Here is a 106134-nt window from a genome sequence, read left to right as displayed (position 1 = left end):
ACACTCCTATTCTGGAGCCGGCCACTAGAGGGAGTTTAGTCTCTTTATTATTGTGCCTGAAAGACGAGCTAGAACTGGTGAGATACAGACTCCAGGACTGATCATTATGACCAAACCCACACTCATAACCCCATTCTTTCCTGCTGATGCTTTTATATGAGACTGCTATATAAACCCACTGCCCACTCCACTCAACCTCGTAGTAGCAGCGTCCGGACACACCCTCTCTACACAGCACCTGTTCCCACATATCAAATCTTTTTGGATGATCAGGATATGACTGGAGCTCATCTCTGTACTCCACCCTCCTGTTCCCCTCAGACATATGGAGGTTTCTGTATGCAGAGTTTGGATCCAGTGTGAAGTGACCGGAGTCTGATGGAGAACAGAAAACAGGACACACTTAGATGTGTATTTCTGCATTACAGTGTAGGGGTGTGTGTATGTGATTCTGTACATCTGTGTAAATCGCGGTGTGTAAGTGTACATTAAAAGAAAGAAAGTATCTGTGTTTATATTTCAGCGAGTTTTGCTTACAGTATATGATGTGTGCATATTATGAATTGTGTATTGCATTTGTGATATTTCTAGAGTCTCTATTCAAAACTTCAAAACTGTGCATCGCCGTGTGTGCGTGTGTGTTTCTGTACATTTTGGTATGAATGGCTGTATGCATGTGTACACGTGTGAGTGTGTGTCAGTCCCTGTATTAATGGTATTAAAAGTGTATGTCTGTATGTGTGCTTCTGTATATTTTTGTATGAATGGTTGTGTGCAAGTGTACTGTTAAAAGTGTGTGTGTGGTTATGTTTGTGAGTTCATGTGTGTGTGTCTGTCTGTTTGTCTGTCTTTCTGTATGTGCATGAGTGCAACTTACACTTTAAGAAATCCTCTCTGGTTACTGGCTCAGTAAAAACAGCCCGGACATCAGACACTGAGAGAAAAAAAAAAAAAAAAATCAAACTTTAACCAAAGTGAAGATGGAGATGCACTCATCTAAGCATCACTTCATCAGGATGGGAAGAGCAGGTTCAGAACACCTTCAGATGTGGGGGCTGCTGGTCTAGTGGTTCAGGAGCTTCCAAATTGAACAACTAAAAGTTGTCAGTTTGTTCCCAGGGGCTGCCACCATTGTGCCTCTGAGCAGGGCACCTAACCCCAAGTCACTACAGTAGTTCCTGTAATTAGTTCACTGTGATTCTCTCTGGACAAGAGTGTCAGGTAAATGATGACTCGCTTTAATGTAATGGGACCATTTGAATCAGTTCCTCAACAAACTGCAGAGCAAATGGGTCAATGAAGTTGGTATATCACACACTGAATGACCAAAACTGGGTACAAATAAAATGAGTAACCATTTGTAATATAAGTCACTTTTCCTAATTAATGAATCATCATACTGTTACTTACTGTAGCACCTATGTGACCTTTTCTCTTCTTCTAATGAATAACTAAATAGCCAACCTGCTACAGAGATCTTCATGACTTCCTGCATGAAGAAATTATCCAGCTGCCCCTTCAGTGTGAAGACAGATTTCTTCACAGCTTCAAAAGACCAGTTTTGGCTGACATAGGTGCTGGATGAGTCCTTAGAATGAGGTTGAGGGCTGCCTGACTGAAAATTCTACAAATCAGAGAGAGAGAGATACAGTAGAGATGACTAGAAACATAATTATATCTGATCTAGATATACAGTATGACCTCTTTCCAAAATTGCTATTTTAATGGATTGACATTGTCAAGGCCGGAGTGGGACACTTCATTTGACCGTAGGGAGTAATGGGATGTGTCTTCACTGGATAGTATCATATAGGAATACCCTTCCCTGATATTAATAATCACCCTGTTTGATCAGTTGCTAGTTTGACATACTGTAGATTGACATTGATTGTTCTTGCCCAAGAACTTTAGAAGACTAGTTTCTCTCACAGGGCTACTTGCTCATTGAAACTGAATGTTACGGTAAGAGTCTATGTGAGCAGGACCCAATACATATTTTAAAGATATTCTATTTTCCAGGGCTTTTGAGATCTGGGGTTATTATTACCTTAATTAATAATTATTATTAGCCTACACAGCCTTCCACTGAAGTGGAAAATATAGTCTTAGTTGGGACATGCAAACAGTTTTGTGAGTGCTACTTTGTTAATATTTGGGAATATTAAGGGGCCACGACCACACAGCCCAGGCCACTGAAGTGCCACGAGGGTGCAGCAAATTAACTTCGGAAACAATATGTTTAAGCTCACAATGCTCAGACCGGCCCAGAACACTAACGGCCCAGCGGGAATCCTCCCCATGCTCCTGATTAGCCACTCCGGGCCTGAACATTGTATACGCCATTACAGTCTCATGTCAAATAAGTTGTCCTACATAATATAGTTGGTCGGATTTAATAAGCAGCATATTTTGACAACTTGGGGTCCCTCCCTTGTGTTTCTATCAAGCAAGGTGTTCTGATCTAATGCATAATGTATCTGAGGTTATATTGCAGACCTTTGGCATTGAATTCAACATTGCAGAACTTTAGCACTGACTGCAAGGACATTTTACTGAAAAACACTTTAATTATGTTGTGTATACCAATTTATTTGGTATGTTCCAACAAGGATTGTATGATGTAGGATATTAACAATGTTGTCTGCTAATATTCTATCTACTACAGTTACCTTGAGGAAATGGATGTGATCCTCTGTGTGTGAAAGCTGCTCCAGTTCAGCATCTCTCCTCTTCAGGTCAGCAATCTCCTGCTCCAGTCTCTTCAGAAGTCCTTCAGCCCAACTCACCTCAGCCTTCTCCTGGGCTCTGATCAGCTCTTTCATCTCAGAGCGCTTTCTCTCAATGGAGCGGATCATCTCAGTGAAGATCCTCTCGCTGTCCTCCACTGCTGTCTGTGCAGAGCTCTGTTTTGGAGACACACAAAGAGGAGGGTCCATCTAAAGCAGTCCTCACTCAGCCTGCTATCCATAGTGTGGACTCCTCTTTGGCTGACTGCATGAAAGCTCTGACTGAGTACAAACCCATAGGCTTTAGAATCTCTTGCTGGCACGTATCTAAAGGGAGGAAGGTTTATAAACTGCACAGCTATGTACCTGTTCGCCAGCCAGTTGCTGTCCAGTCCTTTGCTCATTTTAATTTCTCCGCAAATTACTATTAGTTCATGATATTAACTGTGCCACCGGGAATGCCTAGGAACGCACTCACACAAGTTTGTTTATGCAGTTGAGAGTGCCTATTGTATTCTCAAGTCGTTTACTCACCTTGAGAGTCTCCACAGCCTTCCTCAGCTCCAGCAGCTCCTTCTCTCTCTCCTGGAGTCTCTGCTGGAGTTTCCTCTTGGTCTCCTCCATCTCCTTCTAAATGACACAGTGACAATACCATTACTACACATTACTACATAGTACTTGAACAGTATATTCAATAGTAATTTAATCCTCACAAGAAATTTAGATTAAAAAATGTGGTCATTAAGAAGCCTGTTTCTGCAGGACCTGTGAAAACCACTAAGCAAACAGTGTCTTTATTGGAACTCAGGAGAGATGCATTCACTCATGACCCCGACTGTGTTCTTTTGTACTTGGCACAAAGGAGCAGATGGGATCAGTAATACCTTTTCTGTGCTCTGCTTCTCAAAGAAGCATTCAATAAGTAAGTAATATAATTTGATGCAATACACATGACTAGCTTTACTAATTAACATCTGTAGAAATAATAATCTGTTTCATTGTATCTCTGATGCACATACCGCTCAAGGCGGAAAAATCGCTCCAAATAAAGCCAGTCAATTAGCTTAGATTGGCAAACGGATATGACAGGGAGATGTACAATCGTAAGCTAGGCTACTGCCACTGCCCACATTATATCATACTACACACATTTGATATACAGTCTGGGTATATAGTATACCCTTTCTCCTTTGCGCATGAGATGAGGTCTGGCGTTAGCCAGGCAATATACCCATGGTGCGTGAGCAGTCGTGCTGAACTCCCTACCGGTGCTTACCTGTTTCTCCGTTCTCTCGGTAGCAGCTGAGACCGTCTCGTGGCCTTTGTGTTCATCTAGACATAGCACACAGACGCAACTCTGATCCGTGCGACAAAATACCTCCAGGAGCTTCTGGTGTTGAGCGCAGATCTTGTTCTGTAGCTGACCTGTGACATCGACCACGTTGTGTCTTTTCCCTGAGAGTTCATCATGGAGCTGGAGATGAGTCTCACAGTACGACAACAAACACACCAGACAGGACTTGACGGCTTTTCGTTTTCTCCCGGTGGTGCAGCTGTCACACTCCACATCTCCAGGTCCAGCAAAACACTGAGAAGAAGCGGTATCTAGAATTCTGGTCTTCCTGAACTGTTCCACAAGCTCAGCAACAAAGTTATTTTTCTTTAAAACAGGTCTTGGAGTGAAAGTCTCTCTGCATTGTGGGCAGCTGTAAACTCCTCTCTGATCTTCTTGATCCCAGCAGCCCTTAATGCAGCCCGTGCAGTAATTGTGTCCACAGTTAAGAGAGACTGGAGCCTTCAGTAGATCCAAACAAATCGGACAGGTAAAAATGTCCTCCTGGTTAATTGAAATCGCCTCTGCCATTCTTCCTGGGCACGACAAATACTCCAGGCACCCCTACCATTTGCGTTCAGTTTCGTTTCCTCTGAACTCTAACCAGCCTAGTCCACAGTTCAGGAAATACTTTCGGATTTAGGGGTGTGTCAGTGCAACGCAAATCACATATTTTTTTCATTGACAAAGATTGGCAGGCAATTCTGCATGACCAATTAATCTGGGCTACTGCGATTGTGGATTCATTACTCCAGCCTAGTGAAACAAATTGGTTAATTGTTGATGAGGAAAAACACAATCTTGATCTTGATCATCATCTTTAAAATGTTCTTGTGCATTGTATATGGAAATGTAGGCATATATTTCTTAAAGTATAGCCTAGGCCTATAGTATACTGTATGAGTACCACACCTTTCAAGTGAAACCAATGAGTGTAGCTCCAGTTTGTCCGCCCATTCTGCAGCAGTCGAGACAGAGTCATGGCCTTTGGTCGTCCATCATAATATATAACAGATAGGCCTACAACTCTGATCAAAATGTTGAATGCTGATGAATGTGTCACACACTTTTAGAATGAGAAGCCCTCAAAGGCGATGATGTCTTTTCATATAATGAAATTATAGCCATTATCAGAGCTTTGCAGAGGAGAACTTACACAAGAGATGTCTGATCTGATTTGATTTTTTGATTCTGGAAAATATGCTTCTATCCACATAGTTTCACTGATCTGTGTGAAAAGCTAAAAGAGGCAATAAGAGGCAAGTTGAACAAAATTGTTCACCACGATGCTTAATGACTTGAAGTTTCAAAGGACTGTAGGCCTTTGGAATGATTAGGTATACAGTACAGATAGCCTATACTATTTAACTACACGGAATGACTACAATAACTACACTACCTGTGCAATATGTTCCATAGAATTTTTAATGACAGTGAAGCAGGATCTCGTTTAACATCTCATTCAGAGGATGGAATGACACTGCAAGTAGGCTATTTAAGAGGCAGTTAACACAGCTCTGTGGAGTTTTGGCCTAAAACAGGCAAGCTAGCTACCTAAGAAGACATACAAATTCCTGCGAACACCAGTGGTACTGAAGTGACTGACATATGGTCAGGAAACTATGTCAAGCAAACAGGAATTATACACAAAATGAGGAAATAATTAATAAATCATGTCACACAGTAACAATACAATGACATCATACACAGGTAACACAGTAGGCCTAATGACATCATGCACAGGTAATAGTGTAATGACATCATACACAGGTAGCAGAATAAAAATCATACACAAGTAACAATCCAATGACATCATACACAGGTAGCAGATTAGTGACATCATGCACAAGTAACAGAGTAATGACATCATGCACGGGTAACAGGGTAATTACATCATACACAGGTATGACATTTTGTGTGCTTTGGGTGGGACGTTTAATGAGCAGTAGCCCCACTGGCGTCTGGTTTCTTCTCAGGTGCCTTCAGACAGGTGAGGCAGGGGTACCTGTCCAGCGTGAGGTTGTAGAGGTGCAGCAGCTCCTTCCAGTGGCTCTTCTTGCCGTAGACGAGCACGAGTCCGCAGACGGCCGAGTAGAGCGAGGAGAGGAGGACGGTGATGACCAGCACGTTCTGGTGCTCCTGCGAGATCAGGTAGTGGGTGTAGAGCTCGGCCGCCAGGAAGAGCAGGTAGATGACGGCCAGCGCCAGGCTCATGCGGATCACGCGCACCTCCGCGCCCAGCTTGGGCCCGTGGAAGCCGTTGGTGCTGGACTTCATGTGGCGCAGGTGGAGCAGCAAGTGCACGGAGATGGAGACGCTGCTCTTCAGCATGACGACCCCGGGCAGCGCGTCGCAGAAGATCAGGTACAGCACCAGGTACGTGTAGCCGCACACGTCCATCGACAGCACCGAGCCGCAGTCCGTCACCCACGTAGCGTTCTGGCTGCTGGTGGCCAAACTGGTCAGCAGGGGGCAGCAGAAGGCCAGTCCACAGACGGGGATGAGCAGCACGGTGGGCCGCACGTGACGCAGCACCATCTCCTGGGCGCGGGTGTAGCAGTGCACCGGCTCCATCACCAGCTTGGTGGCGAAGTAGAACAGGAGGAAGGCGGTGTTCCACAGCACGGAGAAGCGCAGGCTGAGAAACAGCACCACCAGCGCTGGGTACGTCAGGCCCAGAATGCACTGCGGGTCCATCAGGTCCAGGCTCATCCAGAGCAGAGCGAGGGTCTGCTGCAGGACGCTCTGGAGCGCCAGCGCGCTCGTGATGACCTCACACGGCGTCCAGCGGTGGGCGCTGCGTGCGTGCTGGACGCTCTGCAGCAGGATGAACATGTGGAAGAACACGCTGAAGACCGCCACACAACCCGTCAGGCACCACACGCCCAGCCGGTGGGCCGACGACAGCATGCTACAGGTGTGTGATGTGTGTGTGTGTGTGTGTGTGTGTTTGAATATGTGTATGCTGTATGTGTGTGTGTGTGTGTGTGTGTGTGTGTCTATGTACTGTATGTATACTGTGCGTGTGTGTGTTTGTTCTCCACGTAGTGTGTAGTATGTTCCTCCTGCACACAAAAGGCAGTGTGAGAAGTCAGAGCCAATCAAACAGATCCAAAACTCTAATGGCAGCCCAACAAATCTTCTTTTTCATCTGAGAAATCTGCCTTTGTAGGCCCCACCCAGAAAAAAAACAATGAAACATTTATTTTTCAGATTTTTCCAGAAACTGTAATAACATAAATCTACAGTATTTTTGTTCATCAAATGACCTATCCATTTTTATGATATGAGCCTCTACCAAACGGTTTTCTGACTGAGAATGGTAGCACTATATCAATAATACATTTAGGCACGTGCTTCACATGTAGTAATAAAATTGACTTGGATTTGATTGGGACTGATGTGATTTTGGAGATCAAAGGTCAAAATTCAAGGTCACTTTATGTAAACATATCCAAATGCTCATGAATGAGATATCTTAAGAATTGCATTTTAGTTATTGAAATTAGAATGTCTGGGACATTAGACAGAGAACTATTCAAGGTAATTTTACAATGTTTGAGTTTACAGTTCATTCATGCTCTAGTGACCCTTTACAGCCATCTCAACCGTTTGGTTAAACATATTTTAAAAAAAATATTAGACCATCAATATACTGTATGTATTTTTCTATGTAAATGAATATGTGTATTCTATGACCTCTTTTTAACAATGCTGTGCAGTAGAATGTTGCCGTACTTTGAAAACACAGTATGTGGCTACAAAATGTGAACATGTCTTTCAACAATGCATACTGAAATGATGTGTCCTAAAAAACTAAAAAGGCTACCTGGCATTTTTTTGTGCTTAATATGTAGTAACTGAGTTGTAGAAATGGCTGCATGAGGTTAGATTAAAGTCAGTTTTAATTTTTTTTTTTTTTTTTTTTTTTTTTAAACAAAATGCGCTATACCAAACGGTTTTATCATCGGTTTTATCATCACTCTTATACAGTATCTACTGAAATGCTATTTTAGGTAGCAAAATCTTGCCCAAACAATTACAAATTCAACCCAGTTCCTGTTAAGCGAAAGCAGGTGATCTAAACTTCACCACAAACACTTTCTATCAAACATTTTTTTGTTGTTTGTTGTGAGCATATGTTTGTGTGTTTGTGTGTGTGTGTGTGTGTGTGTGTGTGTGTGTGTGTGTGTGTGTGTGTGTACGTGTGTGTCCTCACCCTCACCCTTGAGGAAGTCCAGGAGCTCCTTGGTCTGAGTGAGCCACAGTCTCTGCAGCAGAGCACTCAGATGGCTCTGAATCTGCCAGTGAGTCTGATTTATACACTGGGGAGTGTATGTGTTTGTGTGTGTGTGTGGAGTCCAGCCACCACAGATCCAGTTCACATTCAAATTGGCTTCCTGAGGGTTTTTGACTGTGCCTTTCACACACACACACACACACACACACACACACACACACACACATTGGTGTAATGGGGTGTTTGTGTAGTCGTGCAGGATGCTAAGTGGCACAGAACGCAGTCTGATAAGAGTTAGGGCGGATGGTCAGATGGATATAACCATGCAACCAACTACACCCCGACAGGATGACGGAGATGCAGGCGGCCAACCATCGGGTCCGGGGGTCCAACCAGCTCGTTCACCTGGGCTTAATCCACCGTCCCCATTAGTGATGCCCTGGTTCTTCAGTGCACCATGGGTTCCCAAATTTGGTAGAGACTGGAGAGCGACGACGGTTCGGGGAATGGCGCCACCAAGTAGAGGCCATGCTATGAGCCCAGCCATTGTCGGATGCCCAACAGGCCGACTTTGTCTTCAGTGCTCTGGAGCAGGGCTGTACGCTTAGCTTTTTCATTAGGAGCACAGGTGCTCCTAAATGAAAACATTTAGGAGCACTGAGAAAAATTTAGGAGCACTAAGAAATTTCCTTGAAAACTAAGCAGGATACAGATCATTCACAGCAGTGGCAATCTCTGCTCAAACCCTCCACACACACAGAAAATGGCTTGTCTTGTTTCTATTTCATATTTTGAATTCAGAATTTGTATACATTTTGTTAACAATTTATAGCATTTGCAATATCTTAAATACTTCATATTGATTACACTGTCTTTTTTTTTTTTTTTTTTAGTATATTTTATGGGCTTTTGTGCCTTTAATGTTGACAGGACAGTAGAGAGAGACAGGAAGCGAATGGGTGAGAGAGTCGGGGTGGGATCCGGAAAGGACCTCGGGGCGGGAATCAAACCCGGGTCGCCGGCGTGCGGTGCAGGTGCCCCAGCCAGCCGCGCCACGGCTGGGGCCGATTACACTGTCTTTAATGATATTACAGTGGTGGTGTGTAGGTCTAATTGAATGTCTGTCACTTTAAGTACTAGGCCTACTGAACATAATTAGGTTTCATTCGGTTTTAGGAAAATACTAGTCACGCATAGTTCAAGGATACATGTTTTCATTAAAGAACATGAATGTTAAAAACATATAAAAAACTAATAAAGGTAAAGACAAATATTTCTGGTGTAATAGAAAAGATGAGTGTCCAGCAATGTTAACTTCTATGATTTAGGTAGTCTACCGTGGCATGGCATTGTGAGTTGTCCCGTTCACTTTTTCCTTGGTCATGTTGGCTGGGTGCTTAACCTACTCTTACTTAACTTACCATGACTTGTCTTGGAGTTTGGTAGACTGAGTACAGTTGGGACAGTTTTTGCTTTCCCCATTACCACTTGAAAGTTTGACTGTAAAAAGCCATTGAAAATAACTGTGTTCTTACATTGTATATCTTTGATCTGTGCACTAAAATAAAACCCAAAGTATATATACGTAAGTTGTTTAGATTTTTCACAATTAACTCATAAACACAAGGTAGCATTTTGTCTCAACCGTACCCTAATATAATTATATTGAGTACAGTTGAGACAGTAGCATGGTACAGTTGAGACGCCCATTCATGATGCTGGAAGGCTGACTAGCCATTCGCTGCAAATGTAGCAAACTTTTCAAAATGTGTAATCTGAGTGTTTCTTTTTATTTCAATCCATTTTTTTTAAATCTAAATTGGCATCAGATAGACATAAAGCAGGGACAAATGTTTAAAGATGAAAATATCTTTTTTTTCTTGGTTTTATCATGGCTAATTTTCAAATTCTGATGTAATCCTTAAAATCTTCATGTTATAAGATATATTCATTAATAATACATAGTTTAAATATCAAAAACATTCATTTTATTGACATTTGTGTTCTATATTGCCTAAATGCCATCATAATATGCACAAATAAACACCATGCAATCCAATGGGATTTTATCCGGGTACAGTTGAGACAAAGTGTCTCAACTGTACCCTTCTGACCATCTTGCACATTTTTCTAAATAATGCAACAACCTTGCATGAAAGGATGTCATGAAATATGTCAGTTTGTAGAGCACAGAATGACCTTTGCAATGATGTAAGAAAAGTATAACAGTCACATTGGAGTAATAAGATATTCACTGTGGAAGGAACATGGTTAAGTGAAATTCTCACTATGGTAAAACTACTTTTGCCAATATCTTTGGACAGGAGATATGCACAGTGTCCAAATTTCCCATGATTAAAGAGAACACTAACACACATATGTGTAGCAAAAATCATAGATCAGGCTTGGTTTGCAGGCAAGATATTTAAGGTGTCTCAACTGTACACATGACCCAACTGTACTCAGTCTACCCTACAGTAGGCTATCTGTTATATCCAATGAGTGACAACCAGTGCTAAAAAAAAAAACGTTACGGTATTCTCCTGATAACGTTAGTGGAATGGATTTAATGTGAACGTAGCCTACAAAGACGCAGAGTGGCTATATGATACAGCGCACATTTGCGATGAAAATGTTCCGCCTTTTTGAAGCAGGTGTAGCACCGAATCATGGTTAAATCCATCATTTAGACGACAGAATCAGTAGGATACCATTTTTGTTTCAAGTCTACCAGGCATGTCAAATGCAGGCTCGGGTGAAGCTGGGAGGAATTTAACATAGCCTACGGTTTCCACACCGTGTTTATCAACCGTGATAATAATAATATTTTAAATGAACACGGTAATATAGTCAACATTTGTATCATAGTTCACCGTTTCACCGGTAATCGCTACATATAGTCACCAACTGATAACGAACAGATTGAAGAAAAAGAAGAATGGATTTGGAGTGACATTTCTTGCGTGTGTGTGTGAGAGCGCGAGGTTGATGCTGAAAGCGTGAGTGTCCAGCCAGATGCAAGAGTTGTCAACTCCAGAGCTGTCAACTCTGAAAGATGCGCGAAAATTGTACTATACTTTGATCCACTTGGTGTTGATTCATTTTAGGAGCAAAATACGAATGAAAGGGTTGAAATCAGTATTCGCACGTGTGCGACAATTAATTTTTTTCAATTCGCACTAATGTATTTTTTTTTTTTTTTTTAACCATTTCTTTATTAGAGTTTTGTTCTTTTATACACACAACAACCCCAATCCCAAGGCACAAACTGAAATGATAAAGAAAGTCTTAAAAGCATCTTCTGTAGTAAAAAAACCAAACAAACAAACCCAAATGTATGTTCCAACATACTATGTCATACTGGTCGGTGTCTAAACCTCCATACAATATACACAAACAAACAATCAGTGAAGTACTTTTAGGGTTGTGGGTAAAACTAATTTTTCAAACTCATTTCAAATTCCAACAGTTTCCCAGCCCTCTACTTCAATATTGTTATTTTCAAGAAAATCACAAAATATGTCCCAGATCCTCCAAAACCTGTGTAGCTTGCCTTTTGTAGTATAACTTATTCTCTCCAAAGCAAAATAAAAGCACATTCCTTTCAACCATTGCGCCAAAACACAGGACCTGTCTGTCTTCCATTCCTTGGCCAGACAGCGTTTAGCCTCCAAAAAACAAATATTCAGCAAACGTTGGACATTATTAGAGGGGGTAAAGTCTTCCGGATAGATGTGCAATAGGCATAGTTTTGGTTTAAGGGGCACCTCTCCCTCAATGATCAGACTAGCAACCTCTATCACTTTCTTCCAAAATGATAAAGATTGTGGGCACTCCCACATACAATGGAATAAAGACCCTTTGTCGTGTTTACATTTAAAACAAGTGTCCGGAATGTTGGGGTTAAATCGATGAAGCTTGGCTGGAGTGATGTACAGTATAGTCTATTTAACCACTTGTATTGTAGTAATTTAGAATTAGTATTTATGGTTTGTGACTGAGCTAAAGCATACGCTTCAGACCACTCTATCTCTGTGATATCCTCCTGTAAGTCAGTCTTCCAAGCTTGAAGGATATTATGTGATGATTCTGAGGATTTACTTACAAGGAGGTTGTACAATAAAGAGACCTGTCCTCTGGAGTGTAAAGCCCAACGCCCACCAGACACGTACGCGGCGCGGCGCGCCACGAAATAAATTAGAACTCCATTGTTTTCAATGGAGCAAAGCCCACTGGAAACGTCTGCCGCGCAGCAGCCGCACAGAGATAGAAAACTATTCTAAAATCCTGCGCGGCAAGCCCAGACCGCCGAACACCGCTGAACGCCGTTTCTGGTGGGCGTTGGGCTTAAGAAATCGAGAATGATTTTTTCTAAAGTAGAAAGAGGGGGCAGTTGTAAGCTGTAACCTTGCCGACTTCGGACAAAGCTTCTTAATTGCAAATATTTAAAGAAATGTTTGGACGGGATTGTGTATTTAGATTGAAGTTCTTCAAATGACCTGAAAACAGACCTATCGTCATATAGGTCAGCTACCTTGGCTATACCTTGGGACGCCCAGAATTTAAATCCTGAGTCAGATCTTCCAGGATGAAAGGCATTATTACCATAAATAGGGGAAAACTGTGATAATGTTTGTGGAGGCTCAGCTAAATGTGCACACACTTTAAACCAGACTGAAATGGTATTTTTAAGATAAGGATTTTTTGTCTTGCTAATTAGTATGTTCTTACTGGCAGAGTACATATATAAGTTTGGGGAGATACTAATTTGATGTGATTCAATTGAAATCCAGGATGGAGGATTATTTTTTTCAAAATAAAACATCCCTGCCCTGATTTGAGCTGCCCAGTAATACCACTCAAGGTTTGGAAGCTGTAGTCCACCTCTATCATATAGTGATAACCTAAGCCTAGGGCGCCTATTGTTCCATATGAAGTTAGTAAAAAGCTTTCGTAGTAGGGGAAAAAAAGATGATGGTGGTGCAAGTGGGATTGATTGAAAGAAATATAAAAACTTGGGTAATATTGACATCTTAAGAACATTCACTCGTCCTATCATAGAGATGGGGAGTTTTGTCCATCTGTTCACTAGCTGAGTGACCTTATCCACAATGGGATTGTAGTTGTCGGGAACAATCTTATTAACACAAGGAAGGATCTTAATGCCCAGATAAGTGAAGCCTTTTGGGGAAATCAGAAAAGGACTGTGTATTAGAGGATTTTGTGCCTCATTTTCATTCAAGAACATAAGTGCTGATTTGGTATTGTTAATCTTATAACCTGAGAAAGAACCAAATAAATTAATTAGTTCTAGTAGAGAGGGTAACGTATATTTCAGATTTGAACAAAATAGAAGAATATCATCTGCATAAAGTGCTACGGTGTTCTATATCCCCAACCTTTATGCCTTCTAATTTGGGATCTTTACGGATAGCCATAGCCAGTGGTTCGATAGCCAGGGTAAATAACAATGGCGATAAAGGGCAGCCTTGTCTTGTACCCCGTAGTAGATGGAAAGGCTGGGAAGTCAGTCCATTGGTTAAAACCATGGCCTGTGGATCAGCATATATTAGTTTAATCCAACTAAGAAAGTTCCCTTTAATGCCATATCTTTGCAAAACTTCAAATAGATATTGCCATGACACCCTATTGAAAGCTTTCTCGGCATCTAGAGACAAAATGGCGGTGTCATGGCAGCCAGATTTTTCATAGAGTATGTTAAGCACTCTTCGTATATTATGAAAACCTTGTCTTCCTTGAACAAAATCGTTCTGGTCAGGGTGGACCATTTGTGGCAAGAGTGATTCAAGCCGCCTAGCCAACACTTTACAAAGGATTTTGAGATCATTGTTAAGAAGTGAGATTGGCCTATATGATGCACACAGGGAGGATGGTTTTCCTGGTTTTAACAAGAGTGAGATCTCTGCCATGTTAAGAGATGGAGGGAGGGAACCGTTATCCAAAGATTCATTATACATATCTAATAGGGGAGTTATTAGTTTATCCTGAAATATTTTATATATTTCAATGGGGATTCCATCAGATCCAGGACTTTTTCCTCCCTTCATGCTGGAAATGGCCAGAGATAGATCCTCAGCAGTTAGTTTCAAGTCCAGGGAATTTACAAAATCGTCATCCAGAGTTGCAAAACTTAACGAATCTAAAAAATCCTTTTGTGTTTTAATAGTTGTAGATGAACAGTCTGTGTAATATAATTCTTTGTAAAAGTTTCTGAAAGTTCTATTAATTTCCTGTGGGTCACTGGTTTCTGAACCCTCATCAGTTGTAATTGTGTTAATTGTTCTCTCAGTTTCCAACTGCTTAATACGCCAGGCTAAAAGCTTACTGGCTTTTTCACCTTGCTCATAGTAAGATTGTTTCAATTTCATTAGGCTTTTGGTTGCCTTGTTTATTGACAAAACATTATATTTAGCTCTATTTTCATTCAGTTCTTTAAATAACGCTTCAGTGGGTTTATTAAAATAATCTATTTGAATGTTTTTTATCTTTTGTTCTAATTGTTCCATCTCTTTCTTCCAACTTCTATGTTTAAAGCTAACTAATCATCTGACCTCTCAAGAAGGCTTTAAAGGCTTCCCAGCGCACAGCAGCAGATGTTTGATGAGTATTTATTTCAAAGTAAGAATCGATTTGTGCCCCAATACATTGCAAAAAGTCCGGATCTTTTAGCCAGAATGTTTGTAGACGCCATCTAGTGGGCCTTAGAAAAGCTTTGGGTGTATTCAAATTAAACGAAACAGAGGCATGGTCTGACATTACTATGCTATCATACCAGCTGTCTGAAATTAAAGGTATCAAATTGGCAGGGACTAAAAAAAAATCTATTCTAGAAAAGGTCTTACAAGTGCTCGAATAGCAAGAAAATGTTGACTTATCAGGGTGGGTTTTTCTCCATATGTCAATCAAATTAAATTCTTTAATAAAGTAAAATATCTCCTTTCTGGTCTGATTATGAGAGGCATCAATTCCTGTAGATCGGTCCATTTTAGGTTGGAGAACACAATTAAAATCGCCACCTATAATATAACTACCAGGTAATTCGGCCAAGGTTGACAATAAGTGTCTGAAAAATAAAGGGTTATCATCATTGGGGCCATACAGGTTGACTAGGTTTAATTTTTGTGATAGAATCTCGCATTGAATAATAAGATATCTACCAAGTTTATCTTCAAACACATTAATAAGTTGAAAAGGCACAGACTTATGAATCAGAGTTATTACCCCATGTGAGTGTGAACTAAATGAAGCAGAAAAGACACGGCCAGGCCATCGTCTCCTAACTCTAATTACATCATTAGGGGTCAAATGGGTCTCTTGGAGAAAAACTATCTTAGCCTGGAGATGTTTAATCCTGCTCATGACTTGTTTTAACTTGACAAGCTTATTCAAGCCTCTTACATTCCAGGAGGTAAATTTCAGTTCAGAAGACATGTTGAAATGTCATATATGTGAAAGCAGTGGGCCTTTTGCTAAAGTGACTAATGAGCCAAAGGAAGATGTAATAAGAAAAACAAAAACATACAAACAAACAATAAATTGTGCCTATCACCCTAAGGAACATGAACACGAACCTGTGTATTTCCCCAAATGAAATACACAAACCCCTCCCACAAAGATTCTCAATGACTCCATAGAGGAGCCAGGCTATGGAGGTTAGCTGGTCCACCCATACACAAAATACAGTGAGGAACAGCATACCTGTTGAGCTCCACAGAGCCCCACCAAAAGTACAAACAAACTTTAAAAGTCCTGAAATATGATTAGTCGGCTAGTTGTAGATGCTTACTTTGCAATACTTTCACCGTCCACATTTTGTTGTTACCTTAATTGTCCAATGTCAGCCCCCAAAAAAGAAAAGAGATTAGCCTACTCCAAGTTGGTTTCAGCCACTTCAGTGGAGTCAGCTTGCTCTGTGTCATCTTGCTCAATGCCCGTCAGCCCCCGGACGAACTTCTCTGCTTCTGATGCGCTGTCGAATGTGTGTCGTCTTCCCTTTATGGTGATTAGCAGTGTGGCAGGGTGAATAACGCCAAAGCGCAGTGTCGGGTACGAGAGGGCAGCCAGCTGTTTCTTCACAGGATCAAAGACCTGCCGCCGTTTGCGCAGGTTAGAAGAGATGTCAGGGAAAAACATAATCCTCTTTTCGTCGTACTTTATCTGACCCGCATGTCTTGCAGCTGTCATGACCCGTTCCTTATCAGCATAATTTAAAAACTTCATTTTAATCACTCTTGGACGCACAGGGGATCGGTCGTTACCAGACCGCCTCTGCACACTGCCTATTCTATGAGCCCGTTCAATGAGTAAGGGCTTTGGGAATTCACCAAGCACTTCGGGGATCATGTTTTCAAGAAAAGCACACGTCAGACCCTTCTGTCTCTTCAGGGAGGCCAACCAGTCTAAGATTCGAACGACGAGCCCGGTTTTCTAGGTCATCCACTTTGAGTCAGTTCTTCCAATGTAGTTTTCATCGTTCGAGACCCAGCCCGCATGGACGTGATTTTGTCTTCATTAGTGCTAATTCTCTCCTCGACTTCTGTCATGCGTCCTGAAATTTCTTTCAGCTCACCTCGTATTTCTTGAGTGGCGCCGAGCAGAGTATCGAATCTCGACACGAAATCTTCCTTCATCGTTTCGATAGCAGTGAGAATTTGACTGGAGTTAGCTAAGTTTTCACTAGCCTCGGATGCTGACGCTAGCCTTGCTAGGCTAGGGTCAAACTTTGCGGTCATCTTCTGAGGTTTAGGAGGCTTATTTGACGGCATATTAGTTACCAAATTGGTTTAAACACAAGAGTGGCTGCTTATTAGCGCCGAAAGCAATATTTTTAATTGTCCGACTATTAGTAGTTACATTTTAGGTTGGGAGAGCTCTGTCACGCGTCCACCTAGCCCAACGCCATAACCGGAAGTCCCACTAATGTATATTTACTCGCATTTGCATCAAGCTGCTCGCAGTGTACAGCCCTGCTCTGGAGGGAGAAGCGCGACGAGAAATTGCCTTGCTCGACCAAACCCAAAGAAACAGTGGCAACAAAATTCTACAAGCTTTAGAACTAGTCTATGGTGAGTCAACTAATAATGCTCGTGTCAGTACCTGAACCTGGACCCGCTTCCGGTAGGGACGGGGCAGCCAGAGCCCTCCCTCGCTGGGATGAGGAGGGGCGTCCCATATGCTTTGATTGCGGAGTGGCAGGCCATGTATGGGTTTTCGGAACCCCCCACCACCAAGGGCCGGGCGGTGGGGGCGGTGATGGCTCCCTCTCCTGTCCCTAGAAGACCTGCCCTGGTAGGTGAGTGTCCTGGGGTTGAAGTGGAGGTAAATGGTCAATTAATCACTTGTCTCCTTGACACAGGGTCCCAGGTCACTTTGTTCAGCTAAAGCTTGTTCCACCAGCGGCTGGGCCATACCCACATCAAAACAACAGACGAGGCAGAGTGGCTGAAACTGAAAGCGGCAAATGGCTTACAGATACCCTACAGCGGTAACGTTTCGGCCTACGGCCTTCTTCAGATCGCATATGAAGAAGGCTGTAGGCCGAAACGTTACCCCCCCCCCCCCATGTTTTTGTTGTAATCAAAGACACTTGTGGGCTGTTGCACTTTGTCATAGGCTTTTCTCCCCTTATTCCACCTGTTGACAGGAACCACAGAAAAAATCTTCCTAGAATTTGTTGCCATGGTCATCACGTTGTTATCTTTCCACCGCACCAGCAGCTTCTCTTGCTCAGTGAGGATCTCTGTCATTCCACGAGGCTCTTTCTGGAATTCTTTAACATCAGTGAATGGAACATGGTGCAGACGACACTGTCTGAGTGTACCAAGGGACCCATAACCACGCTGTGTCATCTCATCAAGAAGACTGAGAGATGTAAACAGGTTGTCATGTACAAAGTGGCACCCAGGAGGTACCTCAGCCTGTTCAGCAAGACCCAGAACAACACTCGGGCCCTGTCCAAGGCCTGTATCAGGAAGATGAGTGTGCCGTCCACAGTAGGGCTCCATATGGTACATGTACCCTGTAGGTGATGCAAGACTCCACAGCTTATAGCCAAATCGGATTGGCTTGCCCCTGATGAACTGCTTGCAACTGTGCCTGCCATAATAAGGGATCATGCTTTCATCAACTGACAGCCATTTGGAGTATGGCAGAACTTTGAATGATTCATTTAATGCAGTGAATATGGGCCGCACTTTGTAGAAAGGGTCGTCTGTGGCCTTTGAGTTATCCACCACATGAATTGAAGCCATTATTGTATCAAACATATTCCTTCTCATTGCATTGGAGATGGCTTCATTGTAGACATCAGGATCTAATGACCAAAACATGTGCTGCCGTGGCACACAACCCAGTGTAAGCAGGACCCCATAGAAAGTCAGCAATTCATCCATGGTCAGGTCAAGCATTTTGCCTTTGGTCTGAATGGAGTATGCATTTGACATTTCAATTGTGAGTTCCCTGAGGGTGGGAGGATACATCAGCAAAAACACATCAAGCGGATCAGGATTGGTTTGTTTGATGCAGTCTGTTACTGTTGGTCTGTAGGTCACAAATTCTGGAATGTGTGGTTGGAATGTGCTGGTTGTCAGGAATGTCAAAGTCATCCCCTTGAAATGTCACTTCTGCTATGCCATTCAGCAGCTAGCCTTGCTGGCAAATGGTGTGTTTCTCCCAAAAAATCCCTGTCTGAACCGTCACTATCACAGTCACTTTCCACTACATCTCTATCAAGTGTGGGGGTAACAGTAATGCTACAAACAGCATGTGGGGGTTCTTGTAAGTCCAGTAGGTCCAACACATCTGATCATTTTAAACTGTATAAAAAAAGTCGATATTAACTTATGTTAAACGCCAAAACATGTGTATTGCATTCAATACAATGTATTATGCTAGCGGTCACAATTGTGACCGATAGCATATATACTCCTCTCCTAGGCAAAATATATAAACAAGAGTGTAATTCTCAACATGTATCACTAGTAGACCCCTTCAAGAGTATATATACCAAATATGATATTGTTTTCTGTAAATTAAGATATCACCTTCTTTTATAGAGCTCTGAGGAACACATTCTCCTTCACAGGTGCAAACAGGAAGTAAAGTGATCTGGTCAGTTGACCTTTCACACTTGTCGCATGATCTTCACACAGTTTAATCAAGACAGTCTGTTTTTTCAATTTTAAGTCTAATTTTTCAACTAAACCCAACAGAAACAATACTGGATCCTCCAGAAGACAAAAAAAAAATCGGTCACTATTGTGACCGTTGGGATTAAATGGGTTAATGCAGATATTCTCTCCAGATTGCCAGGGGAACAACCAGCAACGCCCATGGTACAAGCAGTGACCATGGAACACAGAGAGCCTGAGGAGACAAAGACCAGTGGTTGGCGAGTAAGGCAATGCTCGGACCCAGACCTACAGAAATTGATGACATGGCTGGAACAAAATTTGCGACCATCTTCTCAAGACCTGCAAGAGGCCAGCCGACAGCTCCAGAGGTTGGTGCGGGAATGGGGTCGACTGGAGTACGCAATGGAATCCTGGGGAGCCGTCACCTGGAGCAGGGGACTGGGGCGAACTATTTCCAGACCGTAGTGCCCCAAGGGGAGACGCGAAGTCTATGGGAAGAGTTCCATCAGCAGGCTGGCCACCTCAACCCGGAAAAGGTGGCGACCATCCTGAGGAAGCGGTTCTTCTGGCCGGGTATGGCCTGTGACGGAGTGACCTGGGGAGCAGAATGTCCACAATGCATCCTAAATAAAGCTGGACCAGAGGGAAGAGCACCACTGGTATCAATTAACACCAGTTATCCCTTGTCGGTATTGATTATCTGTCTCTGAATCGACAAGGTGACGTCTATCCATACATTTTGGTTATGACCGATGTCTTTTCAAAGTATGCAATTGCAGTTCCCACCAGAGACCAGTCGGCCGCCACTACCGCCAAAGCTGTGTGGACCCACCTTTTCCAGGTGTTCAGATGTCCAGAGAGGATCCATTCAGACCGAGGGGCTACGTTCGAGTCGGCGTTATTCCAGCAGTTGTGCCAATTGTATGGGGGACGTCGCAGCCGCACAACACAAATATGCATCACTGTTGTGCAAATCTGACACAGATGTGGCCTTCGCGAGGAAGAGATGTAATTGCGAGAGAAAAGTCAGAATTGCACAAATAAAGTCCTAAATGTGAGAGAGTCAGAATTGCAAGGGGGGGAAAACTGAATTACAAGAAAAAAGTCCCAATGGCAAGGGGGAAAAAAGCCAGAATTCCAAGGGAAAAAAGTCAGAACTGTGAGAAATCAACTCATAATTTAGCATATTTTTTTGTAGTGGTGGAAATGGGCTTCCATAGTAAAAGGACACACACACATCATCATCATCAGCAGCGCATGCCCCAGCCTCTTGATATCTTTACCACAGACCCCCCCACCCCCGGCCCCCACAGCAGAATGGGAAACCAGCCACTGCTTTCCCCATTCAAACACAGTCTAACCACAGAGGAGGAGGCCATTAAACAAAGCAGCCCAACCAGCACTGAAACCCCAACACATCATTATGCTATCACATGAGAACACACACACACACACACACACACACACACACACAGAAACCCTGTGCCTCTTCGACACTTGCTGGTCTTGCATTATGTCATCATATACACACACACACACTATTGGTTTCCCCAATTCCAGTCACCAGCAGTTGGGGTCAATCTCAGCACAAGGATAACGTTCTAGATTCTGATCTGATCAGAGACATTTCTCTTTGACAAATGTAGACTTTCATGCACTTTCATGTGAGTGTTTTTTATGCTTTTTTCATTGTGAAATATTGTTTTCACATGTTTTATGAAAAGCATGTGCAGCTTTTTCAGGAAAAACTATAAAGTATCAATCATGTGTGCTTTTTATTTATATGATCAGACACAATATAACCCTGCATAGCTCCTCTTTGAGAATATTCATGTATGAAGCCATGGCAGTGGTAAACAGTTAACCCCTTACCTCCGAATTTTTAAATGATCCATTGGCACCAGAGCCGTTAACTCCTAATCACATATTGACAATGAAGTCAGACATTATTGCGGCTCCACCTGGAGAGTTCTCTAGGCAAGATCTCTATTTGAGAAAGAGATGGAAGAGAGTCCAATTTTTAGCTAATGAGTTCTGGGCAAGATGGAAGATCTACAACAAAGGAGTAAGTGGAGTAAGAACCGTCGGGACACAAAGGTCAATGATGTTGTCCTACTTCAAGATGACATGACACCTCGAAACCGTTGGAAGCTTGCCAAAGTTGTTGAAGTCTTCCTGGGATCTGATGGGCAGGTCAGGAAGGTCAAACTTTTAGTCAGTGATGCAACACTTGATGGTAAAGGTGCACGCACTACCAAGCCAGTGTATTTAGAAAGACCTGTACACAAAACAATATCTTTACTTGAGTCTGACTAAAGCCTACCTTACATTGACAGACTTTGCAAAGATTTGGAAAAGATTTTTGAAAGACTATAGTCTCAGACCCTCTCACATCTAAAGACAATTCATTGAGTTTTTAGTCACAGTCTAGTCACAGGCCAGTCACAGATTAGGATTTTGCAAAGACTGTGGGTCACTATTTACAAGACTGCTGCTAGATTCCTTCAAATTACTTCCATCGTGCACTATAGTAGGGGGGATTATCAACAAAAAAGGGCCTAATCGTTACGCGTCGGATAGAAGCACCAAAATTGGTACAGACACTCTTTATGATGTATCTCATCATATCAGAAGGGGTGCCCCAGATTTCATTGTCATTTTTTAAGGGAAAATCCAAGATGGCTGCCAGAAACGGCCTTAGGATAATAAAACATTGCATAGTTTGGGCATCTTGATTTATTCTGCTACTTTATCATTTCACATTTAATATATAGAGATGGTTAACAAATAATATATGCAAGATAACCCATGTAAACAATCTTACATGTCTATTATACAACTTTAAAGTGGAAAAAACAGGCTTAAAACGGTCAGAATGGCATGACTCCCCCAGTGAATCCTCACCTGAGTAGTTCATTATTCATTTATGCATAACATTAATATTCTTAAAAACTTTTGGAAGAATCACTTAATAATTTTCAAAAGACAGCTTATTGTTTAATTGTCCACATGAGCAGAGATCTAGCCCTAAATAGGAACACAACTCATGTTATGCTAGCGTTAGCATTAGCATTAGCCAATGTAGACCCACCAGCTGAGTTGAGTTAAAGCTGGGCAAACAAAGGTATTCCTAGGCTAATTGTGTCCCTTGGGGGTTTGCGTATTTGTGCCCTTTGGATCTTCCTGGGGGGTATTGTCGTATTCTTTTGGGCATAATGTTATTGGAACTATGAAATATAGATTTGTACTACAGTAATGGTAGCCAGCTACTAAGGTGTGTAAAATGTACATTGAGTAAGGCTGTGTCTCATTACACTTACTTCCGTCAGTACACTGCTAATGTGCACTGACCACTTACTGCCGTAGTGCTCACTTTTGATGGTTAGTACTGTCCCAAAAGGGGCCTTCCCCAAACTTCCCACAAAGGTGGGAGCATGAAACATTCTAAAATCTCTTAGTTAAATGCTGAAGCATTCAAAGTTCCTTTCACTTGAACTAAGGGACCAAGCCCTGTGCACCAGTGCACAAAGCAAGGTCCATAAAGGCATTGATGACAGAGATTGGTGTGGATGAACTTGACTGGCCTGCACAGGGTCCTGACCTCAACCCAATAGAACACCTTTGGGATGAATTAGATGGACTGAGAGGCAGTCTACTCATCCAACATCAGTGTGTGACCTCACAAATGTGCTTCTGAAAGAATGGTAAAACAAAACCGATAAACACACTGTGGAAAGTCTTCCCTGAAGCTGTTATAGCTGCAAAGGGTGGACCGACATCATATTAAACCCTATGGATTAAGAATGGGATGTGACTGAAATTCATATGTGAGTCAAGGCAGGTGACCAAATACTTTTGGCAATTAGTGTACAGTACTTAGGTTGCTTTTGGTATAGGGCAAAACTTTCAGGAAATACAAATCAGTAGTGTTTTCAAAACCTTGAGGAAAAGAGCAAGTTCGGCTCTCCCAGGTTTTCTCTCTTTTTCAGGTTGTGATACAACCTTTAGGGCAAAAAGTCAGCATGGGCTGCATGGAAATAATTTCCAGAAGTAACAGGTGCCTTCACTGCTATGACATTAAATATTTTTCAATTACTTAGCCAGGAAACAAACATATTTGCATTGCTGGAGAGGTACACTTGTGTTCTTTACGATAAGACAACCAATCTTGAAAAATTCAATGATCTCAGGAAGAATTTGTTTTCTCAAAAATGTCTCTCAATGGAAAATACCCCTACCACACAGGCTGCACTGATCCAGCATTCAAATAGTGCAGTGTACCAAGCTAGCATTTGGTCCAAAGGTCTGCAAGCTATCCAGTCAGTGCTTTCTCCTAAAAAATATGGATGGACTAAATTAGATGATTATTGGACACCTTTATGGACACTTTTACCAGAGGCAGCGAAAGTATGTAGAGAACTTCTTAATGTGACAGCAAAGCTGAGCCTCTCTGCCGAGTGCCGATGCCAGGATGCTGGGTTGCCTTGCACAGCATTATGCCAATGTGCTGGAGCATGTGAATAGATGAAAATATGCCGTATGAAGGCTATGACTAATGTACTACTGTAATCTTACAAAGTTACAGGGGACATGTGTGCATCATTTTATGATTTTATGAGATCTGCCTGAGGTGCTTCTCTGTGTTTACAGTATCCTTGAGATAGTTAGTGGATATATAGGTAGCCATAGTGTATTTCTTTTCATAATTTATTTTCTTTTAAGACAGTTCTTCTTACCCTAGATAGCCCTAGATATTTGGGGCATTCCTTCTAGGATGTCTTAGGATCACCCAAGGAACATACCCAATTTCAAGCTTTTTAGAGGTTGTTTAGATGGTCTTTGAATTAGCTGACAATTATGTGGCGGGCACGACCTTAGCGCAACCTTTTTCAATTTCTTTAAAAACTCACTACCTGTTAGAGAAAGTTTTGGTCACCCCTTCTAGGATGTCTAGAAGGGTTATTTTGTCTTTTTTATCTATCCTTCCTTCCTTCTTCGGTTCTCCGGCTTGTTCCCACTGATCTAAAGAACAATAGATAGACTATCCCATTGTTGCTGCCCCATCATTCTTTATCTAGGAAGGAAGGAAGGGATGATATAAAAAGATGAATGAGAAGAGCCTTTAGGATCACCCAAGGAACACCAAATTTCAAGTTTATTAGAGGTTAATTAGGTGGCATTTGAAATAGCTGACAATTTTGTGGCGAGCAGCACTGCCTTTTTCAATTTCTTTAAAAACTCACTTCCTGTTAGAGACATATTGGACACTCCTTCTAGGATGTCTTAGGATAACCCAATGAACATATACCAACTTTCAGGCTTTTTAGGGGTTGTTTAGATGGTCTTTGAACTAGCTGCCAATTTTGTGGCGGGCAGTACAGCCTTTTCCAATAGTTTTTGAATCCGCATCAATTGTATTGGCTGCCATTTTTAATTTCTTCAAATCTCACTTCCTGTTTGAGATATTTTTGGGCACCCCTTCTGGTGTGTCTTAGGATCACCCAAGGAACATGTATACCAAATTTCAAGCTTTTTAGAGGTTGTTTAGGCAGTCTTTGAATTAGCTGCCAATTTTGTGGCAGGAAGCGCAGTATTTTTTAGTTTTTTTCAAAAACCTCACTTCCTGTTTGAGAATTTTGGTGAAATCTTCCAGGATGACTTAGGATCACCCAATGAACATCTACACCAAATTTCAAGCTTTTAGGAGGTTGTATAGGTAGTTTTTGAATCAGCTTTCAATTGTATTGGCGGCCATTTTGAATTTCTCCAAAATCTCACTTCCTGTTTGAGATATTTTTGGGCACCCCTTCTGGGATGTCTTAGGATCACCCAAGGAACATGTATACCACATTTCAAGCTTTTTAGAGGTTGTTTAGGCAGTCTTTGAAGTAGCTGCCAATTTTGTGACAGGAAGCGCAGTATTTTTTAGTCTTTTTCAAAAACCTCACTTCCTGTTTGAGAATTTTGGTGAAATCTTCCAGGATGACTTAGGATCACCCAATGAACATATACACCAAATCTCAAGCTTTTAGGAGGTTGTATAGGTAGTTTTTGAATCAGCTATCAATTGTATTGGCGGCCATTTTGAATTTCTCCAAAATCTCACTTCCTGTTTGAGATATTTTTGGGCACCCCTTCTAGGATGTCTTAGGATCACCCAAGGAACATATCTACCAAATTTCATGCTTCTATCCGCCGCGTAACGATTTTTCACATAATCTCCCCTACTACTAGGCTACACGTCATCATCAACAGGAACTCACATGATAGCCTACTCATATCAAAGTAATTTTTTCGCGTTTCTGCAGCATTGTTTGATGAGTGACATCACTAACAGATATAGAGTTGTTCTGTCACGTAGAATAGCCGACTAATACATTATAAGAAATGAAATAACAAATAATCATATAGGCTACAGCTGTCGCCTATTTTGCCCCTTCCTGTTTTTGTGTTCGACCGAGGTCACTATTGGTTTTTAATGTTCACGTCACTATTTGCATGAGCCACGACTGAAAAGACTTCCGATAATATCAAACATGTTTCATATTGTTGTAACGGCAAAACTAGAAAAAGACTGACTCCGACGGACTTAAAACCGCTAAGATTGGCACCTTACACTAAACGATTTAGATGACGGGAGCGCACCGAGATTCTAGTACAACTCCCAAGATTTCCGCCCGATTTTGGAAATTTAGTCGCCGACTGTTAAAACAGACCAAAATCGTGCAATGTAAGCCAGCCTTAAGGTGTGAGATTTCTAAATGTAGTAGGGTAGACTGACTGCTGGGGCCTCATTTATAAAGGTCTGCGTAGATTCCACCCTAAAACATTGCGTACGCACAAACCTTGCAATTTGCGTACGCACAAAAATATTCTGATTTATAAAACCGTGCGGCGCACAAGTTTACGCAAGCGGCTGTTTATAAATACCAACCTGAGTTGAATTGTGCGTGCGTGCACGAGCACCACACTCCTCCCATTGTCGTCCCACAATATCCCATAAAAGGTTCCTGCAAAACGATTCATGAATATTCTAACATTTATACCAATCATTTTATTGGCTATCGTTGGAATGATAGAGACGTCACATCAATCTGAAGAAGGAAGTGAAAGTTGGCCGACAGCGATATCACATTTGACAAGTGTCCCCGCATTCACCCCGCGTACACACTGTCTCCGTCCGTCAACGGATCACGGAGGTTGGATCTGCCGTATGTGTATTTGCATACACGTGATCTGATTGGCTGACGGATCCGTCGCTGCCTGAAAAGTTGAACATTTCTCAACTTTCTTGACGGAGGCAACGGAGCTGAAGCGACGGACGGACCCACAATGCATTTCGAGTCCGCCCCATGCAAAGTGAATGAGATCCGTTGACGGACGGAGACAGTGTGAATGCGGGGTGACCCCGCATCCGAATTACCGAGTAATATAATTCTGGAGGCTATTAAAATAACTTAATAACCGTATCCTACGTTTTGCCATGTATTTGGGCTCATCATATACAGTGCACCATAGCATAAGGTGCAAAGTATTAATATTTGTAGGCTACTGAAACAAATAGCCTACTCTTATGGCTAATAATAATTATTATTAAGACATTATTTTATGTCAGATGAGTTTCTGGTTGTCTCAGAATACCTTGCAGCCTAGTAATCTGTGGCCCAAATGAGAGAAAAGACATAATGTGAGTGTAACGATGCTTGAACCGTATGCGTTAATATGTGACCATTCACAGCGAAATCAGTCGTTTGCGCACATCGTTATTTTGAGTAAATCAACAATAACAAACTTCCGGGTTAAAATGTTGAATTTCACGTTTTCGCATAATTCGGCTGTATACAGTCTACAGTTTCATATCGTGAACGCATTTCACTGAAAAACCTACGTTTTGACTGTTAAACCCGGCGAAGATTCAACACATTTGCTGTCATTCCCGTTGTGCACGCGCCGCTTAAACAGGTGATTTCTCCTCTTCTGGCATATCATGACAGGAGAACCATGTCAACTTTGGATGCGGTTATCTTAGCGATAGTTTGTGTAATACCCTCGATATACATATCTTTGGAAAGCTTAGTTTATGGCCGTTCACGTGAGCACAATAACTTAATTTACTAAATTTTACCGAAACGACTGGTTCCGCTTTACAGGGTCACATATACTGTAATAGGCTACAACTTGTAAGAGACTTAGGGGAAAGTTTGTATAGCCTCTTAATATTATAGGCGCTTATACAGCATTTGGTTCACGAAAGCAATATCTCCGTACACATCCGTGGGTGTCTATGTCAGCCGAAGTCAACAGAAAATAATTTGCATTCATTCAGAAAAATTTCGCATTAGGGTACAGGTACACTATGATCATGAACTGTAGGCCTATTCTCCGCCAAGGAGGTTATGTTTTCATTGGGGTTTGTTATGTTTGCCTGTTTGTTAGCAAGATATCGGCGCTCTCGGAGTAGCCTTTTCTAATCTAGACTAGCAGCGCAAGTAGCCTCGCACTGTCGGGAGGGGCATTTAGGCTATATTACTATTATTAAGGAACATCAATATCAATATTACTAAACGTGATTTACTGGAAACGTTTGCAGTTTAGTGTAGACTTGGGCCTATTTGTCGGCAGCCTTGGCTACAAACCTCATAGCCTGTGATATGAATGAATGATAGTGATCACGAAGGTAGTAACATAATGAAATGTTGAAGTGGTAAGATCTTCTTAATGCCCCCTGAGCTTTATTTTGTGATTTCACCATTAGATGTCGCTTATTTTCATGCGTGAAAAACTTTGCGTAAGCTTTACGGACGGTCCAAAGGATGCGTAGAATTGCGCATCTTTTCACACATTGATTTTCTTTAGAAATCCCGACGTTGACGGTGAAAGGTGCGTACGCACTTTTCAGCCCCATTCACGCAACTTTTTTGTGCGTAGCAGTCTTTATAAATGAGGCCCCAGGCCCTGTGTCTTCCCTCTGGCCTGCCAATTGGCTAATGAGGGGCGGGGCAGTGACCTTAATTGGTTAACTGGCTCAAGTGCAGCCTATTTAAGAGCCTGGTGGCTAGCAGCAATGTAGGCTCTGCTGCGAGAAGGTGCGTGCGTGCCGCACGCACGCACGCACGCACCAGAGCCTTCCACCAGGTATGCCATCTTTTTGAGTGTTTCTGTTTGTACTAGTTTTGTCATTGTGATTTAATGTGTATTGTTCTGTGTACTGTAGCTGGGGGCCCTGCCTGTCCGGACCATGGCAGGGGCGATGTTGCCTGTGTCACCGGATTGCTACAGTTGGTCGGTTGCTGTCTTGTCTTCCTTTAGTTTTGTTTGATTTTTGATTTACTATTTTGTCCCTTACTTATTTTTGGTTTGATTGTCTTTGTCTGTTGTCATTCTTTTGTGAGCAGGGGCCCGTTGCACAAAAGCAGAATTAAGATATCTGGGATAAGTTACTGAGCTGCGCTCAATGAATCCAAAACAAGAGCATACCGGCTTAATTGGTTGCACAAAGACAAATCCAGGATGAGCAGACACGGATTCATCAAGCCAGGTGTAAGTTATCCGGTATGTGTGCGCGTTCTCGTTTCTCCCCCAAATAACTCACGGTTGGAATAAAAAAGACGCGAAAAATAGCGTCTTGCACACAAAGTGAACAACCGCTTTTGATATAGACTAACAACGAGGTAAAGTTTAACTTTTTTGGATGGGGGATCATGATTATTTCTGTTAAATAGCGGGAGTAGGTGTGGCAGATCAACTGAATGCAAATTTACGTATGCACCCCCGTGTGAGATTCCTTGTCTCGGCACGCAACGTCATTAAGGAAGCGCTTTGTCACCGCAAAGATGCACAAAGTATCATAATTTGTCTTAAAAGCCGAATAAGTTGAAAACGCCTTCGAAAAATGTCCCCTCCACTTCCAATCAACTACTACAGCAGCCTATTCATCAAACATCAAAAAAGAAGCAAACAACGAGTAGGCTATGTTATTAATTATAAGGCCACCATAATTTACATGACATCCATATGGTATTAGGCAGACATTCTGCTGTGTTTTGCGAGTAAATGCATGTAGCAAATAATACTGTATATAAATGGAATCTACAGCTCTTTAAAAAAAATCACGTGGAGGTCTCATTTGAATGACAGCTAGCTGAACCAATCAGATAATGTAATTACCATTAGAATCAACTTATCTTGGCTGTTAGCCTGGTAAGGAGCAGGCTAGCTCCACAGAATAAATCGCCATGGTAACTTATACCATAACATATCCTGTTGCCCCCTATCCCGCTTTTGTGCAACTGGATCACGGATAAATTGAGCCAGGATAACCAAGATATCTCGGGTTAATCCCTTATCCTAGTTTTGTGCAATAGGCCCCAGGTGGAGTGTTTTTAATGGGGGGGCCTAGTCACCTGCTGGGGAACTGGTGTAACTGAGGGTTAACTGAGAGTTGCTTGCTGTGGAGAGCTGCACTACTGTGTGAGACCCTTTCATAGACCTGCTGTGTTTGGTACGAATTTATCACCCTTGATATTAGCCTGCCCCCTCAGGTATTACTTTTGTGTTAAATAAAATCCTTTATTTACGGAATTCATGTCTCCTTATGCTTGATAGAACCTGTGCAGCTCTGTCTCAAGAAAAGTCTCAATCTCCTAAAGATTCCCTGAGGCGCTAGGCCCCAGGGTGGCGTAGTCAGGCTACAGATATGGGGTGGTTGCCCTGACCACCTTGTTACATTCAGCACAGATTAAGTCAATTCATTAGATATCTTTGATGTTTATGAGAAAGATTGTGTGTGTGTGTGTGTGAGAGAGTGAACTTACCTTTGCGTTTTCAGAATCACACTTGTGTGATGGTGGGAGTGTAGCTGCAGCCATACAAGCTGATGGTTTCTGCTCATTTGTCTTAGCTTTGCACAATTAAAGTGATAAATTATCTTATTTTATATACTGTTGTAATGTACATATTCATATGAAATGAATGATTGCTGTAATGACATTTATTAACATTGTAATATGTGATGGACTCAATCTCCCACAATGCATCCACGTATGTCACTTCCTGTTAGTTGTAATTGAACCAAAGATCCTTAAGGCAGAGCAAGATACGTCGTCGTAGTCAGAGAATGTCTAATAAGGGGAGAACGACCACTCGCTGAATACTTCCGCATGGTACTGCAACTAGAGGGCGATCGCGAGCAAGTGGAGAATGAATGGAGGTGAATGGAGTTTCTCCTAAAATCTACTTTTCTCTGGATATATTTTTTTGTGTAGAAATCGGAATATTGCATGTGAAAGGGGGGTCAAGGAAAATACACACGGCTGAGTATTAGATTTTTTAAGTCCCTTAACTCATTGGCTGCCAGCGATTTTCAGTGCAAAGCGATCCATACTGCCAGACGTTTTACAGCATTTTGACTGTTTTTCCAAGATCCACCGAACGGTGAGCTTTATGACTATGTAAACACCGAAGGTACCAAATGAAAGAGTAGACTCTTCTTTCACCAGGAAGAACGGTTTGTTTCTATCGTTTCCCGTTCTTTAGTAATCGTCAGTAGAACATGGGTTAGTTTTGCTAAAAACACCTGTTTTTGACCAAAACATGGAGAAAACGATCTTTTTGTGAAAATCAACTTTGTAACGTTAGCGATTCAGGAGTATGTCTACCACGATTGCAATGTTATCTCGTCAGTCTCGTCAAGGTTGCTAGGGACTCTGATGGTCGCTAAAGACTCTGAACAGGACGGTAGACTTAGCAAGCTAGCACTAGCAAAGTTGTTGTTAGTCTATATAGCAATATCCAATGTAAATGGATCATACCGTTCACGTGTTTTCCATCCTTGATGTAAGAAGTAAGCATATTTATTCCCTGCATCGCGTGCAAACTAGATCCACTGTGGTCGATCTTCAGTGTCTTTGCTTGTTGCATGCTGCATGCTGTCTCTGCATGTGTACTATAGGCAGATATAATCATCCAAATGGCACTGCTGTCATCTAGCGGTTGGGATCGCTAGTACAGTCTGTTTACAAGCCTGAAACTCTGCCAGATCGTTCCCAGGCCCACCCAGGAGCCATGCGATTCTTTTCCTCTTGCGATCATGGGTGGCGCTGTTACACCCCACTACACAGCAACATACGACCAAGAAGGCAAAAACTAAGTAACAGGAACACACTAATAGGCAGGAGTAAATCCATAGCAATCCATAGTAAACTAAGGAGTGAGGCTGCCAATATGGCTGTGCACACGAAGTTTTCACGTCATGATCCCGAGCCCTATTGCCCTAAAAAGCCTTTCAAACGTGTCAATGACGTCATTCATTAGCAGGGTGTTAGTGTGTTATGTGCAACAACGACCAAGCCTGTGAGAAACAAAAGGGCCATAAGTAATTGTTCATTCAACTTTCGACCTATAACCCATATTGAGCTTGCAGAAACTAAAATCCAATCTTCGATTTTTTAATGACAATCAGGTGAAACAGACCAATTTAGCCGTCTAGCCCCATAGACCCCCATTGTTTGATCACTTGCTCGTGATCGCCCCTAGTGGAACTGCAATTGGAACTGCAGGTACAATGCAGGTACAATTGAGTTAATAGCGAGTGGACCGGCTCTCCATAAATGGGGTCTGTCGTAGTTCATGTCTATAGGCGCAAAACGGGGATCACTTCCTCTGCATAAAGGTGTCATGCGTGTCATTGACGTATTCATGGGTTTCATCAGGTCCCTTTCCACAGGTGTATAAAATCAAGCACTCAATTATCAATGCAATTGCTATCAGTTGCTTGATGATGTTCCAAAATAATCTTGCTGCTCTTTCAAGCCTTCTACATTTATTAATTCTAATATGGAAAGTAACACACACAAAGCATGTACACTTTCAAGGAATTGAATAAAAACATCAATGGAATAATGGAAATATGTCACAAATCAGGATTTGGTTCAGCTGGCTGGCTAATGTGTTGTCAAGGTAGAGCGTACGTAGCAACCGGCCAACATCAGCAAAATAAACAAGAGGGGCACACCTGATATAAAGTCGACTTTCTCCAGACTGGAATGCTCAAAAATGCTAAAAATGTACCTGAAGTTGGCCCCAGCCGTGGCGCGACTGGCTGGGGCACCTGCACCGCACGCCGGCGACCCGGGTTCGATTCCCGCCCCGTGGTCCTTTCCGGATTCCTCCCCTACTCTCTCTCCCGCTCGTTTCCTGTCATCTCTACTGTCCTGTCACATTAAAGGCATAAAAAGCCCAAAAAAATCATCTTTAAAAAAAAAAAAAAAAAAAAATGTACAAAATTCACATTCCTAACTCTAGAGAGTGAAGATCTTAGCATATACTTGAAATTCTGATCTATGTCCATAGACTTCAATGGAACAGTTGCTGCCCCTGCTCTGCATAAAGGGGGACTTTGCCCCCCCCCCTTGCAATTCGGGTTCCAGGAAGTGGCTTCTCATGAAGTATCTTGCTCCGCCCCTTAATGATCTTTGGTTGAACCTAATGAATGAGCTTGTGGGGCTACAAGGGTAAGCTACTGGTTTGATGCGCTCATGCTCACAAGAAGTTACCGCAGTTATATCGTCTTAAACGCTCGCAATTAGTTACCTCAGTTCATGTCGTCTTAACAGCTCACAAGAGTTAACCCAGTTTATACCGTCTTATACTCAACCCAACAAGATTAACATCGCCTCTTAGCCAACAAGCCGGTAACAAGTGCTATGTTGCGTTTTGTTTGGTTATTATTTTAATTATGCTCAAGTTGTGTTTGTGTTTATGAATTTATGATTGACTGTGGTATGTTTGTCTTGTTTGTGTAGTTCTATGTCGTTTGTATTTCCTCACCGGATCAATAAAACATCAGTATTAAGAACCTGGCCTCGGAATTGACTAAGGGCGACACAAAGTTTTTTTTGGAGATTCCATTTTCCAATAAGTAGAGCACATTTTATTACAAACAGAGTCAACATAGTCTCATAAAGATGTAAAAACAGTCAGCATAGCCAAATAAGCTTGATGGAAGACCCAATCACAAAGGGTCTAAATCATAGAGGGACTAAAGACCTGAAAACCTGGGGGAGGGCTTATACTATATGTGTGCTGATGAGCTGTTAAAATACACAGGGGGCAGTTAATATGGTATTAATATGGTTTTGTTTCTTTTAACTTGCATAAAACACTGTCCTGCGGCTTATGCACGATGTGGCTAATAAACTGGAAATTACTGTATCTGTATCTGGGGTCTTTACATTTCTTCCCTGCTACATATGATGTGGTAACAGCTTCACTGATGATCCACTGCCTAGCAAAAACCCAGGATAGAGTGCATGAGTGAATGTGGTCTGGACTCTGTGCAGGAGGGTCATTGTGTCAGAGATGCTGTAGAAGGCCAGAGTTCCTGCCTTGTAATCCACATACACTCCTATTCTGGAACTGGCCACTAGAGGGAGTTCAGTCTTTTTATCCTCATGACAGAAATAGGAGCTGGAGGGAAACAGCCTGGACCAGCGCCAGAATGAGGAGCCAGAGTTGGAGAGTCTCAGCCTCCAGGACTGATCATTACCTCCAAACACACACTCCTTACCTCCTCCTTTCCTGCTGATGCTTTTATATGAGACTACTATGTCAACCCCCTCCCCATTCCACTCAACCTCCCAGTAGCAGCGTCCAGACACACCCTCTCTACACAGCACCTGGCAACACGTATCAAATCTCTGTGGACGATCAGGATATGATTGGAGCTCATCCCTCCACTCCACCCTCTTGTTCCCTTTAGACAGATGGAGGTTTGTTTGTGCCGTGTTCGGATCCAGAGTGAAGAGACAGGAGTCTATAGAGGGATAGAGAAACGATTTTCAAGATTCAAGACTTTTATTTGTCATTGAACAGTTGCCTGTACAGTGAAATTTTGCCAGCAACACCACAAAGGTGCAAAGAGGTCAAAGACTAAAGTACAAAACAAAGATATCGAGTCATAAAAACTACATCATTAATAGAATAAAATAATAATAAAGGGATGGAGTATGTAGTGGCAGCATGACTGTATGTGAACCAGTGTCACATACACACGCCCACACACACACACACACAAAGCATTAACTTCACACCCACACATATTCACACACACACACACACACACACACACACACACACACACACATACACACACACACACACACACACACACACACACAGCAGAAAGACTGTAAGAAGCACTGCCAGTGTTGTGCATGACAGGATAAACTTTGACTTGCTGTGGGTATGATTGTTGGCCTGTGCGTGTGTATTTGTTTGTGTGTCCAACTTACACTGCAAGAGTTCCTCTCTGGTTACTGGCTCAGGAGCAGCCTGGCCATCAGGAACTGAAACAGAAAATATCACTTCACTACCAATAAAACATAGTTTTCATAAGATAATGATGCCATTCACATCAGTATAAACTGTATAAGCAAGGTTACAGTATGTGGCATTATGAATCCCCAGCGGCTAAGTAATAGGTGTAATTTGTTGCTTTGGAGTACATTTTAAAGTTACTGCTTGTGAAAGCTTAATTCTAAGCACATCTCAGATCAGCTTCTGCCGTTGCCTATTTTTACCAATACAATTAAAAATCTACCACATCAGAACATGATGAAGTTAGTTTCACTTTGCTTATGGGTTAAAGAAAAATAGGCAAGTGCAGATGCATATATGTCCATGTATGTTCTGCTAGTCACAAACAGGTTTTAGTAAAGTAAAGTAAAAGTTTAGTGGAATCCCTGTTACATACGGCCTTGCGTGCCCGCAGATTCCAACAAATGCGCCTTTGTTTGTATGTCCAACTTACACTGCAAGAACTCCTCACTGGTTACTGGTTCAGGAGAGACAGCCTGGACATCAGACACTGATACAGAGAATATCACTTTACTAGCACTTAATTACATACAGTATACATAGTACAAACACAATACATGTAATGATGGCATCACACTCATGTTCAAATCACATCAGTAAAAGATTGTATAAACAAGGTTACTGTATGTGGTACAGTATTATGTGTCCCCAGCTATATCAAGGTCTTCAACCTGCCACTGACGATTAAAGATGGAGATGCCTCATTCAAGAGTCCCTCACCCTCATCTTCATAGTAAGGGCATGTTTAGAGTTCATCATGCACTCAGTTCATTATCACAAGACAACTGCATAAGTAATAGGTGTAATTTATTGCTTTGGAGTACATTGTGAAGTTACTTTTTGTTAAAGCTGAATTCTAAGTACATCTCAGATCAGCTTCTGCCTTCGTCTATTTGTATCAAAACAATTAAAAATCTAGGGCCCTAATTTATTAGAGTAAGTGTTGTTTTTTTCAGGCTGTTTCTCGACTGTTTGACTTGTCAGTCAATAGTCTAAGTAATAAACTGTGTAGATCTGATCATGAGATCACAGTGACATTAGTTTCACTTTGCTTATGGGTTAAATGAGTGGTCTGCCACATTAATGTGTATGAACTATAAGTCTTTGACCATCTGTTTCTGATGGCCAAAATAGGTAACCTGACTTTCGCCAGATCCTGTAGTTCGCTGTCTGCTTCACACAAGGATCTGGGACTTCTCGATAGGAGATGTATTTCTGAAGGCGGGTCCATGTAAAACATCCTCGCATGTGATTTGATAAACCACTTGCCTGTTATCTTGAATGACGTGCTAGGCTTCTTCAAGTTCTTGCCAAACCTGGTCGGAAGAAGAGTAAAAACATCCTTGCCACCAATAAATGTCTTCAAAACTATTCTCTGAAAGAATGAATACTCGATAGATTCGACAAAACGGTTGAAATAGCAGAATCAATGTCAGCACAAGAATTAGAAGAAGAAGAGTTATTTGAATCAAACACTCGCTTCGGCGCTCCTGATTGGCTGCTCATTTTTTGATCACTGGCACAGGGGTTTGGATTGCCCTCGCGTCCAGACCCTTGTGTGGAGCTCAGCGAAACGCCTCTGGTGGAGCATGGCGGAACTACAAGGGTCTGGCGAGAGTCAGGCTACAAAATAGGGCCTTTGAAACATTTCCACACAGATAACTAGATGTACTGCAAAGCGGTGCAAAATATGACCACCACTCAGTCTTGCACATTCTCTCCGCAAAAATAATTCACGCTTGTCTATTTGCTTCCATCTCCTACTCCATCCCCTGCTGCAACTTTTATGCATGTAAATGAGTGTGTGCATGTGTGCGCTTGCTTTTGTGTATGTGTGCTTCTCTCTCCGTCTGTGAGTTTTTGCTTTAGAGTGTGTGTAGTGGGGTTAATGGGATGTGTGTGTGCGTGTGTGTGTGTGTGTGTGTGTGCGCGCACGCGTCTGCTTGCCTGCATTTGTGTGTGTGTTTTATGTGTTTATGTGTCTATGTGTGTGTGTGTGGGGGGGGGGGGGGTAATGGTGTGTGTGTGTGTGTGTGTTCTTATGTGTGCATTTGTGTATGCGTGTGTGGGTGTGTTTGTGTGTGCATGTGTACGTGTTTATGTGCGTGCGTGCAGGTGCGTGTGCGTGCAGGTGCGCATGGCTGCCTGTCTACTGTGTGTGTACTGTATATGTGTGTCTTTGTGTGTGTGTGTGTGTGTGTGTGTGTGTGTGTGTGTGTGCGTTTATGCGTGTGTGTGTGTGTGTGTGTGTGTGTGTGTGTGTGTGTGTGTGTGTGTGTGTGTACATGCATGTATGTGAGTGTGTGCACAGCTTTGTGTACAGCGCCCTCCACAATTATTGGCACCCCTGGTTAAGATGCGTTAAAAGCCTTAAAATAAATATTTTTTTTTATTGTAGAAGCATACTCTCACACTGAAAAATGTAGAAAAATTTAACCTTCAACTCAAGAGAATTTTAAGGTGAGAAAAAATCCCTGACTGAGAAATAATTATTCTTCATTAAATCACCTGTTCCACAATTATTGGCACCCCTAACAATTCCTAGGAAATAAATGTAATTAAAGTATTTCTGTCATTTCCGTCATTTCTACAGTAGTTTACAAAGACAATCAGAGTATGTAGGAACATTTCATTAGTAATTCTTAACATCCTGTTTCCCTGGGCTATAAATATGACGTGACACAGAGGCCATTTCTCTTCAACATGGGAAAGACATAGGAACACACTGTTCAAGTAAGGCAGATGTGTGTCGACCTTCACAAGTAAGGCGATGGCTACAAGAAAATAGCCACTCGCACACCTGCCCATATCTATGGTCAGAGGAATCGTTAAGAAGTTTAAAACAACTGGAACAGTGGTAAACAAGCCTGGAAGAGGACGCACGTTTATTTTGCCACCACGCACAGTGAGGAAGATGGTAAGAGAAATAAAAAAATCTCCAAAACTCACTGTTACAGAATTGCATCAAATGGTTGCATCTTGGGGTCACAAAGTCTCCAAAACAACCATCAGGCGCTATCTACATGCCAACAAGTTGTTTGGGAGGCATGCAGGGAAAAAAACCTTTCTCACTCAAAATCATAAGCACAAACGTCTGGAGCAGTACTGGGCCTTCAACTGGGACTGTGTGCTTTGGTCAGATGAGATAAAGTTAGAGCTTTTTGGCAACAAACACTCTAAGTGGGTCTGGCGTAACAAAAAGATGAGTATGCAGAACAGCACCTCATGCTCACTGTGAAGTATGGGGGAGGATCGGTGATGCTGTGGGCCTGTTTCTCTTCCAAAGAGCCTGGGAACCTTGTCAGGGTGCATGGCATCATGAATGCTTTGAAATACCAGGACATTTTAAATCAAAATCTGGTGGCCTCTGCCCCAAAGCTGAAGATGGGTCGTTACTGGGTCTTTCAGCAAGATAATGACCCTAAACATATGGCCAAGTCTGCACAGAAATGGTTCACCAGACACCGTATCAAGCTCCTACCATGGTCATCTCAGCTCCCAGACCTCAACCCCATTGAAAACCTGTGGGGTGAGTTGAAGAGGAGAGTGCAGAGGAGAGAACCCAGGTCGTTGGATGATTTGGAGATTTTGTGCAAAGAGGAATGGTCGAAGATCCCTCTTTCTGTTTTCTCTAATCTTGTGAAACATTATAAGACAAGATTAGGTGCTGTTTTATTAGCAAAAGGGGTTTGTACAAAGCATTAACATCAGGGGTGCCAATAATTGTGGCACACATGATTTGATTAAGCAATATAGCACGAGTGGGAGTGGGTTGTTGCTGGATATTCCCACGGGTGTTGTTCGGCCGTAGCCTCGAGGCCGGAGGCCGAGTGGCGCAGGCAACAACACCCGTGGGAATATCCAGCAACAACCCACGATCACGAGTGCTATATTGCTTTTATACAACAATTCTACCACTTGTTTTTTGCGCTAATTTCCCATTATAATGTAAACGTTTAAATCGCTAAAACTGTCTTGTTTGTAGAACTACTTCTCTCCGCCACACATTTCTTTCACTTGCAGGACAACCTTCCGTAGTTCTAAATGGATGGTTGCTATGGCCAAAGGCCAGTCGTTAGTTCTAAAAGCACGTTGCTATGGCCAAAAGCCAGTCGTTAGTTCTATCTCTCCCGTTGTCAAGCAATGTAGCCTAATAAACGTTTTAAACTATTTTACTTAGCCTACATGTACATGCCATCCAACTAGCTAATATCCACCTCCGTCATATTCTAATCTATGTTCTGAGTGTCTATTTTTCAGCTTGGATGCAACGTGACAGTTCGTTTTACACTTCACAACTTCACATTGTATCGCGGAGTGATTTATTATTAGCTGTGAAAAGTCCGAGTGGATTATCGTGGGATATTTCAACTCATGGAACGTCTCTCGCCCAATCAGAAACAAAGAAACAGCTTCATAGAACCCAATTGTTGTATAATGTAAAATAATTATTTCTTAATGTGGGATTTTTTTCCTTCTAAATAAATGCACTTGTATTAAAGGTTGGATTTTACGCTTTTTTTCATTGTGGTCCTACCCGTAATTTCCCGACTATTAGCCGCGGCTTATACATTATACATTGATTTTGCTAAATTTCTTCTGCTATGCGGTTAATTCAGGGGTGCAGTTAATATGGAGTTAATATGGTTTTGTTTCTTTTAACTTGCATAAAACATTGCCTTGCGGCTTATACACAATGCGGCTTATATGGGGGAAATTACTGTATATTATTTGGAAAAAAAATGAATTTATTAGAAGCTAAAGAACACATCTTAACCAGGGGTGCCAATAATTATGGAGGGCACTGTATGTACAGTATGTATGTTAAGCATGCAATATGTGGTTATGGGATGGGTTGACATGGCTCCTTAAGACCAACATATAAAACAAAGGTGGTCCTCCAAGGCACTATGGTTTTCGAGATATTCACTGTGTTCTTTCAACTGTGTCCGCCCTACCCTCCTTTCAGGGGGTCCAGTCCAGCGGGGGGCGATGGATCAAAACGAAAAACAATGGTTTCATGCTATGCTTGTGGGGCTACATGTCCACCAAGTTTCGTGCACCCCGGTCTTTCAGTGACCCGGGAAACCTTGATGGAAAATTCCACTTCAGAAAAAAAAAAATCTGACTAAACCTATATGACTGCCGCTTCGCTGCGCTGCAGTCGTAATTACTTTCACCACTGACGCACCTTCGAAAACAAAGCCTGAAAAAAGCAACGTGCCCCAATAATGTTTGAATGACTGGATAAAAATCCAAAGGAAAATTCCTGACATTATTATGTCTAAGGTAAGAATAAGCCTTGCATCCTGCTTTGTGCTACCTTGCGCCGGGTGCATGGTAGGGCCTAGTGTATTTGCTTTTTATTCTCCTAATCCCTTTGTAAAAGGCATTTTAGACACAAAATAAAATATAGGCCATAATTTCAAACTCTGGAGCCCTGCCACACCTCATGCCTCTTAGGTTTGACAGCTGAAGGAGGAATTTAAAGATCATTCCTTTGCTAGACCCCAGATGTAAGGGCTTAGAGACTGTTAAAATCAGTCAGTAAAGACTTACTCTCTGGTCGAAGTATCTGGTTACTGTTTGTTCTTCTGAATGGGAGTTTAGATTCAGCATCTGGGAACCAACACAGTGACATTCATTTAGATAATACTAACACACATCTTTGTATATTTCTACTGTACGCTATTATCTTCATGTACTCCATCTTTTCGGGAAATGTTTGTTTTATCATCTGTGACAGGCCTGTTATCTGTACAGGGATGTTTTATTTCGATTGTTTAATAGAATGTAACTTAATGGCAAACTCACATTTTAAAGACTCGACGATCTGAATATGTGTCACTGTTGAGAGATACAGTATACAGAAAATATGATCAGAATACATGGGCTCCATTCTAATGGTCAAAGTGCATAATCTGAAGCATAATGGATAAACATGTCTAGGGTGTGTCTGACTTCTCATTACTTATTTTGAGAAAGAGAAAATGCATCTCGTCATTGTTCAAAAGGGGTTTTCTTATGTTTCTTAGTGATGTGTCTGGGCTTAATATCCATTAAACCAATGAGATTGTCATCTGTCATTCCCTTTAAGAGCAAACAAATCTAACTGTGTTGGTATATTGATGATGAGTGAGCACATCTCTGCAGAAGGATCTGCTTGCATGCAAGCCTGTGTATGCAACACCAGGATTTCACTAAAGCTTCCTCCTACTAAAAAGTGTGTGTGCGTGAGACAAGCAGAGTATAGCCTACATACATCTGCACTCGCCTTGTATTTGAACTAGAAATTAACCACAAAAGAGTCTTACACTTGATTACAGTATTTGCTTTCACTATCAAAGGGCCAGTCATTTATTCATAGATTTCTTACTTTTGCCGTTGCAATTTTCTCTACGAAGCAGACAACGACTCGTCTGCAGGATAAATATCCTTAGGATTTTTATTCAGTCATTTTAATATAATTGGTGAAAGCATTGCTTTTTCAGACTATGTTTTCGATTGTAATCCCTTGTCAGTCTACCCTGGAAATGCAGAGTTCTCGCGAGAGCACAATTTGAATTGTGTCCGCAAGATACTCTGGCAACGAGCATGTAACGTTTACCCCTGTCTGGGGTAACCAATCAAATCGGTGTATCTGATATAGGCATGCCAGGGGGGAGCTAAACTGATGATGACAGCGCTACAACTTTCGAAATCAGTAAACATTGTTCATAGTGTTATCCAATTGTGTGCAATGAGATTTTCTTTTTTTTTTTTTTTTTTTTTTTTAATTTCTGTTTATTGATTTTTCAAGTTTACAAACAAACAGTGAGGTCCAAATGCATACAGTCACAAATATCAAGATATGCATATAAATACATACATATACTGTACATGTTATAAGGCATGTTGAAACTGCACGCATACACCCACTTAACAAACTCACACGTACACACACAACATAACAACAAACAGTAAACAGCATTAATGTCAACAATGAGCCGCTTCATATCAAAATCATTACAATAGTATAGCTTCATATAGGTAGCCAATGTTAAGAGGAATGCCTGGTCTCTATGTGATCCATAAAGGGTTGCCAAGTCTTATAAAAGAGTTCAATAGAACCTCTAAGGGTATATTTGAGTTTTTCCAATCTGAGATGTTGCATAATATCATTGATCAATGCAGTATGAGAGGGAGGCCGTGTCTGTTTCCAGTTCAAGAGAATTAATCTACGTGCTAAGAGAACTATAAATCTAGTTGCCGTGGAGGCAGATCCTTGTAAAGGACTGTCCTCGCTCAGTACCCCAAATAGAGCTAGCACGGGATCTGGTTCCAGTCTGACAGCAAAAACATCAGACAAGGTTTTAAATATGGAATTCCAAAAATCTGATAATTCCGGACACAGCCAGAACATGTGACCCAGTGAGGCGGGAAATGCCCTGCAACGGTCGCATAAAGGATCTATGTTAGGGTACATTTTAGCTAGCTTGACCTTGGAGAGATGCAAGCGATGCAACACCTTGAACTGTATGAGCCCGTGTCTGGTGCAGATGGATGCTGAGTGCACTCCCTTCTGTGCCCCAATCCACTGTTCCTCTGTCAAGTCAATGCCCAAATCTTCCTCCCAAGCAGATTTCAGAAAATCTAGGGGTACATCTATCTGGCCAGACATATGATTGTATATGTATGATATCCCCCCTCTAGATGAAGGATTAACTGAAAATAAAGAGTCCATCTGTGTGGGGGTAGGAGCATTAGGAAAAGAAGTTGTGTTAGATCTTATATAGTCACGAATTTGTAAAAAACGAAAGAAATGAGACTGAGGTAGTTCAAGCTTACTACGCAGTGATTCAAAAGATGGGAAAATGGCATCAATATAAAGATCTGTCATTTTGGAAACACCATTATGAGCCCATAGTTGAAAAGAATTGTCTAACAGAGAGGGATGAAAATGATGATTTGCACACAGAGGGGCTAGGAGGGATTTGGCATGCCAGCCAAAGTGTCGTCTTATTTTAGTCCAAATTTTCAATGATTCCTTCACAACAGGATTTGACTTGGTATATTCAAATGGTATTGGAAGGGAAGAGAATAACAACGCACTCAACGAAGTAGGGTGACATGAGGCCTGTTCAATCTGTAACCAGGCAGGTAGCTCTTCTGAGTCAGGGGACTGATCCCAGAAAGAGAGAGCTCGTATGTTACAGGCCCAGTAGTAGTACTGGAAGTTTGGGAGGCCCATGCCCCCAGAACGTTTAGGTCTTTGCAAAAAATCTTTTCTAATTCTAGAGGTTTTCTTATTCCAAATAAAACGGGATATTTCGCTGTCTAATTGTTTAAAAAAAGACTTATTAATAACGATGGGAATAGTTTGAAAAAGAAACAGAAATTTGGGAAGAATGTTCATCTTCAAGGCATTAACTCTCCCCGCCAAAGACAGAGGGAGATGAGACCATCTACCAAAATCCTTAATAGTGCGTTCAAATAAAGGTTTAAAGTTACACTTGAACAATGACTGGACAGACCTTGTTACAAGTACTCCTAGATATTTGAAAGATCCAGTGACCAACCTGAATGGAAACTGGGAATATGACACAACCTGGGCAGCGTTGTTTATGGGGAACAGTATACTCTTAGATAAGTTTAACTTGTAACCAGAAATCCTGCCAAATGTTTTCAAAACCGACATAATACCAGGAATAGATGTGAGAGGGTCCTGAATATATAGGAGCAGATCGTCTGCATACAAAGAGACTCTATGCTCCCTCCCTCCTCTACATATTCCCTGATAGCCATTGAGTGATCTTAGGGCAACAGCCAGGGGCTCAATGGAAAGTGCAAATAATAGAGGAGAAAGAGGACACCCCTGTCTTGTGCCACGCCGTAAAGGAAAATATTTTGACCTAAAAGCATTAGTCTGGACTGAAGCCGATGGGGAAACATAAAGAAGGCTGACCCAAGAAATGAACTTCCTGCCGAATCCAAATCTATCTAATGCAGAAAAAAGAAAATCCCATTCAATTCGGTCAAACGCTTTTTCAGCGTCTAGTGAAAGGAGCACCTCTGGGCAGGAGGTTGGGCTGGGAGTGTAAATAATATTGTAGAGTCTACGAAGGTTTGAAAATAAAAGTCTATTCCTAATAAAGCCTGTTTGGTCCTGTGAAATGATTGTGGGAAGGACTCTGTCTAAACGGGTGGCCAAAGTTTTCGCTAATATCTTTGTGTCTACATTCAAAAGGCTGATGGGCCTGTATGAGCCTGGGTCAAGAGGGTCCCTATCCTGCTTCAGCAAAAGAGAAATGCAGGCCTGGTAAAAAGTGGTAGGAAGTGTGTTAGCGCTAAATGATTCATTAAAGACATCAAAAAGTATAGGGGAGAGCATATCTGAAAAGGCTTTGTAAAAGTCAGAGCTGTATCCATCAGGACCCGGAGCTTTAGAGGTTTGCATGCTCTTAATAGCAGTATTTAGTTCCTCAAGAGACAGAGGTTCTTCAAGTTGTGCTTTATCCTCTTCAGAAATAGTCGGAATATTCAATTTACTGAAAAAATCATCTATTAAAGTGGGATTACCTTCAGACTCTGAAGAATATAAATGAGTGTAGAATTGTTCAAATTCCCCATTGATATCCTGCTGATCAAGAATTGTTTGCCCAGATTGTGCACGAATCTCAGTTATCATTCTAGAGGCAGCTGATTTTCTGATTTGTAAGGCCAGAAGTTTCCCAGCTTTCTCACCATGCTCGTAAGATCTATGACGTGTTTGCAACAAAAGCTGTGCAGTTTCATTTGTGGATAACAAGTCAAATTCTGTTTGCAAAGCCAGCCTTTGCTTGTAGAGATCAGGACTGGGCGAAACAGAATAAGAGCGATCTAGATCTAAGATCTCATGGGTAAGACTAGAGATACGTTCAGTACGCAGCCTGTTGGTACCCGCACTGTAGGAAATGATTTGGCCACGAAGGTAGGCTTTCAAAGTTTCCCACAGTGTGCTCTTGGACACTTCACCTGTGTCATTAATTATCAAAAACACTTCAATGTTGGTTTTTAAAAAGTCTGTGAATGCTTTATCTGCTAGTAACAAGTTGTTAAAGCGCCAAGTCCTGGGCATATGTCTGTTGGAAAAAGCCAGCTGCATTTGGTGTGGGGCATGATCTGAGATGACGATAGCCTCGTAGTCACACCGCCTAATCGCAGGTAGAAGTCTACAATCAATAAGAAAATAATCAATTCGACTATAGGAATGATGAACTGGGGAGAAAAATGAATAACTACGAGATGTTGGATACTTGAATCTCCAGGGGTCAGTAATTTTAAAGGTGTCCATAAAAGATCGAATTAGTTTGGCAGATTTTGTCAATGTATGGGTTTTATTGGATGACCTGTCCAGTTTGGGGTCCAGGACACAATTGAAGTCCCCACCTATAATCAGGCGGTGGGTATTCAAATCGGGGAGAGATGCGAAAAATGTGGAAAAGAAATGCTCATCATCAAAATTAGGACCGTACACACTGACTAATGTAAGGGGAGTATTATACAGGCACCCAGTCACCACTACAAACCTGCCATGTGGGTCAGAGGTAACAGAAGAGGAAATGAGAGGAATGTTCTTATTAATTAGAATCGCAGCCCCTCTAGACTTAAAGTGAAAAGTTGAATGAAAAAGCTGGCCAACCCACCCTTTTCGTAGCCTAAAATGATCTTGGTTCCTCAGGTGGGTCTCCTGTAAGAATGCTATGTCAGTATTGAGTTTTTTTAAATGGCCCAGGACTCTACCACGCTTCACAGCTGCATTAAGACCTTTCGTATTCCAACTGACATATTGCACCAGGCTTTCCTCTTTAGTATTAGAAGAAGTCATAGCTACCATGTGTTTTTCCTATTATCGTACTTAATTCAAACATGGGTTTTTTACAAAGCGGCACTGTTGTAAGATGAAAGACATGTAGACAGCAACAAAAACAACAAACAAACACACCACCCCCCCACCCACTTCTGCCTTTCCCCAACTGAAAGGCAAGAAAATCCCAACATAGCTTCAGACAGTGAAAGAAGCCCCACCCACCCCCCTTGACACCTCTCTCACGTTGAAGTGCACACATCTGTGCCATTTGCACTAGAACCAGCGCTCCTATAAACAATTGTATTGCAAACATAGCGGTCTGACCGCATCATTCAGTTAAGGCTATAGGCTAGTTACTACAGACAGACTGTTGTGTGTTGATAAACAGTCTTTTCGCAGTTAACACAACACAGTATCCAAGCCATTTCACATAAAAGAAGAACAGGCTATCAGAAGACCAAAAACAAAGTCAGAACTAAATGCGGACGTATGCTTAGAACATGTAAATGTTCGTTTTTTTTTTTTTTTTTGTCCATCAGCTTTAGGTTATGTGGCAGCTACATTAACGAGCAACATTTGGAAACATATTTGGTAGGCTATATGCCGCCGCTTGTCACCAGCATTAATCACACTGAGAGTCTATGCCACTGCCATTCTCTCCACTAGCTGTTGCATCGCTTGTCGTGGCTTTCAGCAGTGGAGCGATTGTTTGGTTAAAGAAAGTCTCTGCGTCCTCTGGCTTGTCAAACACTTCTCGCTTACCTTGAAAAGTCACCTGTAGCTTTGCAGTAGGGAGCAGGCCATATCGCACACCAGGGAGATCTTTCATCTTCGCTTTGACATCCTTGAAAGCAGCCCTCCGACGAGCAACGTCTGGTGGCCAATCCTGAAAAATGTGCACCCTGCGCTGTCGGAAATACAGCTCGCCCTTCTCCCGTGATAGTCGAAGTATTTCACGCCTGACCTGGTCGTGATGCACCCGTACAATGATCGGCCGGGGGGATCGATTAGGGTCCTTTGGTTTAGGCGCCAGGCTTCTATGAGCCCGGTCACAGATGGGCAGTTGGTTCGGCTGGATGGGCATTCCCAGAGTCTCGCTGAAAAATCCCTCCATGAAAGCTGTCACCTGTGGTCCCTCAGTATCCTCCGGGATGCCTATCACTCGCAGGTTTTGGCGGCGGCTGCGAGACTCCAGATCCTCTAGCCTCTCACATAGGTTAGCATTGTGCTTAGTCAGTTTGGCACAGAGGCTTTCCAGAGTCGTTGTTCTCGAATCAACATCTCTCAGCGAAGTTTCGACATCATCCAGGCGGCCACCAATTGATTGTATAGTAGTTTGCAGAGTGTTGATAGAAGTGTGCGTTTCTTCCCTGAACTTTTCAATTAGGCTAATCACGTTGGCTAATGTAGGTTCAGGATAGCTATCTTTGCTAGCACTCGCCACATTGCTATCGTTGCCTTTACTTGGACTCGGAGTATCACGTTCAGGGGTGTTTTTCCTCGTTTTTGGCATTTCACAAGAAATGTGTGATCTTCTAGCCTATCTAGATGAATTTGCAGTCGCAAAGTATTAAGTTTGCATTAAATTATTGTCGAAAGTTTTAGGAGCAGGTCCGGGACACGTCTACTCTCTCCCCATGCTCAACAGCCTCGTGCAATGAGATTTTCAAATGCATGCTTGGTGCTGCCCCTCGAGCTGGGCCATTACATTATTGGTGGCCAGACTCTTAAATCTGAAAGATTACCAGGCGTCTGGATTTACCGGTCTATTGGCAGTCAATAGTGAAAGCAAATAACTTTTTTTGTTGCCTATAGACGTAAACCATCCGCTTCAGACCATGCAGTTCAGACCCTCAAGATAGGGCCTTAGATGTTTGTCCAACCTTCTGCAGATATCTTGGCCAGTTTCTGCTTGAAGATGTCATCCAGCCACACCATCACTGCAGAGACAGATTCCTTCACAGTCTCAAAAGAGAAACTCTGGCTGAATGTCATGCTGGTTGGAACTGTACAGTAAGGAGCATCAGTGACTGACACAACATCCTGTAGGGAGAAACACACAGAAGGTGATGTAAGGACAGGATCTTTATAGTCTGGCTATCACCATACGAAGCTCAATCTTTTAAGATTGAACATTAGTATGGGGAGTCTGCGCTTTATTTCTACTGCGCAAGAGACATGCTCTCTCGGAGGAGGGGCGGGACTGTTGAGCTCTATTGGCATCGTTCAAATGACTCCGTACGCTTGTCCTTCCAATCAGACCAACAACCCGGTACATCTTTTGGATAAGCTAGTTTGTGATTGGAGCCAAAGGTTGTGGACAGGAAGCAGGGGAGATAGATGTGCAGGTTTCCAGCCTGAGCTGCCGGGCGAAATCCAATTTCATTAATTAATTCACTCACCATTTCTTCATGTTATGCCATACCACTACACTGCTATAGTTGATCAAATTCTTAATTATTCGTAATTATTCAAGGTCAACTTCTTAATTTTATGGAATCAGATTAGTCATAGTTTCTCGCAATATGTATTACTGCTTCTGTTGAACTGTACCATTCTGTCTTGTTCAATACACGCTAAAACCTTTGATGGCCAGTGCAATTCTCATCCTGAGGACACATTATGCCATCCCTACAGTGAAGCTGTGGTGAATAAAGTCTCAGCCTGAAGTGCAGGTGTTATAAGATACAAAAAAACAGCATTAGTTCAGAGACACGGTATCCAAATATACAACATCTATCTATTCAAGAGACCCTATGCAACTCATAATCATAAAATCGCTTAGAAATCGTTGTTTTGCTTGACTGACCAGTTTTATCGAAAACAGTAATATTTCCTCCCGCCCCCAGTGTCCCTATCCGCTATTGCAACCTTGCAGTTTGTTCAGGAGACGATCGCTCCCTGTTTACATCTGGAAGGCTGAGACGCATAAGGAACAAGAAGAACCACGCTTGCAATTTATATATTTATATAGCCTATATGTATAAATATACACACTAGCTGTCGGGGAAGCTCTGCAAAGAAATATGCAAGCATAAAACGAGCGAAAATGAAAAACAAAACCGGAACTTAAGATGAAATCGCCAATCCTGCATAGTTTCTCTTTAATGCAATGGAACGTCTGTCACTCTGTCTGTCTGTCCGTTCCACACATAACTGTCAAACCACTCATCCGACTGACCTAAAATTTGACACAGGTCTTGCTAACTACATGCGTGTGTGCAGTGCAAAGTTTGGTCGTTTTTGGACAAAAAATGACAAAGATATCATAAACAAAATACAACTCTACCGCAATCCCACAATTCTACTGCTCTCCGCACTAGCCATTCCCCTTCTCACTCTCAGTTACTCCAGCATAGAAACAAAAAAGCCCATTTCGCTGATAAACTCACGTGTTGCCATTCATGGAAATTACGATGTCTCACGTAAACAACAGACCGTTTCAAGATTGTTCATGTTGGATAAACATGATGTTGCATAGGCTACTCATCAACAACCGCGGTTGCCTAGTAGTCCAGGCAAAGTAAGGTTTGACCCAAAACTAATTGCAACAGAATTTATTTTTACATTTTTATATTTCAATTGGTGATCTAAACACCATACTAAAAGTCCATGAAAATCCAGTTGGTGGAAAGATGCTAAATTGAGGGTTGTTTTTATGCCTTTATCCTCAGGAAATACTGACAAAACAGCAATTAGAATGTTTTAGAATAAGCATTCTAAAGAAAATTGGACCTAAACTAATATGGAATTTTAGAATCTTGCATGGTTGAGTAAAATTCTTTTACATTTTCAAGGGCTGGGCTTACTTCAAACAGATGTTGTTGCAAAATTGTTCTTTGAATAATACCAGCTGTGAAATTGTTTCGATGTTGTAGGAAATTCTCAGGCCTCTATCATGACGGTCTAAAACACTTGGTCACCCACGCAAAATCATATAGATCTTTTTGGGTGTGGCAAGCTCACATTCATGTTGATTCAGTCTGGCGCAGTGTTCAAGAAGGTGGTAGGCCTACTTATCCTTTTAATTACTCAGAGGTGTGTTTTGGGCGTAACATAGTTTAAACCAATGAGAGTGACATCTGTCGACATCTGTCGCAACTTCAAACAGTGCATTGGTATTTTGATGGTCACCAGTAGCCTGGCAAGCCAAACTATACCAAAATGTATAGTCTGGGGTCGGACCATTCACAGAGCTGAAGCATGTGGGTGGGATGAACAGTTGATCATTAGTTAACCCATGTAAGCCCAAATTTTTCCCAGACATGTAAATATGCAAATCATGTGCTATTAGCAACCCTATGAAATAATCAATAAGTATTTTTTGAAAAAAGTGTGGAGAAATACAGGAAAAGCTTGTTTTATGGTGGGATAATGTGCGTATTCTCAATTATAGGTTGATCAATTCGATTTTTTGTCAAAATAAGGGTATTCTGACAGCAATTACGTGTGTGCGTTTATGTGTGTGTGTGTGTGTGTGTGTGTGTGTGTGTGTGTGTGTGTGTGTGTGTGTGTGTGTGTGTGTGTGTGTGTATGAATGTGTGTGTGTGAGTGTGTATGTTTGTGTGTGTGTGCGTGTGTATGTCTGTGTATGTGTGTAGGTATGTGTCTGTGTGTATGTCTGTGTGTGTACAGTATATGTACTGTAAGTGTGTGTGTGTGTGTGTGTGTGTGCATGTGTGGGGTTGTGTATATCTGTGTGTGCATGTCTGTGTGTGTATGTATGTATGTATGTATGTGTGTGAATGTATGTCTGTGTATGTATGTACTGTATGTGTGTTTAGATGTGTGTGTGTGTGAGTGTGTATGTCTGTGTGTATGTGTGTCTGTGTATGTGTCTGTGTGTATGTATGTCTGTGTGTGTGTGTGTGTATGTATTGCAGGGGTGTGTGTGGGTGTGTATATCTGTGCGTGCATGTCTGTGTGTGTGTATGTATGTATGTATGTGTGTGAATGTATGTATGTGTATGTATGTACTGTATGTGTGTTTAGGTGTGTGTGAGTGTGTATGACTGTGTGTGCTTGTCTGTGTGTATGTATGTGCGTGTGTGTATTGTAGGTGTGTGTGTATATGTGAAGTCCCCTTTGACTGTGTGTGTGTGTGTGTGTGTGTGTGTGTGTGTGTGTGTTAGAGAGAGTGTGTGTATCTGTGTGTATGTGTGCATGTGTGTGTGTGAGAGTGTGTGTGTAGGTAAGACACAATAATTGTTGTATAGTGACAGTACTGTTGTATTGTTTGTATAGAAGTAAGTGTGCTTCTTGATACAACATTCTATCCCACCGGTCACTACTGTATTGTGACCGTTAAAGGTATACTATGCAGGATTGGCGATTTCATCGCCGGTTTCGCTTTCTCTGCAGAGCTTCCCCTACAGCTTTAGCGTGTATATTTGACAAAACTCCTCAATCGGTCAGTCTGCCGTGCCTTTTCATGAGACTTTACATGACACTTCCTGGAGTAGAGCATGGGTGCGTGCCCGGTGTCTCCTGAAGTTGCAAGTCTGGTTTTACCGCTACAGACCACTAGAGCGGCCAAAAAACACACCGTTCGACCGGTAATGACCCATTTAATCATATATAGCAGTATGGAACGAATTGATTAACTGAAAAACGTTGCATAGTATACCTTTAACATATTTACTCATTTAGCAGACACACCAAAGACATTTGAATATCTGCAAATGTATATATCATAACTAGACACCTTAAAGAGCATGTGTACAAAAAATATTTTTCCTGTGTTTATTTTAACATACTCTAATAACCTTTTATTTCGGGGCTGTGAGGGAGTACTGTAATTCTCTTCTCAAGGTGCACCCAGGAAGTGAACAGCTCTGGTCATGTGACAATTAACTCAAAACATTGGACACTCCACACATTTCATTGAAAGACTCTATTATTTCAATATTTACCAAAAGGGTGTTGGGATTTTTTTAGTAACAGTTTTAGAGCCTTAAAAACATGTTTTTTTCTTCGGTCACAATTGTGACCGATGGGTTGAAAGTTAGAACTGGAATGTTTAAGCTTTAAACTGTCTACCTTCACACTATCAACTCTCTTTAAACTATGCAACCACCATGTTTACCCTAACTACACCTTAGTAACCATATCTACGTTATATACAGTATCTACACATTTTTGCATTTTGCACTGGTAGTTCTTTTGAATTGCATTTCTAGTTTGATAGCGTTAGCCTGTAGGCAACTGTTTTTTTCTGACTAGTGGAGAACATAGGGGAGCTTCATGTTACCGCTCCAGGGCCAGAGTCATCCGGAACTTCGGGGCTAACTCCATTTCCTCGATTTAAAAGTGGTTAGCATATGAACAAGAATTTCTGTTTTGTCTGCGGTTTTATATTTTGCATTATTTTTGCATTATTTTCCAGCTCCAGTCTCGACAGGACGTCCATTTCCTCCATAGGCAACTCCGTTTTCTCGCTCTCTCTCCATCCCTGCACGGGGCTCTCTTACGGAAGCCACACCATTTTACCACATTACATTAGGCTAACCTCAAACATCTACATTTTCATATTTTTGTCAAGCCTACACATGTAATTAAAAGTAACCTAATTATAGGCACACTTCAGTCATTTTTGGCATATCTTTTTGAATTCAGTTGTTGTAACCCCAGTGTCTATGAATGGCCTTAAACTACCGTGATCAATTCAAATTTCCCCTTGGAAAAATGTAATGCCCGTGCGTGAATTGGTGTCTGTCGTCGGGTCTGACAAGGTAAGGGGTGCGTATCATAACATTCATTCCTGCAGGCGCCCCTGTATCTGATAAAGGCGGGCCATAGGCAAGCAAAACTGATGACGACAGCGCTGCAACGTTGAAAGTCAGTAAACATTGGTCGTAGTGTTATCTAATAGCGTCAAAGTCCGGAATCAGCCAGAGTTAACATTGGTCGTAGTCAGTAGCGGAGATTTGGGGTTGCTGCGGCGCGAACAACCCAGGGCCCCGCCGCTAGGGGGGCCCCCGCTGAGCCTTCCCATTACAGCTGTCAGTTCGCATAGTAGGCTGCGCCGATGCACAGAAACGGTAAAACATTTCTGATAGCCTGGATGCTTATCCGCACACGGAACATGTCAATGTTGTAAACACACGAAATACAACTTCAGACAAGAAGATAGGCTAGGTTGGCAGGAGGTTGCCTAGGCCTACCTGTAACTCAAATTATGTCCAGGGTAGGCTATTTTAGGCTATACGCTCTGACGTGAGTTTTATTGTGAGATGCGTTTAATTTGGAGCGCCATCAAAAGCAGAAGATTTTTGGTTTGGTTTGGGGTCTAATTTACTCTTGGACTGTTTGATTATATTGCTTAGTGTTTGGACTGATGGCCACAGCAATAAGGGGATATTTGATGGCTCACTAATTATGTTTCATGTAGTAGAAAGACTGTCGGGAATTCCACCCGCTGTTTACGCTTAGACAAGGTAGTCGCTTTCATTCATTCAATGTGCGATGTGCTGGCTAATGGAAACGTTAAATAAAAATCTCGGCCATAATTTGAGATAGCCTATACGGTAGGCTACCTCTGTCATGGACACTTAAAAGTGTCAGCGGAGTTCGGTATATTGGCAAATCTTGTAAAGCAAACTAATAGCCTAAACGGGCAAGCGTAGTGCCTTCTTGGATGTTTTAGCTGCAGTTGCACTTAGTTGTTGCCGATTGAACAGGTTGCTTTTTCATTAAAAAAAAAAAAATGTGTTTGTTAGGCCTATGTAGCCGATGTCAAAATGGTGAAATTAAACTGTGTGCTTTTTGGCCCGTATAGCCTACACAAACAATCCTGAATCGACATGAAGGAAAACAACATGCCTCAGCCTATAAGCACAGTATGAAGTGTACTAAATAAAAACATGAAGTTGGGATAAACACCAACCGACAGTAGCTGGCAGGCGAGGTGCGCCTGCAGGTGTAGACTACGGCCGTAGGCTACGCACGGCTACTCAACGAGAGAAAATGTCCCTTAAGTGTGTATTCATAGGCTACCAAATTGGCCCATAATTTACCAGTTCAGCACAGTATCCCATTAACTGCATGACAGACAATTTGCAATTTTGCAATCTGCAAGACAAGTTAGTGGACACGTTATCAAAGTCAGGTCTATACACGCACATAATTTGTTTGAGCAGCAGAGACAATACACACGCACGCACGCACAGGCTCGCAACTAGACTATTTGTTGCTTTTTATGCTGCGATAGGCCGCACTGTTAAGCTAATTCAACTCAAGACTCATCATGGATGTAGTCTAAACAACGAAAACAGAAAGGATGAGATGGAGGCAGCAAAGCTAGAGGAGTTATTTCAGATGGGTCAGATAGGGAATTTGGTGTGCTTGTCTGAACGTTAGACTAGCATCACAGCTATTTAAAGCTATCTATAGGCTACGTTAGTATGTACTATGATATGAAGGCTACTTTTTAGCGGACCACTGCACGAACCTAACCGTAGAAAGGAAAAATATTGTCAGCGGGGGGGGGGGGGGGGGGTAGTGGGGTGTATAGGGGCCCACCACAGGTGGTCGCCCCCCTTAGGGTGGAACATTACCTCCGCCCCTGGTCGTAGTGTTATCCAGTTGCGTGCAGTAACATTTTCAAATGGATGGTTGGTGCCGCCCCTCGAGCTGGGCCATCACATTATCCGTGGCCAGACCCTTATAATCTTTTTAAATAACCAGGGTCTGGATTTTCCAGGCTCGACCTACAGTTTAAAACAGTTTGAGGTTGCTTGTCCAAAAACACGGAAGTCCCTCAATGACCTGTAGTTATGCACTTTTTTTGACTTACATCCCTTACACACATGGGGGAGAATTCCCCCCTTAGATTGTAACTCTACAATTTTTGTCATTCCACTTATTACTTTACCATGAGCCAAATAGGAAATGGCATAAGACACCAGGCAGCTGATGACAATTTTCTGACAGCTGATGTGTGGCAGAAATCTGACGAAAAATGTTAAAACGACATTTTACATTTTTTCAAATATTGGTATGAATTAGCCTGGCAAGCCAAACTATACAGAAATGTATAGTCTGGGGTCGGACCATTCACAGAGCTGAAGCCTGTGGGTGGGATGAACAGATGTCTTTCAAACTGCCTCTGCATGTAATAGGCCAGCATTTGTGACCAAGTAGCCGGTCGGCAAAACGGCAAATACATCCTTCTTTAAAACGAATGACTTGAGTGCTTCTTTCTGCTCAACCTTCAAAGAAAAGCCCAAGTCTAACTCTTCCAAAGGCGATTCAAACGAGCGCGCTTTGTTAGCCTCATCCATCTTACGTTTTTCTCTATGGTTGTGCAACACGGTCTCACACCCAACTCGTCGAACGATGACGCATGGTCCAGCCCCCTGGCGTCAATATCGGAAGCCGAAGGTGAGCTAAGGCGGGCTCAAGGACTCCTTACACAGATAGAGAGTTCTGATTGGATAGGCTGGCCTGGAGTCGAACGCAGGCTTGGCCTCAACGGTGCGACCCTAGACCATCCCGCTAGGCAAACATATTTTTGGCCGCTAGGGTACGTCTAGATTTCTAAGCTAGGTATGAATGCCATAAGGTGTATGATGTCATATGTGGTGTCATGAAAATCCTGGACCATCAATACATACATGTAGCTTGTTCTGATATGTGACTCTCCACGGCAAAACCAGTCGCAAGTCGCAACAGACGTTTCCGAGAAAAATTACCATTTATGTTACTTGTGCTAAAATTGTGGAATTTCTTTTTTTTGTGTTTTGAAACAGTGGGAGGTCTACACTGTACGGCCGTGAATACATTTCGCTGAAAAACCTTTTTCTAGTCTAAAAACGTGAGTTTCTTGAGGTAAAAAATGTAGCTCCAGCAGAATGTTAGCGGCGTCTCGTTTTTGCCCCTCTATTCTAATATTTACGGCAAATGCACTCATTGACGACCACCAAACTATCCGCGTCGCGTGCTGTGCCGTTGTAAATACAAGTAAGTACCGTAAATCTTGTAATAGCGGCGACCTTACAAAGCGTTCGTGAGTGTTTAGCCGACAGTCAACTTTAGCGGCTTCTCTAAGTTTCTCTCTTGAGATGACAGGACTCAACTCCTTTGAACGTTTATATTTCAGTAATATGACGTTCAATTCATTAGATATAGGTATCGTTTTGAAGGTTGATTATGCCCTTTCATGAAACTGTAATTTTGAAAATTTGAACAATGCGACTGGTTTTGCCGTGGAGAGTCACATATACCATGTTTGGTTCAGGAAATTTGATGCAAAATATAGGTCTAATTCAGTTGTAGTGAGATGTGTAAAAGTTGCCATGGCAACTATTAGGTTTTTTTTTAATACCAGTTTCAATCTGAAAATGTTTAGGACTTCAAACTGTACAATTGTACCAAGTGTCATGCTTTTATGAAAAAAGGGGACTTCTTCATCACATATCACCTGTACTATTAAAGCTCATGAAAACGATCAAAAGTGCACTTTTTGGCCTTTGACCTATGCACAAAGAAAGCCCATTTTGACAATGTTCCACCACTTGGATTTTCATGGACTTTTACTATGTGATATATGGGAAGGTTTTAGGCACTAAATACAGCAAAAATAATTTCTGTTGCAATTAGTTTTGGGTTGGGTGTTTTTTTCTCAAAAAATGCCTGGACTATAGCGCTTCTGTTGCCTGATCAAGTTGCTGATCTTGTAACAATATGCCGACACACACGTCGGTAGCATTCTGTTAAAATTTGCATTTAAAACAGCCACTCTGGACTCTATCTGGACATCGGCTATGGGCATTACATTCATTCAAACATCACTTCCGAGTTCATAGCACTGACATGGCCATGGTCCAACAAATAAAGGCAAGGCAGGCAGGCAAAGTAAAAAAAAGAAAGAAAACTGGATAAACAGGCTCAAGATTCACAATACAACAACGCAAACAACAATACCTCATGTCAAGGCTAGAGGTAATCAGTCCTTTTATAAGGCAAGAGTTAATTACTGGTGCTTCAAAACTCGTTGACTAAAGAGGACATGTATTGTGCAGTGGGGAACACTACAGTGAGTCAGGCCTTACATAGCACCTGAATATTTAGTCAGGGCTGTTACCCCAAAGGTTGCAGACATAATCAGTTAAATTAGTGGGTAAAGTGAGAGTGTATTTATGCATCAGTGTGTTTATGTGTCCATATTAGATACTCTACCTACTGCATGCAAAGAAATACAGTCTATTTACCTAATAACACATCATACAGCACACACACACACACACACACATACATACACACACACATGGATATATAGGCTATATATACAGTATATGAAAAATTATGAAATATTATGAAAAATGCTCATATGAAAGGTGTGTAATAATACAGTTTATATATATATATATATATATATAAACTGTATTATTACACACCTTTCATATGAGAATTTTTCATAATATTGCGCAGGAAGGTATCAACTAAATAATCTGTCTTACATTTTGTGAGTAATTTCAGTTTCAAGAGGGCGGTTCAATGTTACCTTGAGGAAATGGACATGATCGTCTATATGTGAAAGCTGCTCAAGCTCAGCATCTCTCCTCTTCAGCTCAGCAATCTCCTGCTCCAGTTGCTTCAGGAGTCCCTCAGTCCGACTCACCTCAGCCTCCTCCTGAGCTCTGATCAGCTCTGTCACCTCAGAGCACCTTCTCTCAATGGAGCGGATCATCTCAGTGAAGATAATATGACTGTCCTCCACTGCTGTCTGTGCAGAGCTCTGTTTGGAGACACACAAACCAAAAGTGTTTCATGGTGTCAGTGGTTCTTTGTGTGCTGTAGAGATGGCAGCAGAATCACAGTCAATTCTCACAACTCACAACAATTTGGCACTAGGGCGGAATTAGAACTTGATACTCTTAATGTTTATGGAGGATCGATTGTGCCATATCTTTAATTTTTTCTGTCAATGTATCTTTTATTTTTAATGCCAATCTATTGGTCAATACATTAATTTATATCGTTAAAAAAATACAATATAGTATTCAATGTATTATTCAAAACAATTTGCCAATATTTATTTAATAATTTATTCAAATATTTATGCAATTATTCGATTGAAAGATAGAATGCAAGATAGATTGCAAGATAGAATGCAAGATAGATTGCAAGATTGAATGCAAGATAGATTGCCGATTTGAAGGGTTCCATATGCAAATTAGCCACGTTCTGATTGTTCTGCGGTAACCAAAGATACTACCAGAGACGCTGTAGAAGAGAAGAGACGCTGACATGGCAGAAAGCCAAGGTATGTAAATGAACATGGCATTAAAACGAAAACTATGATTAGTTGAATTGCTGTCGTTGTTTAAAGAATTGAAATTAATAACCATGTCTTTCATAATGTTAGGACTTCAAGGCCGACCGAGCTATGATGTCTCCCGCGACACTTTGGAAGCCCATTTGGCGGATGGTGTCAAACCACCAGAGATTGCTCGTCTCTTAGGGTTATCCATAAGAACAATTCGACGGCGAATGGAGCAGTACGGTCTGAGGTAAGTTTTAAAGGTTCGCTTGTGTCTGTCTTTAGTTTAGTCAGTAGAAGAAGCAGATACGGTTGATGAAGCTGTTGAAGGCTACAGTAGGCCTAAGCTATCTTTACTAGTGCCCTTTAAATCTGTAGCGAACCATACAACGAACGCACGAGAAACTGAATCTCCGTTCTCTCTCTCTGTTTTGTGTTTAACAGAATGACAGATTTATACACTGACATTCAAGACAACCAGCTTGACCAGATTGTTTTGGAATACCACCGGATTAACCCAAACGCTGGGTATAAAATGATGTCTGCCTACGTGAGAAGTCAAGGGATTCGAGTGCCAAGTAAGTGTAGCCTAACTCTAAGCCTAGACACATTTACAGAAAATAAACAAACAATCTCTGTGTGTGCAACTTGGCAGCAGAACAATTCACATGGCTACTATCCCTTTCTAAACTCGCTTTTAACCACAGGGAGTGGCTCCGATTCTGATTCTAACATCCAATAACAGACAGGCCTACTCTTTCTTAATTTGCCTCAGAGTTGCCGCCCATTGTGACATTGTAACACAGTGGCTAGACATAATTTCACACCTAGTAACTATATCTATGTTGTAAATAAAGTATCTTTGTTCCATGTAAGTTAATCGGGTGCAACAATCAATGAGAAGAGTGGATGCAGAGGGAACTATTGCTCGTCGGATGTCAATGCAAGCATGCAGGCGTAGGCAGTACAGTGTCCCAGGTCCCAACAGTCTGTGGCACATAGACGGTAACCATAAATTGATAAGGCAAGTTTCTCACAAAAGACAAGTAATGTAGTCAGTACAATTGAAATAATCAGAAAATGAAACAATTTGGCAACATGATAAACTGCATGCAATGCTGCAGAAATACATAAGTCCTGTCTCACAACTGTGGAATTTACAAATTGATTGTAAAATTGATTAGCACAATAGCCTCATGTTTTCTACCGTTTCTTCTTGGTTTTATTAGATGGCGCATCGTAGTGCATGGCGGCGTTGATGGCTTCAGTAGACTCATTGTATACTTGAACGCTGCCACCAACAACCGAGCCTCAACGGTGCTGGATAGTTTTCTGGGAGCTGTGGAGGAGTGTGGTTTACCTTCTCGAGTGAGATCAGACAAAGGTGGTGAAAACATTGAAGTGGCAACATTCATGGTGACGCAAAGAGGGCCAAACCGCAGTTCTCACATAACTGGACGTAGCGTACACAACCAGAGGTATAAATATGGCAAATGTTGAATGCCCTTTGAAAATTGAGCTATAACAAGTCTTGTTCATATGGCCTAAAACTGAAGGTTTTAACCCAATTGGGTTTTCTCGATTTGTCTGTAGGATAGAACGCATGTGGAGAGACGTCTATGGAAATGTTCTGGACTTGTTCTACAGCGTGTTCTGCACTCTAGAGCACAATGGTGCTTTGAACCCGGATAGCGAGTTAGACCTGTACTCACTACACTGGGTTTTCATACCGCATATCCAGAGACATCTACAGTCTTTCAAAGAAACCTGGAATAACCACGGACTACGGACAGAGCACAACAGAACACCACTCCAACTGTGGCAGCACACACCACATGACCAGGATGCAGGTCCTATGCAGGTAAAAACTCAGTGTCTTTACATACTTGTGCCTCAATTAACTACCTGATTTAACTTTTGTTTTCAACAAACCCTTAGGCTCATGATGACTTTGAGGTGGACAGGGATGGGCCCAGTCACCATCACCCAGATGGCATCATTGTTCCGGAGATACAACTGCCCCGGCCTCTCTTGGCAGAGGAAGTAAGGCGACTTCCAAATGCCAATGTTCCATTTTCTGAAGCTTTGCCTTTATACCACAGTGTGCGTAACACTCTGACAGATATTCTGTCCAATGTGTGAAATTTAACCATTTGTCATCACAAGAAAAGTGACAATGCACTTAAACATGTTGTAAAACATTAACTAAATAAATTGAAATTACAACTCTATTGTAAACAAAAGTAAGAAGTCTTATGTTTTATTTCTTTGAAGCTAAAAAATACATTGGGATCTGGAATGTATTATTACAAATATATAGTTACAATAGATATATAATTATTCTAAATAATATTCAATTACATCTAAATGAGCAAATGATTGCATTTGGTGCACAACAATCTATATGAGGCCAAATCCATGTTCCCATGTTCCTATGACTGCTGTTAACTCTTTCGCAAACTGGTCATAATCCATGTAGTGTCCAGGAAGTTTCAGAGTGTCAAAACATGTAGCCGATACCGGATACGTTACGTCCTGTGAGACAACCACGATCAGCTCTCTGGGGAGAACTTCCCACCCGCTCCAGAACTTAATGAGGTTAATAAGTTGTTGTGAAGAACCTGGGAAAACAAACAATGGACAAAAAACAAAATATGAACTTTATCTGGTTTGTATTGCAACACACAGGCACATGCACACACGTGCACACACAAAAACTTACTTGTTACGATGAATGTTCTCAGGAAACTGGCCATTTGACATTTTGTCTCCAAATCACAGTCTTCGTCATCATCATCATCATCATCATTATTATCACCAGGCCAGGAAATTACATCAAGTATCATCTGAAGAAATTAAATGTAAAAAAGATGTGATGGTTTGTTTGATATGTTTTTTGTAAAAAATGTAAAAAAAAAAAAACAGACATTGAATGAGTGTGTCCAAACTTTTTTCATACATACAAATACTATCATGTATGCAGCTTCACTGTGCTCTCTACCTGTGGAGTGTACACCTCTGCTGAAGTTCTGGGGAACAGGATACTAACTAGGTTGCGTCTTTCAGCAATTAGTGGCCAGACCTTAGCCTCTTTCAAGCCCCTTCTCATCTGTTTCACCTGTAGCAGAGTTCTTCCTAGCACCTAGTGTAATGTATAAAATATAATATGTAATTCATCACGTTGATTAAAGATAATTGTTGCTGGGTTCCCACTTTAAATCAAATTTAAAATTCTGCGACAGTTAGATACACACACACACTGCACATTGGGGTGTAATAGTTTATGCTACCACTCGTGTTACAGAGTACTTGCTCTTGTCAACTAAAAATTCCAGATTTCTAATGTTATCTTCAAGACCACGACATGTTAGGCAGGGTACTATTAGCAGGCTACCAACACGCAGGAATTTCACTCTCTAATAGTAGTATAATGAGATGTAAAAGACAATCTTGAATGTTGAACATTAGAGAACTTGTGAGTGACACCGATTTTTTTTTTAACATACAGTACAGTAGTTTTTAGAAATTATCACCACAAAATCAAGCATTTTTATTGAAAACCTTTGATTTCAGTTTTGAAGCAGTCAAACTGGCCTCCAAATACTAAGTCTATACTAAAAATGTGCTGTGAGATGCATTAACTATGTTCAGTCTGTGAGTGTTTGCATCAGTCCTTCATGAGCTATACTTCAAGACTTTCCAAGACCTTTCTACACATTTCCAATTTCAAGATCTGGAAAAAGGCATTTCTAAATTCCATAACTTTTAAGACTTTCAAGACTTGAGCAAACACCCTGTTATCTATCTATCAATGCAAGGAACGTCTGTCTGTGTGTCACACTGTCTGTCTGTCTGTCTGTTTGTCTGTGTGTTCCACGCATAACTCTCGAACCACTCATCCGACTGACCTAAAATTTGTCACAGGTCTTGCTAATGGCATGCGTGAGTGCAGTGCAAAGCGTGGTCATTTTTGGATAAAAAATAACAAAGATATCGTTAAATTAAGCAAAATACAATTCTACCGCTCTCTACCCACTCTAACTCTGTTAGAGTGTATAGGCTACTCTACATCAACAACCGCGGTTGCCTACCGCCCTAGCGGTTCTGTTGCCTGATCTCTGAACATCTAATGTAGCTCTACTAACTGCACAGGCCCGATTCTACATCATTGCCAATTTAACATGATGATCTACCTGCATCGACGTAATTGGGTAACAAGTTTCATGGAAAACATTGTTTGTACGGGCACTGCACTAGTATTACTAAATTAAGAGATGAACAAATTGAACCCAATCTCACAGCATGAATGAGCAGCTTCTCCATCAGCCAACGCCTATTGGTTGAAGTTGGACCTGGGAGATCCCAGGACAGCGCCAAAGTAGTCACTTCTGACTGCTGTTCTGCTGTGAGTGTTGCAGAGCCCTCCAACTGTAATGATCAAATGGTATATAGTTTTATTTTTACAAAACACAAGTTATTTAGAAAATATTACATATTCTTTATTTACAACGAAAAACAGTGGAACCACTTACCATCTCAATTACAGTCCTGATGTCTACGTCTGCACAGTCTTGCAACGTCACTGTGGCAGTCTCCAGTGGGTTTCCGACAAGTGCATGCAAGATCGCAGGGGCAAACTTGGGACCACTATGAATGAAACAGTGGCCAATTATCCTCCCAGCAACTTTGAATAAATCATTGTCCAACAGGCTTCGAGCAGTTGATGGGACCAAATGCCCAGGCTCCCCCTCAAAGAGCAATGTTTTGGCAGTATTCTCTAAAAAAAAAAAAAAAAAAGTTTAGATGATTTCAGAAAGAGCTTCTTAGCAGTCATGTCTTTAGTGGCGGAGCAAGCGACATTGTATGTCTATGTGCTGATACTGAATTCTGTGTAGATGACCTCTTAAAGGCAGATCAATCAACATTTTATGTTAAGTTATTTTGCCAGCTTCATAGTGACTTCAATGGTTAAATGGCAGACCAAAAACCTAGCACTATGCATTATGCATACAAATGACAACTTTACCAAGATTGAGGTGAAAGCCATGCTGGACTCTGTCCATAGCCATAGACAACACGTGTCTATTTACGCCATCCCCCACAGCAGCATCACCTGTTGCAGAACATGATTCATGATTTTATGAGAAAGCAGGGGGAAAAAAACATATTTATCTTCAGTCATTTGGGAATATCAAATGTACCTAAAAGCACACAGTGCAAAGGCCCAGCCCATGTGCTGGGTTTTTTGTAAAACCTCAATAGGGCCCTGTCGCGACTTGCAGGACAATCTCGAAGGTCCAAAGTGATCTGCAATGTTAGTTCTTTCTCATGTTCCTTCATGATCATGTCACGATACAGTGCTGATGCATTGAAAGGATCTTCTGTAGTTTTCCAGTCTAAATGAAAAGCCCAGACAAGAGGATATAGACAATACACAATGTTTCAAAGTTGACATAAAAATATTATATTTGGTGTTTTAACAACAACAACAAAATATCGCAATCAGTCTGTTGCCAAGGTATACTGCCACTCAGACCAACCTGTATCGGCTGTGTTGGGCGTACTCCCACCTGCTTCATCCGCGGCAGTGGAGCCGGTCGACTCTTGCCTGAAAAGATACATGTGGTAGAATACAGTACATTGAGACACAGGTAGACAACATTTAACCATAACAACACAACACATAACCCATACCCCTCAATAAATATAATACAGGTAAACAACACTAACCATAACAGTAAAACACATAACACATACCCCCCTATAAATACTGTACCCTTACACAGATATTAAAAGAAGCAACAAACACTCATGCAGCCTCATCTTTTAAGAGTTAAATTGACATGGGCACAAATTACCTTTTAAAACGGTTCAGTCTAAAGTGTGGGACCCTATATCATTTTTACAAGTAAGAAACATTGGCTACAACAACCATACCTTCTCTCAGCAGTGTTGCGTCTGGCCATTCCACTCCCACCTGCTTCTTCGGCGTCAGTAGAGCCGGTCGACTCTTGCCTGAAAAGATACATGTGGTAGAATACAGTACATTGAGACACAGGTAGACAACATTTAACCATAACAACACAACACATAACCCATACCCCTCAATAAATATAATACAGGTAAACAACACTAACCATAACAGTAAAACACATAACACATACCCCCCTATAAATACTGTACCCTTACACAGATATTAAAAGAAGCAACAAACACTCATGCAGCCTCATCTTTTAAGAGTTAAATTGACATGGGCACAAATTACCTTTTAAAACGGTTCAGTCTAAAGTGTGGGACCCTATATCATTTTTACAAGTAAGAAACATTGGCTACAACAACCATACCTCCTCTCAGCAGTGTTGCGTCTGGCCATTCCACTCCCACCTGCTTCTTCGGCGTCAGTAGAGCCACTCGACTCTTGCCTGAAAAGACAAAACAGTTTAGTCAGGACAGAGACATCCTCACACAGGGCTGTTAAAAGTGGACTATGAGATCGTGCATGGTTTCTAGCGTGATTTCATTTTTGTCTCAAATCGTAGGCATTTCCCCTTGCTGCCTGCCCCCTGAATACATTGGTAAGAAGTCCGGTCTGGGGAGACAACACAGGGGCTGTAAGCGTCAAACTAACAAAGGGGCATAGGCTGTGCACCAAAACATAACAAACAACATTACAGTCAAACACCAACAAGATGGTTAATTTAATTTCTAAAACGGAGAGTTCCAGTCCTTGATTGTGATTGGCTGAATCGTGTTCGATGCCGTTGTAAATATCATGATAAACTCACACCTTGACCGCATTTCGTTCTATAGTAATGCGCTAGCACAAAACTAGCAGTGGCTGCGTCTTGTTGTTGCATGGCAACCATTCATAAGGAGGGAATATATTTCTTAGCGGAGGAAAGATTATCTATGAATACATCGTTACATTGTCGTTGCTGTGCCTTCGTTTCATGAAATCTTGCTAGATCGACGTAGCAACCGTTTTAGAAAAGCAATAAGCCACTCGAGTCCGTGGGTTATACTGTATAATCGCTTCGCGTCGTGCCTAACAACGCCCCTTAGCTGTTCGATTATACAGTATAACCCACGGCCTCTCGGGGCTTATTGCTTAATCAATTCAATTGTATTTGTGTTGTATTGTATCAACAGAAGACATTTGCAAGAAGAAACATTGGCTACAACAACCATACCTTCTCTCAGCAGTGTTGTGAATGACCATTCCACTCCCACCTGCTTCTTCCATGTCAGTGGAGCCACTTGAGCCTTGCCTGAGAAGATAAAACATGTTAGCCAGGACAGCAAAAAGAGAAATCCTTACACAGGGCTATAGTATTTGGATCTTGTGAGACCCCGGTGACAAGGCCACTCAATACCTCAAATGTATATTTATTTTATTGAAATAAGCAAATTAGCTCATTAACTGTGTGCGACACAAAAATGTCCCAAGAAGAAACATAAACACATAACAAACCTGCAGGTTGCCATGTGAGCCCTCATCATCTCAAACTGCACCATGGTGTTACATCGGAGACATTGCACCAGAGGTCCACCAGCTGGTTCATCATGAACCTGTCATAAGCATGACATGACATGACATGTATCATGAAAAACAATGACACTCTTTTAATGACAGCTTCATGGTGATAACTTCATGTCACCCTCTTCAAGTGAAATGTAACCGAGCAATATTCTGTAAATCATTATGGCCAGCACTATTGAATATCTATAAAAATGTGACTTACAACCATTCCCAATAACATAAAAACTTACCTCCAGTGCAATGTCCTCCTGCAGTGGCCGGACATAGAGAATGGCCTGCCCCACTGCTGCTTCAGGACTTCTAAGAAACCTTGTTGTATACCCAGTCCCAATGCAGGGCAATACAACAAGGTCTCTGCTCCGACTTGCCCCAATGACCCTCATTAGTTCAAACCCCCCACAGGAGGCAAGCTTGGGGAAAGTTTCCAGTACTGAAACCGAGAGTTCTTCAGAACTGTTTTCATTTCCTGTCAAGTTATACAGAAAAGTTAGAAAATGTTGGGTTGCCCATACAAATTGAGTCCTACAGTATGTTGAGTGTGTATTGTATGCATATTAAATGTTTAAGCCCTATTGCTATCATCGCAGTACGGGGCAAACAATGTCTCCTCTGAGCCATAGGCACACAATCACCAAATTTCAAGTTAACAAAAGAAATTAAACTTGCCCTGAAAATGCAGCCGCTTCTCTCCAAGGCCTGCCCTTGCCAGTTGCTCTTTTTCACAGCGACTGGGCACGACTGCCTGAGAGCAACTGGCAAGGCAACAGAAGGTGTGAGTGTAGGAGGAATGAGCCATGACAGCTGACCTCCTCCTTGGGGCGAAGGAGGTTCTTGGGGACCTCACTGAGTAGGGCTGGAAAAGCCTCCTCACTTCAGCTTTGAAAATAATAAAAGAGAAACTGAGACCCTACCTCTACACCACCATACCAAAGATAATTCATTACTTAAAGGAACACTTCACCGTTTTTTCATATTAAACTATGTTCTTCCCTTAACTAAGATGAGTTGATACAGACCTCTCACGTTTCAATGCGTGCAACTATGTTGTGTGGCGGAATAACAATTGGGAGCACTTCACTTGGGGCAGTAACATCATCACTCTTGCACTTTCAGTTTCACTTTGGAGTGAGGCTATTACTGCGCCGAGTCGAAGTGCTCCCAATTATTATTCCGCCACATAATATAGTTAGTTATCCCTCTTACCTGCTTAGAAATGCCCAACGCTTTATTTTGTCTCACCATACTTGGTCGTGTGACTACTCATGTTACTGTATTTTAATAGGGAAAACATGGAGATGTTTGGTCGTTTCTAAATTCATCTCTGTTTGGATCCTAATGAATGAACTGGGCTAGCTAAGCGCTATCAAAGTAGCACCGCGCGCCAGAGCCAGTGAGTGCACACATTGAAACGTGAGGTCTGTATCAACTCGTCTTAGTTAAAGGTAGGGTATGGAATTAGCTTTGTTGGCCATTTTTGCAAAATCACTTGAAATCCTATTCCTAACCCACGTATAGCCACTAAGTTGGAAGCACTGAAATGGAAATTAAACACGTCAATCATCTGCGGAACGGGCAGGGCTCGAAAAACTCCAGCCAATAGTATTCCTCACCCCATACCATCATTTCACAGCTCGTTCGTCAATCTAACGTCTTCCTCTTCCTCCTCCCCACCGCGCGCGACCCTTTCGAAAGCTGGTGACCGCGAGTCAGTGACTCAGTGCTGAAACGAAACCAACTGCCTGCTGCTGCACGTCCATGTCCCCCTCTTGTTGTATGTGTCACTTCATTTCTATACAAACTAACTAAGGCAGCGGATACCTACGGAAACTCAATCACCCACGCAATAAATAAGCTATGTAGCAAAAATTACATTTTACCGTGACACGAAGAGTGTTGTAAACATGAAATCGAAACTTAACAGCTTGGAGCTACGGTGGAATAGGCGAACCAACGGGCCAGCACTAAACTCGGATATTTCAGGAGATAATCGCCCTGGTAAGAACAAACCAGATTCTGTTCAAATATACACACCTATGGCTACTGAACCATATGTACTACAACCCTTTGGAGGTGAATAAAGAATGTAATTGGAAGTTGATGTGAGTGATTGTATGGAGACTAGAGCTCATAGTGCTGTAGACGGCAGGCTGGCATTTCATTTAGCTCTCGCGCTGCGCATTTGAATTGTCGCTCGTGCATGGAGGGCGGGACTTGAGGTTGTATATGTTCAAACTCTGCCGTCCGTTTTGCGAATCCCGTACCCAACCTTTAAGGGAATAACATAGTTTAGATCAGGGGTGTCCAAACTACGGCCCGCGGGCCAACTGCGGCCCGCGACGCACTTTAGTGCGGCCCGCGGAGCATGTATTAGTTTATTATAGATATGGCCCGCCACACTTATCATTGGCTGTTCGCTATTTCTTTCCAGCAACGACGTTGTGGTTAACATTACTGCAAACTCCTTTACACTCTTCTTAGAGAACGTTTACAATGTCAATATCAAAACAGCATGTTACATAGAGATGATACTCTTTGAAATCTCTATTGCAGCAAATCTAATTTGCGTTGTTACATAGGCCTACTCATAAGTCATAACGTTACTCATAACGTTGGCTAATTGGGAACGCGTTTTAGCGCGCACGAAAGGGAGAGAGCGCGCCAGCTGGCTTGTCATTGTTGATAACTGTTATCTCCTTCTTATAAGAAACGTTTAAGAAAAACGTGAAGACAGCAGTAGTTTCACTACTGAGCAACGGTGATTAGGCACAGCAGCCACTGAGTGGAGCCGGCAAGAGTCTTAAAGTGACAGTGCACCATTTATAAATGAATTAAACAGCCTCATATTAACCGTATTTCTTAAAGAATTTATTTTCTACAACAAAATAACTTTGTCATTATTATCATTGAAATAGTTATATACGTTATGTTATGTATACTGCATTGTGTACATGTCCAATGGGGGGGGGGGGTTATGGCCCACCGGTCAATTTCCAAGACCTAATGTGGCCCTTGAGCCAAAAAGTTTGGACACCCCTGGTTTAGATCCTCTGATCATACAGTAGATTTTGAGATCAACTCGCCCATTATATTGTATTGCTATGTCTATTTTGGCCCCGCCTTGCTCACAGCAGCGGCAATCTTGTCGCTTGACGTTGAAAAACCTCCACTCCCGTTGAAAAGGAATGGTACTCTGCCGCTTTGTCTCTGCTAGTATGACTGCAGGGTTAGCTGCTACCGACGAACACCCGACCCCGTTACTTCCCACCACTGACATTCGTCAAAGAAAGGATCAAAAGTGTGTGCTTGGTGTAGCAACTGTTAGCCGCGCACTACCTCCTAAAACTGTTTGCCTTCGTTGGCTAACGTTAGCCAAAAAACTTCAGAGGAAATCAAAACTGTAAGGCAATGTTTGCGAACCTTCGCCTATGTTAGCGAATTTGAACGCACCTCTGCATTAGTTAGTTTGACAGAAGCTAGTTCTAAGCTAACATTTCCTGAGGTGATAGAATGTTGACAATTCTCCCTTAACTGAGCTAGCTGCTACCATTTTCCCTGGCACAACATAATCTGTTTTTCGACGCTGAATGACGAAAATGGCAAAACAAATCCCTGATTCTAGAGATTCTTACACTAAGCTTGCTGTTGCTGTTACTGCTAATGAATCAACATGAACAAGTTAATCATAGGAACAATATTTTAAAAAAGTAAACTCACAAATGACAGGGCTGTCCACTCCAGCGTTGGTGCTGCTCGAGCCCCCAGCTACATTGACAGAAAGAAACTATGTAAGCTAAATCTTTATGTTTTTTTTTTGTTTTTTTTTGCTACACCTAAATTACATACAGACAAAACAGTTAACAGTTGACAGTTCAAACATTGAACGACAAAAACGTCGCAAAGACTTGATAGTGTTTTCACAAATCTTAAGGCTACTCACAGTTAGCATTGCTGACAGCTCCGGCGCCTGAGCCTCCATCTTTATACAATGAGATAAAAGGATGTAAGATTTTCTGTTCTATTTACGTACACATTTTGTACATATATCAGTCAAAATATTGTGCTCATTCACATACCTTGCCTTTCCAACCTGTCGGCTGCTTCCCTCAAAATTGCGGAGAGATTCCTCATACTGCTGACTCCACTCTCTTCAGTTTTCTGGACGTTTCTTTAGATCTCTTCATTTGAAAACTTCAGCAGCAGTTACCGCAGACCAATCAGAACGTGGCCAATTTGCATATGGAACCCTTCAAATCGGCAATCTATCTTGCAATCTATCTTGCATTCAATCTTGCAATCTATCTTGCATTCTATCTTGCATTCTATCTTTCAATCGAATAATTGCATAAATATTTGAATAAATTATTAAATAAATATTGGCAAATTGTTTTGAATAATACATTGAATACTATATTGTATTTTTTTAACAATATAAATTAATGTATTGACCAATAGATTGGCATTAAAAATAAAAGATACATTGACAGAAAAAATTAAAGATATGGCACAATCGATCCTCCATAAATGTTGACCCTTCTCATTCCCCAGCACTCAGCATTTATATGATCAACTACAGTTTTGTTTATTTTATATGTGTCTATTATTCATCAGAAATTCAGCACATGCCATCATCAAGCAACATAATGAATAGAGAGTACACTCTGGAAAATTAAATTGTACATGTTATGATCTTTTCATAGCACTTGAACACAACAGCCATTATAGTAAAGCATATGAGAGCCATCAGCCAGCAATAATTTTCTCAGAACTCACCTTGAGAGTCTCCACAGCCTTCCTCAGTTCCTGCAGTTCCATCTCTCTCTCTTCGATTCTCTTCTGGAATCTGTTCTGGGTATGTTTCAACTGTTTCTGTTGATAAACATAGACATTGCATTCACCATAAGTTCTATTAATTCATATTGATGATTACAAAACCCATAAAATAATTGATTGAGAAACAGGTAATTCTATAGAACCCAGTCATGTTGGTAGAACACTGCCATTAACCATCAAACCACTGCAAGTAATTCCTCTAAAAGGAGCAAGAAGGTCATGAAGGGAAAATATGACTACATCTTGAAAAGTTTACAGCTCCATGAATTCATATTAGTGCATTGTATCAGAACTCTCAAATAACAAATAACAACTCTAACATAAGCAGACTACTCACCTGTTTGTCTGTCCATGCTGCAGCAGCTGTGGCTGTGTCATGGCCTTTATGTTCATCCATCATGCACAAACAGCAGATACAAATCTGATCGGTATGACAAAATATTTCGAACACCTTTTTATGACTGGAGCAGATCCTCTCATGTAGCTGGCACGTGGCATCGATCACTGAATGTTTCCTTGGGTTTGCATCATTGTGAACTTTGAAGTGAGTTTCACAGTAAGACACCAGGCAATCCAGACATGACTTCACAGCTCTGAGTTTTCTACCAGTGCAGACATCACACTCCACATCTCCAGGTCCAGCATAATTGTGAGAAGCAGCTTGGATTCTCGTCTTCCGAACTTTCTCTACCATTTCAGCAATCAGAGGGTTTTTGTAGAGGACAGGTCTGGGAGCGAAGTTGTGTTTGCACAGGGGGCAGCTGTAGTCACCATTCGGATCCTGATCCCAGCAGCCCTTAATGCACCTCATACAGAAGTTATGTCCACAGGGAATAGTCACTGGGTCGTTCAGCAAATCCAGACATACTGGACATGTGAAAGACTCTTCCTCTTGAGAAATCGCCTCCGCCATTTTCTACCTCACACACAAACACACACCAAGCACACACTCTGAGAAGCAGCAGCAGAGTGAGAATTTCGTTTAGTTCCTGTTTTGCTTCATCAGAACTCTCAGGAGGACAGGTAGGGCGGGGATAAGGGAGTAGCCAATCAGATACATGTGTCTGAATGAGAAACTGGAAAAAGTGGTTGGATTAGATTGATATTTAGACCATGAACTGGACTCTGAGATAGATCAGATCAGTGTGGTGTATTACAGTTTTTCACAGTTGCTCAAACACTAAACCCCATTCTCTGAATCAAATTCTCAAATGCCTGAACACATTTATTGAATTATTCCCTTTTTTGGCAAAACCTTTCACCCACTTTCACCCATTTTACCAAACTCATTAACCCTTTTTGCAAAACTGTGAACACATTGTGCATTCTGATGCACTTCTTAATTATATTGATAACCAAACAACGCAGAAGTTGAACACAATTAGTGCACAGTTGTCTCCATTTGAACACTACCACTCAAAATTGATAACACTTCTGTCTAATGATGTGACAACCAATATAAGTCAGTTCAGAGTTGACAGAGACGCAGGGGACAACAAGTGTGTGTTACAGTAGAAGTGGGGTACAAGTAGGAGGAAAAGGATGAAGAGAAAGACACAGAGTCCCAAGAGTTGCAATACTGTAAATGATGATATTTGGGCAACAATCATTGACCATGTTCTGGTTCATGGAATGCCAATGAGAGAAGCAGGACTTCATGGTCCAACCCAACATCAGTGGTTTCTCTGTGGCGTCAATAATCCAAAGATTCAGACTATAGAAGAGACATAGCATAAATGTCCATTACTGTATCATACAGTACAGTAATCACTGAACATCCACTGTTACACACTTACCCTTTGAGCTCAAATCTGAGAGAGTGAAAGAGCTGAGTTATCAGTATGTCCAAGTAAGTCTAAATTTAGGCACAATACAATATTACAGTATTGCATACTTACAGTACTATCAGAGTCTGTGGCATCACAGTACAAATCATATTCAGTACTGTATTGGCCTGTCTTTCTGTTCACTTACAAAACTATTGATTTATATCTTCATATAGGCTAGAGGATATGAGTAGAGATAGATATAAGTCCTTATTCTTTATTTTCATTGTGATATTTTATTTTTCAAATTAGAATGAATATAATTCCTCCAGGAGCCGTAAACCCTGCCCTGAAAATTGTGTCTTCCATTGTTTGGTGTACAGTATTGTCTTATCACTGCTCTGCAGGAGTGTAATTTTGCCTGATGTGTTCAATGATTTGAGACCATTAGTTAGTTTTGAGCAAAGTTCAGTTTTGCAACAAGATTGAAGGGTTTCGAGAATGTAGTTTGAGAAATGAGTTTTGTGTTCACAGTTTTGAGAAAAAGGTAAAGAGTTCTGAAAAAGGTGTTCTAGCAACTGTGAAAAACTGTAAGAGCCATGTGGTCTGGTGTTAATGCATCGCTGTTCTATGGTCATCCAGAAATGAACAGGCAGCAGACCAGTGTGTTTAATTTGACAGTACAGAGGCAACAGAGAGAGATTCAGACATAGCTCATGTGAGTGTGTGGAGATACTGTATAAGAACAGCACTCATGGATTCATGACTGTTAAAAGCTGTCTTTCAGCATACCTCAGATGACCAGATTTTCAGACACAGCCAATCAAACCGGTTTTGCAGGTTCATCTGTTAACAGATTGATTCGGGGAATCAAAAAATATGATGAGGGATGTACAAGACTACAAGAGTTGTCTCCCCCTTTCTCTCTCAGTTTACAGGCAAGGGGAGCTTTCAACACAAGCGTATTAGATTGAATGGAGTACACATTTACTGGTGTGTCGTGTTACCAATACCAGAGAAAGTGTGCCAGTATTCCAAAACAACTTTGATGATTGAACAACAAAACAAATGGTAAATACTGTACATCTGGGTTTATGGAACTGGCAGCCAAATGTGCCCAACATACCAACATTGGAGGTCTAAATAGCCTACTACTGTGAAAAGGGAGTGTGATGCCACCTAGTGGTGATGTGAACAACACAGCTCTCAGTACGTTTTTATATGTAAGCAGCACCTCTGTTTTTGCACATTGAATAATACTAAATGTTATGCTGCTCAAAGTACTGTAGCCTACTGTTCAGAGGTTGGGGTACAACTTTACTCAATGTCAATATAATAGCATGGACATTTTTCCACCACAATGTGGGTAGGCCTATGTCACATGCTGCCAGCCTTGTTTGATGTGTGCGTGTGTGTTCCACTCTGTGGTTGAGGTTGGGGGTGGCTGAAAGATGAGAGTCCCTGGACTCTCTGATTAGTATGTGTGTGTGTGAGAGTGTGTGCGAGAAGAGCTGAACGACCAGTGATCTGTACTGCTGCGCTGTACTGATCAATGATCCATGGATCTGCACTGTCACCGTGTGGAGACAGAGTGCCAGTGTGGCTGCTGCCTTTCCACTGGAGAAGCAACTTCATCAATAACTCTAAACAGTGGGACTAGGACCATAGTGAAGTGCAATGTGTGTGTGTGTGTGTGTGTGTGTGATAATAAACTTATCAACACTGACTCTATCACAACCTTCTGACCTGATATGAAGAATTAGGAATGTCAGGTTTATTTTAATACTTATTATGATGGATACAAAAGGCATTTCATTTTTTTGTCCAAAATGTAGGTATTTTAAACTAAGATCATTTGTGTATTTGTAAGGTGTGTATTGCTCTAAAAGCATTTATTAGCATGATACTTTGACATTATTGTGGATTTGTATTCTTTTTTATTGCCTACTGATTAGATAGTTTGACAGACATATCAGCTTCTTTGTAGCCATCACTCCAGTGATCAGAACATACACCAAACATGAAACAAACAACATAAAAAAACATACAAAAAAAACCACACACACATTTTTGTGTTATTCTCCTAATCTCAGGTGTTATCATTTACATATCCAATGAGGAGCATATTCTGCACTTTCAGGAATAGCTTCTAAAGTAGCGATCACATTAAATAAAAATATTATATACAGTATGTTATTTTAATGACGTCTGCTGATAACATTCTCATAAAGATTTATGACATTTATGATAATTCACTCCAATCTAAATAGTTTCACAGTAGCCCTTCAATCAGACATGTGCCCAATTACAGAGGGATTGAAAGCCTGAAAAACCTGGGGGAGGAGGGGAAATGGGTTGTGGGGGAGGATCAGATACACTGGGCTAATCATCACACTTCCCACCCAATAGCTTATGTCTGGTGTGCTGATGAGTGTTCCAGCAGAGGTGCAGAGGTGCAGAAGCTAATATCTGCTGGGGTCCAGAGATGAGGGAGTGGATTTGGTATTTTGTTTATCTCAAAAACACAGTCTCAGGCAGCTCAGAGGCAACAGACAGATCTTCACATGTGAGTGGCTTATATGTGTGCTAATGAGATGGAATGTGTGTGTGTGTGTGTGTGTGTGTGTGTGTGTGTGGATGTGATAACAGCATCTATCTGTATCTGTTTTGTTTTTTTTTACATTTCTGTCCTGCTGCATACCGTGTGGGTCACAACAGCTTGACTGATGCACTAGTATTTATATAAAACCCAGGGTAGAGTGTTTGAGTGAATGTGTTCTGGACTCTGTGCAGGAGGGTCATTGTGTCAGAGATGCTGTAGAAGGCCAGAGTTCCTGCCCTGTGATCCACATACACTCCTATTCTGGAGCTGGTCACTAGAGGGAGTTTAGTCTTTTTATTATTATTCCTGAATGAGGAGCTGCGGCCGGATAGTCCCAGCCTCCAGGATTGATTATTAAATCCAAACCTACACTCATCATACCATCCTTTCCTGCTGATGCTTTTATATGAGACTGCTATAGCAACCTTCCCAATCCACTCCACCTCCCAGTAGCAGCGTCCAGACACACCCTCTCTACACAGCACCTGTTCCCACACATCAAATCTCTCTGGATGATCAGGATATGACTGGCGCTCAGCTCTCCTCTCCACCCACCTGTTCCCCTCAGACAGATGGAGGCTTCTGTCTGCTGTGTTTGGATCCAGTGTGAAGTGACAGGAATCTAATGGAGGAGAAGAGAAAACAGGATACACACAACTTGTATTTGAGTATTACATTATTGTGTGTGTGTGTGTGTGTGTGTGTGTGTGTGTGTGTGTGTGTGTGTGTGTGTGTGTGTGTGTGTGTGTGTGTGTGTGTGTGTACATGTTTGTCTCAGTGTATGTAGACCAAACCAAACTTACACTTTAAGAAATCCTCTCTGGTTACTGGCTCAGTCAAAACAGCCTGGACATCAAACACTGAGAAAGAAACATGTATTTCAACTAACCAGACTTGAAACGAAAAGTAAAGATGGAGATGCACTCATTCAATCATCACTGATCTCATGAACAAATTATAAGCCACTGAGCCCCTAGGCAGAGGCACAAAAAAGCACTCCAGCTAAGATGGAAGAAGGGGGATTTGGGGGCCCGGCAGACCCGTTCAGTAATCCATGCCTGACAGATCTTCAGGATAGAAAGAGCATTTATCATCCTCTCATGTAGGCTAATCTACAAACGCACTTAAAAAAAACAAGCGTCTCATTCTTACTAGGGATGGCTACAAATGTACAAACTACACATTTTCTTGACCGACCACCGAGCCTCATTAGCCAGTTGAAACCGGTTAACCGATTAGTTTAAAATATGCTGCGCTATTTGAAATAACAGCCACGCAACTTCGTAACTCTGCCGCATCTCTCTGACCCCCGCTCACACACACAGCCCCGGCACCGCCCTTTCACTCACGTCACTTTTTTTTAAATCCCCTACAGCGCGAAACATGAGTCCCGCAGACCAAGGAGCTTGTAAGTAAGTGGAGGACAAATGGCTCCTTCATTTCGAGATGGTTTGGGTACAAGGTGATCAAATGATATAAAGGCATTTGTCTAGCGTTAGAAGCTCATTTGAAACTGAAATTCCCGCGGCTCACTTAAGAAAATGACAGCTCCAAATAGACCTCTGAAGTTCGCCTACAAAAAGGATCCAAAGCTGCCATCTTTGCCCATATAAGGAGATCCGGGAGTTAAAGGGATAGTTCGGATTTTAAGACACGAAGTTGTATGGGTTCCCTGTCAGCAACGTAGTGCATCAGCACTGACTTACCCCCGACAGCGTCCTGTGAGCCGAGATCGAGCCGGTTTTAGATCGTTTTCGATGCTGAAGAAAGTAGTCCGGCAAGTTTCTGGGGTCACGAAAGTAAAGTGTTTTTCTTCTCAAAACCATATGCGTTCAACAGAGTGATATATTTGCACCACAAAAACGTTGTCCAGGAAAAATTCAAACCTCGTTATCACTTACTTATTTTTCGCGATTCCTATCACTGCGCGCTACTGACAGCTGGACAACGTTTTTGTGGTGCAAATATATCACTCTGTTGAACGCATATGGTTTTGAGAAGAAAAACACTTTACTTTCGTGACCCCAGAAACTTGCTGAAGAAAATAGTCCGGCATCAAAAACGATCAAAAACCGGCTGGATCTCGGCTCACAGGACGCTGTCGGGGGTAAGTCAGTGCTGATGCACTACGTTGCTGACAGGGAACCCATACAACTTCGTGTCTTAAAATCCGAACTATCCCTTTAATTGAAGCTAACTGCCTATGGCAAGTTGCATTGTAAGTTAGCTCTGGGGTAGCAAAGATCAAAGTGTGCCGTCTTCACCTCCCGAAGATCACAGTATGCACCAGACGGCAGTGGACAAAACTGTGTAGCGAAAAACATCTGCATTTCCAATGTCATCATCCCCGTGAGAGTTTAACAGGTGCGATAATTGCAAATCCCCATGTTATTTTCCCATAGAAAAAATCTCAAGATACTGGATCTCCTTATAGCGTAGCTTTTTTGTAGGCGAACTTCAGAGGTCTATAAACGCCGCTTAGTTTGAGGAAGTGCTAACAATAATAAAGAAAGATGATCATCATTACCTTATCTGTTACCATTGATGACCCTTCCTGAAATGTAGATGTAATGTGTTTCCAAATCTAAGCCCACCTCATGCGGAAAGTTGCCTAATTAATAGACTGCAACACGATAAAACCAATGGATAAAACAAGCACCTCCAGATTGCAAAAGACAGGGATGGGGCAGTATGTGTAGACAACTGCCATATTGGCATAACAAGCTAACCACATGGCTTTCTGTGAACGAGTTTTGGAGTGATGCGTCTCCTCATTAGAAGCTTCTGAACATCTTCAGATGTACTGTAGGGGCTGGTGGTTTCACTTGTGAAAACATCACCAATACCACACATTGTCAAACAGGATAAGGAAACAGTCGCATAACTCTTTCAGAAAAACACCCTTAGGTCAATTTCCGCCGCAGTTACACTTTAACACAGGTGATTTCACTAATTAGATGATTGGATGGCTTAAGAGTTATATTAATTAGAATCAGCTGATTAAGTGAATGGTTGGAACACAAATGTGGCAGGACTTTTACTTTCTGACGCCAGACCTCTGCTTATAACTCATAACAGAAATGGTGAAAAGCCTGCACTTTGCATACATTTCATTGTTATGTGACCTTTTCTCCTTTCTCATGAATATCTATGTAACCAACCTGCTGCAGAGATCTTCATGACTTCCGATTTTAAGAAGTTCTCCAACTGCCCCTTCAGTGTGGAGACGGATTTCTTCACAGCCTCATAAGACAAGCTTTGGCTGACAAAGATGCCAGACAAATCTTCAGACTGAGGTTGAGGGCTGACCATCTGAAATTTCTACAAATGACACAGAGAGAGAGAGAGAGAGAGAGAGAGAGAGAGAGAGAGAGAGAGAGAGAGAGAGAGAGAGAGAGAGAGAGAGAGAGAGAGAGAGAGAGAGAGAGAGAGAGAGAGAGAGAGAGAGAGAGAGAGAGAGAGAGAGAGAGATGACTGGATAGCAACCCAAATTTAAAGTTCAGGGGTGCGTTTCCCGAAAGCATCGTAAGCCTTCGATGATCGTAAAGTCCCTCTTACGACCGTCTTAAGGTTTGCCGACTGTTTCCCGAAACCATCTTAACTTAAGAGCATCGTGAAAACACTCGTAGATCTACGAGTGTTCCAGAGTTCTCGTTGCTGACTAAGAGCGTCGTAACGCTATGCCTCAGTGGAGTCACCAGCAGGATATGCAGGGGGATTACAACTAAGATTATAATGATCCAACTTACGTTACCATTCTTTATTGTATTTACTTGTGATGATTCAGATTTTAGCATGCAAAATAGCATTCATTCAATGGACATAATGATGTTATCAAAACCGGACAAAAATAGCCTACAAACAAGTTAGGAAACGAGACGTCGCCAGAAAAGTTTGCCATTATCTTTTTGTGTAGCCTTTTATTTATTTATTTTTATTAGGCTTATGAGGTAAAAACACAGAAAGGAATATGTGGCTATAGTCTGTACTGCGTCAGAATCTAAGCCTAGGCTATGTTATTTAAAGGGATATTCCGCCATTTTTGGAAATACGCTCATTTTCCACCTCCCCTCGAGCAAAACAATCGATATTTATCTTGTTCCCGTTCATCCAGCCATTCTGTGAGTCTGGCGATACAACTTTTAGCTTTAGCCTAGCATAGATCATTGAATCGGATTAGACCATTAGCTTCTCGCCTGCTAGCTTCATGTTTAAAAGTGACTAAGATTTCTGGCAATTTTCCCATTTAAAACGTGTCTCCTCTCACGTTAGAAAGTGCAATAAGACCAACTGAAAATGAAACCTGGCATTTTTCTAGGCTGATTTGACATGGAACTACACTCTCATCTGGCGTAATAATCAAGGCAACTTGCAAACTACTGGCACTACTACTGCTTGTTGTCTATGGGGACTATTTTCAGATGCTGCGTACGATATCACTGCGCCTATGGTACGTTTGCAAGTTGCCTTGATTATTACGCCAGATGAGAATGTAGTTCCATGTCAAATCAGCCTAGAAAAACGCCAGGTTTCATTTTCAGTTGGTCTTATTGCACTTTCTAACTTGAGAGGAGACACGTTTTAAATGGGAAAATTGCCAGAAATCTTAGTCACTTTTAAACATGAAGCTAGCAGGCGAGAAGCTAATGGTCTAATCCGATTCAATGATCTATGCTAGGCTGAAGCTAAAAGTTGTATCGCCAGACTCACAGAATGGCTGGATGAACGGGAACAAGGTAAATATCGATTGTTTTGCTCGAGGGGAGGTGAAAAATGAGCGTATTTCCAAAAATGGCGGAATATCCCTTTAAGCCTACACATTTCCTCATTTTCTTATCAACCTCTTTATTCAAACGTGACACCTCGAAACATATTGCACAGGCAGCACCGTGCTCTCACAAGTAGGTTAGCAAAGAACTGGCATGAACGATGTAGGAGTAAGCTAGCCGAAGCCTAATATGTTACATATCCTATCTAACAAACATAAAAACGGGGCAACAATCTAATGTTAAATAATAAAAAGTATGCCTGTGTGTGGTATATGGCCTAGGCTACTTGGAATGCTTACATGTAGATGTCAAAGGTTTTCTATTCTCGTATTGATGTGAATTAATGTATAGATCCGAAGTTCAGACGGTAGGCTTAGCTGTGACGTGCAGTCACCTGACATCACCATCAATCAAATTAGGGGATATTTCAGAACTTTTCTCGTGGACAGCTCCCCTTAAGAGCATCGTAAGATCAGTGCACGCGCATTCACGCTACGAGCATGTTCAGGAAACAGTCGGCAAAACCAAATGATCGATCTTAAGATGAATCGTAGAAAACCCTCGTAAGAGTGTCTATCCATCGTTATCGGGAAACGCACCCCTGGTCTGGTTTACCCTTTAGTCTGACATGGATCTTCTGCAGGGGACTTGCTCAATTCTGCCAGCCAAAGTCAGAGTCAGCCAAATTATTTTCTACATATATATGAATGTCAATAATAAGGATTGTCAAAATTACTATTGTAATGGCTTAGCATTACAAGCCATGGCAATGTACAATTAATAGAGCTTTTGCAGTGAATACAAGACTATTGAACTGAAAACAGATAAATGAGGTATTTTAATTGGTATGCTACCAACTGTATGACAGTTTAATCCTTTTGTGTACAATCCAAAACTCCATCTACATTTACCTTAAGGAAATGGATGTGATCGTCTGTTTGTGAAAGCTGCTCCAGTTCAGCATCTCTCCTCTTCAGCTCAGCAATCTCCTGCTCCAGTCTCTTCAGGAGTCCTTCAGCCTGACTCACCTCAGCCTTCTCCTGAGTTCTGATCAGCTCTGTCACCTCAGAGCGCCTTCTATCAATGGAGCGGATCATCTCAGTAAAGATCCTCTCACTGTCCTCCACTGCTGTCTGTGCAGAGCTCTGTTTGGAGACACACAAAGAGGAGGGTCCATATAAAGCAGCCTTGACTCAGCTCTTCCACACAGCTTGTTGCCCACAGCGTGGCACAGAGGAACTGAAAAGTGACTCAGCATTACAGACTGGACAAGAACAGTGACTGAGTGTAAACTGCGTTGTGTTGATCACCTGGCTCAGCCCTGCGCTCATACTTTCTGACGTAGCAAAACACTCAGGTACAGTAGCATCTCTTAAGGCGTTGGGGGGAAGTTTTACACTGCACAGCTACTGTATGTACCAACTGGCTACCGTTAGATGAGCACTAACATAGCAGACTGCTGCTGTTCTCTCCTTTGGTCAGAACTAAAGTTTTATTTCTTAACAAGTTACCATCAGCTCAATGTTATGAACTGTGCTACCAGGAATGCCTGTGGAACGCACCTGTTTATCTATACAGCTGAAAGGGTTTATAGTTTTCTCAGTACTCACCTTGAGAGTCTCCACAGCCTTCCTCAGCTCCAGCAGCTCCTTCTCTCTCTCCTGGAGTGTCTGCTGGACTTTCCTCTTGGTCTCCTCCATCTCTTTCTAAATGACACAGTGACAATACCAGACTACACATAGTGCTTACTGTACACTGGATATTCAATAGTAATTCAACCCTCACATGAATTCAGATGTGAAATTAGTCATTAAGAAGCCTGTTTCTGTGCAGAATCTGTGGAAACCACTGAGGAAGCAGTCTCTTTATTGGGACTTATATTAGGAGAGATACCATATACTCAGTCATGACCCCGACTGTGTTAATATTTACTTGGCAAAAGGAGCAGATGGGATCAGTAATAACTGGTATACTGATGGGATCAGTAATAACTGGTTCAACACACTATTCTTTGTATCTTATGAAAGAAACATTTAAGTAATATAATTTGATTCCTAATGATTAGAAAGGTTTTCCTTTCAAAAAGCACAATATGAACCCTGCCCTGGGGCTCCTTATAATAATAATAATAATTAATGACCACTTGTTGTGAAACATGGGCTGAAACACGCGGTTCGGCACACAGTCAACAAAAACTTTATCAAAAAAGTAAGTTGACCCATTGTCAAAAAACCTTGCTTTAAATAAAGTCAGTCAATTAGCCTAAATTGGTATGTGCCAATATGACTGGGAACCCAAAATGGTAGGCCTAGGCTACTGCACATATTCACAACCATACACTTACAGTAGCCTATTTGATTATAACAAATAGGATACATAAACATAATTATCTAAAAATAGTATATGCCTCTAATTAAATAATCACAGTATAACAATGGCATTAGGGCTGCACGATTTGGGAATTATAGCAGTTACGATTTTTTTTCTTCGATTTTTCTGGCAGATAATGCGTTTTGCGATATTGTTCTTTTAATTTCAATGAATTGACTCAGTTAATTGGTCAGTCCTGATTGGTGAGGACACCCAGCAAGCAACACAGCAGACCGACCGCGAAGCTCACCAATTAGAAAGTCTGTAAGCTACCCCGAGACAAAAATTAACTGTACTCGATTATTTGTAGCTTTTGCTATCAGGCAATTACGTTGGATCATATTGTGATTGCAATAACTGTGCAACCATATAGCATAGCCTACTGTAGACGAAACTGCTCAAATCCTTCACGGCCCCGAAGCACCCGAGGTTGGTTCCCTGTATGTGGAGTTCATGTTTCCATTGATCTTTACGCAGGAGCTCTAGTCGGTGACCGCAGTTGAAAACACGGAAAAACGGCATACATTACCCAATCCTATGTGGCTCGTGTTCCTCGGTGGAATTACACGGTGGGTGAGCAGTCAAACTAAAAATATCAGCAACTGAACTCCTTCCTGGTAGTACTTACCTGTTTCTCCGTTCTCTCAGCTGCAGCTGTGACCATCTCATGGCCTTTGTGTTCATCTAGACATAGCACACAGACGCAACTCTGATCCGTGCGACAAAATACCTCCAGGAGCTTCTGGTGTTGAGCGCAGATCTTGTCCTGTAGCTGACCTGTGACATCGACCACGTTGTGTCTTTTCCCTGAGAGTTCATCATGGCGCTGGAGATGAGTCTCACAGTACGACAACAAACACGCCAAGCATGACTTGACGGCTTTCAGTTTTCTCCCGGTGCAGCTGTCACACTCCACATCTCCAGGTCCAGCATAACACTGAGAAGAAGCACTACCTTGAATTCTGGTCTTCCTTAGTTGTTCCACAAGCTCACCAACAACACTATTTTTGTTTAAAACAGGTCTCGGAGTGAAAGTCTGTCTGCATTGTGGGCAGCTGTAAACTCCCGTCGGATCTTCCTGATCCCAGCAGCCCTTAATGCAGCCCGTGCAGTAACTGTGCCCACAGTTAAGAGTCACTGGATCCTTAAGTAGATCCAAACAAATCGGACAGATAAAAATATCCTGGTTAATTGAAATCGCCTCTGCCATTCTTTGACCGACAAGTACCTCAGGAACCGCTGAAGCCTCCCTTACGTTTAGTTTCGTTTCTTCTGAATTCAGTGTAGACAACAGCTTGAGAAAGACTTCCTTGCATTTAGGGTAGGCAAATACTGTAGCACTCCAGCTTATCCACCATGCGCACCTGGATTGTTGGTCTGATTGGTTGAAGAACTATTCAAATGGCTACAGACAGAGCCTTTGAACTATGTCCATCGATCTTGCCTCTTGTACAGTAGAAATACAGCACTGCCTCCCAGGACTGGAATGTTCAATCTTAAAAGATTGAGTTTAGTGTTTAGTGTGATAGCCAGACTATCGAACCCGTAGCTTGGATTTGTATCTATAGAGCTGTGGGCACTCAACAGACAACCCTTTTAATTGAACATGTCTACACAAAGAAGTGTAAGGAACGTATGCGCCCAAGTGTTGAAAATGCGCCCACTGTGAAGGTGGCATTCACTCAGAACTGTCATTATTATTATTTTACCTTTTAGGCTCTGTTGTACTCCTGGTGTGTGTGTTCTTTTTTTTTGTTTAGTGGTAATATAATTGACAGCTTCTAGTGATGGGAACCATGTGAGGGTTGAGACTTACTGTAGCATTGGCTGTGCAGCTCCTGTGAGACTTGGCCCTTGCCCCTGTCACACCACTACATGTGAGCATTTTTAATCTGTCCATTTAGACCATGTCCACTTAATATTAGTATTTTTGTGACCATGTCATATTATCATTCTCACATGTCCTATTAGAAGTAGGCTATACTGCTGTTCAAAAGTTTGGGGTCACTAAAACATTTTCTTTCCACTCCATTGAAGACAGAATACCAGATCAGTTGTTTTTTTGGGGTTTTTTTTTTTCATTTTTGAAAATTTCAAAATTGTTCTCCAATGTTTTCTCAGTTAGCCTTTTAAAATGATGTCAGATTTGTAAACAGAATGTGCCTTTGGAATATTGGATGAATGGTTGCTGATATGGGCATCTGTACAGATTAGCCATTTCTTTCTACAACAGTCATTTACAACATTAATGATAAAAACAAGGACTTCTTCTAAGTGACTCCAAACTTTTGAACGGCAGTGTATATTCAGCGTATCCAGGACTAACTTCTAAAGTAGTGATCAGTGCTTTTTAAGTACATTTAAAATGAGCCATCAAACCACCAAACACATCAGAATTTCTAATGTACGTTTTTTTTAGATTACGGCAGCCATGCATTCCAGTTCATGAAGAGCACATTTCAACAGAGGTATTTTTTATTATAATGTTTATGATAAAGTCTGTTGAATACCTTCTCATAAAGATTTGTGTCTATTCACTCTAAGATAAAGAGCTTCATAATTGACCTTCCATCAGAACGTATTTAATCACAGAGGGACTAAAGGCCTGCAAACCCAGGGGAGGGGAAAGAGGGTAGGAGGGAAATGGATTGTGAGAGAGGATCAGAGGGGGTGAAACACTGGGCTCATAGACCGTATGTGGTGTGCTGATGTGGGTTCCAGCAGAGGTCTAGAGGTGCAGGCGCTGTAACATCTGCTCGGGTCCAGAGATGAGGGAGTGGTTTTGGTCTTTGGTCTTGCAGCTTCCAGATCCTTACATGTGAGTGGAGGCTTATATGTGTGCTGATCAGATGGGATGTGTTTATAGGAGTGTGTGTGGGTGTGATGACAGTATCTAGCTGTATCTGTGGTCTTTACATTTCTGTCCTGCACTATTGGTGTAGTTCACAACAGCTTTACTGATGATCCAGAAAATATCTTAAACCCAGGGTAGAGTGTGTGAGTGAATGTGGTCCTGACACTGTGCAGGAGGGTCAGTGTGTCAGTGATGCTGTAAAAGGCCAGAGTTCCTGCCCTGTGATCCACGTACACTCCAATTCTGGAGCTGGCCACAAGAGGGAGTTTAGTCTCTTTATTATTGTGCCTGAAAGAGGAGCTGGAACTGGTGAGGAACAGACTCCAGGACTGATCATTATATCCAAACAGACACTCCCTACCCTGTCCTTTCCTGCTGATGCTTTTATATGAGACTGCTATATCAATCAACCCACTCCTTTCAATCTCCCAGTAGCAGCGTCCAGACACTCCCTCTCGACACAGCACATGAGGACACACATCAAATCTCTCTGGATGTTCAGGGTATGACTGGCGCTCAGTTCCATATTCCACCCTCCTGTTTCCCTCAGACAGATGGAGGTGTCTGTTTGCTGTTTTTGGATCCAGTGTGAAGTGACCGGAGTCTGATGGAGAAGAGAAAACAGGACACACTTAGACTTGTATTTGTGTGGTACAGTGTGCCCAGTAGTGTTTGTATGGCAGGCCAACTTACACTGCAAGAGCTCCTCTCTGGTCACTAGTTCAGGAAAGAAAGCCTGGATATCACTGGACACTGAAACAGAAAGAGTGCCAATACAGCTTCAATATACAGTTTAAAAAGTGTAATGATGATACATTGCTAATGGCATGTGTCATTTTCTTACAAATATTCTTAAATATAATTTTTGTCTCACTTTTTTTGCTCTCTCAAAAACCAGGAAAAAACTACTCATGCCATTATTTTTGGAAGGTGATTAATGTTATCATTGTTAAGAGACACAAACAATTCATTCATACAGTGTCAGATCTAGTTCATGATTGCATCCATTCAAGATGTTTGTCCAACCTGCTGCAGATATCTTGGCTACTTCCTGCTTAAAGATGCCATCCAATTTCTCCTCCAGCTGCACCTTCAGTGCAGAGACAGATTCCTTCACAGCCTCAAAAGAGACACGTTGGTTGAAGGTCATGCTGGTTGAAACTGTACTGCAAGGAGCAGCAGTGACTGACACAACATTCTGCAGAGAGAAACACAAGGTGAGACAGGCCACCTGAATAGTCAGGCAGGACTGTTTCCCCCGAAGGTTGCAGACATTATGAGTTAAATCAGTTGGTTTAGCGTGTGTGCTATTCTGCATTACTGTGTTTAATGTGTGTGTAACCTGCATTGTGTGGAACCACCGCGGTCCAGCCCTGCACACGCCCGGACTCGAACCCGCGAGACAGCAGCACCTCGGATCGGGAGTCGAGCGCGCTAACAATCCAGCTAAAAGCCCAGGCTACTAGCTTTCATGCCAGCAGCGCTCTTGAAGCATCGGGGAGTGAGGTTTACTAACGTTCTACAGCATAGCTAACCAGCTAGCACCCGTTACATGTGCATGTAAGATAATTCTCTACATACTGCATGTAAAGCAACGCAATCCGTATCACACATTACACAGCACATACAGTTTTTATCACACCACTCATGTGGACATATGTCATATTTTGCACAGAAAGATATATCAACTGAATGGCGGTCATATTTTCATCGAGTTAGTTTGCAATTTCAGTTTCAGTTCATGCATTTAATTGAAATTAATGATGTCACCTTGAGGAAATGGATGTGATCCTCTGTGTGTGAAAGCTGCTCCAGTTCAGCATCTCTCCTCTTCAGCTCAGCAATCTCCTGCTCCAGTCTCTTCAGGAGTCCTTCAGCCCGACTCACCTCAGCCTTCTCCTGAGCTCTGATCAGCTCTGTCACCTCAGAGCGCCTTCTCTCAATGGAGCGGATCATCTCAGTGTAGATCCTCTCACTGTCCTCCACTGCTGTCTGTGCAGAGCTCTGTTAGGAGACACACAAAGAGGAGGGCAGGAGACACACAGAGGGAGGTGAAGCTGAAAATATTTCATGGTGTCAGTGGTTCTTTACATGCTGTAGAGATGACAGCAGTGGACTAGTTACTCTCTGGACTCACAACAAGGGTGGAATTAGAATGTGTTATTGCAAATCTGGACTCTTCTCTCCACAGTTCAGCTCTTATATCACAAACAGACAGTGCACTCGTAATGTCTGATATAATGCTAATACTACTCTGCAAATAGGTTGCTTTGGATTTAAGCCCATTATTTAGCATACAGCATTAAGCTATATAAAAAGGGGAGTTTGTTCTACAGTACCTGTGATCTGGTAATAGCACATCAACATACAGTAGCTGCCCTAACAATTAGAATTATATTTGAGAGCTGAACCCTTAATTAGTCAGCCGTTGTCTTTTCTGTGGCCAGTACCTTGAGTGTCTCCACAGCCTTCCTCAGCTCCTGCAGCTCCTTCTCCTTCTCATGGAGTCTCTGCTGGAATCTCCTCTGGGTCTCTCCCAGCTGCTTCTGTTGATAATGATACATGATAACAATGACCAGATATTAGTTTCTTAAACATATACTGTTGTATAAAACAACATGAACGTTTTTCAGTTGGAGCACTGATAGCATAAAATACAAGTCGAACTGGCTCAGGGATTGTAAAACCATGGGACCTTTTATGATATTCATATTGATGCTGCCATGTCAATGTTTAACATATTTTACACTTTGCACCTGGAACGCTTACCTGACTTCTCCAATGAGCCTAATAAGTCTACAGAGAATCAGTAGACTTTAAGAAGTATAATGCTGTTGTCATTATACACAAACATTACATGTACTGTATATCGGACCTTTCAAATAAAATTAAGACACAAGTGCAGATCCACTCACCTGTTTGTCAGTCCATTCTGCTACAGCTGTGACTGTATCATGGCCTCTATATCTGTCTATCGTGCACAGATAGCAGATACAAGTCTGATCAGTACAACAAAATATTTCAAACACCTTCTTATGATGAGGGCAGATCCTCTCCTGCAGCTGGCCTGTGGCATCAATCACTGAGTGTTTTCCTCCTGGATTCACATCATTGTGAACTTTGAAGTGAGTTTCACAGTAAGACAACAGACAATCCAGACAAGACTTCACAGCTTTGAGTTTTCTCCCAGTGCAGAGATCACACTCCACATCTCCAGCTCCAGCAGTAGATAGAGCAGGAGCAGCAGCCTGGAGTCCAGTCTTCCTGAAGTCCTCAACCATCTCAGCAATCAGGGTGTTTTTACTGACAGCAGGTCTCGGCCTAAAAGTCCATCTGCACTGGGGGCACCTGTAGATGCCTTTACCATCCTCCTGATCCCAGCAGCCTTTAATGCAGCCCAAACAATACGTGTGTCCACATGGAATGGCGACTGGATTGTTCAGTAGATCCAGACAAACGGGACAAGTGAAAGACTCTTTTGACTGTCTCTTGGCTGTGGCGTCCGCCATGTCTTGTCCCAACCACACACAGCAAGAGAGGAGACAGAAGTGTGAAAGGTCATTCGGTTTCCTGTATTATCACCGGCAGGAGTGGCTTCCACATGGATAAGGAGGAGTGGCAACTTTATTATCAGAATATCTTTACGGTTTGTATGTTTCTCTCTATCGAAGTGTGTATGTATGTGGCATGTGTGGGGGTTTGTGTATGACAGGCAGACAGACAAAGCAAATGGCAGTCATACAGTTGATGCATCCATGGGACACCAATCCATGCCGTCACACTTTGAATGTATGCGTGTGTGTGTGGGGGGGGTTTAGCTCTGCTTGGAGTAGAGCTGCACTGGTATAAGATCAGAATCAGGATCATGTTATTGCCAAGATTGTCTCAGTATGATCATTATCTGTGCATGTTTTGGTTGAGGATGATGGTTTGGTGTTCTTCCAGATAGGTGAACAGTGTTTGATATTGTTTTCTGCTTTAGTAGTCACTTTATGTTCATTCAGGTCACGTGTATTATGTCATTTTTACCACATCATGGGTAGGCCTATGTCGCTTGCTGTAAGTCTTGTTTGGGGTGTGCGTGTTTTACTCTGTGGTTGATGTTGGAGTTGGCTGAAAGGAGAGTCCCCAGACTCTCTGATTTGTAGTATGTGTGTGTGTGTGTGTGTGTGTGTGTGTGTGTGTGTGTGAGTGTGTGCAAAAGAAACATCAAAGGAGACCATGACCCGTGATATGCTGCACTGTACTGACAAATGAGCCATGGATCTGTACTTCCACCCTGTGGTGACAGAGTGCCAGTGTGGCTGCTCTGGCTGCCCTCTGTAGGCCACTGATGGAAGTGCGGCTCCTGCACTGCATCTCACCTCTTGGTAGCATAAGTAATTTTTCATCACATCTGTTATCTATAATACTTGATCACATAACTGCTACACAACAAGTCCCAGATTAAACCTTATTCCTTGGAGATGCACTGCCTCTAAATACACCAGTTACAGTAAAAATTATCAATACTAAACTTATCACAACAGTCTGACCTGATATGAAGGAATAGGTATATATGTCAGTTTTATTTTTATGCTTAAAAATAATGGATACAAAAGGCTGTCTATTATTGTTTTGCAATATTTATGTGCTTTAAAGGTATACTATGCAGGATTGGCGATATCATCGCCGGTTTCGCTTTCACTTTTCATTTTCGCTGGTTTTATGCTTGCATATTTCTCTGCAGAGCTTCCCCTACAGCTTTAGCGTGTATATTTTACAAAACTCCTCAAACGGTCACTCTGCCGTGCCTTTTCATGAGACTTTACATGACACTTCCTGGAGTAGAGCATGGGTGCGTGCCCGAGGTCTCCTGAAGTTGCAAGTGTGGTTTTACCGCTACAGACCACTAGAGCGGCCAAAAAAACACAGTTCGACCGGTAATGACTCATTTAATCATACAGTATGGAACGAATTGATTAACTGAAAAACGTTGCATAGTATACCTTTAAACTGAGATAGTTTGAGTATTGGTAAGATAATGTGCATATTGTTCCAAAGGCATTTATTAGTATGACATTTCGACATTATTGTGGATTTATATTCTAGCATATTGCCTACTGATTAGATAGTTTGACAGACATACTGTATCAGCTTCTTTGTAGCCATCACACCAGTAACCTTCAGGTACTGCATGATAATCTCAGCACTCAGGTTTGAAGTGTGTGTGTGTGTGTGTGTGTGTGTGTGTGTGTGTGCAAAAGAAAGATCAAAGGCTACAATTACAATTACAAGTTACAATTGTATTATTTGTCCCAGATGGGCAATTTGTGTTGCAGCAAGCATCACAATATATACCAAACATGAAACATACAACATGTAAAACCCCCTAAAATCTACATTCAAAATCAACACTCAAGAGTATTTTTGTGTTAATCTCCTCTCACTTATTATCATTTCGACATTTCCTATGAGGAGCATATTCGGTATAGCTTCTAGGAATCTAAAGTATAACACAATTTTGTAAATTTGACATTAGCCATCAAAATACTCAAAAATATACATATTATTATAATGGAATTGTGGCCAATACACAGAGAGATTAAAGGCCTGAAAAACCTGGGGGAGGAGGGGAAATGGGTTGTGGAAGAGGATCAGATACACTGGGCTAATCATCACACTTCCCACCCAATAGCTTATGTGTGGTGTGCTGATGTGTGTTCCAGCAGAGGTCCAGAGGTGTAGATGCTGTAATATCTGCTGGGGTTCAGAGATGAGGGAGTGGATTTGGTCTTTTGTTTCCCCCTTAGAATAGAGAATCTCAGGCAGCTGAGAGGCAGCTGCCAGAATCTTAGATGTGAGTGCTGACTATTTATGTGTTGATAAGATGGGATGTGTTTATATGTGGATGTATGTGATGTGTGGATGTGATAACAGCATCTATCTGATGGTCTTTACTTTTCTGCACCGCTGTATACAGTGTCACAACAGCTTCACTGACGATCCCATATATATATATAATCCAGGGTAGAGTGTGTGAGTGAACGTGGTCTGGACTCTGTGCAGGAGGGTCATTGTGTCAGAGATGCTATAGAAGGCCAGAATTCCTGCCCTGTGATCCACATACACTCCTATTCTGGAGCCGGCCACTAGAGGAAGTTTAGTCTGTTTATTATTGTGCAAGAAATAGGAGCTGGAGTTGCAGCGTTCCAGCATCCAGGACTGATCATTATATCCAAAGCCACACTCTTTACCGCCTCCTTTCCTGCTGATGCTTTTATATGAGACTGCTATACGACCCTCTCCACTCCACTCAACCTCCCAGTAGCAGCGTCCAGACACACCCTCTCTACACAGCACCTGACAACACTTATCAAATCTCTCTGGATGATCAGGATATGACTGGCGCTCATCTCTCCACTCCACCTTCCTGTTCCCTTCAGACAGATGGAGGTTTCTGTATGCTGTGTTTGGATCCATTGTGAAGTGACAGAAATCTGAAGGAGAGTGAAAAAATAAGAGATTTCAAAGCAACGTATTTGGGGGTTAGTTAGTATAGTCGTATGCCTGATACAATGGGGAGAATGTATTTGATACTATACTAAAAAGAGGAATATAAAATCATCATTTGACAATTGATCTTAATGCCTTAAATAAAATGAGTAAATATCAAACCCGTAAGGACATCAATTTTCTTTGTGATTGAAGAATGTATCATAAATAAATAAATGTTCTTCCTTAAATGCTAGGGAGCATAAGTATTTGCTCACTGAGCTCAATGCAAATCAAACAGGCTAGGCCAACTGGAAAAAACAACAAGCCAATCTGCTCTATGGTGAAGGGTATGTGATGATGTGGGGCTATTTTAATTCCAAAGGCCAAGGGAACTTAATCAGGATGCATAATATCCTGGATCCTTGAAATAACTGGCCTTTAAAAATAAAAACATATAAAAAAAATCCTCCTGCTCCTATGGGAATTTAACATAGCAATACTTACAGTATGCCCCCTAGCATTTAAGGAAGAACATTTATCTATTTACGATACATTCTTCAATCACAAAGAAAATTGGTGTCCTGAGTGATTTTTTAAATTAAGGCATTACGATCAATTGTCAGATGATGATTTTATATTCCTCTTTTTAGGCAACTTTAGCATGGTATCAAATACATGTTCTCCCCACTGTGCTCTGGAGCCATTCTCACACATGATCTCCGAGAAGATGCCCGTGCAGTAAATACTCTGGGTGATTCAAGTGAGGGGAGGAGACAGGGTTGACGCAAAGCATATTGTTGGGGTATGATGCACAATATCAATCAATAATAAAGATAACGCTAATATGGCAAGTCCAGGTTGTTAAAATGAAAAAAGGGTCTGAAAAGGTGTTTTATTTTCCCTACAAAGGGCAACACATTGCCATCTGCAAGATGCACTCATAATAAGAAGATGCTGGGGATCGAAATATTGCTCTTATAAGCTCTTTGCTTTAAAGCAACACTAAAGCACTTTTCCTCTGTTGCACACACGCTATTTGTTTATCCAGCAAATAACAGACAAGGTAGAATATGTTGCATGATTTTATGAAAGTATGATGTATTGCGACATCGAAGCAAGTCAAATTTGTAGTTTCTGATGTCTCATTTCATCGAACTACAGATACACTACCCCACCTCGTAAAGTTACATAGTGCGGTTAAAGCCGATAGAGGGCCGCGAAGTGAAAGCAGAAGTGCTGTTCACCCTGTTACGAGTTGATGAACCACTGAAATGATTTTGGAAACATTATTTTAAGGGACGAAAAACTCTTTAGTGTTGCTTTAAGATAGGCTTAAGTTCATCTAGCACTTGACACTTTTCCCTTTTTCCCAAATGCTATCATTCCCAACCAAATGGTAGCCCTGCCTACATAAAGGCTATAGACACAATCTGGCCATATACAGTAAAGCCTATAGTCAGTTAAATCGCAATGCAATGTACTGTATGTCCATGGGAACTTCTTTGCCAATCAGTCTGTCATCAATGAGAATAATACGATTTTGAACTTGATGATCATGACAAAGTCATACACTTATCGGCTACAATTAAGGCCAAGGAAATATCATCAGTTTTGCACAGAACGTCAATAACACACCCGCTTGCCAGGTGTGAATTTACCTGTGCTTTTTGTAGCCTACAGTAAATACACTCACCCGTGTCACACCCTGACTTGATGCCCGGATCATGTGCAGAGTTCAACTGACCTTTTTAAAATGAAGAACTCTGCGCATCAATCCTAAACATCTGCCATCACAGGTGCTTCTCAGTAGGACCAGGAGAATCACATAGGAAGGACACTGCAGCACACTGATCTCACTTGCAGTCTTTTATTGGTGCAAACAGACTAACATTTCAACACTACTGTGACTCTGAAGAAGACACAGTAGTGTCGAAACGTTAGTCTGTTTGCACCAATAAAAGACTGCAAGTGAGATCAGTGTGCTGCAGTCTCCTTCCTATGTGATTCAACTGACCTTTGTCTTGGCGTGTGTGTGTGTGTGTGTGCGTGTGCGTGTGTGCGTGTCTCCAACTTACACAGCAAGAGCTCCTCTCTGGTTACTGGTTCAGGAAAAACAGCCAGGATATCAGACACTGAAACAGAGAATCACTTTACTACCAATAAAACTTGACATTGTTTTAGAAAGGACTCATTGCTAAGGTCTTGTCACTTGATAGATAACTTCACAGTGCAATCTCAACATAGCAGTGTACAGCTGCTAATTTCACTTCAAATCAGTTATGTCTTAGTCAGTGGTGTTTTGTATGGTAGGAGCAGGCTTCACTCAGTCTCTTAGGTTTGTTTTTGAGAGTGCTAGACCAAACGTATATGTTTACTAAGAAAAGAAAAAAAGGTTGCACTTTGCATTTAAACGTGTTTTTATTGCACAGACGTGTTTCGGCTTAGCACCTTCCACAGTGTGAGCAAAGTGCGACCTTTTTTTCCTTTTCTTAGTCAGTGGTGTTAACATTTTCAGAGGATGGCTTCATGATGTGCTGTGTGTAGGTTAGGGCCCCCAGTGTATGTGTTTCATTTTCTCCTAAACCCTTTGTAGGAGTATGCCCTTACTGTCTGTTCTTCTGACTGTGGGTTCAGGATCAACATCTGGGAACCAACACAGAGACACTCAATCAGCCAGGATCAACAGAACAATTATCATCTTTTGGGAAATGTTTATTTTTAGCATTTGTGACAGGTCTGTTAGCTCTAAAAGGACGTTTTATTTGAATTGTTGAAGAGAATGTAACATAATGACAGACTCACATTCTAAAGGCCGAATGATCTGGATATGTGCCACTGTTGAGAGACAGAAAATACAGAGTCAAATAAATCCATAACAATTCAAACATAACAGTGTCCTATTATGATTGTGTCAATTCTAGAGGTTTGTCCAACCTGCTGTAGATATCTTGGCTACTTCCTGCTTGAAGATGCCATCCAGTTTCAACTCCAGCTGCACCTTCACTGCAGAGACAGATTCTTTCACAGCCTCAAAAGAGAAACTCCTGAAGGCCATGTTGGTTGAAACTGTTCTGCAAGGCGCAGCAGTGACTGACACAACATTCTGCAGACAGAAACACACACAAGGTGAGACAGTCACAGGCCACCCGAATAGTCCGTCAGGACTGTTTCCACAAAGACTGCTAAATTAGTTGGTTTAGTGCACGTGTAATTATGCATCAGTGCATTTAAGTGTGTGCACATGTTAGACACATACTGCCATTATTGCATATAACAATACAATTTATTTTTACTCTAATCACACATCATACAGCACAATTACAGATTTTATTACATACTGTTGATATGGACATATGCCTATGTTTCACAGAAATGTGTCCACTAAATACAATACATATTTTAGTGATACTAAATACAACACAAACAACACAAACACTGTGCCTTGTCATATTGCATGGAACTTAATCAGCTTTCACTTCAATAAGGTAGGTAAACAGCAATCATCATATTGCAATTTGTGGTGCCCATTGCGGAACGGCTGTTGAATGGAGTTAGTCAATGGCAACATTAAAAGGAATCAAAAGTTTAGCCATCATACATGATGATAAGAAGACAACAAGCAACGACATAATGCAGAGCAGTATCTGAAAAAAGTATATGCTACTCAAACTATTTACCACACAAAGGCTATGACAGATTTAAAAACCCTAGTCTAGCAGATTGGGAAGTGGATGATGTGAAAGTGAAAGTATGACATTAGAAAGGTAAACAAAAGCTACGTTGCTTTAGCACAACTGGTGCTTTGCATACTGGTTCTGTTCTGTTCTGGTTCTTTGAAAGTTTCTCTAATTGGCACATTTAACCGCAATTTGGATTAGGCTGCACCTGCTTTGAAATGGTGGAATATTTTCACCACAAGTGTGCATTTTCATACAGTAAATATGGCGGAATACCTAATCAATCACTATTAACATTTCTCCTCCTCTGTGTTTGCGCGATACTCTCCTCAAACTTCCCAAAAATGCATAAGGGCAAGAAAAGCACAGTTTGCCATTTTGTGCTCCAGTGGCAGACAAAATGCGCTTTCATGCAGTGGTCTGTTTGATGCCATGTTTTAAGGTGGTAAGGCGGTAATTTGCTGCTAATTCTTAGTACATAAGGCCATGTCTTATACTTTTCATTTAATGTCAGTTTCTGGAGGGCAGGTTAATGTTACCTTGATGAAATGAATGTGATTGTCTATGTGCGAAAGATGCTCCAGCTCAGCATCTCTCCTCTTCAGCTCAGCAATCTCCTGCTCCAGTTGCTTCAGGAGTCCTTCAGCCCAACTCACCTCAGCCTTCTCCTGAGCTCTGATCAGCTCTGTCACCTCAGAGCGCCTTCTCTCAATAGAGCGAATCATCTCAGTAAAGATCCTCTCACTGTTGTCCACCGCTGTCTTTGCAGAACTCTGTTTGGAAACACACACAGAGAAGAGCAGGAGACTGAAAGTGTTTCAGGGTGTCAGTGGTTCTTGTCTGGGCTTATAACAATTTGGCCTGAGGGTGGAATTATAATTCATTACAACTAATTTATACTTTAGCTTTCTCACTCCCCATGATTCAGCAAGATTAATTTTATATCACAAAAAAGTCCAATCAAAAAATGTATATTATAGAAGGTCCCGTCTAAAAACAACCTAGAGTCTATTTTTGGATGATAATGAGAGTGACATTTTGTTGGGGACCGAAAGCATTCAGCAAAAAGAATGAATAGGAAGTTTGTTCTGACAAATGAAATACATGCATGTTATGATCTTTAAACAGCCCTTAAACACAACTGGCAATTGCAAAAACATTTGAGAGCTGAAACCTCCATCAGCCAACTATAGCGTTCTCATTACTCACCTTGAGAGTGTCCACAGCCTTCCTCAGCTCCTGCAGCTCCTTATTTCTCTCCTGGATTCTCTGCTGGAATTTTCCCTTGGTCTGCCTCAACTGCTTCTGTAGACAAAAATAGATAGGTTACTACTAAGGGGTTACTCGAGGGCTGGCTCCATGGCTCTAAACAGGATACAATTCAGTATGTGGCACCTTCAATTGTATGCTGATCCTGCTGCCATTCTGACAGTTCCTGCCAGCTACTAGACTATTTAAAGGGATATTCCGCCATTTTTGGAAATACGCTCATTTTCCACCTCCTCTCGAGCAAAACAATCGATATTTACCTTGCTCCCGTTCATCCAGCCATTCTGTGAGTCTGGCGATAAAACTTTTAGCTTCAGCCTAGCATAGATCATTGAATCGGATTAGACCATTAGCTTCTCGCCTGCTAGCTTCATGTTTAAAAGTGACTAAGATTTCTGGTAATTTTCCCATTTAAAACGTGTCTCCTCTCAAGTTAGAAAGTGCAATAAGACCAACTGAAAATGAAACCTGCCGTTTTTCTAGGCTGATTTGACATGGAACTACACTCTCATCTGGCGTAATAATCAAGGTAACTTGCATGAAGACATGAAGCTAGCAGGCGAGAAGCATCTGCATCCTGTTTTTGACCTCAATTCAAATTCAATTCAAACTCAAGAATTGCATTGGAATTTAGGAGTCATTCGCAATTCAATTCTGAATTTTGCAAAAGCCTGGTTCACAGGTCGCCTATGAACTAGACACTAGAGGGAGACTCTCTAGGTTAAAGAGACCCTATGCAACTTTCTGCAGGAGACGATCGCTCTTTGTTTACATCTGGAAGTCTGAGACGAAGAACCACGCTTGCAATTTATATATTTAAATATAGCCTATACATGTATAAATATACACGCTAAAGCTGTCGGGGAAGCTCTGCAGAGAAAATGCAAGCATAAAACGAGCGAAAACGAACAACGAAACCGAAACCAGAGATGAAATCGCCAATCCTGCATAGTTCCTCTTTAAGTATTAGAGTATGCAGTGCAAGATGTTTCAGTAAAGAATCTTAAAATGAACACAACAAAGACCACACAAAATAATTGTAAGCATCTGAGCTAATATTCATTTCCAAACATCAACTAAACTTCTCCCTAGTTTCAGTCTACAGTTTCTCGAATTTCAACAAAATGTTTAAAGTAAGGAAGAGCATGGTTTAAGCTACAAAGGCTAAAAGTAAAGTAATGTAGGCTAACTGATTATACTTGTAAAATGTTTTGCTTGCATAAAGTCATGACGTATAAACCACTCACAGTGTAGTTAGCAATGTGGTTAGCACAGAACAAAGGCCTATTTTATTCTTACTATTCTATACTCTTCTTCTTTAATCTATACTTTTGTTTCTTAAAAAAATAAATGACTTTATATTAAGAGCCTTTCATCAGGAATCTAGATAGTAAGGACTATTCAAATACAAAATGCCTGACCTTGATTACAACCTTATGGTAGAACTTGTGTTATCGGGTATCGTTTTTTGAAAAACTCAAATATAGCAAAATCAGTATTGGCCTTCAAAATCTCATATTGGTCAGGCTCTATAGGAGATGGAAACAAATTGACATACACACACGCATGCACACACACAACCAGACACACACACGCACACAAGCATACACAAAAGTTGCAAGAGTAGGGGATGGAGTAGGAGATGGAAAAATTAACAAGCATGACAAGCAGGAGAGGATGTATAGGCCTGAGAGGCTGTCATATTTTGTACTGCTATTCGGTACATCTAGTTGTGATTATGTTTGCTGGCCAGGATTCAAACCTCAAATCATCCTTCCATTCTTCAAGTTGATACAACAACAAGCAGGGAATTATTAAATGTTCAATTTATTTATTATTTGTGGCTTGGTAACATCTGAACATATTGGTTATAGCCGATATATTAGTCACTCATAAAAGAAGTAACTTCAAATGTCTTTGAAAGAAGAAGGACGGTAAAAAACATATTTTCACATTAGGTCAAGTGAAATGAGAATACATTACACACATTGTACAGAAAGCAAACTATCAGAGAAGGCTTCATACAACGTAGAGAAGAGAACATTCCAAATATACAGTACCCGTCAGAATGGCATTATCATAACCATCTTCATAATGAGGTATAATCACATGGGATGCTTCTGAATTAGCATGAGTGGGAGAATCACAGACTGTATGGGAACTCCTTCAGACTCAGTATGCATGGGGACTCCTTGGAGACTGTTGGAGAAGCATTCCAGTTATCTACCTAAAGACCTTCAGTAAAGTTGAGAGAATGACTAGTGTGTGGAAATGAGAGAGCGGCTACTAGTCTAAAATCTAAAGGGAGGTTGTTAGAAGGAGGGAGGAGAGGGAGGACTGGGGGTGATTTCTTTCTTCTTTTCTCTCATGTATCTGTTTAGAGAGGAGTTTAATTTAAAAATACATATTTATATTTATTTTCCCTCTGTAAGTACTCAGTTTCTTCAGTTGTTAAGTGCTGACCCTCTTCACTTCATAAAATAAAAAAAATAATTATAAAAGAAAAAAATAATCTCCACTTTTCAGTTCACAAGTCCATCTGAAGCGTAGTGAGCACTGTGCATCATTCCATTGTTTTCCATAAGTATGGGCACAGTCCTCGCCCTCATCCTTAGCATTGTTGTTGGGTTCCTCTTCCATCCAGAATCTAGTTAAAGTTCAAATGAAGCGACAACACTAACTTATGACAACTTATTTATAAGGGAATGTGCGCTAATTTTATTCAATTGTGCACTTGTCTTAACAAGTAGTGCACTCATTTTAGTAAATAGTGTGGTGTGCTCATCTTAATAAATCGTGGCCTTGTTTTAGTAAGTAGTGAAATTATTTTAATACATAGAGCACTCATTTTACAAAAAGTAAGAGAGCATGATTATTAAAACAAGCGCAGGATTTATTAAAAATGAGCACACACTTTAGTGAAATGAGCACACACTTCAGTAAAATCAGTGCACATTCTCTCAGTATACACAAATGAAACCTCCAGGGTTCCAGACATATGACTTCCGGGCTTCCATAATTGGTGCTACATACAAGTTTTGCTTTTATTTGTTATCAACATCCTAAGATATTGGATTAAACATACAGTATGTCATTATTATCTTGGGAAAACAAACTCATTGAAGTCACCCAGACACTTTAGGGTTTCCCCAGGTTGACAATATTACTTAAGATGTATTTTTCTTACTTTGTGATTGGTAGAGTCCCATCGACCCACTTCCACTCCCCCTCTACGTCACTGTCTGTCAGGCCAATCCAGGTTTGACGGGTACGTGCTGAGATGAAATCCTTTCATTGGGAAATAAAAACAAAGTCTAGTTCATCAAAGACTTTGACGAATGGATCTGATATTTTAAAGACATGCATGTCATTGTCACAAAACATCTGGAAAGCACTTCAGTGATATTTTGACAGATACAGTAACTACATAAGTACAACTTACTGACTGACTGTCCATCAATCCCTTTATCGATCTATCACACACACACACACACACACACACACACACACACACACACACACACACACAGACACACAGACACACAGACACATACACACACACACACACACACACACAGACACATACACACAGACACATACACACACCTGTTCCTCTTTGCTGTTGATAATCACCAGGTCGGCTCCTTTCTGTTGACAGTCCTTTCTGGACGCAGTCCAACTTCTCTCCTTAGTGGAGAAGAAATAGAGGCTGGACTGGAAATTATTCCATCCCACTGGCAGGATGCAATAAGAACCAATAAGAACCAATTAGAACAGAGTGCTAAAACAAAAGCCTCTCATTAACAAAGTAACCGCTGGTTAAATATCAGTGTGCCTCATCAGCAATCATGTCTCTCATTGGTCAGGTTGTTGACACTTGTATACTTCAAGGCTGAAAGACCGTGACTTTTTATACACCTGTATTGCTCATGTCTGTCTGCTTATTGCAGCTGAAGATCTCACAGTTTAGAAGCACCTGTCAGTTAGGGCGTACTCGCACTAGGCAATTCGTACCGTACCCGAGTACACTTGGCCCATAAAGTCCAGTTCGTTTGACCAGTGTGATCGCTTCGTTCCGTGCCAGGGTACGGTACGCTAGTACGCTTGGAGGAGGTGGACTCTGGTACGGTACGCATGTAAGCACAGGACGTCATTAATGACGAAATAAACAATAACGTTCCAATTAACAATCACACGTTTGTATAAAGATTCTAGAACACAGCAACTCAATCGTACCCAAATACGGTTTGATATGCAGTGTGAGCGGCGCGCAGACCTGGACCAGAGGCAACCGTGCTCCAGTACAGTACAGGTGAACTAGATCACCATCACCAATAACTGCATATGCCAACAGATGTTTGGATTGTACAACATACAAATTTCACTTCATTACAAGACAATAATACCAGATTCATACTCACCCAGGTCATCAAGCTCCTTCTGAAGCCTGTCTCTCTCTTCCGACAGTCTGGTGTATTTGGTCATCAAAAGGTCTCTTTCTTCAACCAGTGTGTAACCTGTACATATGATTTAAATATGATATTGTCCTAATTGAATGAGGTGGGATAATGATTGAGAAATATGTAGGCTACTGTATTTACTTTCCTTCCTGAATGATGTCGGGTTAAGCCTTTATTTTTTATTTATTTTTTATGCATGTGAAACTGATAAACCTGCTCATATTTGAGACGTCTGTTCAAAACGACAATATAGCCTTTTTTGTTTCGTCCACCAGGTAGCCTACCTGATTAGTCACGTGAGCTACACCTGTCTTTGATTTAGAGTACAAAGAGAAGCGGGAAAGGTAGAGAGTTAGTCAATGCAGTTTGGTGGAGCTAATGTCTAGAGAATACACACTGTTCGTAAGAGACGCTGCAAGCAACGTTTGTTGTGCGAATAAGGATTAACGATTCTCCTGCTGGAGTGGATATACTGTCTAGGGAGAAAAGGGGGAAGCAGCGGGACCTGCGAACGTACAGGCCTTCGGTGTGGTGAGGCCGCGGTGTTTTTCTTTTTGCTGCGCTGTAGGCCTACAGTTTCTTTTCTGTTTCAAGGAGCGACTTTGCCGTGAGACTTTTGTGCGCACCTGGAGCGGTAGCGCTTTATATGACTTTTGGGTTGGGGATTTGAAACTACGGCTGCACTTTATATGTGCGAGCTTGGACTGAGCTAAATAATTATGACCGCCGCTAGCATAGCTAGCGAAGCGGTCATATAGTTGTTGTCAAAGTTTGTTTTTTTTCCCCCCGTCATCGGTTCTGAATTTTTGGTCAACGTAACACCGGGGCTCATGAAACTTGGTGGGCATATAGCCCCAGTAGACTTTTAAGGAAAAATTTCGTTTCGTCCCCGGGGGTCACTCCCCCCCCCCCCCCCCCCCCCCCCCGCGCTGCCCCCGCCCGAAGCCCAAAAATTGCAGTTTTTCCTACATAACTACCTGAACCGTGGCACAGAGGATGACAAAATGTTTACGGTATGTTGGTCTCAAGAGCTCGCATCAACTTCGCTTATAACCAGTCATTTGTGATTTGCACCCCCATGGTAAAAAGTGAAAATGCAATGTAATATTGCTTTAATTGCCCCTATCTTCAGATGAGATGCTATGAACTGCACCAAATTTCATGTGTATGATTAACCTGACACCCTCTGGGAGTATGCCAAGTTTTGTGGAATTTCATCTATGGGGGGCTATACAATAAATGGATTTATGTGTACATTCAGGACTGTATACCCATCGGCCTGTAGATGGTGGTATTAACCCTCTGGAGTCTAAATCCCCCCCTGGGGATTTGAAAAACTGTTCCAAACATCTCAATCTCTGCTAGTTTTTGTCCTAGAAACATGTAAGTGACACCATTAGAAACCTTTAATCAACTAGTTTCCAAATATGTGTTTTAAAAGAGAATGGTTTCTCTGGGTGCAACAAACATGCAGGAACACACACACACACACACACACACACACACACACACATAAATACACACACACACAGACACATACCTACACACACACGCACCAGCACATACACATTATGTACATAAAAAATTACACAAACACGCCCACACGCATGCACACATACACCCTTACACACACACACACACCTACACACACCTCACACACACACACGCACACACACAGATGCACAGTGCACACACACCTCACACACACACACACACACACACACACACACACACACACACACACACACACACACACACACACACACACACACACACACACCTTTGAGTCATCAGTGCTGCAATCGCACAAAACATACTCAAAGATGTGTGTGTGTGTGTGTGTGTGTGTGTGTGTGTGTGTGTGTGTGTGTGGGTGCATTTCTGTGTGCCCATGTGTGTGTTTGCATGTGTGTGTACTGTATGTGCATGTTCTGTGTATTCTGTGTGTGTTCTCTTTCTTTCTCTCTCTCTCTGTGTGTGTCTGTGTGTGTTCTGTGTTATCTGTGTGTATTCTGTGTGTGTTCTCTCTTTCTCTCTCTCTCTGTGTGTGTGTGTGCGTGCGTGTGCGTGTGCGTATGTGCGTGTGTGTGTATGTGTGCGTGTGTGTGAGTGTGTGCCTGTGTATGTGTGTGTGTGCACGCGCGCACATGTGTGTATGTGTGTGTGAGTGTGTCCCTGCGTATGTGTGTGTGTGTGTGTGTGTGTGATCTGATATTGGAGTGACAGTGACGGCAGAGAACACAGTGAACATACACATAGACACATAAAACACACACACAAGCAGAGACACACACACACACTCATAGACAGAAAAGCACTCATACACAAAAGCAAGCGCACACATGCACACACTCATTTACATACATAAAAGTTGCAGTAGGGGATGGAGTATAGGCGATGGAAACAAAAGCGTGATTGATATTTGCGGAGAGAATGTGCAGGACTGAGCGGTGGTCATATTGTGTATCGCTTTGCGGTACATCTAGTTTCTGTTGTTGGGGTGGGGGTCATTTAGTTAATATTGTGGGGTTTGTTGTTGAATGTATGCATGTATGTATGAACTCGGTTCATTCTAAGAACATAACGTGAACGCATAATGTTATCACTAAACAAGCAGTCTAAATCTAAACGCAACTGGTTTCCAAATTATTTCTTTCTTCGTTTAGTAGCCTTTCATATCTTAAATATAAGTTTGAATTGCTACAAGTGAGCTGGATCTAATCTGACACTCCTGTCCATCATTGATTTGATTGTTGAGGTCTGTAAATCTAATATCTGAAAGACAGACTTTGTTATACTGTTTGTGCATGTCTGTCTGCTTATTGCAACTGAAGATCTCACAGTGAAGATTCAGACACACCTGTCAGTTACAGTAGGCCAGATCAGTGTACCTCACCATCACCAGTAACTGCACATGCCAATATATTGACATCCGTGCTAACTGTGCTGTGAAATTAATTTTTATTGGGTAAATGTGTAGATTGTACAACATACTCTTTCACTTAATTACAAGACAATAATACTAGATTCATACTCACCCAGGTCATCAAGCTCCTTCTGAAGCCTGTCTCTCTCTTCAGCCAGAGTGGTGTAGTTGATGAGTAACAGCTCTTTTTCTTCAGACAATTGGCTGTAATTGGTCAGCAAAAGGTCTCTTTCTTCAACCAGTGAGCCGAACCCCATCTCACACTCCTGAATATCTGAAAGACAGACTTGTTATGTTATACTGTGTGTGTGTGTGTGTCTGTCTGCTTAGTAGAGCTGAAGGAATTAGAGAGTGACTCACAGAGGAGACGAAGAGTTATGTTCAGAGTCACTTGAAGGAGACACAGCAGCCCAAAGGACACTCCAACTATACGGCAGACTAAAATGAAAATCACACAAAATGGTATTTTATTATCAAGCTTCATTTCGCTCACTCATGTGACTGTCCTTGTAATCCATCAGTTACTTGTCTATATTTAATTCAATTTATTGTCAGTTTAATGCAGTGTGTTAATATTTTTTTCTTTTTTGTCTTTACTTGCATCCTGCGTTCACAGCTCAGTTGCTATTACACTTTGCATGATTGCTGGCTTGCATGTGTGCAGTAGCATAATGTGTTTGCGTATCTTGACTAAAAAAAGAATATTGATAAAATTATATGAATTATCAATTATCATAATATACTGTATTTAAATGTGTGTGTGTATATATATATATATATATATATATATATATATATATATATATTGATTTATTTATAATTCACCATGTTTATTTTGTGCTACATTTTCTAACTGAGACTGTAGAGATGGAAAAACAATGACTTGTCATATATTCATAATTAAATTATTTATTTACATTTCCAAATGTGTCTATGCTGTGTATGTAGTTTGACTGTGCTTGCTCAGAGCCTTGTTTATGCATGCTTCTGTACCTACCTCTCAGCTGCTTTGACCCTGCATTTGCTGATGTGTTAAAAGTCTTTCTGCTGTCTTTTCTTTGATAGTGATCCTTGTAGTCTTCCATGTCCATACGCATCAACGCTGCCTTTGACAATCTAATGCACACGTTTAATCAGCACACATATATAGCTGCACAGTATTGTTTGACAAATTTATTCTGTCTTAACGTAGGAAGTTAGCCTAGTTAAACTTTCCCCCAACCTAAACCATCAGCTAACCACAAAGTCATCTTGCATAGCACTGTGCAGCTGTTGCTGATAAATTCTGTATTTATATGTCCTTATTTTTTTTCAAGTCATTGAAGTCTACTTATCAGACCCCAAAATCTCTCTCTCTCTCTAACACACACACACACACACACACACACCACACCACGTCATAAAAGTGCTAATTGGTGCTAACTTAAGCCAAGCAGACACTCGACCATTGGTGTGCCAATATTATCTGCTGATATTAGCTATTTGCTGATCTATCGGTTTATGCTTTCACCAATAATTATTTTCAAATTAATTAAAATAAAAAGACAAATACTGAACCTTCATCTAAATTTCCAGTATTGTCTTTCCAGCTTAACACCATCAACAATAAAATAATGTTAGCTAGCCAAGATAATTAGCCACAATGGCCACGTTAGCTAATGCCATTTTTTTCGTCTAGGGTGACCATTCGTATGAATTATAAGCCCTCTGTCCAGACATAGGTAGAGAATCCTCCTTTGTGGGCATTTGTCCACCTTTTTGACAAGTGCTCCACAGCAGACAGTGCTTGTAAGTAGCGATGAGCCTAATATGGCCAAACTACTCACTCCTACTGTACCTGCGATCTGCTCATACAACCCCTATTCTTTGTCTGTTTCACTGGTTACGGGTTCTGTCCCAATTGTTGCATTTTGTGTTTACAGCGATACTATAATCACAGCTGAGATCACTACTCCTGGTGTGTGTGCATGTGTGTGTTTGTGTGTGTGTGTGTGTGCTTATCTTGGATCTGCGAGGCTCTCGCTGCACTATGACAGGAAGCATTCATCAGTGTGTGTGTCTGTTTCAAGGGCCCCTTTTTAACGGGTTTATGACATACAAAAGGGTTGATAGATAGGAGAGGCTATCTCAATTTGGACCAAAATCCTTCATTTGGGATTTAGAGTCAAGAAGTGGGGACTAATTGGGAGCTTTGCTCTATCTGAGTCCCTATTCCATGGTTCCCTTCCTCCACATGTGGCGCTGGGTGTCACCAAGTGGGGACAAACTGAGAGGCGCTCCTTATTTGAGTCCCTATTCCATGGCCCATTCTCTATGTTTACACTGGTAACTACTGTAGATGTACCGCCCCTCAGCCCTGCACATTCTCTCTGCAAAAAATGAATCACGCTTGTCAATTTGTTTACATCTTCTACTCCATCCCCTACTGAAACTTTTACAGTATGTATGTAAATGAGTGTGTGTGTATGCCTGCCTGTCTACTGTGTGTGTCTTTGTGTGTGTATGTGTGTGTGTTTATGCATGTATACGTGCATTTGTGTGAATGTGTACTGTACATACCTGTGTGTATGTATTTAAGGCAGTTTTATTAATAAAGCACATTACATACACAAAAGGCAGCTCAATGTGCTTAACAAGTGCAAGAGAAAAGTTAAAAGAGGAAGTATCAGTGCAAATG

The 106134-nt window shown here is 41.6% G+C and overlaps 7 protein-coding genes across 8 annotated transcripts in view; 1 reads left to right on the top strand and 6 right to left on the bottom strand.

Moving 5' to 3' along the window:
• LOC134089155 (tripartite motif-containing protein 16-like) overlaps positions 1-4639 on the bottom strand; it is a 4919-nt gene extending 280 nt beyond the window's left edge. The window contains exons 1-6 of the mRNA XM_062543491.1: positions 4003-4639; positions 3261-3356; positions 2670-2903; positions 1465-1624; positions 878-934; positions 1-375 (exon numbers count right to left, since the gene is read on the bottom strand). The exon at positions 1-375 is cut by the window's left edge and continues 280 nt beyond it. Of these exons, the coding sequence (XP_062399475.1) occupies positions 1-375; positions 878-934; positions 1465-1624; positions 2670-2903; positions 3261-3356; positions 4003-4590 (1510 nt within the window). The 5' untranslated portion in view covers positions 4591-4639. The remainder of the gene's footprint in view (positions 376-877; positions 935-1464; positions 1625-2669; positions 2904-3260; positions 3357-4002) is intronic.
• A 42882-nt stretch (positions 4640-47521) lies between these two features.
• On the bottom strand, positions 47522-71235 carry LOC134089725 (E3 ubiquitin-protein ligase TRIM47-like). Its single transcript, XM_062544170.1, has 4 exons — positions 70625-71235; positions 70228-70323; positions 57159-57392; positions 47522-47698 (listed from the first exon to the last, which is right to left on the bottom strand). The coding sequence occupies exons 1-4, from the start codon at positions 71198-71200 to the stop codon at positions 47522-47524; spliced, it is 1083 nt and encodes a 360-aa protein (XP_062400154.1). The 5' UTR covers positions 71201-71235.
• LOC134089118 (uncharacterized) lies at positions 57880-60350 on the top strand. Its single transcript, XM_062543447.1, has 7 exons — positions 57880-57920; positions 58023-58167; positions 58362-58495; positions 58794-58941; positions 59147-59395; positions 59511-59778; positions 59856-60350. The coding sequence occupies exons 1-7, from the start codon at positions 57905-57907 to the stop codon at positions 60057-60059; spliced, it is 1164 nt and encodes a 387-aa protein (XP_062399431.1). The 5' UTR covers positions 57880-57904; the 3' UTR covers positions 60060-60350.
• Positions 60176-70183, bottom strand: LOC134089117 (uncharacterized). Of its 2 annotated transcripts, XM_062543445.1 has the most exons (17): positions 69531-70183; positions 69395-69433; positions 69172-69219; positions 66124-66333; positions 65688-65923; positions 65389-65486; positions 65108-65185; positions 64262-64339; positions 63855-63932; positions 63458-63525; positions 63119-63313; positions 62944-63030; positions 62450-62694; positions 62217-62345; positions 60919-61059; positions 60640-60763; positions 60176-60538 (listed from the first exon to the last, which is right to left on the bottom strand). In XM_062543445.1, exons 1-17 carry the CDS (start codon positions 69583-69585, stop codon positions 60318-60320), a joined length of 2130 nt encoding a protein of 709 aa, XP_062399429.1. In that variant the 5' UTR covers positions 69586-70183; the 3' UTR covers positions 60176-60317. The 2 variants fall into 2 exon arrangements, with proteins under 2 accessions (XP_062399429.1, XP_062399430.1); XM_062543446.1 differs by lacking the exon at positions 60919-61059.
• Positions 71236-74073: 2838 nt separating the features above from the next.
• Positions 74074-83039, bottom strand: LOC134089153 (tripartite motif-containing protein 16-like). The gene is made up of 6 exons (XM_062543488.1): positions 82423-83039; positions 81035-81130; positions 80336-80569; positions 77817-77976; positions 75459-75515; positions 74074-75277 (listed from the first exon to the last, which is right to left on the bottom strand). The coding sequence occupies exons 1-6, from the start codon at positions 83002-83004 to the stop codon at positions 74763-74765; spliced, it is 1644 nt and encodes a 547-aa protein (XP_062399472.1). The 5' UTR covers positions 83005-83039; the 3' UTR covers positions 74074-74762.
• A 1698-nt stretch (positions 83040-84737) lies between these two features.
• Positions 84738-88157, bottom strand: LOC134089154 (E3 ubiquitin-protein ligase TRIM16-like). The gene is made up of 6 exons (XM_062543489.1): positions 87564-88157; positions 87099-87194; positions 86419-86652; positions 85675-85846; positions 85342-85401; positions 84738-85252 (listed from the first exon to the last, which is right to left on the bottom strand). Exons 1-6 carry the CDS (start codon positions 88155-88157, stop codon positions 84738-84740), a joined length of 1671 nt encoding a protein of 556 aa, XP_062399473.1.
• Positions 88158-89925: 1768 nt separating this feature from the next.
• LOC134089724 (tripartite motif-containing protein 16-like protein) lies at positions 89926-103714 on the bottom strand. Its single transcript, XM_062544169.1, has 10 exons — positions 103570-103714; positions 100493-100588; positions 99678-99805; positions 96012-96128; positions 95342-95575; positions 94060-94228; positions 93928-93960; positions 93733-93768; positions 93201-93257; positions 89926-91127 (listed from the first exon to the last, which is right to left on the bottom strand). Exons 1-10 carry the CDS (start codon positions 103712-103714, stop codon positions 90613-90615), a joined length of 1530 nt encoding a protein of 509 aa, XP_062400153.1. The 3' UTR covers positions 89926-90612.
• Between the last annotated feature and the right edge of the window lie 2420 nt (positions 103715-106134).

This window comes from Sardina pilchardus, chromosome 8 (assembly GCF_963854185.1).
Source record: "Sardina pilchardus chromosome 8, fSarPil1.1, whole genome shotgun sequence".
Lineage (NCBI taxonomy): Eukaryota > Metazoa > Chordata > Actinopteri > Clupeiformes > Clupeidae > Sardina > Sardina pilchardus.
This window is presented reverse-complemented; position numbering and strand designations above follow the sequence as displayed.

What these genes read in the sequence shown, in the direction of transcription:
- LOC134089153 (XM_062543488.1), bottom strand. Translation starts at nt 83,004, where the DNA reads ATGGCAGAGGCGATTTCAATTAACCAGGATATTTTTATCTGTCCGATT. An exon ending in AGGCTGTGGAGACTCTCAAG is followed by an intron (nt 80,570 to 81,034) that starts GTGAGTACTGAG and finishes GTCTCCAAACAG; the next exon opens with AGCTCTGCACAGACAGCAGT. An exon ending in ATCACATCCATTTCCTTAAG is followed by an intron (nt 77,977 to 80,335) that starts GTAAATGTAGAT and finishes TGTCATTTGTAG; the next exon opens with AAATTTCAGATGGTCAGCCC.
- LOC134089117 (XM_062543445.1), bottom strand. Translation starts at nt 69,585, where the DNA reads ATGAGGAATCTCTCCGCAATTTTGAGGGAAGCAGCCGACAGGTTGGAA. An exon ending in GCCCAACACAGCCGATACAG is followed by an intron (nt 63,314 to 63,457) that starts GTTGGTCTGAGT and finishes CTTTTCATTTAG; the next exon opens with ACTGGAAAACTACAGAAGAT. An exon ending in CAGAGGTGTACACTCCACAG is followed by an intron (nt 60,764 to 60,918) that starts GTAGAGAGCACA and finishes TAATTTCTTCAG; the next exon opens with ATGATACTTGATGTAATTTC.
- LOC134089154 (XM_062543489.1), bottom strand. Translation starts at nt 88,157, where the DNA reads ATGGCGGACGCCACAGCCAAGAGACAGTCAAAAGAGTCTTTCACTTGT. An exon ending in CAGAATGGACTGACAAACAG is followed by an intron (nt 87,195 to 87,563) that starts GTGAGTGGATCT and finishes CATTATCAACAG; the next exon opens with AAGCAGCTGGGAGAGACCCA. An exon ending in AGGCTGTGGAGACACTCAAG is followed by an intron (nt 86,653 to 87,098) that starts GTACTGGCCACA and finishes GTCTCCTAACAG; the next exon opens with AGCTCTGCACAGACAGCAGT.
- LOC134089724 (XM_062544169.1), bottom strand. Translation starts at nt 103,714, where the DNA reads ATGGGGTTCGGCTCACTGGTTGAAGAAAGAGACCTTTTGCTGACCAAT. An exon ending in ATCACATTCATTTCATCAAG is followed by an intron (nt 94,229 to 95,341) that starts GTAACATTAACC and finishes TTCTGTCTGCAG; the next exon opens with AATGTTGTGTCAGTCACTGC. An exon ending in CAGAGAGGAGCTCTTGCTGT is followed by an intron (nt 91,128 to 93,200) that starts GTAAGTTGGAGA and finishes ACTCTCCTTCAG; the next exon opens with ATTTCTGTCACTTCACAATG.
- LOC134089725 (XM_062544170.1), bottom strand. Translation starts at nt 71,200, where the DNA reads ATGGCGGAGGCGATTTCTCAAGAGGAAGAGTCTTTCACATGTCCAGTA. An exon ending in CAGCATGGACAGACAAACAG is followed by an intron (nt 70,324 to 70,624) that starts GTGAGTAGTCTG and finishes GTTTATCAACAG; the next exon opens with AAACAGTTGAAACATACCCA. An exon ending in AGGCTGTGGAGACTCTCAAG is followed by an intron (nt 57,393 to 70,227) that starts GTGAGTTCTGAG and finishes GTCTCCAAACAG; the next exon opens with AGCTCTGCACAGACAGCAGT.
- LOC134089118 (XM_062543447.1), top strand. An exon ending in ATGGAGCAGTACGGTCTGAG is followed by an intron (nt 58,168 to 58,361) that starts GTAAGTTTTAAA and finishes TGTGTTTAACAG; the next exon opens with AATGACAGATTTATACACTG. An exon ending in TCAAGGGATTCGAGTGCCAA is followed by an intron (nt 58,496 to 58,793) that starts GTAAGTGTAGCC and finishes GTTCCATGTAAG; the next exon opens with TTAATCGGGTGCAACAATCA.